The sequence below is a fragment of the Pinus tabuliformis genome, chromosome 5_2 (assembly GCF_031772625.1).
Source record: "Pinus tabuliformis cultivar Carrire ecotype Pingquan chromosome 5_2, CPIR1, whole genome shotgun sequence".
Classification (NCBI taxonomy): domain Eukaryota; kingdom Viridiplantae; phylum Streptophyta; class Pinopsida; order Pinales; family Pinaceae; genus Pinus; species Pinus tabuliformis.
The window spans coordinates 1,028,515,981-1,028,660,159 of NC_142306.1; the positions used below are offsets into that span (position 1 = coordinate 1,028,515,981).

A 144,179-nucleotide genomic window follows, 5' to 3' on the forward strand; every position below is an offset into this window, starting at 1 on the left:
TAATATCAGTAAAATATATTGTAGATTCAATTTAAAATTTTAAATAGATAAGATATTGAAAGATCATTTATTAATAATAAAACATAATGTAAATTTAATTTCATAAAACATAATGTAAATTTAATTTCATAAATTATATTGTAATTTTGTTTTTATTAATAAAATTATAAACCATTTTTTTTCAAAAAAACACTTATGATATACACTTTAAAATTATATAATCTTATAATTTTATTTATAAATATATAATTAAAAATAAAAATATTATTATTATTATTATTATTATATTATATATGCGCTAATAATAACTATAAAATAAGATTTATTTTATTATATTTATTTTAGAATTTTATATTTAAATTTAATTAATAAGCATATAAGCTAATAATATTTTTTCCATTAATTAATTAAATGTATTTGTTTCTATGTAATTATATAGATGGTTCTAATATACATATAAAATATTTTAATAAAATTAAAAATAACAATATTTCTATATATAAAATGTAATTATATAGATGGTTCTAATATACATATAAAATATTTTAATAAAATTAAAAATAACAATATTTCTATATATAAAGATGTAAAATTATGATTTTATTAAGCATCAAATATGATTTATTAAGCATCAAATATGATTTATCATGGTGTAATTTTTTTCTCAAAATAATTGATTTTCTAATAAAAATTTTAAAAAAAAACAATACATAATTTTATAATTTTATTAATAAAAACAAAATATTGCAATATAACGAATGATTTAAACTTTAATTTTTAATAAAAAAGTTTTAAGGTGATGAGAGAGTATATCTGTTCCATCATCCACCTCTCTTTTAATTACCGTTATCCAATGTTAAACTTCCATGATCATCGTCCTTCAATCATCAACTTCTCTTTTAATTTCTATTATTCATTTAATTTCCATGGTCCAATATTAAACTACTTCCATGAGACTTAACTATCGTGAGCTCATCAACCTCTCTTTTAATTTCCATTATTCTTTTAATTCTCATTATTCAATCATCCACCTCTCTTTTAATTTCTATTTTTCTTTTATTTTCTATTTTTCTTTTAATTTCCCTGGTCCAATATTAAACTTCCATGAGACCTCATGAGCTCATCAACCTCTCTTTTAATTTCCATTATTCTTTTAATTCTCATTGTCCAATGTTAAAGTCCTCTAAGACTTAACCACCCTGTGCTACTTTAAAAATTAGTCAAAAAAAATTGAAAAAAAAAAAAAAACAAAACAAAACCAAACCTTGAGAGCTACCATTCTTCACAGGCTAGAACTCCTTTGTTATTTTCTTTTTATTAATAAAGCACATTCTCACTTTGTTAGTATATTAAATTCGTTTTATCATTCAATGTATTATTTTCTATATTATTCTAGGCTAAATCTTCAAAGAGATTTGTGTGCATAAATAACCAAATTATTCTTCACATAAAATACAATCATTTTTACGCACCATATGTATAATATATAATTTTATTAAAAGAATATATAGATTTTTATATAGTACGACGGATGTAGAGCTTTATTTTGGAAACTAAATGTTAATGATTAATACATTTAATGATTAACGAGTATTTGATTTGATGTTTGGTGGCATTTATCAACCATTTATATACTTATATAAATATGCTATTTTTTATTAATTTTAATGCAGCATTATCTAATCTAATTGGCTATATATACCCAAAAAAAAATAACAGTTAATAAAATGAATATTAACTAATTTTAAATATAAATTTAAAAATATCATAATTAAAAATATGAGTCATAATTATTTTAAATTGTTAATATGATATACATATTCTGAAATTTTTTCCTCGGAAATTATAATTTTATTAAGAAGACAATTGCAATAACAAATATTTGAATATAAAACTTTAAAATTGAGCTGTATTTATATTTTGTATGTTTTTTTACTTTTAATGGAACTCTAATGTAGGTCTAATGTTTAACTTGACAACAACTTCCGATAATTAATTGTCAATATTTTTTTTCTTAATAGATCCCATTTTGTTCTTCATTTTGATGTTACAAGTATTAACCCACATAAACATCACACTGGTATTTCTAGGTGCAATCAAGTGAGCAACTTTCAGTAAATGTGTCAGAAATATATGTTGAATTTCGAATGAAATTTCACTAATATTTTGAGCAACCAAGAGGTTACCAGATAAATAGAACGAATGGTTAAATAAAGCAACTCCGGACTGCTGCTTTAACCATTTTACTTGAGTTTATACACATCAAAGCTTCATGGAAAACAATTGCTTTGTCCATTAAAAAATTGGAATAAATTCAGCAACTGAGTTGAAGATGATTTTATTTGTAAGGCAGCCCAAGGCCCGCCATACATACATTATACTGTTCCACAGATTAACCTGTACATGATACATGATGAGGGCTCCAGATGGCTATCCATGAAAGCCTTTGCTGGTCTTTAGATTTTGCACTTTGTGCCATGCTAACAATAGCAGAAGCAGAAAGCACATTGTAGCCTAGTGAATTAATTCAATAAATTACTTTTGATAACAATGCAGCAGCTTCGCAAGGTACCACTATGAAGATTGAATCTCGCGTAATTATACAATCGAACAGCAGTATGGGAGATCTGATCGAAACAACTCACCATTCGCAAATTCCTCATGTTCAGGAAAATACTGGAATCAGCCAACGTACACCGTCTTTTGTGAATTTGAGAGAAACAACGGTAAAGAGATTCCAGCATGCAATGAAAGATGTAGATATTCCACCGTCCCGCACAACATGGAGATTAGTGATATACCAGAACTGGTCCTCTCAAACCCTGGAAGTTTGCGAGACGACCAGAGTTCGGTCCGGCCCTGACAGAAGACAGCTTATTTCCGACCAGAAACCCTATTATAAAGTTCAACGGTATCCGCATGATTTGGATCTACAGAAAGTGCTGCCCGGCAATCGCGGATAGCAGCTTCCATCTCTCCTAAGGACTCGTGGAATGCTGCTCGTAAGTGCAGCAATTGCAAATCAGGCTTAAATGCTATCGCCTTTGAAAGTTCTGCAATTGCTTCATTTTCTCTGTGATCATCCATTAATACTGCATCTACAACAAATAAATGTAAGTGATGAAATAAAAAGAGCGGACAAATCGGAATTGAAATTACCACATGATTAAAGTAGTTAAGTAGCATATCCTAGGAAAATATAATATTAACAGACATTATGACAAGACTGTTACTGAATGAACTCCACTTCCAATCCCTAGCTGTGTTGAGAAATTAGCTCAAAGCTTCACCCTACCGAGTTTTAGCAAGTTTTTTTCAACGTGAAACCATGGTTAACTGTATCAAGGACTGTGGAGGCCCAGGGAAGATGCGATGCTACACAAATATTTCAATTTTAGACATGGAGTTCGAGCAGGTGGAAAATCGTTGAGAATTTTTGCAGTGTGGATTCTTGAAATTGTACACCAGAGCTCAGCAAAACAACTAGTAGATTTGAACAAGAACTCTGCAGGAACCTTGGGGGTGTTTACGATGGACTTATTTTCGAATAAACAAAACTATTCATCGACCACTATAATTAAATGTCAGCAGGCTATCATCGCCTGCTGAATTGTATTTAATTATTTATTAATTAAATATATAAGTATTCACATGAGTATAAGAGCATTAATATGAGTAATTAATGTTGCTTGACGCTTTTTAATTTGATATATACTGAGAATTTTTTTAAGAACACACAATATTGATAACTCGAGAATGCGACGTACATGTTTCTTTCAATTTTCGTTCAGATATAACATCAAAAACACTACTCGGACTGATTTTTTTAATATTATTTAAATTTCAATGGGCAATGCCTTTATACACCATTTTTTTCATTTTTAAAGACACAGCAGAATTGAAAACGTTTACTAACTTTCTGATTATCGTGCATTTCTGTTTTAACGATATTTGAGGCTTAAATATTTTTAGTTTGCAAATAGCCTTAGTATTAGAAGGTATCTTCTTTGTTCGATTGGAGGATATGGCAAAGTATCAACTCTAATTATTCAACAAATAGTTAATACAATGCTTAGAAGACATCTTCTTTGTTTGATTGGAGGATATGGCAAAGTATCAACTCTAATTATTCAACAAATAGTTAATACAATGCTTAGAAGATATCTTCTTTGTTTGATTGGAGGATATAGCAAAGTATCAACTCTAATTATTCAACAAATAGTTAATACAATGCAATTGGTCATGCAGATGAACAATCAATATATTTCATATTTCGTTGTATGACGTGCCAGTATTGTGCCAATTTAGCATACATATATCCATCTCCACACCGCATCAGCTCCGAGAGATTAAATTTCTTGAGTTCAAATTTTTTGATCATTTAAGATGGATCTATGCAGAGAGGAAGAGAGGGATAACAATATTTCTATGTAAATATCATATCTATGATATTATATTTACATGTAAAACTGGGAATGTCACTATAGAGCAGATTTTGTATTAGGTGTACATATCAGATTTCTTTGTTTTATATAGAGAGGATTCTCATTTTCGTTTCCATCCATATTCTGCTAACATACAAGTTTTAATATTATCTGTTACAAGTATTATATTTTTTTAGGCAACATGTAAGCATTACCCCATGCGACAAACATGACATCTCTATCACACTGGGCTGTACGTTTCCATCCATATTCTGCTAACATACAAGTTTTAATATTATCTGTTACGAGTATTATATTTTTTTTGGCAACATGTAAGCATTACCCCATGCGACAAACATGACATCTCTATCATACTGGGCTGTAGATGCACCTTGCTACTTTTGGTGCAATTACTTGAAATAAGTTTGTGTTGCACGCCCTAAAAATAAATTAAAAGTTTTATATCACTGAGTCTACATTGTACACAGGTCCCAAAATAGCAAATGACCTGAAAACTCCCAATATCATGTCAATTTTGACATGAGTTCACACTAGAATGTGTGTGACCGCACGCGTGAAATGGCAAGACTTGAAGGAGAATCTAGAAGCGAATAACCGAAGACAAACCCCAGGATCTAGGCTAAAGCGTTAAATCACAAGCAAAGAAACACACAGCATCTGGCAATACAACTGGGAGAAATGCTGTAGCAGTGAATAGCATCCATCTAAGAGAAAAGGTCTGTAAAGGACATGTATGCCTTAAAGTAGCAACCACTTTGATAATATCATTAATTATTGTTACTGTTATTATTGTTATCTATTAATTCAGCTTAAATTGACTATATATAGATATGATATAACCTGCAAAATAACCCTGCAGGAAGATGTCAAGATAACTGTGCAATTGGATTGAATGACCATCCATAAAGCACACTTACACCTACGAGCCTCACAGAAGCCAAAGTAGGTTAATATAGAAGCATATGGTGCCAATGTCCCTCACCTAAAATTTGCAATCTAAATGGACACTCCTGGTAAATATAAGTTGCACGAAACGCTAGTGAAAAGACAAGGAAAACTTCATATACAACCGCAAGTTTGGACAACAGAGCCATGTACAGAGGGTTTTTCTCATTTACAAGGACAGCCTTGTTGAAAACAGTGACGAGAAAGGTTCCTTGATTTGTGCCTTTAATCAAAAGGACCTGAACAAGCTCTTCCTTAGCATGCTCGAATTCCTATAAGTTGGGAGCTAATGCTTATAAGTTAGAACAAATTCCTAAAATTTAGGATAAGTCCCTACAAATTAGGACGAGTTCCTATAATTTAAGATGAGTTCCTAAAAGTTAGGATGAGTTATGAAACAATTAATTAAAGCGCTGAAGTGGAAGGCCGAGTTTTTTGTCTTCTAGTGCGACAAGTGACTGAATCTCTGTTAAAATTGGCAACTAGGGCCAAACTCCATGTGGGTCATCTTATTTATGGCAGCTGATATTTTTCTTGCATCCCTCTCATCGAGAAGTGTAAGATTGATCTAAAGATCATCCAATTCCAATATGTATTCATGGAGTTGTGAATTTATTTATGTTATAAGACAATTCGTCAAGGTCGGCCAGCAATCAAATTACCCCCCACATGTGCTCAACGTTTTAGTATAAAAGGAGATAACTTGATAGTCATTTCTACACACACTTCACTCTTGATTTCTCTCCACTTGTTCTGGGTTTTAGTGGATGAGAAATCTAAGAGAGGAAGCCCTAAACGCAGAAGGTAAGGAGCCCTAGTGTGAGCCCTAGACGCAGTCAAGAAGAAGGGCTACTCGCTGCCCTGGTCTCTAGAAGCCCTTGACACAGTAGGGAAGGAGTCCCAGCACGATCTACGCATGACCTAGAAGAGATGCCATAACTCCTAACGCAGTGATGGAGGAGAGGCCTAAGTGCTGCCCTGAAGGAGATTCTGGGACAGCGTGATGTAGAGGAGATTAAGGAGGCCAAGCCATGGATGTTTTGAGGTCTGTTCTCTCTTGTAACAGGCTGAGTAAAGGGACCTTTCCATTGTGACTAGGCCGCAGTTAAGACAGCATTCCAGTGAGGAAAAGAAGGCAGCGTGGAGCCTTCTAGGATCAGTTTTGAGGGTTGGTTGCTACAGCAAGAAGGCCGAGTGTGTTCAGGGCTAAACGTAGGTCTGTTGGGCAAAAAACAAGGTAAGGAACTCTGTTTTGAAGAGGGCTGTAGGGGACAGCAAGGACTGTGGTAGGCCGCAGACCTAACCACTTCAAAACAGGGACAGCGTGGACATGTTTGGGGTACAGTGCCCAGAACAGCAGCACGAGTGGAAAGAAGCCTTACTAGCATAGACCACATTTCATAAGGGCAATTCTGGGCCAAGATTTGAGGATGGTTAGGGACTGTTGTGTGCCCTAACCAGTCCCCAAAATTACAGCAGTAATAAAGTGACAAACAGCAGCGTTTGTATGGTGTGTTGGCAGCAAAGATGGGACAACAAGGACATGGTGCTTGCTTGGGACAGCAAGCAATCATGGTGCATCAATATGAGCAGTGACAGCATTGTGACAAGGGGCAGCATGATGTGAAATGCTACAGGACAATGATGGGCATCATGACAAAGTTGTGTGCAGCACTTGTTAATATAGTACAGTGATATTAAATGCTACAATGAGATGCAGCATGATGGGCACAGTAAGGTACAGGATGAGGCAGCAGTGCACTGGTAAGTGCAGCAAGCAAAGATGGGACAACAAGGACATGGTGCTTGCATGGGACAGCAAGCAATCATGGTGTGTCAATATGAGCAGTGACAGCATTGTGATAAGGGGCAGCATGATGTGAAATGCTACAGCACAATGATGGGCATCAGGACAAAGTTGTGTGCAGCACTTGTTAATATAGTACAGTGATATTAAATGCTACAATGAGATGCATGATGGGCACAGTAAGGTACAGGATGAGACAGCACTGGTAAGTGCAGCAAGACAACAAGGTACAACAAGATGTTGCAGTACCGGAAGGTGCAGCAGTATGATGTGTGCCGCGTGGTAATGAGGTCCAACATAGTGATGATGGCTGCAGCATGGTGCAGCACAGTGAAGTGCAGCATGATGACGAGGTCAGCACAATGCATGGTGATGGAGTCACCTGGGAGAATCAGTTGAAGCAGCATGTCTTCAACTGAGTTCAGCTACCTCATGTATCCTCTACTTAGAGATGATCTATGCTCTTATTTAGATAAGTCAAAATGTTGACTTCTGTTGTAAATGTACTATCTCTCTCTCTTTATGCTGAACTATTGAAGAACATAAGAAAAATTGATCAAGGGTTTCCCCACATTGGGGTTTGTCCCTGGCTGACGCCACATCTTGTGTCTTGTCTTGGCTTGTCTTTTGTGATTTATGTTTATGTTCTATCTGCATTTTACTATCACGCTAAATGTGATTGCTTATCTGGAATTGATATTGAGTTAATGTGAAAAATTGAAATAAATTGCTCTCAGCATAGAACATACCTAAAATTAACATGGTATCGGAGTTGAGGTGAAGACAAAGCCCAAGCAAGAGTGAAAGAGCAATCACCGAAGACAGTTGGGAAAGGACAAAAGGATCAATGGATTCCTCATCCCTCTTCAAATTTACCAAGGGTGAAGTCGAAGCAGAGAATATTATCATAGTGGTGCAGCGGAAGCTTCTGATGGCCTACCTAAAGATCACTTCAATGGGAAGTCCGGATCTAAGGATAGAAGGAAAGGCAAATGCCTTGTTTGTAATAAGTTCGGCCATTATGCAAAGAAATGTCTGATTGGTAGGGACACATCACTTGATGATGATAACAATCATTCCAGGGGCATCTTCAATGATCGGAGGAATGACAAGGAATACAGGTCATCAAGGAAACAACCGACTCTTCAAAGAAAGCAAGGAACCCCAGGTATGAAGAATCAAATGTCGTTTCTAATAAGATAAGAAGCGTTATCTTGTATTGGCCCTCTCCTTCAGACTCTTTGGGAATCTGGCTTATTGATTGTAGTGCTTCAAGGCACTTCATCGGATAGAAGGGTGCTCTCTAATTTGGTAGAGATGGAAACAATCGTGGAATTATACTTGGAGTCAATGCCACCTATCCTGGAAAGTGTGTAGGGAATGTTACCCCTCAATTAAATGAGGGTAACTCGATTCATTTACAAGAATCTCTTTTATGTACCTGATCGCAAGAAGAACCTAGTGTCCATTTCAGCAATGGAAGTCAAAGGTTAGATGGTGGTATTCATTGATGGAAAGGTATGTGTTTGAAAATGGAATTTTCAAAGATGCTTTTACTCATGGGTTCAGGATTGGCAATCTGTATCAAGTTGCAGGATGGTCCATTGGGGTCCATGTCAGTCGACACATCTCATCTATAGCACCAGAGATCTACTTATGGGGCCCTACCCGATGTGAGTCAGATGGTGACAGGGATGCTTGAATTCAAGAAGAGCATGAAGGTACATGTTTGAGATGTACTGAAGGAAAATCTTACAAGGGGACCATTCCCCTCATGTAGCAGGTCCACAGGTTTGGAACAACTCGAGGGGTTTGAGTTTCTTGATCAGGAATCTCATGTATGCAAGTGGAAGAAAGCCCTCTATGGCTTGAAGCAAAACACCCCGAGCATAGTATGAGAGGACTGATAGCTATCTGATGAAGCTGAGATTCACTAGGAGTGAAGCCGATCCAAACCATTGCTTGAAGGTTGTGGATGATAGACCTCTTATACCGGCACCTTCTGAGGACGACCTCTTTTTGACAGATGCAGACCCTCTCATTTGCAAAAGTAAGAGGGAACTGGATTCCAGATTTTTGGAATGATAAACTACAAGCCCGTGACTACCTCGATGGAGCCTAACTTTCAGAAGTTATGTGGTAGTAATGTCGGACCAGATTTGGGAAATGCCTCTAAGTTTCATAAACTCATTCGCATTGATGTTCTTGGTGAACTTCCATCCGGACATATGTTTTGCAGTTAGCATGATGAGCTCATATATGGTTGAGCCTCACTGGATTGGTGCCAAGAATCTTCTGAGATATCTTCAAGGCACAATCTCTCATGGATTGAGATACACTGCCGAAAATGTGAAGCTGAATGATTATTTGAATGTTGACTGAGCAGGCAGTGTGGAGGATCGCAAGAGTACTTCTAAGTGCTAGTTCTTTTTGGGTTCTGCTTCAATATCCTGGATAAGCAAGAGGCAGAAGACGTTTGCTTTGAGCACCGTTGAGACCGAATACATAGCTATGAGTATGATCTCGTGTGAAGTTCCCTGGTTGTGGAAGCTCTTAAGTGAGTTGTTTGTACACATGATGGATACCACCGTGATCTTCCATGTCAACCAAGGGGGGGTTCGATTGTTGAGGAATCCGTATTCTATGATCGCTCCAACATATAGCCATCAGATACTACCTTATCACATTGATGAGTGAGAAGGCTCCATTGCACTGGGACTGATGTGCAAGTCACCGAGATTCTGTCAAAAGCCCAAGGACAGGTCAAATTTGTGACTTTCCAAGAACGACTTGGAGTCGTTGAGAGACACTCTTATGAGGGTCCTGCATGATGCATGCATTGAGCTCTGGGAGCTCCGGGGGGCTTGGGGTACTTCTTGGAGCAACAAGTGACCATAGGGTGACTCACCCTCCTCACGCATCGCTGTGTACAGAGTGAATGGTTCAGCCTTCCCCTGTGATACCCCGTGGCGACTTATGGACAGGATGAGTGGTTCTCCTGTCGAGGCATCCTACCCATGCAGTCTAGGACTCATAGGAAGTACCTCTCATCTGGCCAATGAGCAAGGAAATGAAGTTAGGGACCATAGTAGTACTATCAATGGACGCATCGTTATATCTACCGTACTTCCTATGCTAGGATGACCTCCATTGATCTGGGATCAATGAAACTAATCTGGGATCGGTATGAGTGGTTTGAGACACTCTCTTTTGATATTGATCTGGGATCAATTGGAACTGACTTCGGGTCAGTAAGAGTGACACAACTCACTCTCTTGGAACTGATCTGAGATCAGTAAGAGTGGTATGACACACTCTCTTCATATGGAACTGACTTCGGGTCAGTAGAGAATGGTATGAGACATTCTCAATCAATTCTTCTTCTTCATGGTTCAGCAGAGCAGTGCGGAGCACTGATGATAGAGATAGTACAAATTGGCAGATGGAGTTCTCCCTAGTTGAGAGGGAGTGTTAAAATAGGCAACTAGGGCCAAACTCCATGTGGCTCGTCTTATTTATGGCAGCTGATGTTTTTCTTAGATCCCTCTCATCGAGAGGTGTAGGATTGATCTAAAAATCATCCAATTCACTCTTCTACACACACTTCACTCTTGATTTCTCTCCACTTATTCTGGGTTTCAGTGGAAGAGAAATCTAAGAGCAGAAGCCCTAAACGCAGAAGGTAAGGAGCCCTAGTATGAGCCCTAGACGCAGTCAAGAAGGAGGGCTACTCGCTGTCCTGGTCTCTAGAAGCCCTAGACGCAGTAGGGAAGGAGTCCTAGCATAATCTACGCATGACCTAGAACAGATGCCCTAACTGCTAACGCAGTGATGGAGAAGAGGCCTAAGTGCTGTCCTAAAGGAGATTCTGGGACAGCGTGATTTAGAGGAGATTAAGGAGGTCGAGCCATGGATGTTTTGAGGTCTGTTCTCTCTTGTGATAGGCCGAGTAAAGGGACCTTGCCGTTGAGACTAGGCCGCAGTTAAAGCAACATTCCAGCGAGGAAAAGAAGGCAGCGTGGAGCCTTCTAGGATCAGTTTTGAGGGTTGGTTGCTACAGGAAGAAGGTCGAGTGCATTCAGGGCTAAACGTAGGTCTGCTGGGCAGCAAACAAGGTAAGGAACTTTGTTTTGAAGAGGGTTGTAAGTGACAGCAAGGACTGTGGTAAGCCGCAGGCCTAACCACTTCAAAACAGGGACAGCGTGGAAGTGTTTGGGGCTGTACAGTGCCCAGAACAGCAGTACGAGTGGAGAGAAGCCTTACTAGCATAGGCCACATTTCATAAGGGCAATTCTGGGCAAAGATTTCAGGACGGTTAGGGAATGTTGTGTGCCCTAACCAGTCCCCGAAATTACAGCAGGAATAAAGTGACAAACAACAGGATTTGTATGGAGTGTTGGCAGCAAAGGAACATGGGACAGCAAGCTCACATGGTGCAGCAAAGGAAGATGGGACAGCAAGCTCACATGGTGCAGCAAAGATGGGACAAGGACATGGTGCTTGCGTGCGACAGCAAGCAATCATGGTGCATCAATATGGGCAGTGACAGCATTGCGATAAGGGGCAGCATGATGTAAAATGCTACAGCACAATGATGGGCATCATGCCAAAGTTGTGTGCAGCACTTGTTAATATAGTACAGTGATATTAAATGCTACAATGAGATGCAGCATGATGGGCACAGTAAGTTACAGGATGAGGCATCACTGGTAAGTGCAGCAAACGATAAGGTACAACAAGATGTTGCAGTACCGGAAGGTGCAGCATAAGGTGCAGCAGTATGATGTGTGCCGCATGGTAATGAGATCCAACATAGTGATGACGGGTGCAGCATGGTGCTGCACAGTGAGGTGCAGCATGATGACAAGGTGCAGCACAATGCATGGTGATGGAGTCACCTGGGAGAATCAGTTGAAGCAGCTTGTCTTCAACTAAGTTCAGCTACCTCATGTATCATCTACTTAGAGATGATCTATGCTCTTATTTAGATAAGTCAAAGGGTTGACTTATGTTGTAAATGTACTATCTCTCTCTCTCTCTCTCTGCTGAACTATTGAAGAACATAAGAAGAATTGATCAAGGGTTTCCCCACATTGGGGTTTGTCCCTGGCTGACGCCATTTTACTATCATGCTAAAAGTGATTGCTAATCTGGAATTGATATTGAGTTACTGTGAAAAATTGAAGTAAATTGCTCTCAGCATAGAACATACCTAACAGTAACAATCTCAAGTTCTAGAATTTAGATGAGACGAGTTGCATGAGTCAGTTCAACTCAGTTAAATCAATCAATCACAAAATCAATTTCCTAAAATATAACTTGCCAGATTTAGCCTATTTGAAAAGCTTACAAGGAGGACGAAGGCACAGAATTATTCATTGTCTTGTGAACACAACTTGGTGAGACAAGGCAGTAGAGAACACAGATTTGTGTTTGTGTGTGAGCTTGTGAGAGGAAGCGTGTGCAAGAGAAGCTTGTGCACAGAATGGTAGAGGCTATTTAGGAAGCAGTGATCAGAGTCTTGCAGGGGTTTCAGCTTAATACAAGCCAAGAAAACCAGATTGGTTTCTATTAAAACAAGATTGTTTTTGTAAGAGATCTATTGCTCATTCTTCTATCAATAAAATTCTCAATCAAGCAGAGGGTTTTCCCAGTTGGGTTCCCTAGAAAAAAAATAGTGTGAAGTTGAATTGTGTGATTGTGTATTTATTTATGTTCCTATTCCGCTGCAAAATAAGTAGAAAAAATCTGTGTCTATATGAAGAGAAATTAGTTTTAAATTGTTCATATTAGCAGTTGCAGAATTTCATGGATTTTCTACAATTATTATTACTTCCACAAAAAATTATCCCTGTCATTACTTCCAAAATTAAATGCATTCAAATATATGTACTCTCATTGTGGCCATCTATAGTAGCAAAAATCCAGAAATTCAGTGAAGAATAGGTTTCAGTCTCAGTTCTTTAATAACCTGAATGGGGTTACTTTAAAATAGGATGAATAGTTAAAAAGTTAGATAATATTCGAGGTCCATGCATCTTTAGACCCTGGCAGTACTTTCATTGCTGGCATGACACTAAATCCAACTGGACCTGAGAAATAGCTCAAAAGGCATCCTGTTCTAAGTCATAAAAGAATGGTGGTAAGCCATACCTAATTAATTCATCACCTAATAACTAAGCTACAAGTCTGATCTGACTTCCCCTTTTTGCCAAAATGGCCAACTATTATGGGAACCATATACCCTACAATCTGCTCCATACATTGGTTATTTTTAGTTGTGTGGGTGAATTGACTCTAATGTAGAGGGCATATTGACCCTTACGTGAAACCTATACCTGGTTTGCATTAAAATAGTCTTAACATGGAAGTAACAGAGATCATGAATAGGTGGTAGTCTCTGCAACTGTTAACTTTATGACCTATTGTTGACATATAGTCAATAACTGAACAATATGAGTAAAAGAACAGCTAGGGAATAGAAAACTAATAGACAGAAAAGCAGAAGATAGCTATATAACTTGCCTGCAGCTCTATATCTGTATGGGTACGTTCTAAGTGGATCTAATTGTGTTGCCATACTCAGGTCAGCCTTTGCCATATCACGTTCACAATACTCCGAACGCTTTTCATAAGCAGATGCATTGTTCCTGGCCTTTTCAATGAGCTTTGTCATTTCTTCATATGCAGATTTCCTATCATTCTTAAGATAAAATACCCTTGCCAATCCCTGATGAGCCCTTGTATGACGAATATTGAGAGCACTGACATAACAATCTGCAGCCAGATCCAACTTACCACAATCCACATAAACACTGCCTAGGTTGTTCAAGGCCTGCATGTCAGCATCAAGCATGATGAAATATAATTGATAAATAACTTATCGTTTGAGTCCTAAAATTCCAATATTCATAATACAATGGTAACTTATTGTTTGAGTCCAAAAATTCCAATATTCATCTCACAAATAGTTTCAAGAATGCATTTAGACTTACTTGTCCTTTACGAAGCCCATCAGAGGGGCATTTCAGAGCATCTTCAAGAAGCACTATAACATTAGCAGAGGATGCAGGGTCTAGGCTTGTGTCCGCCAGAGCATAAGCTTTTAAAAAATATGCCTCAAATGATCTTTGAATAGCAATAGATTCTTCTGCCTTCTTTAATGCCTCTTCACGATGACCAGTGTCATACAAAATCCACCCTTCATATACTAGCCTTTCATGCTCATGGCTAGCATGCTTGCGTGCCAGCCGCAGACTACGCATTGCAGCTTTTGGACAATTTAACCTGAAAGCAAGAAACAGAGATCATGCAACATTCTTGAACTTTTTCAGAAATGCAATCATGGTAATCATTCAGCAATAAACCATTACTGCAACACTAGTTTTTAACTTTTTAGAATGCTTATTTTTACCATATTTGAATATTGAAAAAATATGTTGCACCCTTGTGCCCAATAATTGTTAAATAATGGTAGTAGTCAAGGTTAAAAAGAGACGTGAAAGATGAACAACAAAAGCCTATATGCATAAAAATCATCTTGGGGAAAGGTTAGGTTGGTATTGTCCTTGGATTCCTTAGCATCGACTTGCATAAACTTCATTAAATTGCCTCACATTTTGTACTGACCTTACATCCTGGTTTGTGCCCTTTGAGACTCATACAGCTTTTCCGGTTTTAGTAACACGGGCAATCATATAAATATTGAACCGGTCTCACAAGCTGACACTGCCCAGGAAGCAAGCCAGAAAGTTTGTGACAAAGTTATACAAGGAGAGACTCCAGAGCCTGTTGTCTTAGACTGCTTTATTGTTGAGTAGGTTATGCTGGATATTGGAAACCATACTTTGATTACTTATATTGTTGGTAGAATCCCACATAATTTGTGCTTAAGCAAAGGGCATATGAAAATTCCGAAAGTAGATATCTAAAGCCCAAGCCCTCCCACCTCCCATGCTTTAGCCACTGGTTGATGTAAACAAATTTGACAAAGTTATACAACAAGTAAAGACTCGAGAGCCTGTTGTGTTAGACTGCTATATTATTGAGTAGATTATGCTGGATATTAGAAACCATACTTTGATTGCTTATTTTATTGGTAGAATCCCCCAGAAGTTGTGCTTAGACAATGGGCATGTGAAAATTTGGAAAATAGATATCTAATCTAGGGCCCAAGCCCATCCCACCTCCCAAGCTTTAACCACTGGTTGATATAGACAAATGGGTCGAATTCAACACCAAGAAGAGCTCACTAAAGCTCATCCCATCAAATCCCGACCCCAAAAGTAGATCCCCAAAGCTTCTCAGACTCTCATGAATACAGTTTTTGTATCAACATCCCATGGGGCAATCAAGTTGGTGAGGGACCCGCACCGGCAGCCTCTCAAAGTAATCAGCAATCTGAGTTCCAAAGGAAGCCTGAACTGGATACTCCAATGGAATTTTAAGCAGGCCCAAAAGGACAGCAGCTACACTAGATAGCTTCCTGATCAGAAATGGAAAAACATTGTCAAGATATGTGGCCCGTATTGATTAGATTGTTGATGATGATAGAATAGTTTCTGAATTCAAGCTTTTGTGATCCATATTACATTAAGAAGAGTCTTTTCGGTAGAAATCACATAGGAAAAAATTTTGCCGACCCGTTTCGAACCAGTTAGTGTGGTTCATCATCAGGACAAGAAACAAACCATCAAGCATGGCAGGACCCACTCCTCTGCTTTGGCATCACGTCTGCATTGAGGAGGCCCACGTCGTTGCCAAGGTTAGTCATTTCCAGCATCGTAAATTCAGGGAGGCCCTAGAAATTGAAAAAAGGCCCAATAATTTAAATAGAGATGATGGTTGGAATATTAGCAGAAGTTGGGTCCCTGTCCTGTCATCCTAGTTGTTTCTGTTTGCGAATTACTTTGTTTTTAGGGTTTGATGTTTCTATTTATGAATTGTTTTGTTTTTAATTCTATATAGGTATTTGCATTTAATGTTAATATTCTTTTGATCGATTTTTTCATCCTTCAAATTTTTACCCTCCCTCTTTGATTGCTTTGGTTTGATTTTAGTCTCCAGTAATTATTATTTTTGTTTTAGGATCTTTACTCCTAATTTTTGACTCTGTTCCCTGTCTTTGTTTGACTTTGATGGTTTGTTTCTTATTAATGTTTATGTTTTGCGATCTTTTCTTAATTAATATTTTTTATCTTAATAATTATTATAAATTATAATATTATTATTCTTAAACTAGCCGTTATAAGAATATTATTTGATCTTAATAATTATTATTTAAATATTATTTTCATAAACTAGCCATTATAGTGCCATGATCTGCATCTTCATCTGGTCCTAATGATGAACCACGCTAGCTGGTTTGAAACACATCAGCAAAATTTTCTCCTATGTGATTTCTACCGCAAAAACTCTTCTTAAGATAGAATAGTTGCCAACAATTGAAGTCTTAAGATGGAATGTCAGAGAAGAGCGAGGATTACAATATCAGAACTCAATATTTGATGTTTACAAGAAGTCAAATGTTTCAAGTTTGAGCTGCAATCAGCTTGGAACTGCATCTGGCTCAATTGTATTTTCTTAACCTCAAGTCATGAGGAAGGTGGAGGTGTTGAAGAATGTGTAGCTATCGTCATTCTTCATAGTTCATAACCATCATTGTACTTGAGAAGAATAAAATTATTATTGTTGCTAGCATGTTCTTCATTCTTTTGATTTGGTCAAAATGTATTTTTGTAAAGAAGAAAAATAATATTTTTATTTCAAGTGGCTCCACAAGTGCTAAGTTGTCCCTTCTAGATGGTCAAGTCGGCCCTTCTATCCCTTCTAGAGACACACATTCGCTTGATCAAAAGGCTATATATATCCCATATGGATCCTCCTCAAAGGCACTCAACTTAGATCAATGATCTCTGCTCCATAGGAAGGTTCTGAGGCTCCTGATGTCTGTGATATGCAAAGGATCTAAGGCTCTTTGTCTCTGTAATCTATGAGAGATTTGAAGGTTATTCATTTCTATAATATATGCAAAGTTTATAGCTTCTATATCTCTGAAACAGTGTGATGTTTATGACTCCTGTAATACGAGGTATATAGCTCCTGTAATGTGAGATCTGAGGCTCCTGTAATGCGAGATCTGAGCTCTCTGTCTATGCGAAATCTGAGGCTTACAATATCTGTCTATGTGAAATCTGAGATTCACAATAGCTCTGTTGATGTGAAGTCTGAGACTCATGAAATATCTCTGTGGATGTGAAATCTAAGGCTAATATCATCTCTGTGAATGCGAAGTCTGAGGCTGAGAAAGAAGCAGAACTTCAACTCTCTTAGAGACTTGAAGTACATATATCTTTGCAGATCTATTTGTGAACAGAATCAAGGCATCTTGTCTTATCACAGTGGAGGGCTGACTTGGCACTTGTCTTGATGTACTGTTGAAGGATCTCTCTAAGGAAAGTTTTGATTGGGTTCTGGAGTTTTGCCCTGGTCTCTGACCTAAATATTGGTGTCTCTTGTTTTGTGCACTGCGATCTCTACTTTCTTATCACTGCTATTGGTTGAATTTCTGATGTATAATTGCTTGATGAAAATTGACTAAACTAAACTAATGGTAAATAATATCACAAGTAATTATCTGTAGATCAGAAATGGTTTTTCAACAAGAGGCATAATCATTTGCATGCGGCTTATCCTCATAAACTGTCACTCAGTAGGGTTACAACTCCAGATTCATCTGGATGACTCTTTGTGTTGACAATAAGATACTTGAGCATATATGCAATTAATCTTCCCCAGGATACAGTCTGTCTTAGAATGGACTAACTGACAATCTCCTTGACTGTCCTTCCCTTTTCTATGGGGATTTTAACATGGTAGAAAAACCCGAAGGCAAATGTGGGAGTGTGCCTCTGATCCAAAAATGGATCTAATTAAAATACGGTAAAGGTAAAATCCACTAAGGAAGTTAATTGGATGAAGTTGACAGATTAAGGAAAATCCGGGCAAATGTGGGAGTGTGCCTCTGATCCAAAATGGATCTAATTAAAATACGGTAAAGGTAAAATCCACTAAGGAAGTCAATTGGATCAAGTTGACAGATTAAGGAAAATCCGACCAAGAGAAGATCGACGAGGAAGGAAATTGACTCATTGTGTTGACTAGTGCATATATGCTAAAGACGAGATGAACAACTATCTACATCAAAGAAACGAAGTTGATTTAAGGATTGGCAGGATGCCTTGTCAAATGTATTCTGCAATTCGACGTGTCAGTGAGAAGGAACGTTTATGTGGAACAGTAGACCAGGAAATTGTTGACTAGACAATTGGAATTAATTACCAAAAGGAAGTAGAACCGTTGTGTAAATGAAGGGCACAAAAGGAAGATGAACAGCTGTAACTAGCTCATGGATATAGCCCAAAAGAAGGCAGATAATGGGATAGAGTAGAGGTTAGCCAGGTTCAACGTTCAGCAATTAACTGGGAAAGCTGAATGAGGGATCACAGCAAAGGAAGAAATTCACTAGAGAAAAGAGTGTCACACATTGTAAAACATGGTATTGTAGATCTGGAATCCAAAAGGTCACAAAGATTTACAGTCATAAGCATTTGCAGCTCAGGAAACTCTTAGATAGACTGGAGATACACTAGAGTCCCTTCCCCAAGAGGGTTCTCCTTAACAATACTGTTGTATTGTGTAATGGATGTTATGTATATTGCTCACTTGTTCCATGTTTTGTTGATGCTTGGTAAAAAATGAAACCTAGGCCATCGTACTTTCTATTCACAAAACGGTATTGTTTAAACAGAATCCATGGCGCCAATACATTGGGCAATTCTGACATGACCACAGAAAACAGACCAGCCTTTTAAATGGTATCAAGACAAAAGAGATGCCTGGTCCTAACTTCTAATTCACGCTGAGTTTTTCCTTTCTTATCCTATCACAATAAAAAGATGAAATAATGAAAAGTGATTCACATGGTTAAAGTTTTAAACGAAGGAAGACTACCTAGATGGAAAAATTTCCATAAATCTATAGAAATTTCACTCAGAGAATGACATGCTTGATATTAGGGCTCTCACCTTAAAATTCCTTTCTTTATATATAGCATTATAACCATTTGGAACCTTATGCCCTACCCTGTAGAAGAGCAGGGTTGCATTTTCGGCGGGAGGATCATATCTCATGGTCGGTCTTCATAATGTACAATTTGCACTTGTAAAGATAAAATATAAATTATATTTGTGACAAGAGAAAATTGTCTTTAGCATGTTCCTCATGCTTATGAGAAAAAAAAAATTATTTACAGATTTGTCAAGGCATGTTCTTCATGGCCTTTTTCAAAAGCAAGAAATTGAATTTTTAAATCTGGATGTAGACACCACAAGATGTCAAGTTGGCCTCCCTAGTGATCAAGTCTGGCCCAGCACTCAAAGGCACCCATTCAACCCATTGGATCACTATAAATAAGATGCATTCGAACTCTTCTACACACCAATTCATATCCTCTGTCATATATCTCTCTGAGGCAAGCAAAGAAGCTAATAAGGAGAAATACGGATGACCAGAAGCTGAAAGAAAGAAAAGGGTAGGACGAAGAATCTGAGGTATAATCTCTGTGAGAAGAGCCAAGTTCCCTGTGGTGAATTCTCTGTGGAAAGGAGCCGAAATATCTGTGGAAAGGGCTGAGTCTTCTGTCATATATCTCTCTGAGGCAAGCAAAGAAGCTAATAAGGAGAAATACGGATGACCAGAAACTGAAAGAAAGAAAAGGGTAGGACAAAGAATATGAGGTATAATCTCTGTGAGAAGAGCCGAGTTCCCTGTGGTGAATTCTCTGTGGAAAGGAGCCGAAATATCCGTGGAAAGGACTGAGTCTTCTGTGATGAATTCTCTGTGAAAAAGGGTGGGATATCTGTGGTTACTTGCTGTACAAAGAAGCCAAAACTTCAGTGACTACTATCTGTCGAAAAGGGCCGAAACTCCCTGCCATTAAGACTGAACATCAGACCTATGTTGCAGGTCCCTTGACCAAGGTGGCTAAGGCAGATTGTAAGGGCTTTTTGGTGACAGTCTTGCTAAACTTGACCAAGCTGCTCAAGAAGGATCCTTGTGGACATGAGAAGGAGGTTGGACTTGGCATCTTGTGGTTGTCTTGTGGAAAGCATCTTGCCAGTTAGTGTGACCTTGACCTTGACTTTAATGTATCTCCTGTTGAACTTAATATTTCTCTAAGAAGAAGGTTGCTGGGTTTTTCCCCCAAGTGGGTTTGCCCAGGGTAAACATAGTGTCTCTCTTGTACATTGTGATCTCTACTGCTTCATTGTCTTTATGGTTGAATTTCTGAATGTGTAATTGCTTATACATTGAAGTGCTAAATAAACACCTACATCATTGGAAGTAATTATCAAGTTTCAGAAAAAAGTGCTTGTATAACTTGCACTCGAAAAATCAACATCATGAACTGTTGTCGTTTATAAGCATAACATACAAGCCCAAACTCCTAACAAAAACATGATTCTGTTGCAGGAATACAAAATATGCCACTAAATAACATTAACACTATATAGAAATTTCAAAAATCTGCCTTGTCTACAATTTCCACCTTACTTCTATCACTATGAGGCCACAGATCTACTTCATAGAGTTTTTAGCCTTAGTGCTGAAACTAATTTCCTCAGCAGCCTTGCAAGAATCTTCAAATATGCTCAACTCTACTTCTCAGCAAACTCGAGAATGTAGACACTGCAAAGACTTCAAGCATAGATCACTTCAGGAGCCCTAAGAGCAAGATCTAACTCGATGCACACATCTCAAACTTACTTCAATTAAAGCATATAACAGTAACAAATCAGATCTGAAAGTTTCATTAAGCATGCTAAAACAACATAGCATTTGGCCTTGCTGTCCTAATAAATAATCAATGTACTAAAACAGCCATAAAACTTGCTCAATATATGAGAAAAAACAAATTTGCAATCACAAATTCAGGACAGCAATGGTACATTCAAAATTATCACAATAATCAAGATAAACTACAAAACCTCAGTTAATCCCCAACTGGTACAACTCACAAGTCCTTTTGGTTCATCCCAAGCAAGGACTCCCGAAAGTAAACCAAATCCTAATGACCAAGCAAGGTATCCCACCAGGCTCTACAAGTGAATCCTTGAAGCTTCCAAACAAGCTAGCATCACACCAACAATAAAACCTGAAGATCTCCCACTTTCCTCCAAAAAGATATCATGGAGATTCACGCACTTGCGTTCCAAAACTACTATACTCAACAGTAGCATCTACAAGCAAAGGAACCCTAGTGCAGCATCGCACATCACTATGTTAAACATTAAGCAAACAAGAAAGAGAAAACATAACAAAAATGGACTAAGTCAAACTATGTTCTTTTATTTAAATACAGGCATTCGATACAATGGGATTGATCCCCTTTTAATTCATTTGCCCTGTAGTTGTGCTACCGGTACAACCTAACTACCTTATTCAATCATGACTAATTCTCAATAGCCGCTCTTAACAATCAAGAATTACAACAAAAACATAAACTAAAAATTTCTCTTACGTAACTTCTCCACAACGTCAGAATCATGTAAGAACTACATCTAGCTGTCTCATGACCCTAACAGGGGTAGAATTGCCAAGTTTGTGAATCAGTGCAATTCCCCAATTACTTCGACAACAATCCATTGAGTTAAAACCTTCTCTGATTCAATCTGTCTTGGAAAATTCAACGACTTGAGTAAATATTCACCATCAGTTTTTGTCATTATAATTCAATTTTGTTTTACTCTGATCAAGAGTAAATGATCTGCATTCAGTCTCATATAAGGGTTAATTTTCTATTTCTGAAATTGAAACTTTTTCAATCAAAGTGAAGATTTATAAAAGATTTTTGTTTTTTTGCCCCTTCTTTGAAGACTTGAAAAAGTCTCTGCAAGATATTTATATAATATATTAGTCTTTTTCAATTTTTCTGTATGATTATCGAAGTTAATATATATATTCACTTCACCCGGATGCGGGTGTCTTTACTAGCCCTTAAACATGGCATGCGCCATGACACCTGGAGGCAGGATGAAGCGCCGATGTCTGTACAAGAAGCCCTGTACAACGATCAGACAGTTAATGCATCGAGTTATTGCTCTTGGTTGGCGAAAAAGGAGGAGGGACGCAGCATTGAAGCCGAGCATGGCTGCTCAGGCTCTGATGCGAAAGGGAGGGAAGGCCCAAGGCCGTTCCCCCGTGTTGCGAGTGCAGGTTATGTGTTATATTGTCTTTGAAATGCTAGTTATGTTGCAGAACCGACCCTATGTTGCTTTAGGAGCACGGAGAGAGGGCTCATTGTCTGCAAATTCGCAAGGGATTACTGAGTGTTTGGCAGTGTTACTGTTACACGCCATGCCGCGCAGTCGTGGGGTTCCTAGGCGTGGAGGAAGGTCAGGTACTCGCGTGGTTCTGGAAGATCTATACCCAATTGAGCCAATTGCTGCAGAGCCACCCTCGTCTCCCAGTTCGGAGCAGGAATGTCTTCTGCCTCAGGGCACCTACCAGACCTTCAGATTCAGATTCCCAAGTCGCCTTGTGTATCGAACTCGGCGACACGCGGATGCTACATTTCCACCTGCTCAGGCCCAGCAAGTTTTACAAGAAGTCCTGTTGCCGCCTAACCCCAACGTGGAGATGGCAGCCTTCAGCTCCTGTGCTCCGATACAAGGCCACTCTGGTTACGCTGCCTCTGTGCAAGAGGTCTTGCCGCCACCCACTACAAACACGGAGATGGAGGTCTTCAGTGCACGGGATCCGCCAGAACATGGAGCGCCGGTTCAGAACGAGGACGAGATGGTGATTTGGCTTGACTCGCCAAGCCCAGACAAAGGAAAGCAGGAGGCCTCCTTCGACCAGCCAGTCTAATACTCGGGTGCTCTGTTTTGTGTTTTCTTTCTGTCATGGTTATGCAAATCGTCTTGTGTCTTTGGGTCCTTTTTCGCGCCCAACTCAGTCCTAGGGCTCGGTTAGGCCATTGCTGCAAGTCTCAGGACTCAGCAGTTTGTCATTTTTGCTTAATGGTTCATGATGTAGACTGGCTCTGTCCAGCCAGAAGATATGAAGTTTTTGTCAGCTTGAGTCCAGACTGTATGACGTCCAGGAACTACAATGGTCTGTGTCTTTTTGAATTGGTCAAAGCTTCTTCAGCTTGAGGACTGGCTTCGGCCTCCTCGCGAGATGTAAACCTTTGTAAATATTTTCTTTTCTTAATATAGCAGTAGTCTTAACTTAGAAAAAAAATATATATATATATATTCACTTCAATAATCATACAGAAAAAATGAAAAAGTCTCTCCCTACTATACATCTTTGTCCCTTTTTTGTCACTCTATAAAATTGCAGGTGTATATCTACCCTTTCTGTTTCTTTAAAATAAAAAATTGCTTGCTCTCTTCTATTGCCCAGAAATTTCTATTAATGAACGATGATCATCAAATAATTAAGATTCACCTCATACTGCTGGAAGTTATGTTTATGCAAATAAATAATAATTTTGCAAATTGCCACTGCTCAGGCATTATGCCTTTGAACCAATGATTCTCTGTCTACAGTTAGACTAAGGTTTCTTGTCTCTCTGTAACAGTTTATTTTATGTGTAACAAAAAAGCTTTCAGACGGAAATACCTTTGCATTTGTTGTTACCCTTCTGTATGAGTTCTTCTCTTAAACGCTTACATTTTCCCTTAGTCTGACCAGGGTGTGCTTATGTGCATTCTTCTCACTAGTGTCAAAAGTAGATACTGTCAATATGATTGATTCATGACATGCCTTCAGTTAAGAAACCAATTTCTGATGCGTTCTCTCCTTCCCATCAAGATTCTAATTTAACTCAGATTCTGCCCAGCATATGGTTATTGGTTACAGATGTAAACCAGACTCTCTACAACTTGTGTATACACATTTTCGGTCAAGTTTTGTTGTGGTATGAAGATCTGATACATTGTTCCCTTACCTTAACTCGTGCTCTTTGGAATGGCATATTTATTTGGCACTTCTTGACTTATGCAGTTCGCTGCATGTGTCCCCTTTGGAAGATAGCTTTTCTCTATGAGTCAATTCCTAAGTCTCAAGGTTTGCCAAAGATGAACCTTCAGGTTCAAAATTTGGCAAAACTCAACAATTTAAACCTTTATTCAGCAATGTGTTCTCAAGTTCTTGGTTCATCAATATTATGGCATATACCTATGGGAACCAGTGACATATACAGGCCGCAGCAACTTTATTCACTCTCAAATAGACTGTGCCATAACTGGCATCTATAGATATTAGAAATCATTTTTGATAATTAGACCATTGTCCTGACTCCTGCGTGCTCTTGACATGGTCATGGCTAGTGCCTATAGATCCATCTTAAACCCGAATCTATCAAGCACCAAGAGGAATCAATTTTCTAAAGGTGTATATTTTTTAATCATTTAATATAAAGGAATTGATAAAAGAATTTACACCTTTAGAAATTTGATACCTCTCAGTGCTTGACAGCTCCGGGTTTAAGATGGATTTACACTGGTCTATTTCTCTAAATGTCGTCATGTACATATTCCTTTATACTAAATGAACAAAAAATTTACACCTTAAGAAATCTGATTCCCCCAATGCTTGATAGATCTGGGTTATGAGTCTAGACTTGTTTTTTTTTTACATGTTGTCATGTAAAATATGTACATATAAAGTTCTTTATTTTTCTTATTACAAACTAATTAAGCAACATTTTTTTTATTTCCACAACCAACTCATAATTTTTTTTGCTGTAAGCCAACTTGTATTTTTTTAATGAAGTATTTCTTATTATTATTTTTTAATATAATGTTATCTAATGCTAGTGTGACAACATCGACTGTAGATGAGGATATTGTGAAGTTTAATGGGGCCAGGAATGGTATTTTTATTTTTATTTTTATTTTTTATATTTATATATTTTGAAAAATGTATATAGACAAGCTTAATGGCAAACTTATTTATAACTCATCAAAAAAATGAATTCAAACCACATTTCATAATTGACAAACTCGAACTAGAACCTGGACCATGTAACTTTGGTCAATTCATGAACCTCATTTCAACAGCAGCTACAAACCAATTTGGCAGCTACAGCATCTTAATACAGGTGGCACAATGGCAGCTCGATTCACATGTTTTTAAGTCTAGTCTTCATGAAACTAATGTGGAAATGCCAATTTCAAACACGAATATTCCATTTCAACCACTATTAGCATCAATCAAATATGGGTTTCATTCTTGCATATTTCTTCTTTACGAGTTGAAAATCCATTTCCTCAAACATATTAAACTTCTAGCTCCAGATCAGTGAAAATCAGAGGGATAATTCCCCCTCCCCAAGGACCTCCAAGACATTGAAAGACCAGATCCTTACCAGCAGGCAAATGAGATCACCTAAACATCAGCAACAAGTTATAGCTACCAAGCAGCAGCGCATTTAGAGGGTCTGGATCTTCCCCCACCTCTTCCTTGAGGCATCATTTTATCTTGAGCTTTCTTCATTCGACCTCAAATGTTAGGAGAGGTGGATCTAGTGGACCATGACCCAGCCACTAGATCCTTTCCCTCTGTACATCTCCCTCATATTACAACCACCCACCCTTGGATCCGAGGGTTTTTACATATAAACTTCATGTTTTTCCTTCGTGTTCTTCATATGGGAGACTTTTTACTACTGCTGCTTTGTATTGATATATCATTATACCAAGCAGTCCAATTGTCCTACTTTTGTGGTCATTTGTTGGATATTAATAGAATTATCTTATTATCTTATCTTCTAATTCTTTTATGTTTTATTCTAACTCTTTTAACCTTAGATTCAGCAGTCTTAGTTTCTTATAGTTGTCATTATTTCATGATGACAACTTATAGAACCCAGTAGAACTGATGCAATTTGGTTGAAAAAATATGAAAATGAAAAAACACTCCATTTTGATCCCGAGAGAGAGAGAGATATTGTTATCACAACTACCCTTTGGATCACATTCCATCACTTTGCCTACAATCTGATGGCCATAATAGTGCAATTTCCAGAATTATTAACAAAAACAAAAAACTAGGATATTATAGAAGGGAAAAAAATTGCCACAAAGAAACTTTATATGCCCAAAACGAAATAGGTCGTACTAGCATTATAAAACCACAAAAAATACCTGGTATCAAATAGATATTTAAATTAAATGAAAAAAAAAAACAATTAACCCCCTTACATAGGATCCACAACCCCACGTCTGAACATAATTAAGAACCCAAACTGAAAACTAAAAAAAACATACTCAATGAGACTTAAAGCAATCCCCCAAGTGGTGATGCTATCCCCAGGTAAACCCATGAACCAGCGCACAGATGCTAAGCCATCACACCACCGTAGGTGGTTGTGTTATTTCATGCAAAATAATTATATGAAAATAGGTTAGAAAGACATTTAAAAAATAAAAAGGTGTACATGTTACTGCAAACTCTAGCAGGTCTAGTGCAAAGCCTCACTGTGCAACCTAGGTCTTATGGCAACAAGAGATCAGCCACCCCTGTCACCTCAATGGCTTCTCTGGAACTGTTTAGTGGTGAATATTACCCCCACAAGTGAGGCTTCACTAGCAAGCTATTCAACTAAAGGAGGAATCGATCATGATGCAAGGTCTAGTAATTAAAGAAAAAAGGTATCGGCCAAGACTTGAAAGGTTGGGATAAGAGTTTCCTAGAGTTAGGGCTTGTATGATATGCAAATTTAATGCACACAGTGGCATATAGCAACTTGAGGAAATAGCCTCTCCCGATCGGGATGAGAACGGCAGCGCACAGGATAATTAATGCTCGGCAGGTTAGCATGCAGGACCGAGCAGGCAGTGATCAGGTCATGATGAGCGAGGACAAGTGGATCATGGCAAGGGATATCATCTCAAGGCGAGGAGATGGTAGAGTACCGATGGAGGAGGGGAGATTTGTCAGGGTGTCAGGGACTAGACAGAGACATGATAGCACGGAGAAAATGGGTCGAAAGATGAAAAGGGAGGCAGACCACAAGAGGCGAAGGAGGAGGGGAGGTATAAGCGAGAAGAGGTGGCAGAAACGAAGGAATAGGAAAGGTGCATGCAGAAGAACGAGGAAAATTGGCAAAGCAACGACAAACACAGAACGAAGAAGGAGGACGATTAGGGATCTGGAAGAGAGAGCTGTAATTCAGAGGAGGAAGTCAGAGTGCAAGGAGAATATGGCTGAGGGGAGCAGATTGACCTCAAGAAGATGGACGAGGAGTAAGACCGAGGGAGGAAACCAAGGCCGAGGGGACCGAGAAGAAAAAGACAAAGGAAGAATGGAGGTGGATACAGAGAAGGAAATTCTTTCAATCCATGATGACTCAGAGGACGACGTTGAGAAGTTCGACTCTGATAGAGAGAAAGGAGAACCAAGGAGTGAGAGTTTCGGCAGGACGGGAAGGTTAGGAAGGGCCAAGGTTCTGAAAAGAGGAAAAGATGACGCATGGGGCTACCAGGAATAGGAGGAAGGAGGGGAATGCGGAAGTCCGGCAGGAGGGCGAAGAAGGCGAGGCAGGGGAGGATATAGGAGAAGAGGGGGAGCTGGAGAGAGAAGCGGGCAAGGAAGAAGAGGAAGAGGAGGAACGGCAGGAATCGGGGAGGACAGCGTAACAAGGAATGTCAGGAGGGTGAGGAAATCTATAGGCAGGAAAGTGCAGTTCGCTGAAAGGGCTTATTGCGAAAATACCAATCCAAAAATCAGGAGGATTATCAAGCAGCTGGAAGAGGAGGCAATTCAGGGTCAGTCGGAGTCAGAATTAGAGGACTAGGAATATCTTCTCCCGGATCCGGGCAGTACGCGTGGTCGCATGACACTATACAAACAATCTCTTCACGTCCACTGGGTTATGAAGAGACTGTTTGCCAAGGCTATGGAACAAGTAGCCATGGAAATGGCAAAATTATCCCAAGGGATACCAAATCTGAAAAAGGAGCTAAGAACATCCAAATCACCTTGTTCATGCAGGATAAGAAGATGGACGAAATTCAGCAGCAGTTACAAGCAAGTGGATCGGGACTCAAAAAGGAGAAGGAGCAACAGGCAGGCACAGCGAACAAGTAGAGAAAGCATGATAATTAGAGGTTTCTATAAAATCTCTTTCTAGTTATAGTTAGTTATCTGTAGGACTTTTTGTTATTCTAGTATGCAGACAAAAAACAGTTTTAATAGCCATAAGGGTGATGTGTATAAAGCATGGAAAGACAGAATGAGAACCTTTTATTTTTGGATAGCTATCAAAAACTTAAGGTGGTCAATAAACCCGGTTTCCCCTCAGGGCCGGTTGAGATCACCACGAACATGTAGTGATTTCAATTTTCGATAATAGAAAAAGAAGGTCTGTCCCTAGCCTACAAAAAAAAACTTGAGGAAATAGCCTATAAATGATAAGACCAACAAAGGAACAATGGCTATAAAGGAGACATGCTAGGGTTAAATAAACAATGGTTTTTAATGGCTGAAAATGCATATGGCAGCAATTAAAATAAAAATTCCAACCTTAATTTTGGGGTTGAAACATGCACTTAATACTAGATTTTGCCCTTTTATATTTATTGAATGCAATCCTTTTCAATAGGGCAATAACAAAAGGACAATAAATTGTTATTAATTGCATATTTATGCTAACCCTAGTTACCATAAATTTAAGAAAAAAAGAAGAAATTTAAAAAGACCACCACAAGCTAGTCTAGTGCATTCTCTCAATTGGGAAATGGAGTCAATGTTGGCGAGGTCAAAGATAGAGGAACCTAGATGAGGTGGGTGGAGAACTAAAATGCCTCTCTTAGAAATACTAGCGACTTTCTCTAAGCGTAGATTTAAGATCAAAAGGGACATACACAAGATTCCTTTGAGAGCTAGTGTGCACTTTATAAGAGAGAGAAATGTTGTGTAGTGTGACTTTTCAAAGTGAAAGTGACTCCACTCTATTTATATAAGGGTAACCAAGTCACTTTTCATTAATTTACAAGCTTTGCCTTCAAAGTTTGCTTGAGGATTCAACCAAGCCTAAAGGCCACAAACCAACATTAAGAGAGCTTCAAAACATGACAAATACATCAAAATAGCCCACATGGGTGGGAATAAAAGTCCCCATGATGACATCATCTTCTCAAAATGAACAATCTCCATCAAGCAAGTAACAAAGAGGCTCACGAGTGCTCCCCACTCCAAGAAATCACCAAAGTGCAAGGATATATCTCTAAATAACTCCTCTTCCACCATGACATCATCTCCAAGAAGGCTCATGTCACCCTTCTAGGGCACATGAGGGTGATGTGGCATGCTCTAAAGCAAGCGTAGACACATGGGCATGGTGTACTAGCCCTCCAAAGTTATCTCAATGATAACCATCCTCACTTGGGCTCTGGAACAAGGCAACATCCATCAAACAAGGTCAAGGCCAACCTGGAGGTGTCTCCATCTGGGCACAACATCAAACAAGTTAATGCCTTGGCTTCCTAGGATAGCATTTCGACATTTGGAGGTATAGCAAAGAGCATACAACAACAATGTGGAGTCTTATCAAAGCCTAACATCCATTTCATAAGGGAAACGTGGGGGCTACAAGGCCATGTCCACTCTCAACAATGGGGAAAACATCATCTAAAAGGTTCTTTAGAACTCATGTGCCTTAGCCTCTCCGCCAATTTTCATGGCAAGAGCACATCTAATGCTACCAGAAACTAACAATGTCAGCAAAGGTTATGGACCCTTAGCCTTGCTTGAAACATTATTTCCAACACCATTTCCAAGTCTCCAAGATTTCGCTTATCAATCAAATGCATCCAAACTCTAGCTAGAGCATCCATCATTGGCATCAAACCATAACCAGCAAATATGACCCTAACAAGGTATCACACCAAGCTACTCTTAGCCTATCCAAAGGCTCAACAACAAGCTAGCATCAACATTAAAAAGTCCACCCTTGATATTTCTTGAAGACTGCTTGACACAAACTCTCCAAGAAAAGGACTCTAAGCCTTCTCTAAGGTCTTTTCCCACAAATGTTTCAATGAACTCTTCTACCATGCCATACCTCTAAACAATCATACAGTAAAATATCAACATAAGCTCCAAGTCCTCTTCAAGCTAAGCATCACACCAAGCTTCAAGCTTCCTCTACACCTCTAGTGCTCCATGTTCTTGCTCTTGGGTTTATATCACATAAGCCCTAGGTCTTCTTCTCTTCCATCCCAAGTGTTGAGACCCACACTCATCCCTAACACTAGCATTCATCTTCATGTCTCCTCTACCCTAGGTCTTGCTCACCACAAGACTTCGCCAAAACTATTACAAAGTTAAGATAATATGTACATCAATCACGAGTAATGAAAAATGCCCTCACCTCCCTTTATATAGAATAGGTGAGTGAGGTCAACATAAAGCATGGAATAGGTCCATAAGTAACCCTTGACCTAAGTCAACAAGGCAAACTCCCACTCTACAACATAAGGATGAGTAGCTTCACACTAACATTTTACCCAACCTCGAGTTGGTGCACTGTCTAAGCACACAATGCCCCTTGAGCATAACGCTTCTCCTCCAAGTTGGTGCGTTATCTAACAAATTGTTAGCCCAATACTCCCTCTTACATGGCATGATGCCACTTGGGCCCAATACTGGCACTCCAACTAGTTGTTAGCCCAACACTCCATCTTACATGGTGTTGTGTTCTCAAAGTGTCCTTATGCAAAATGCTCATATTTTCATTGTGTACCATGTGTCCTCTTATGCCCAATGCTCTTCAACATGTGTGCCAAGATAGCTACTTGCTACAATGCTTCTCCTCCAACAACAGCAAGCAATCAAATGGTTAAGCATGCATCAATCCAATGCACATACAAGCAACCACTAGTGGAACAAATCAAGTTTCAACCACCTAACACAGGTCCTCTTAGGGCATCACACCCACTTGAAATAAATCACATACTAGCCATCAATGAATTAGATATTCCACATATCACAAATGAAAACACATGCATCACAAAAGCAACTAGGGTTTCAACCCATCACACCTTTATTGATGCAATAATGTAATTGCTCACCTCAAACAAACTAGGTTTTCACCAACCAAATAACTCACCCAAGTTCAACAACTGAAAAATTGGCCTTCAAATCAATAAGAAGGCAATCAATCTAATCAATTATAAGACCATATCGAAATTTCAAAAAATCTATGCCCAATGCAAATTTAGAAATTTCACCTCAACCTTGAGGTTTCCCCAAATCTATTTTTTGTGAAATTTCAACCTTCAAAAAAAATCTATGCCCAATGCAAATTTAGAAATTTCACCTCAACCTTGAGGTTTCCCCAAATCTATTTTTTGTGAAATTTCAACCTTAGAACCATATATGTAGTACAACCAAACACACAAGGCAGCCAAAGATAATAAACACTTAACAAATGTACTTCAAGGGAACTAGATTTCCAACACTAAGGGTACAATACCCAACATATAAAAAATCCAAAAAAAAACTTATAAAAAATAAATTTGGTACAGCCACAAATATGCCCTCTTAGCTTCTATTTAAATTTGGCCACCGTTAAATCAACATACATAACCAGCATTAGAAACTACTCAATCACCATAAACACATACACTGAAAATCAGATCTACATGTACACCATGTTTGAACTTTGGACAACAAAGTACACTTACTATAACATTAGAATGAATTTACAAGTACATACCAACAACTTATCACAAGCTAGTATAAGATGTACTTCAAGGTTATCAAAATACACTTCATATAATATTAGGATGAATTTACAAGTGCATACCAACAACTTATCACGAACTAGTACAAGATGTACTTCAAGCTTATCACAAGCTACTACATGATGAATTTCAAGCATATCACAAACTAGGACTCTCCAATGCATCCAAACCCGAGCTAGGGGAATGCACCATTACCAACGAACCCTAATCAGCAAATATGGCCTAGCAAAGTATCACACCAAACTACTCCTAGCCACTCCAAAGGCTCAGTAAGCAACTAACATCGACAAAGTATCACATCAAGCTATTCCACCCTTGCTCTTTCTCGAAGCTTGCCTCACATGCTCCCCAAGCAAAGAACACCAAGTCTTCTCTAGCAATCCTTTGCCACAAACCTTAGATCATTTTCACAAGTATATCAACCCTAGAAACTTCAGGTCTTCCCTATGTACTTCAAGCTTATCGCAAGCTACTACATGATTAATTTCAAGCTTATCACAAGCTAGGACTCTCCAATGCATCCAAACCCTAGCTAGGGCATGCACCATTAACAACAAACCCTAATCAGCAAATATGGCCTAGCAAAGTATCACACCAAACTACTCCTAGCCACTCCAAAGGCTCAGTAAGCAACTAACATCAACAAAGTATCACATTAAGCTATTCCACCCTTGATCTTTCTCCAAGCTTTGCCTCATATGCTCCCCAAGCAAGGCAATCCAAGTCTTCTCTAACAATCCTTTGCCACAAACCCTAGATCATTTTCACAAGTATATCAACCCTAGAAACTTCAGGTCTTCCCTAGGTTTTTCCTCTCACAAACTATAGCAACTCCCCCTTGCATCTCGAGACATATTTAATGAACTCTCTTCTACCATGTTTCCCATCTGAGTCTTTGCATCTCACAAACCCTAGGTCTTCTTTTCTTACATCACATAAGCACCATGACCATAGACAACATTACAATGGAATATTAAGAGTTAATCAACATAAGCTCCAAATCATTTTCAAGCTAAGCATCACACCTATGTTGTAGGAAAACAAATGCCTATTGAACCCCATTCCAATACTCGAAATGCATAAAAACACAAAAACAACTTGGAAACATCTTAGGCCGTCACCATATGACTTTTTACAATTTGGAATCATCATAGAATACAACCCAAGCCATTTGAATGCATTTTTTTGGCACATCCAAGCCCACCCAAACATCCATGAGGGGCATGAAACCAATGTTATTGGAACCGAACTGATAATCGAACCAAAAAACCCTCTAAATCGAGAACCAGTTGGAACTAGTAAAAATAATGGTTAGCCAAAAACACAAAATATTCAAATTTTAGTGAAAAACATATATTCATGTGCATCCATATGGATCCAAACCTTTATACACAGAAGCAAAACTTTTCATTTATATAGCATGTAAGGGTGCACATAAGCAATCCATCTCTGAGCCAAAAACACATCAACAAACAGGCTATAGATGGCCTCTAGCATCCAAAAAAAATCATGCTATCTAAAAAATATAATTTTGTTTTCAATAGTAAAATTACAATTTTTTTCCGCTCCCGCAAGATCTGACGACTTCCGCCAAAAGAAAATTCGTTTGGCTGTTAATACCTCGAAGTTTCACTGAATGTGAAGCGCGCGCGTCTGAGCGCCTGAGCCTCCATCGATCAGAACCGCCTCGCACCAGCGATCCCGCCGGCTCTAGATCCCCATGGATCCCCCGGATCCACCAGGGGGGGATCCAGCTTTGCAGCAAGCCTTCTCGAACCTGATCAAATCTCTGCCTCAGCAAAGGCCAAGGCCGACGGCTACCAAGTTCGTTAAAAAACTCGATGTGCTTCAAGAAGTTCTTCTGCCCCCGACCATCCCTCGCATGGCAGCAATATCTCTTGCAGAGAAAGGATTAATCGGCCAGTTTACAGGTTTATGGCCCTCACCCAAAATTGTTTAGCGGTGGGTGGAGAGAAACTGGGCAGACAAGATTCAGGGGAAAATCTCAATAAGGTTCTGTGGCAGAGGTTATTTCACCTTCCACTTTGAAACCAAGGAGGACAAGGACTTGATATTTAGAAATGGGCCTTACTTCATGGACTCCCGGGGCCTCTATCTCAACAAATGGACCCCGGACTTCGACCCAGAACTAGATATTCCAAGCGCTGTCCCTGTCTGGGTCAGGCTTCCTCACCTCCCTCTTCATTGCTGGGGAGATGACTCGGTCAAGGCAATAGGAAACGCGGTAGGAAAATATATAGACCGCAGTGAGCCCAAGGACAACATGCAAGCCTGTGCGCGAATTTGTGTCGAAGTAGATCTGGGACGCGGCCTACCGGAAGCAATCAAATTGAAGGTGGACGACTGGTGCCATATCCAACAGCTGGACTACGAACAGATACCCTTCAAATGCAAGGTATGTCATGAATACGGACACTTTGCTAACAGATGCCCAAAACTTATAAATGTTGAATCATCAGAGCAGGAGGACCAATGGGAAACAGTGAAAAGAAAAAAATCTGCCTCATCCTTCAAACAATCTGAATCTGAACAACCGGGACCATCCCATCCTCCCTCATCTAATCAGCGCCCACCCTCATCCTCTCAGCAAGCCCCTCCTCCTTTCCCCACCTCTCCTCCTCGTTCTTTTGATCCCTCCAGCCCTCCTTCTTCAAACCCTTTCGCATCCCTTTCTGAAGAAGAACCTTCTCAGGACCCTTTATCAGATCAGCATATCCCCTCATCCCCTCATCCCTCTCCGCCCTCCCCGGACACTACTTCAACAAGAATCACAAGAAGCTTATCAAAGGATCTAGGAGCATCTAGTGAGATTCCAAAAAAACATGGGCCAGGAAGGAAGTCGGCAAAACAGCAAAGAGAAGAAAGTGCGCAGAAGGATATAGCAATGGGATCACAGACACCGATTGAAACCTACATTCTAGGAATCTCGGACAAGGAAAACAATATCAAAGGCAAAGAGAGGCGAGCACCTCTGCACACCACTGGTAAATCATGATGAAAGTGTTGTCTTGGAACAGCAGGGGATTAGGGCACCCCTCCAAAAAAGCTGCCCTCAAGGAGTTAATTCAAAGTGAAAAGCCTGATATCTTACTCATCCAAGAGACAAAACTAGAACAGTCCGAAATCAGCAGATTCATTGGCCAACAAAAACAGTATGGTGGCTGCACTAGTGAAGCAAGAGGAGCTTCAGGAGGTATTTTAACAATGTGGAATATAAGCAAATGGAGCTGTAGCCTCGTCAAAACACAACAGCATTGGATAAGTGTTAAATTGGAAAGCAAGGACAATGGCACTGAAGTAAAAATCTACAACATCTACTCTCCTAACCACTATAGGGAAAAAGAAGTTTGTTGGACTACCTTAGAGGAAGATTTAGAAGAAGACCATGGTAACAACCTCATCCTAGTAGGGGACCTAAATCTGGTCATGCACTCAAATGAAAAAAGAGGAGGGAACTTCGGCGTTGATCATTTCCGAAACCGGCTGGAACACATCATGCAAAAAAAAGGACTTGGTCGATTTAAAGCCCAAGAATCGCAAATATACTTGGAGCAATAGGAGGTTGGGAGCAGGTAACATTATGGAAAGACTTGACCGCTTCCTTGTTAACATCGCCTTTCTGTCCTCCTTCTCCAACGGGCAGTCAGACATCCTCAATACTTCCGCCTCGGACCACTACCCCATTACTCTTACCTTGCAAAGCCAAAGTCACCTCGGCCCCCTCCCTTTCAAATACTCCACCCTTTGGAACCAAATTCCAGCAGCCCGCGATATAGTTAAGCAAGCTTGGTCTCAGCACGTGGAGGGCTCCCCAACTTTCATTTGGGAAACAAAGTTGAAGCAAACTAGGCAGACACTCAAGACTTGGGCAAAGATCAACTACAAGGAACCCGAGGTATTAAAAAAGGATATCAAACAAAACCTCGAAAAAATTCAGCAAAGTATTGAAGAGGAAGGACTCACTCAGCAAGCAAGACAAGAAGAGATCAGATTGTATGCAGAGCTGCGCCAAACAGCTAGAGATGATGAGATCAAATGGAGGCTAAAATCTAGGCAGACCTGGCTGCGTGAAGGTGACAAAAACACCTCTTATTTCCATAAACAAGCCACAATCAGGAAGGCAAGAAACAAAGTTAACGCAATCAGAGATAGTGAAGGGATCAATCATGAAACCCAAGACTCCATAAAAGCTGCTGCAACCTCCCATTTCAAATCTCTCCTAACAGAGGACAAAAATGAGGAGGATTACTCAAACTTCCTCCAACATATGACCAGAGAAGTTACTCAAGAAATGAATAACAGCCTCACCCAAGAAGTCGAGGAGGATGAAGTCAAAAAGGCTGTCTGGAGCCTCCATCCGGACAAAGCCCCAGGTCCTGACGGGTTCCCAATTAGCTTCTTCAGAGAATATTGGCCAATGATTAAAAAGGACCTTCTCAAGATGATTCGTTGGGTCCTTAGGAAAGGCAAACTAGGGGGCTATACCAACTCAACGTATTTAGCTCTCATCCCAAAAGAGAATAGGCCGACCACCTTCTCTAGATTCCGGCCCATATCCCTTTGCAACTCTGCTTATAAAATAATCACAAAAATATTATCCTCAAGACTCAAGCCTCTTCTTTCTTCCTTAATTTCGGAAAATCAGGGAGGTTTTTTAGCCAACAGGCACATTTCCGACTCCATTCTTTTGGTACAAGAAGCCATCCACTCTAGTCTTAGTCGAAGGGAAAAAGGATTCATCCTTAAACTTGATCTTGCCAACGCCTTCGATAGAGTCAGACACTCCTTCCTTCTTGCTGTTTTGAACAAAATGGGATTCAATACCTCCTTCATCAATATGGTCCAAGCTTGTATCTCTAACCCTTGGGTTTCACCTCTGGTGAATGGAAGACCTTGTGCAGCCTTTCAATCCTCCCGAGGCCTCAGGCAAGGCTGCCCCCTTTCTCCCTACCTTTTCATCCTCATGGCTGAATCCCTCAGCAAAGCCTTGGATTACAACCGAAGAATAGGCCTAATTACAGGTATCCAATTTGAGCAGGGCACAAAGAATATTAATCATTCCCAATTTGCTGACGATACCCTCCTGATGGGTGGAGCTTCGAACACCATTGCAAGGCGCTTCAAAAAGATCATGGACCAATTCATGGACTGCTCTGGAGGAAGAATCAACCAAGTCAAAAGCTGCATCTATGGATGGAATGCAACAGCTCACACCATTCAAAGTATTGCAAATATTTTAGAGGTCTCTTACAAGCTCGATTGGAGTCATTTCACCTATCTAGGGATGCCGGTGAGTAAGGGTCCCCTGAAGACTGAAACTTGGAACGAAATCCTCGACAAAATCAAAAGGAAAATCCAACAATGGGGAGCCATGTGGCTGAACCCAGCAGGACGTCTTGTTCTTCTCAAATCAGGTTTGATTTCTCTCCCTATCTACCGCTTTTCATTGCTACAAGCTCCAATGAATTTCCATCATAAATTGGAAAAGGCCCTTCGTTTTTTCCTTTGGCAAGGAGGGAATTCGGAGAAGAGAAAGTTCAACTTGGTTGGTTGGAAAAATGTCATCCAGCCCCAAGGAGGCCTTGGAATAAGGTCCCCAAATCTTTTGAATTTAGCTCTCGGGGCTAAAATTGTTTGGAAACTAATCACTGGGAATACAGCTTGGTGGAAATCAATCTTAGAAGCCAAGTATCTCAGCAGTTCTAGGCACAAGCTTCTGGAAACTAATATACCCAACAGAGACAGCTCCAACATCTGGAAATTATGCAAGAAAATTATCCCACTCATGGCTCAGCACATCTCCAAAGTTCCAGGAGAGGGAAGTAGCATCAGCATTTCTAAAGACAGAATCCTAGGCCAGAGCCCTATAGGATCCAATGCAGAAGCAATTCCAGCCATAAATTGGTTAAACAACAGAGGAATATGGAGCTTAGCCCAAATCACTAAGTGGGGAAGCTCCTCCCAAGCTTGGATTGGCTGGACCTTGCCGGACTACCCAAGGGATCTGGAAACAAGCTTCAACGCTCTAAAAGACCAACTGCACAGTAAGGCTCCGACTCATAAAGGAGGCAAAGATAGTTTTCGTTGGGACCCCACAGGAACCGTGTACACAACCAAAGCAGGGTACCACCATTTATGTGCTAGTGCCTTCCCACAGGACACATGGAGTCATTGGAGATTGGTTTGGAAAGCGGAAGCCCCCCCTAAAGTAAAATTCTTCTGCTGGCTCCTCCTGAAAGGTAAGATTTTAACAGCTGAGAACCTCAAAAAAAGGGGTATCCTAGGCCCTTCCAGGTGCCCAAATTGTCTTCAAGAGGAAGAAACAATACAGCATTTGTTTATGGAATGCCAAGTAGTTGCAAATTGTTGGAAAGATATTGCATCTGTAGGGGGAGTAGAATGGAATCCTAAGTCCTCCATAGCAGAGACAGTCCAAAATTGGAAGAAACTTTGCCCATGGAAGAGCAAGAATAGTAAATTATCACAGAGGATATGGAATACTTTACCATTAACTCTTCTTTGGAGCATATGGTTAGCTAGAAACAAGAAAGTATTCCAAGACAAAGGACACAACTCCAGATTTATGTGTCATAAAACCATCAGCTTAGCTGTAGAGGCTGTGACAATTCGTACCCACAGTAAAGTCAATCTCAGCAGCTACAGTGCAGAAGAAAGAAATTTGATTAATTATGGTAGCATCATCAGCGCCCAAGATCAAGAAAAGGATAACTTGAGCCTAAAGGAGTCAACTACAGCTTGGAAGCTGAGGCTTAAGGAAGAAGATTTTGCTCTTTGGTTGAGCAACTGCAACAAATACTGCCTCTTCTTCGATGGTGCCTCAAAATCTAATCCTGGTCTTGCAGGCGCAGGAGGCCTCATATGCAATGCAAATGGTGAGCCTATCTTGCATTTTGAATGGGGATTGGGTAATCTTTCCAATAATCGGGCCGAAGGCCTGGCCTTATTTCAAGGACTCAATCAAGTGATCAAACTGGGCATCAAGAAAGTGAACGTTTTTGGTGACTCTGCAATTATTATCCGGCTCATGGAGCAAAAGCGGACTTCGCCAAACATACTGCTGCAACAAATCAACAGCAGAAACCAAGTCCTGCACAGCACGCTGGAGGAAGCCCATTACTTTCACATCCTAAGGGGACTTAACAAAAAGGCTGACCACCATGCCAACAAGGCCTGTGATAGACCCAAAGGCCAACTCAGCTGCAATGATCACTTAACTATCCAATCGCTGCCATGAAGGACGCACATCTAATCAGCACACGGGGCACCCTACCCAATAGAATCTGCCACAGCAACCAAATCACTAGATCAGAGGTCAGAACAGACCAGATTGAAAGAATTTGTATCAGCAGTCGGCCCAGAAGCTCACTTCAAGGCAGGGGAATCACGATCCATAGACCAGAAAATCGTCCTTGCCACAAAAAAATCGAATTCAGTCAAGATATGATCAGAAACAGTCAGTGGAGCATCGGGAAGAGCAGATCCCTCTCCCGCCTTCGTATTCGCAGAAACTCTCTAAATACCCCTTTAGCGCAAAAGCTACAACCCACAGTCGAAATTCTCTGCGGTAAACTTGGGAGAGAAGCCTATTTTGCAGCCTATCTCTGTAAGCCAGAAAGAAGGAATGCTGTAGAGTGTGTTAGAGGATTCGTTCTCACTCTATCAAAAAGTGGGAGCGCTGCCAAGCTCAATCGAGTTTCCCCAAGCGGTATAAGCGACAGCTTCAGGCAATCTAATAGCATTCTCTTAAGTGCTCGTAATACTCCCGAGAGCCTGAGTAGAACTACCCCCTTTAACAGCAAAGCGAGCCGACAGCATCAAGGACAAAAGCAAAGGAACAGCGCCACTATTCAGAAAAAGGAGTCAATGGAACGCCCAGAGGAATGTTTCCACTGCCGGGACCTGAACATGGAGTTTAATGAAGTCCGAGCTCAACAGAGAGCCTTGGAGGACCTAGTCCGCAGCATGGAGAATCGGATGGAGGACCAAGTCCGTAGCTTGGAGAATCGGTTGGAAGAACAAGTCAAAATCCTTCACGATAAGTATAGAGCAGAGATGAATCTCTTTCTGCACAGGGTCCACTCCCTTCATGAACAATTCAGTACTCTACACAACAGATGCTGCCACGCTGAAGAGCGGATTGAAATTCTCAAGCAAATGATGGACAAGAAAGACGCTACATCCTCCTCCAGCGCCAAGCCAATCGCAGCCGACCAGGATCCAGAGGGATCAACTGCAAGAAAGATGAGCCACATCGAGATTGACTAGCCATGTTTTGTAAATGTAAATTTTGGGGACAGCAGTATGTTAAAATCTATAGTAGTATAAGTAGCAATAGGAACAGTCCAGCTAAAGTAAGGACCAAGGAAAAATTCCTTTTTGTAATTCCTTGGCCCCAAAATGCTCCTGAAGCATCTTATGTAAGGCTTTAGCCTCCTCCTTTTTTCAGATTAATGCATAGCACCCGACCTTTGTCTAAAAAAAAAATTACAATTTTTTCCAAAGGAAAAAACAACTATAAAGGTTGATTTTAGATTTTGCATCATGTAATCATCTATGGTAGTTAATATAACATGGGTTTCCTTTTAGAATGCCATTTGTGTATCATTTTTATATTCTTGCAACATAATGTGTTCTTTGATATATATATGTAAAGGCTGATTTTGGATTTTGCATCATGTAATCATCTATGGTAGTTATATAACATGGGTTTCCTTCTAAAATGTCATTTATGTGTATCATTTTTATATTCTTGCAACATAATGTTTTCTTTATATATATATATATATATATATACACACCAAGTTTTCCCCAACATGTATATATAGTAATTTTTATATATTGTGGTTAACCTAACATACCCATTTTCGGGGGGTTATGTTTCGAAGCATTCTTGTTTACAAAACCAACACACATTCCCAAGTTCTATGCAACTTAGCATCACACCAAGCTCCAAAACTCCTCTACTCCTCCAACTCTCCATGTTCTTGCTCTAAGGTTCACATCATATAAATCCTAAGTCTTCTTCACTTGCATCACACAAGTGCTAATACCCAAGCTCATCCCTAGCACTAGCATTCATCTTCATGCATATAATAAACCCTAGGTCTTGGCTCCCTACAAGACTTCTCCAAGACAATTACAAAGACAAAATAATGGGAATACTAGTAGTAAGTGATGACAAAGGCTCTCTCCTCCCTTTATATGGAATAGGTGATACCAAACGTTAGTCTAAGGGGTCATAATATAATCAGAGTCAACATAACAATAATAATGTAAGGGCACAATAATAACAATAGTGGGCTTCTATGGGGCACAATAGTAACAATAAGGGGACTACATGGGTACAACAATATAATAAGGGGGTTGTACTAATAACAATAAGGGGTTACACTAGTAGAATAGGGGCCTAACATGCCCCTCTCGAGGTCAACATAAAACATGGACTAAGTCCACACGAATAACCCTTGACATAAATCAACAAGACAACCCCACATGAAGCACACTACAATACAAGATAACAAGTGTCACACTAGAGTTGTACACAACCCCAAGATAGTCTCTCCAAGCATGATGCCCCTTGGGCCCAACACCCCTCCACGATGGTGTGCTATCCAACAAGGTGTTATCCCAACAATCCCTCTTACATTATAGCTCATTCTCCAAATGTCCTAATGCAAGGTACTCGTCCTCTAGTTCTATGCCACATCCTATTGTGCCCAATGCTCCTCAACATGTGTGCCAAGGTAGTTAATTTCTCCAATGCTTCTCCTTAATATATGTGCCTAGGTCGACACCCAACCTCCATGAAGTATGCTCTTCAACCCAAGCATCCTCAACTAAAATATCCAACTTGCAAGGTGTATGTCGCATTGTCACATGGTCCCATGCTCTTAGGGCTAAGTGCCCTCCCTCCAAGTGCTTAGTGCTCATCCTCCTAAATGGGTAACTTTCCTAATCAAGCAACTAACTTCCTCATTATGTGCACCCAATGGTCCTCATACTACAAAGGATAGCAACCTTGCAAGTGTGTTGTGCTAGCACTCCATCCAAGGTCAAGCATCCATCAAATAGAGTGACCCATATGTCCATCAAGCATCACTTAGGGGCTAAAAGACCTAGTGCTGCCCTAGCTAGGTGAAACAATTTTGGACTAATCCCAAAAGCTAACAGATTCAAGCATAGTATACCCCAATGAGTACCACATAACATTCAGTACTAGCTCAAATACTTGGTTGAAGCAACTTCACTCAAATATGTCAATCAAGCATCACCTAGGGGCTAAAAGACCTAGTGCTGCCCTAGCTAGGTGAAACATTTTTGGACTAATCCCAAAAGCTAACAGATTCAAGCATAGTATACCCCAATGAGTACCACATACATTCAGTACTAGCTCAAATACTTGGTTGAAGCAACTTCACTCAAATATCAAGTCTAGGATTGTCATTATTAATGTGGCATCAGGGACAAGAACTCACCATATAACCTCCCTGGATATCAACAACTAGAATACTTTCCACACTTACCATAAAACATCCCCAATGAGAAAATGCTAGGAACTCCCCTATGATAATCAACTACACCTGCTACCAATTTCCCAAAGAGGCTAAGCAATTAAAAATTTGATACATAATAGCTAGGAGGCATGCACTAAGTCAAAAAATCGGTTGCTATTGTGCATTTTCACCAGTAATTCCAACTGACAAGAAGCCACATTTCTCTTAATGTTTAACCTTGGCATCTTTAACAATCCTTGGTATGAAAAATTGCATGTAGTACATCAACCCTATAATTGCCATTTTGTTATCTTTGCATTGAACAATCTGGGCAAATGAAACAGACTCTCTTCTTGAATCAGACAAGAAAATGTAACCTTTCTTCACACTCAATGATTTCAAACACCAATCATTTTACGTCCTTGGGAGAATTGTAAGCTAAAAATACATGTCCACTTTATTTCTGCTAATAAGTTTTGCCCAAAATTGAAAATCCACATGAAAATAAAAATGCAGCATACCTTCAATAAGACAAGACAATGATAGCCATTTGCCCTTTGTGATCATAAAAGATAGCAATTACATATAATGATACAACAATACAAGAAGTGGGTTTTTTAAAGTGCTAACCTTAGTAGCAGCAAAGATTGCCGAAACCGCAACAAGCCCTTCCCAGGATCATTTTCCAACATTTGATGAACCACAGCCAGCGATCCAATATCATCAACACAGGACCACCGGTCATAAAGCTGCATCCAGCAATCTGCCTTAGTCCATTGCTCTACGGAGTGAGACAACAATCTAAGTAACTGATCTGCTGGCACACGTCCAGAGTACATCAAAAAATTTGGATCCAAGGTCAGCAAAGCTCGTATGTCTCGCAGTGCTCCATCATGGTCCTCAAGAGCAAGACAAAACCATGCCCGCAATTCAAGGCAGTCTGGAGAGACCTTAAACCCTAGGATTCTGTTTATTTCTGCAATTGCTGGACGAATTTTATTTTCATCCATCAATACAGCAGCCCTAAATCTGTATGGATATGAAAGAGTTGGGTCCAACTCCGTTGCTGAGTTTAAGTCCGCCATTTTTTCTTTACCACAACAATACAGAGACCTTTCCTGATACATCCATCCTGCTCGCTTATAGCGAGATATCAAATTATTAGCCTCTAAATAAGCAGAATGTATATGGCCCTGCTTGAACTTTGCTCTTGCCACACCAGCCAGTGAATACACATGCCCTGCCTCAGCAGCATCTTCAAACCAATTTTGCGCCTCCCCGTACTGTTGCCTTTCTAGCATCACACAACCCAGTTGATGCAATACAAGTGCTTTCTGCCTATGAGAAGTGGCACATTCTCTCAATCTTTCTAAAAGCTGCACTGTGGTGTCTGACTTCATGTCATCCTCCATGGCTACTTGACTTAAAAAGGAGTACAAAGCAAACGATGAATGCCCAATCATTGCCAGTCTTTTCCTGCCTTCCGGTTTACATAATAAGCTTGCAACCTGTGGATGGTGTAAAGACCTTGGAAGATCCCTGAGAAAAAACTGTAGGCAGGAAGCAACCAGCAATTCTGCATTCTCCTCGAGACCATACTCAATAAAAATCACTGCATCATTCACATTTAGAACCAGGGCTGCCAGACATTTGTCACAGGCAGATTTCATCTTTTCACAGCAGAACTTGTTGGCAAATGTTAGCAGCTCCAACACAACCTCTGGTGGAAATGGTTCCAAACAACCTGTTTTGCTAAACTCATCCACAGCCCTCATGCCCTGAGCAGAGATCCCATTATGGGAAAAACCTATTTTTGTTCTCTGTGATTCAGTGAAGCATCCAAAGAGCATAGCATGAAAAGGACTTGAAAGAGCAGCAATGTTTTCACGATTGCAAACTACCTCCTCCTCATCTATGCAAAAAACAACGTCATCTCTAGTGACAGATGAAGTAGAACATTCCTCCGATGCCATTTCCCTGTTGTCTAAGGGCTCTCGACAAGGACAAGGATCAAAAACAGTAACGGGTGAATATCCATCAACCAGCGCAGCTTTAGGGCATTCCAACGCCCTACCATTACAAGTCATTAGTGACATATCATCAAGTTCTTCTTCACGTTTCTCATACCTCAGCCAGGCTGAAAATACTATCTTTTCATGGACTCGACAAGCGTGCTGGCGTGCAGATCGCAAACTACGCCGCAGCAACTTAGTTTCACCTAGGCCTCTAAAGACAAAACACTGTTCCAAATACAGACCAGCTTTCGCTTCTTCTGGGGCCCTCTCGAGTTCGCCAAATATTGATGCCAAAGTTTCAACATAGTCCACAAGCTTCAAGTGAGGACTGATTGGAGGCTCGGACAACTTCGCTACAAACAACCTGCCATTCACTTAAATCAAAATCTATGTGGGCATAGTCGCATCAATCCGAAACATAAGAAAATAACATCAAAACAACACAATCTACAGAGATCTCCCACATTCCTTAAAATATAAACCGAGAAACAGAGGCAAACCAACATCAATCTGACCAAACTTTACATGTTTTCCGCAAATCATGGACTAAAAACAAAAATGTAAAGTTTAAGTCAACAACAATCTACATGAGCTGTATATAGATGAAAGTAAAAGGCAAATACACAGCATGAGCACCCCAGAATAAACAAAAGCAAGAGCAAAGCAATAACCAGCAAAATAACCAATGCAGTGCGGTGCGATAAAGACAAAGCAACATCAATCTGCACACACTTGCTGACTTTCACATATTCTGGACTAGTAAATATAGCTGTTAAAATTATACCTACAGCAATCTACATGAGCTGCATATGGATCAAAGCAATAGGCAGATGCGCGGCAAGAGCACTCCAGACAACGAAGAACAAGAGTAATGCAATAAACAGCAAAATAAGCAACGCATATGCGGGGCAATATATATAATTCGAATGCAAATGTAGCCTAACAGCAACCATGATACACGTTCTAGAAATCAATATCCCGGAATCCGAACTAAATCAACATCCATCTACAAATGCTTACACATGCTTTAGAAAAGGGCAAGAAGAAAACATCTTCCAAATAATCAATGCAGCACAGAAAGGGAAATAGAAACTCACCCATCCGTGGCCGTACGCTCTGTTTGCGAAGACCTCAAAGGCTTGGTATGCTCCACCTTCATCCGAGTCTCGGAAGCCTTATCCCCGGGGCTGACTGCATATACCTGGCTTCCCTTGCAACCATCTGCCAATCTCAGGTTCCTCATAGCTTCAACGATAAAATTCTGTGGCGACATCCTTCCCAGAACCAGGAAGAACCACACAGCATCCTTCTTTAACAAATCCCCCAAGAAACCCTACATTCACAGCAATCTTTGAGCCCAAACTAACCAATTTCTGGTTTGGTGAATGATTTTTTTATCTATTACAGCAGTTTTCAGTATCAAGCACAAGAATCCAACGGTAGCTTAGCATAAAAATAATCACTACCGCCCACCGGGCACAGGGCTGAGCGCCAAATTAACATTCCAAAAACACACAATGAAGAATTCTCATTCGGATCCGCCATCCAAACCCTCTGCCAATCGTTCCCTGGCTAAAGCCCTTGCCAAATTTTCGCAGAAACCCCTGCGCCATGCATCCTCAAGACGATTACAGGGCCATGGATCTTCAAATGCAAATGGCAGATTGAATGAAGGGTCAAAGAAAGGGACTGGAAGTGCAGCCAAAAGGGTTAAAGTGAAAAAAAAAAAACAAAATTATATATATTATAAATGAACAGAAGGAAAGACAAAGAAAGCGCCCGCTATTACAATACTTAACGGGACGTGCAGGCGTATCGAACGCTGTGCATATGCACAAAAAAAAATATATATAGTGTATATACACATTAAATATCTTACATTATTTTACCGCAATGTCCCCATGAAACCTAACCAGGCATAGCGGAAATAACCTGGACAGCTCGGAGATTCTAACTCGTGACCTTTTAATTCTTTGTATCCATAATGGCCGACTCCCGGACTCGATTTCCTCTCATTCGCTGTAAAAATCAAGTTTTACGCGTCCTTATTACCCTACCCTTCTTTGACTGCGGCATTCACTTACTTTTCACCGGCGGTAAATCGGTGAACTCAGAAGCCAATTAAATTAAAACACGCGGATGCTTACGCTGTGCGACACGTGTACACTGCAACGTTAAGTAGGGACCATCTTGCAAGGTGATTCCGTTGGTGAAGTAAATTTACAAACGACCATTTCAAAATGGTGTGTAATCTGCCTTTCACATAAGGAACGTTAGATGGGGATACCTAAGGTGGGTGACCCACTCTATAATGATTTTTTTCATGGGTAACTCATGAGTTGCAGTGGGAGTTTATTGCATTTAGTTTTGGGTCGTTTTCACTGTATACTTTTATATTATTTAACAAAATTACATAGATAAAAGTTTTGATTTTATTTAAAAAAATAAAAATAAATTAATAAAGATGTTTTAGATAGTATGTACGATAATGGATAGTTATGTTATTAATTTTTTAGAATTGAGTTAATTCCTTGTTAAGGTCTATTTTAATTTTGGATCTTCAAAGCATTAAGAATAATTAATTTTTTTTCCACTCTAAAACAAATTACATCCATCTTAATTATGATCTATTTAGCATCAAGAGGAATCAAATTGGTTTTTACTCTAAAAGAGGTTTACATCTTAACAGATTTATCCCTCTCGATCCTTGGTAGATCTAGGGTTAAAATGGATCTAGGTAGGACATTACATTCTATTGTATCTATCATATTGGGCTAGCGCCTTTCGATGCAATCATATTTTTGTTGTTATTATAGTGATAGTTAGTTAATTTGATCTCGGGTCTAATTTAAGTTATTCTAACTAATAATTCATTCTCATGATAAACAATAAAAAAAGATGCTTTGAGTGATGAGCAAACAATGTAGATTTACATTGGAACATTTATATGCATTGTTGAGTATTTATACACAACAAGAAGTTGCAAAGAATATTGAAATACCTTTTAAGGATGCAAGGCCTTAATGTAAAGCAAGGTATAATCAACCTAATAAGACTAGCTTTAGACCTTACCCAATACTCAATTGTTGACCTTCTTAGAATCTTCCTTGATGACTCTAGGGATGATCAATCTAATGAAACTAACACAAAACCATACCTAATTACTATAGGGATGGCTCAGTGAAGACGAGCATGTTATCAGATTTGCTTAATAGAAAACTTAAACACAAAGATCCCACATCATTAAATGTGCACTTTTGGCTCTATGTTATGATATTTCAATATGGAGCATGTTATTGGATTTGCTTAATAGAAAACTTAAACACAAAGATCTCACATCATTAAATGTGCACTTTTGGCTCTATGTTATGATATTTCAATATTTATTCCACTTCCTCTTTAATCGTTGTGAGGATGACATTGTGAGGATGACATTCAAAACAGATGATTGAGTATTTAACAACTAATTGAGATTGTTCTCATATGTTTGATTTTGAACTTTAATGTTTTTGTACCATACATTTCATGATTTTCGTCTAAAGGATTGTGAAACCTAATTTACAATTTCTTATTTTTTCCCTAATTTACAACTTCTTATTTTTTTCAAGAGCCCAAAGTTTGCAAAACTCATACAATATGTGTTATGTTATGGTCCAATAAGATAATCCATAAAAGTTAAGAAATTTACATTAAATTTGATTCCCAATAAATAATATTTTTACATTTTACTTACAAGTCTTTGAAATGACATGTATAAAAAATAATAATATTTTAACTCTACCCTAAACTCCTATGCAAATATATTATGTTAGTAGAGGACTAAATCCATAAATACAATTAAAAAGTAAAATGTTAATTATAATGTGTATACTCACTAACAAAATAATGGAAGGGAAAAAAATGAAAGCATAACACACTTCGGCAAATAAATGTACTTAGAACACTCATGAATAATACTAAAAAAAATATAACCACAAAGATCAAGATTATTATTGTTTACTAATATTACATTGATAAAATAAACTAACTTATATCATTATTATTGTCTTTAAATAAAATCCCTCTCTTATCAAGGTTGACTCCCCCATATCAATTTTTAAATCTCATGCAGCACTCTCATTGTGATATATTTAATGTATCCCATCACATGATCTAAAGTGAATGAATAATAATTCAATTAACTTGCTCGGGTTGAGAAAGAGAATGTGGATGTTTTATAATAGAGAGGGTTGAGAAAGAGAATGTGGATGAAGAAGGTGAATGTTTTATATTGGAGATAGGGTCCACTTTCTCAGTAACAACCAAAACAAAAGGGCTTTTTCTTAATTATTTTATTGTAAGATTGCCTGGTATCTACAAGACAAACTTCAAGTTGGCACACCAATGTATTCTCGCCATGTGACACTGGCATTGTACCAAACTTTAGAGCACACAATAAGACAAAAATAGGATAGTTAAGAAGGATGACTCAAAATATATATGGAATAAGAAAATGGAAGGATGATTGAGAAGGATCACTCAAAATATATAAAATAAAAATATGAAAATTAGGGAAACCAAATGACAAAACAGAGTTAGATATAACAATTTGTAAGTGGATGTAAGCCATTATTTTAGAGCTAGAAACATACCCTCCTTGAGGAAAAACATACTACTCATTACCTAACCTAACATCACACTTGAAGCTCAAATAGGAAAGGGCATACAATTTGGAAGTTGAAGTAAGATGTGTTTCTTAAAATAGTAAATGCATGTGTGACTTTGGGAGCATCTCATATCATCTCGTTGAGCCATTGTTTTAATGGATGCAAGTGTTGGGTAACACGGATGTGGTTGAAAAAGACATTTAATGAAATTTAGTAAAGGTAATAATTAAAATTAAGTAAGATAAAGGTGTAATGGGAAGAAAAACGAATAATAAAATTAAGTAAGATAAAGGTGTAATGGGAAGAAAAACGAATAGATTTATAATGGTATAGTTTTTGTGTTATGTGATAAAGATGTGTATAATTATAAATATTAACATGGTTTTATGAGATGGTTGAGAGGTAGGTTATTGTGTTATGTGGTAAAAATATGTATTATTATAAATGTCAACATGGTTTGATGAGATGGTTGAGAGGTAGGTTATAATATTATGTGGTAAAAATATGAAAATTTATAAATAGTAACATGGTTTGTTGAGATAGTTGAGAGGTAGGTTTTATATTCTTCCTACTTTGATTCAAATTCTTGATGAGATTAAGTCTTATTGTGATAAAGTTAGAATGGTATACATCATCTAAATAGTGGTTCACTCCGGTATACTTTGGGATGTCTCAACTCTTATTAAGTCGCATATTATTGGTATATTTGGCTTATGGCTTATCGGATATATTTTTGGGTTATAGCAATAATTAGTTGATTTGATCCTGGGCCTAACATATGTCATTCTAACAAGTTACTAATTGCCATGGTTTGCAAAAAAAAAAGTAGTCATAACTTTAGTATATATAGGACATGCTTCAAATGCACAACAATATTACAAGCATAGATCCATCTTAACCCCAAATGTATCAAGTGTCGAGGGGAACAAATATCTTGAGGTGCAAACCTCTTCTAGACTGCAAAACTTGAAGAAAGGTTTACACCTCAAGAGATTTGATCCCTCTCGGTACTTGATAGATCCGGGATTAAGATGGATCTATGCTAGTTCTTTATGTCAACCCAATGTTGAGTATGGAGGAATTACACATCTACTTTATTTTGAGCAATACAAGAATAAAATGTTTTAACAATAAGAAATATTTTATTTTCAATGACCTTATATAAAATTAAATAGTTGACATTGAAATATTTTACTCAAAATGGGCATTAATATATATTACTTGTGGCCGACATTCTCCACATAAAAAGTTATCGGTATTGTTATTATATTTTTAAATGAATGTCTCCCTCAAATTGAAAAATAGAAACCATATATCCATGGAATATGAGCTCTCTCTCTCTCTCTCTCTCCCCACACACATTGATTTATATATTATTTCTTTCTTTCTTCTTTTTTATGATGACAACCAAGCCAAACACCAAATTGGTGCATGAGACACCTCATTTATGGGACAAGGGACTCACCTATGCGCAACAATTTGATTGTTGGAGCCTATAGAGGTATACTCAACCCCCTTATGGATTTGAACATGTAACTTCTTATAAGAAAACACATGCTCTTAACCAATAAGTTGATATTGAAATATTTTATGGCCCACGTCAATTTTTTTTTTTGGTTATCAATGTTTTTTAAATGTTACATATCAACTCCTTATTGAGAATTAAATAAACTAGCACAACCATATAAATTAAATGTCTCACAAATGTCGATAGGCATCAAAACACTTACCTCATCATGCATCTCACATTGCCAAAATTAAAAAATATTATAAAAATGACTAAATTATAACTTTATTTTAAATCATTTATTATAAAAATAATTAAGATATAAGTTAAACACATATACATTTAAAAATACATATAGGAACGTTCTTAACCATGGAGTTCAGCGCCACTTCACCATGGAGATTATTAATTTGTAAACAGATTTTGTTACAATATCATAAACCAATACCATGGCTTACTAAAACCACATGCCCAAAAAATCATAACTCATGTTCACATGACACATGTTCATATGACATTTTTTAATTAATCAATTTAATTAAAAGTGCACACAGGGGGTAACCACTTTTGAGATAAATCTCCATATTTTATTTTTGAATACTACAAAGAATGTTCTAGAATATTATGTGGAGGTTAAATCCTACCATCCATCTAATTATGCCATGTCTCTATTTCAAAATTGGGGTTTTAGAATTTTAATTTATTTATGTGAGAAAATAGGTGGATGAAGGAGATTTAACCTCCAAAGGATATCCAGAGAATATAAAGCAACAAAACCTGTGGACTTGTTGGCTTGAATGTAAAAATGGTATTTGTAATACTAATTTATTATATATATAATTGTAGGTGATGATGAATGTTACAATGAGGACCCGCATATATACCTAAGCCGGTGTCCTTTCATGACTGGACATGTCTTTTAGACATACATTTTCACTTAACTAATGACAACTTAACATAACTTTACTTGATTATTTAGTATTTACGTTTATTTATATTTATTTATGTTTATTTTATTTTATCCAATTTTATGTTCATAACATTGTCCCTTCCTTTAGAAGCTTTGTCCTCAAAGCTTATTGTTGGCAATTTCCTTCATCTTAGCCTCAAACAAATTTCTTCACCTTGTGTTTTATCATCTTGGAATATGTAACTTCACCGGTAGGTCAGCGTGTATAATTCGTTTTCTTTTTCTTTTTCTTTTTCTTTTTTCCTTTTTTTCTTTTCCTTTTTATTTTTTAATTCCCCTTTTTTTTCTTTTTAGTTTTTAAATACTAATTTTTTTTTAGTAATATTTTTTTATAGTAATTATTTTTAATAAAAAAATTTAAATAATTATATCTTTATTTATTTATTTATTTATTATATAAAATAATTATACACTATATAATAGTTATAAATATAAATATGTGCGTGTGTGTGTGTATGTTTCAGTATGTCAATTAATTAACTTAATGTGTATCAAGCCCTTAGGTTGTATGAATTGTTTATGTTTTCGACGTATTACATATAAGCCTCCAGTGTATCAACAAATGACACCTGGTATCAAGCTTCACACCCTTTGACTTTTCGACCGAGGATACAATGCTCGACGGAGGGGGGATGACAACGTTTTTTAACTGTGTCGGTCTCTCAGACAGCGGCTTTCGAAGAACGTTCCTTTTGCAACATGTCGAGTGTGTGTGAACAGAACAGTTTTGTTGTATCTCCCTTCACAAAGCTCGCAGTGGAGAGGACAAGTTCGACATCTCCGCCATTGATTCGAGAGGCAAGATGAGTTCGACATCTCCTTTAGTTTATTTTCCAAGCATGTGAAAACATTTTTTGTCTCGAAATCATGTTTATCGTGAGTCGATTGTATGTAATTGACTTCAAAAACGCCGACTATGCCTCTGCCTCTGCAACTGCTTTCTTGAAATACTTTCTAGAAGGGTAGAATTAGGTGATTCTTGTGATAAATATTGAAGCCATGGATGTTCAACTGGCACGCGTTCTCAATAAACCCTAGGGTTGTGCTCACATAAACCCTTTACGCAAATTTTGTGGATTTGTAGGTCACAATGTTGGGATTTTGGAGGGTTTTTGCGATTTTGTAGGGTTTGACGGGCTGCCCCTTAAGAATTATCTAGAAATTGTTGGGCAAAGCTTTGAGGTACAGGATGGAGGCGTAAGCGCGGAGGGATAGTTTGAGGAGATACGAGATGTGGCATTCCAGCAAATCTTGATATTTGTACTGTTGCAGTGTTGTCATGGGCATCGGTGTCAAAGTTGAGCTCTGGGTTGTCGTTGTCATTGTACAAGTTGTAGACCATGATCTTAGTTCTGTGAGCACCGATTCCCTCGAATTGCTTAAGGAGAAGCTCTAATATCGAAAAGGGGGGCCATTGGAGAACAACGTTGAGCTTGTGGTTTGAGGCTTCGAGGGTGGTGCGAAAGTGATTAGTGACAAAGGGCATGGGTTTTCTGGTGGAAGAGATATCTAAGTCTAAAACAGACAACCTTTTTAACACAACCCTACAAATTCAAAAATCAACTGCATAACTAATCAAACAATACATTCCAACTATAACTATTGTCATGCCAGTTATATCAGTCATCAAAAACCACAGAGGGGATGAAAATATAACAGCGATTGGAGCACCTAGGATCAGTGTTGCCTTACCACTTCTTCCAATAGGATTCCTATCAATCCTAAGTAAACTAGTCTTACAGTAAATTGCAAAATCTTCATAGTTATTATTAAAAATGTTATAGCATCCAAACCCATTTTCAAGCAAGTATGTTGCATGATGTACAACTGTCTCTAGTGGGTCTTCTTCTGCAAGAGTACAAGTTCTTGAAATTCCTTTATAAAAAATTGATGTTGTCTTGTTATCTGAGGTTGATTCTAACTTAGTTGAGCAACTACCTATTTATGTATCTCTCACCAAACTAAACCCTTGATTCCCCATACTCAATGTTTCATCAATCTCTTTTTCTTTTTCATCTTCATGTGAATATTCTTCATTATGATCAAGTTTATCTTCTTGTTTCTCAATATAGTTCTCACCTGCATCATCTTCATCTGGATCATCATCTTGATCGATACCGTTTTCACATTCATCTTTATCTATTACATCTTCACTTTCATCATTGTTCTGATCAAAATCTTCTTCTCCTGCTTCACCTTGTTTCATTTCTTCATTATCACTATCATCTTCCTTGTTATTGATTTTCTTTAGACATGCTTTAACTTCGGCATATGATTTTTCTGAATGCTAAAATGCTTCTTGAATTTTACTAAACTGCTCCATGCATTCAGGAGGTAAACGTAATGGCATATTGTGTGGCGAACTACGTTCAAAGACTCGCATGATTATATTGGTGCGCCATTGCTCTGATACCACTGAAGCAACAAAACCTGTAGGCTTGTTGGCTTGAATGTAAAAATACACAAGAGGTATTTGTAATAATAATTTATTATATATATACTTGTACAAGTGATGATGAATGTTACAATGTAGACCCACATATATACCTAAGTCGGTGTCCTTTCGTGACTGGACATGTCTTTTAGACATACTTTTTCACTTAACTAATGACTACTTAACATAATCATTACTTGATTATTTAGTATTTACATTTATTTATGTTTATTTTATTTTATCCAATTTTATGTTCATAACAAAATATTTATAATCACATGCACATATCAAGGATTCATATTAATTTCAAAATTAGTTATGAGCTTCTTGAAAAATTGATTTGAAAATTTTAATTAAAATAAAACAGTTAGCATTGCTTGTCCCCTTTTAGATGAAGTTCAATTAATGTAATAAGTATTGCACCTTCCATGAACAATTGATTGCTTGGAAAGGCTCCCACCCACCATGTGTTATAATGGATTCATAAGTTAATTAAATATGTTGTTTCCATATAAAATAAGTTAACTAAGTGGTGGCTGGAAAGTGGTTCCTTGAGTGCGGAGGAAGATTAGAAGAGAAAATGGATGATAGAAGCAATCCAAGTCCACTATGAACCCAGTGGAACATGGGCCACTTATAATCTTTTCTATCTCCCCTTCCGTAGTGTTACAGATCCATTTGGGCGCATCAAATCCCAACATCCAGATCAGTGTTTTAGGGCTCATCAAACCCTAACTTTAGTTGCTTCATGCCCTAAACAAGTCAGCCCTTTGAATATCTCCTTCCCAGACAGTTTCATGACTTGAAGACATCCAAAAATAGACTCTAGAGGGACCAGCACAAGTAAGCCCTTATGAAGGTGCGCTGCAAAGTAGTTAAGTCCACTACCAGGGTGCTCTACAGAGCACTTAGGCTTCCTTTCACCTGCGCTGGGCGAGAATGAGCAAAATTCACATAGGGTTTGGGGAATATTCTTATCTTTTGGAGTCATCTAGAAGTTTACCTCACTTATCAACTCTTATGAGGTTGAAAATGGATGAGGAATGAGTTAAGGTGCATCCTATCCTCTCATCCCTTCCTCCATGGAACTAATTCTAAGTATGGAAGGCCATTCAATGCCACCATTAATGACAAAACCTCCTTCATCTTCCTATAAATTGACCACTCATCTAAGTGATCAGGGGTTGGATTATGTTGAATTGTAAGGAGATAATGCTGCTATGAGATTTGGCTTTGAAGCAAGTATTGTGATGCTACAAGTTTGTCATGCTTTTGATGTGATGTGGATGGGATCCAAGATGGAGGAATGACTTTGAATCAGACACCAATGGTTGTAGTTCCTTCTTCTATCTAATAAAGTATTTGAAATTTTTTCCTATATGTTTGTATTGTTTCATAATGCTTATGTGTGTGAATTGTATCTGATTCCTTTCACTTATATTCAATAGATCGTATGCTTTGATCGGTTTTTGTCTTCTGTTGTGTTTATAGGGTACTTCTCAAGCGGATTAAGTACAGGAAGGAGCGACGGAATTGATACAAGGGAGATGAGAGGAAAGCAGAACTACAGGTAGGCCTTCTATCTTATCATCTTATCTATTGCTTATAGGAAAAGTCTAAAACACTTTAAACTGTTGTTCTAGATACAACTACTTATCTAGGGAATTAGTATTTATCCGTAGATGCTAAATTCTCCAAAACAAATTGGCGACCATACTAGGGAAGATCACCTTTCCTAGTAGCTTATCCACCTCCTAGGACATTCTTGTAGACCCTACTTGTGTTCGTTGATTGTATTTCAACTCTTTTGCATTGAATTTTGGTCAAAAATCGAGGTTAGATAACTCTTTAGTGGCCTCTCAAGAATCAGCACAGGCTTGGTGAGGGGACAGTGCTCTACAAAGCACCCTTGAGTGAGAGAAAGTTCTCTGCAGCGCAATTAGGCCTCTTTGACCTGCATTGATCCACCTTAGGGAAAAAATTTCACCTTTGGAGTGAGTTTTTGGCAAATTTCTTCTGTTTGATTGCTTGCTGATTGATCATTGAATGTCATGGCTCAGAGAACACGTTTCTATCTCCTTGTCTAGTCCTACTTTGATTTGATTGATTAATGTTTCTTTAATGTTTTATTTGTCATTATCAATCTATAGTCAAAGTTAGAACATAGTCGATTAATCTTCATTCGAAAGAAAGTGTCGTAAAGTCTTCTTTTCCTTCGAAATAGAACTGTCGTAAAAGTCTTCGTTCTTATGAAAGATTGACTGATTATATGTGCATATATCCTTTTGTTCATATTCACATTGAGGAAATCGAAAAGAAAAACTTGCATCGTTCATATTGTAGTTTGTGAATGCTTGAAAGGAATAGCTAGGGAAATTGCATTAGATGTGCTCTTTGCTCTCTGTCAAAGATCTGATTGCTTTATCCCTAAGTAGCTAGGATTTTCATCATTAAATTGAATGAAAATAATGCTTATCATATTAGTTGCATTTTAGGTATTTCAAATATACATCACGTGGTGAACCTTGAAAGGAAAATTCTAAAGAAGATCAACTTAAAATTTATCTAAATTTACCTAATGGAGCATTGTCACCTAACGAAAAAAATTTAGAGGTCTAGGCTAGAGACGTGTTCCAGCGTCGTAAAACAAATCAGTGTCGCTAACTTGTCTACAATACATCCCGAGTGTGATACCTCATTCCACAAACGTGAGTATATTGTAGCTCGTCCATGTACCTTTGGGTATATAGGGTGGTGTTACAATACGTAAAGTATATGGGAATGCTCTCATTGTGCGGTTTTGCATTAGAAAACGCTTATGCGGATTGGGCCTCCACGTACTTTCGGGTATATATGGGAGGACAATACTAGGTTGTTATCCATCCTTAGGTAACCGAGTCGGTCGCCTTGTACACTGTGATACACCAAACATAGCATTCAGGGAGATTTCCTGCCCGTACTTCTCGGTTCGCCGGGAGGTATTCTGCAGTTCACAGTTGCTTGGTAAACCTTTTGCCTGGATTATCCCTCTTTTTGTTTTGTTTTGTTACTTTGATTAAAATAAAATTAATTGACCGCGGATAACATTCTCCACGCTCACTCCTTAATTGATCTTAGGTTGAAACATATGGCAACAAATCCGGAGTCCACTAGTCAAGGAATTCCTTTTGAAGGAAATCCTAGTCCTTTTCCTCCTTTCAGAAATATTGGTGCTCCTTATATGGCTACATTGTCCCTTCAAGGAATTGGCTTGCCAGTATGGTTGTTTTCAACCTCCTTGGTTCAAAATGTCATGATTTCTCTACAATCGAGTACTCCTCCAACTGGACAAAATCAACCTCCAATTGATCCTAAAGTTAACCCTTTGCCTTCTTCCTCTATTATTTATTCCTCCCCTTCTTCCTCTTCGCCTGGTGAAAGTATTGGTACTAGTAACCAGGTGGCTAAGAAGAAGAATAAAGGGAAGAAGAAGAAGAAGAAGTAAATTCAGCAAAGGGTCAACCAAGCAACCATTGCTTTGAATGCGACATCTGATGAGAAATCGTCTGTCAAGCCTCACAAAGTTCGATATCCATGCAAACTTTGTGCAGGAGACCATCTTCTTCGAAATTGTCCTGATATTCCTCAGATCTTAGAAGAATGGTTATCTTGTTCACATCATCTTGTGTCATTAACTTCTCAAGATCATGCTGGTGACACACCATCAACTAGTGGTAGTAAAGTTCATGGAAAAAAGGGTAAAGTTAAGTTTCCCTGTAGGTTATGTGAAGGGAATCACCCCATTCACCTTTGTCCCTATCTGGATGAAGCCAAAAAAGTGTTGGATAACCGTCCTGCTTCACCGCAGTTACTTCCATCTAGTTACAGGAAACTCTCCCTAAATCCTTCACTAGTTGATGAATTGACTGACCAAAATCAACTATCAGTCAAACCCACTCTCTTTGAAATTGAATCCAATGAGTCTATACCCAACCCAAATCAACAGGTCGAGGTAACAATTGACCCGGTTTCACCTTTAGTTAATCATACCTTTCCCGAAGAGAGTGAGTATGATACCACTCAAGTTCTTTTTGTTTCTTCAGATTCTAATGATCTTGGGGGTAGTCCTCATGTTCCATCAATACAGGAGGAATATCCTCCCGCTCTCGTAACTCAAGGAGTTAATTCTCCCGTTTCTACGATACCCCCTCCAAGTAGTCTGGTCACTTCCTTTGATTGGAATCGACTGGCAGGATTCTGTCTTCCTTCTTATGTGCCTTTTCAGATCATAGTACAGGTTTGTAATATGATTATATCTGGCACTATTATAGATGAAGGTGCATCTGTGAGTATCCTTTCCTCTACCGCTTGGCAAGTCCTCGGTTCGCCGCCACTTGTGCTTGATACCCAGAATCTATTGGATTTTAACAGAGGAACCAGTCAAACATTAGGGATCCTCCCTCAGTTACCTATTACTTTGGGAGGAAAAATCATTTATCTGAATGTGATGGTAGTCCCAAGCCCTTTATATTACAATTTACTTCTTGGGCGCGACTATGTTTATGACATGGAAGCTATTGTTTCAACACTCTTTCGAGTGATTTGTTTCCCGCATGAAGGCATAATTGTCATCGTTCACCAGCTTTCATTTCCCGGTCCAAATATGGCTCCCAATCAACCATCTTCCCTAAATGGTCCTTTTGTACCAATGGTATCATCCCCGCCACTGGTTAATTATGTGGCAACCCGCTCCATACCTACATCAACTGACAATCAATTCAATGATGTTGTACATCATGTATTTGGGGCATTGGAACCAAATCTCTCCTTCACGACCACTTATGATTGTGATCGAAAGGATATGAGGATAATTCTTTGTCTTGTGTCAACCTTGTTAAAAAATGAAACAAGGAATATGAGGATAGTTATTTTACTGTGTCAACCTCATTAAAAAATGAAACAACTCATATGAGGATAGTTCTTTTACTGTGTCAACCTCATTAAAAAATGAAACAGCTCCTATGAGGACAATTCCTTGTCTTGTGTCGACCTCGTTAAAAAATGAAACAAGGAATATGAGCATAGTTCCTTGTCTTGTGTCAAGCTCGTTAAAAAGGAAACAAGGAATTTGAGCAGAGTTCCTTGTCTTGTGTCAAGCTCATTAAAAAATGAAACAAGGTCCCCTGGAGTAAAGTTCCAAGTCGAGCCTTTGAGTAGATCTCGTAAAGTCCCAATTGAGTCTTTCACTTGATCTTGTAGATGAACCTTCATTCCATCCACCGAATAGCCATGAGTAGTCTACTTAGGTGAATGTAATGAAGCTTAGGGGGCATGCACCTAGTGGTAAATTTAAGTTTCCATGTAGGTCATGTGAAGGGAATCACCCCATTCACCTTTGTCCCTATCTGGACGAAGCCCAAAAAGTGTTGGATAACCGTCCTACTTCACCACAACGACTTCCATCTGGTTACAGGAGACTCTCCCTTTCATCATGTTAGGGGCATGTAAACCAATCTCAAGCATAGATCTTCATTTCAAGCTTGTGTAAAAATGAAGCTGAATCCAAGCATAGTTTTTTGTTTCAAGCTTGTGTAAACATGAAACTGAATCCAAGCATGGTTTTTCATTTCATGCTTGTGTAAACATGAAACTGAACCCAAGCATAGTTTCCCATGGTTCAAGCTTGTGTAAAAATGAACCCATCTACATTTTAACCCTCGTGATTGCCATTCTATCAGCCTCTTTCTTCAGATGAGCCTTGGTTGTTTTCATCCCATCGCCACCATCCCTTTGGCCGATCATATGCTTTCACTTGGTTGTTTTACCCTTTTTGGAGGAGCAGTTGCAATGAGGGGTCTTATTAGCCAGCCTCTTCACATAAATCAACATGTTTTGAGAAGTCCCAACATCACTGGAACCAGTTGCTACTCTAGACACCACTAGTTCCTCAAAATTGAGTCCTCTTTAAGCTCTTTTCAGACTCTCTAAATATGAAAAGATTGCTAAGCACTTGTCCTTTCCAGCTCATTAACGGATTGGAAATGATATCTCTCTTGTATTATTTTACGCTTTTTCGGGCTTAAGAGATTAATTTACGAAAAAGAACTTATGGAGTTTTCTTTTTGTCCCTTTTCAAACTCTCTAAACATGAAAAGGACCAAGTTATCTTTGTTGTTAAACTCATTAAAACATCAAATAGCGACAAACTTCTCCATCTAGACAAGACCGAGTTTCACCTTCGCTAGACTCGCTAAAACATCAAATAGTGATGGATTCACCTGAAGGGTGAAATTATACAACAAGCATATGTTATCCTCCTCAAACTTGATAAAAATAAAGAGGTATTGGTCAGCAATGACTGGGGAAAATGGGAAAAGGGGAAAACCACTGTATGGTAGCAGGTCGCTCTTGAACATGACACTTTCACTCCATCACCGTGACTATTTGAGTTGGGTCATCAGCTTGATGGTTATCACACCGTTGGTCTATCATACCATCCATCACTTTGTTTTGGGTCAATGCTACCAATTCACATTAGTGTTGCCGACATGTTAAAGAGAAGTTATTCAGTCAAAATTCATCTTTTGCAATATCATAAACCTTCATTTTCATGACCACCATTCCTGAGCCTTGTGTCGTCAGTCAAATTCCATCTCTAAAATCACTACACTCGTTTCATGTCGTTGGTGTGGGATACATCAAGGCCCTCCTGTGACAAGTCTCTTCTTGTCAACATCAGCTCATTATCCAAGAAGCCGGCTTAGAAACACCCGTTCAGTACCTTGAAGCTTGCATGCATCAATGGCAGGTTTCTCACTTCCGGCGATAGGCATACATCAATGGCCTTCGACTGAAAGACTTTGTATGGTGTTTGACATCAAATCATCCATTCACACCATGAAAAATGTACTATAGTACCTTGAGGATCATTATCATTATCGATGATTTCTCTCGTATATGTTAACAGCTTACATCATTGGCTGGTAATCAGATGGTGTCTTCCCATGTTTGAATTCAGATCACATATTCACATGGTTAGACTCGTACTTGAGCAAAAGGTTGAACGAGATTGAAGACCTCGGATCTAGTTTCATCCATCCGGGCTGCGATTTCAAGAGTACTAAATCATATGTACAATGACTTTACATTAATGGTCATTCCAGTCATGGGTCTATATCTGTAGACGACTATTTATGTACATGTAATGAAAGTTTATAAGTTGAGCATGGGTATGCCTTCCCTCAACAATTCATGTAAAATCAAATATCATGATATATGTATTGTAATTGATGCATGTCACCTTCCACTTTGATACCTCCTCATCACATCGTAAAGCATTTTATTCGACATTGGCATTTTTCTGACTTCATGCTTTAGGGGGCAACTGTTACAGATCCATTTGGGCACATCAAATCCCAACATCCAGATCAGTGTTTTAGGGCTCGTAAAACCCTAATTTCAGTTGCTTCATGCACTAAACAAGTCACCCCTTTGAATGCCTCCTTCCCAGATAGTTTCATGACTTGCAGACATCCAAAAATAGCCTCTAGAGGGACCAGTGCAGGTAAGCCCTTATGAAGGTGCGCTGCAGAGTAGTTAAGTCCACTACCAGGGTGCTCTGCAGAGCACTTAGGCTTCCTTTCACCTGCGCTGGGTGAGAATGAGCAAAATTCACATAGGGTTTGGGGAATATTCTTATCTTTTGGAGTCATCTAGAAGTTCCCTCACTTATCAACCCTTATGAGCTTGAAAATGGATGACGAATGAGTTAAGGTGCATCCTATCCTCTCATCCCTTCCTCCATGGAACTAATTCTAAGTATGGAAGGCCATTCAATGCTACCCTTAATGACAAAACCTCCTTCATCTTCCTATAAATTGAACACTCATCTAAGTGATCAGGGGCTGGATTATGTTGTATTGTAAGGAGATAATGCTGCTATGAGATTTGGCTTTGAAGCAAGTATTGTGATGCTACAAGTTTGTCATGCTTTTGATGTGATGTGGATGGGATCCAAGCTGGAGGAATGGCTTTGAATCAGACACCAATGGTTGTAATTCCTTATTCTATATAATGAAGTGTTTGAACCTTTTTCCCATATGTTTGTATTGTTTCATAATACTTATGTGTGTGAATTGTATCTGATTCCTTTCACTTATATTCAATAGATCGTATGCTTTGATCGGTTTTCGTCTTCTGTTGTGTTTACAAGATACTTCTCAAGCGGAATAAGTACGGGAAGAAGCGACAAAATCGATATAAGGGAGATGAGAGGAAAGCGGAACTACAGGTAGGCCTTCTATCTTCTCATCTTATCTATTGCTTATAGGAAAAGTCTAAAACACTTTAAACTGTTGTTCTAGATACAACTACTTATCTGGGGAAGTAGTATTTATCCGTAGATGCTACATTCTCCAAAACACTTGGCTTCCTTGATAATGGGATGTGATAAGAAAGAAGCAAATGATATTTCTTGTGAAGATGTTATCTTTTTTTTTGCTAACGCAAGAGTCGTACCTCCTATTCAAAATAACCAAAAGGATTAATTACATAAATTACAACCCCAAGGGTAAGGGGCTACGATCCAAAGGCTAAACCATAGTGCCAATGGTAAACTCCCCTGAAAAAGGTCCTACACAAAACAAAAACACTTTAATATGTTGCAACGGAGCAAAGGCAAATCAAATAGGATGAAACTAAAACCAGACCCGAAAATCAAACAGGATGAAACTAAAAGTGGACCCGAAAAGAGATTAAACCCCCAACTAATCAAATTTTGGGTCCGAGAAAGGGGAATAAACAATGAATATGTGGAATAAACAATTCCATTATGCCCACCACTAAGCATAATGCATAAAGCAACTGAGCCGTTGATCTGCATCGCAAGATCCAACGGCTAAGGAACATATAGGAAGGCAAAGAAGCCCAGAGAATACCCGCCCGATGAGGGTGGTATTCTCTCTCCTACTGTAGCCACATGTTGCATGTTGAGTGGCATCGGGCTCAAATCGGTGAAACCACTCCCGGTTTTGAGAGATTCTGATAAACTGTAAACCACCTTAAACTGTAAACCCGGACCCACCAACATGCATAATGCATCTGGTCCGTTGATCCGCAACGCAAGATCCAACGGCTGAGGAACATATCGGAAGGCAAAGAAGCCCAGAAAATAACCACTCGATGAGGGTGGTATTCTCTCTCCTACTGTGGCCACATGTTGCATGTTGAGTGACATCGGGCTCAAATCGATGAAACCACTTCTAGTGTTGAGAGATTCTGATAAACCGCAAACCACCTTGGGGGTGGTATTGCCACTACAGGTTGTTATGAGGAAATCCTCGAGTTCGCTGTGGAAACCAAGACCCTGGCCGGAACCCAAAAAACTGCCATTTGACTCTCCACCCTGGATCCTCAGACTCTTGATCCAACGGAGGAGAGTAGTCTCCCTTTGAATAGAACTAGGAGGGAATCCAGCCATCCGAGCACCTGAAAACCTGTAGATCATCCCTACTGGTTCACTATGACCATTGCCAACAATAATGTACCTATGGTGGGAATCTGTTGTACTTTCTGACTGAAGGCTCTTCATCCCCTCTTCCCACCGGTCAAAACTGAGATGATCTGTATTAGGAGAAAGTTTAGCAAAAATCCATCCGCTACCGATCAAATTCCACCCAAGAACTCTGTGTCTGAGCTGTTCTAGGCTTATATAACTAGCCACGACCTGCATACCACTTTCAAAATTACCTCTGGTGAACCACTTCATGTTAAAAGTGTATCGACTAAACCCAGCCTCTGCTACTGTTGACATTCTCTGGTCAGATATGTCTCTCGGTCCTCATTCGCCTGGTTGAGGCAGTCATCCCTTAGTCTGCCCTGTGTAACATCTTGCCATCTACATGTATTGTTGCTTTTAGTACAGAGAGCCCCTTTATTGGCAAGTATGTCCGCCAATTTGTTGGCCGCCCTTCGCACATGTGTGAAATTCAAGGTCCTCATGTTCTGAAGGTGGAGATGAATTCTTTGATAAACATGAAGCAGCCTCCAATGTCTCGAGACCTTTTCCGAAGCCGAATCACAACAGATTCTCTTGACCGAATTGATGATTAGCTTAAAATCAGCTTCAATTATGATATTATGAAGATTATTGTGCTTCAAGATTTCTAAACATTGTTCCAATGCCATTAGCTTTGCCATATTGTTCGTGGATCTTCCCAAATTGCAATGAAAAATATATTGTATGCAACCCTTTTCATCCCTTAACACACCACCATAACCATCTATACCCATATTTCCTTTTGAGGCCCCATCTATATTATATTTCATAAATCCCTGAGGGGGAGGATGCCAAAAGTCTTTCTCAGTGACCGGTTGCTTAACCATCTTGTTCATACCCTGAGGAATAAGCCCCTGCATACCCAACTGAAGAAGTATCTGCATATCTGCATTTGAAGGGAGATTTTTAGGGGATGTTTGCAGTAGAGTTCCAACTGTCTCCCTAAATTGTCTTAAGATCTGTTCCATGATGCTCTGAGAGGAAGTTTTTTTATTTTTGAAGATTATATTGTTGCGCTCTTTCCAGACATTCCATATTAGGAAGCTTGGAGTTAATGCCCAAGCTCTGTTTATCGTTTCATTATCAGAGAAGTTTCTTCGCCAGTTGCTAAGGGTATTGGTAATACTTCCTCTATCCCTGTCTGTTTGTCTGAAAATTAAGGCAATGCCATCCCACAACATGGAGGTAAAAATACAGGTGTTGAGGAGGTGCTCCATTGTCTCCTCTTGAGACTCACATAGCTGGCATCTGGATGGGCCCAAAACACCTCTTTTCCAGATGTTCTCCCAAGTCAAAATTTTCTTATGATGTACCAACCACATGAACAGTTTGGTTTTCATCCATCCTTGGTTCTTCCAAAGATTCTTCCAAACCCAATTCGGTTCTATAGAATCAAGCTCAAGGGCTAAGTGCTTGGCCTCTTTAAGATTAAAGGTGCCTTCATTATTATTGCCCCATCTAAGTTGGTCTTGATCAGTTGATATCAATGTTTTTCTTTGATCCAGAATTGTTATTAGAGCTTCAGCCTTTGCTTTCAAGGGACTATTATCCCTGTATTCCATTTTCTTCCAGGTTCTCCACTTTCCTTCACTATTTGTCTGATCCCAAAAATATTTTACCTGTTGTAGCCCTTTGGTATCAGTATCATTCTTGAGATCCACAAAGTCCTCTCCTAACAGTTTAGGTTCCTATTGCCATTTATCCTCCCAAAACCATGCCAGGTCTCCCACTCTAATTTCCCAGAAGCTATTCTTTTGAACTATGCCTCTATTCTCCCAAGCTTTATTCCAGATGTGGGAGCCTTTTATGATACCAAACATCCTTATGTGGTCCTTGGTTTGCCAATTACTTGCATATTTTTCTTTCCAAATCCGAGCCCACGGAGCATCTGAGTCTTTTATCCATCTCCACCATAATTTTGCCCCTAAAACTTTATTTAGCACTTCAGGATCATCCAGTCCAAGACCTCCGTGGTTTTTAGGTTTACAAATTGTTTCCCAGGCTACCAAGGCCCATTTTTTCCTCTCCTCCCCTTTACCCCAAAGAAAATCTCTTTGGATATTTCTACATTGTTGCATAACTCCTTTTGGAGCTGGAAGGGCTGAAAACATGAATATGGGGATTGTTTGAAGGACAGCTTTTGTAAGCACTAATCGGCCCACCAGGTTCAAAGATTTGATTGTCCATTTTCGAATCTTGTCCTGCAGCTTGTTGATAACTGGCTCCCAAACATTCTTGTTCAGAGGTTTGTCTGTTAGCGGTACTCCCAAATATTTGGAAGGTAGCATATCTCTTTGAAAGCCCAGAATTCTGGAGATATTCCTCTGAATAGCAATGTTAGTATTGAAAAAGAAAATCTTTGATTTGGAGAGGCTTACCTCTGTACCCGCCGCCATAGCAAAGTCACTCAGAATTTGTTTATAGGCTAGAGCTTCTTTGACCGTGGGGATGCCCTGTAGCATGGTATCATCTACAAATTGTTGATGGGTCAAGGCCTGCCCATTCTCAGAAAGTTTGATGCCCTGGATCTTACCTGCTTCTTTAGCGGACATGATGGTTCGTCCTAGTCCTTCCATCATGAGAATAAAGAGAAAGGGGGAGAGAGGATCTCCTTGCCTGAGGCCTCTTGAGGGTTTAAAGGTCTTAGATGGAGAACCATTAACCAGAATTGAAAAACTAGAGGAAGTCACCAAGGCCATTACCCATCTTACCCAGTTGTGGTCAAATCCAAAGGCTAGAAGGACCTTCCTAATATAGGTCCAATTTAACTTATCATAAGCCTTTTCTAGGTCCAGTTGCATAATCATTCCTGCCTGCCTATTACTCATCAATGAATGAACCACCTCATGTGCTTGAAGGATATTATTGAGAATTTGTCTGCCTTCCACATATCCCATTTGCTCCACAGAAACCAGAGTTGGAAGCAGGGGTTTAAGTCTATTGGCAATTATTTTGGATATAATCTTATACACCACGTTGCACAAAGCTATAGGTCTGAATCTATCTGGAGTCATAGCATTGTCCTGTTTGGGAATCAAGGAGATAAAGGATGTATTGAGCACCTTCAATATGGTTCTATTATTCCTGGAGTCCTCCACTACATTCAAAATATCTTGCTTGACAATATTCCATCATGCTTTAAATAAATCTACATTGAAACCATCTGGGCCTGGCGCTTTTCCATTCTGCATTTCTTTAATGACTTCACTAACCTCCTCTTCTTTCACTGGCCTGTCAAGATTGTGATTATCTTCTCTAGTTACTAGCTTAAGAATATGCTTTGTGAAGTCGCTGATAAACTGTGATCTATCTAAGAGAGGTTCCTCTGATATACTTTGAAAATGTTGCACCAACACAGCTTCAATATCTTTATGGGTGTTGAGAAGTTTGCCTCTAGAGTCCTTGATTGTTGAGATCCTGTTGTGAGACTTGTTCTCAGCCATTGAACTCTTGATTTTTGTCTCCAAAATATTTCCTCTTGTTTACATAAGTCCTCCCAATCCTATTGATACTTGTTGGCTTGTTCATTTCTTTCCCCATCAAAGCCATTTGTGATAAGGGTTTGATTAATTTCCTGCATTTTTCTTTCAACAACTTTTTTCACTTCAAAAATGTTACCAAACTCATTCTTATTCCAATCTTTGAGCCTGAGCTTGATGTGCTTCAATCTTTTGTGTAATAGAAACATTCTCGTTCCCTGGATCTGCAGATCTTCTTTCCACCATTTTTCAATGTTGCTAATAAATTCTGGATGGGTGAGCCAGATATTTTCAAATCTAAAAGGTCTGTTCTTTGGGGTTCCAATGCCAGTAACCTCAAATTGAACCGGCCAATGGTCTGAGCCACCAAAGGGGAGAATTCTCGCTGTCATATCAAGGCCTGTGAACATAAGGTCCTCTGATATTATGAACCTGTCTAACTTTGAGGCTACTTGAGACTCTCCTCCTCTTTTGTTGTTCCAGGTGAAGAGGCCATTACTAGTGTCTGTGTCAACTAGCTTCATGTTGTCTATAAAATTCTGAAATGCTACAGAGTCTCTGCTTATAGTTCTGGTCCCACCTTTTTTTTCTGACAGGGATTTGATCATGTTAAAGTCCCCACCCAGAATCCATGGTATTCCTGAATGTCTATCTCTTAGATCCTCTAGAGAAGTGAGTAGCCTGAGTTTATCATCAGGTCTTTGAGGGCCATAAACATTTGTGATTAAACAAACCTCCCTGTCTCCCACAGGCTGAATTACCATTGATAAACAATTCCTAGATGCCTCTGCATCCACTATGCCAATCTTTTGGGGGTTCCAAAGTGTAAGAATGCCTCCTGCTATCTTGTTTGCCTTGACTTCTAGAAAGTCATATCTATTGAGCCATTTGTTGTGCATTTCTCTAATTTTTTGAATTGAACATTTAGTTTCTTGGATAAAAATCATATCAGGAGTTTCTTGTTTCATTCTGTTGTTGAGAATCCTTTGTTTCCTTTTACTTGCTAGACCTCTGATATTACAAGAGGTGATCTTCATTAAGAATGATTTGTAAAGGAGTAGCTGGTTAGATCTTTCATCTTACTTGAATCTATCATTAATTTTCCACATTCAATCAGAAGCTCATTTTTCTTTTTTCTACCCCTTTTCCTTCCTAGGTTTCTGGGAGCGAGTCCTGATGTGGTTTTCATGGTTTTCACCGCTTCATTGTCCTGCCTTTCGAGGTTTCTCTTCCCTCCCGGCCCTTTAGTCTGAGTTCTCCATAAAAACAGCTGCTGCACTCTATTAAACTCCTCTTGTGGAAGTGAATCCACCCCTTCCATGGTTCCCTGTTTCAAGAACCTTTCCAGATCTAGATGTTCTCTTTCCAGAATATCCTGCAGTTCATGATCCTCCGTTTCTACCTCACTCAGGGTCATTTCTTGGTCCATTTCTAGTTCCATATTGCTCAACATATTCCCATGTTGCTGGTTAATGTCCTGTATCTTCTCACTATTTTCTTCCTTTTCCTTCTCCCCTGGGCTGCCCTCCATGGCCTGATCTTCCTTTGTTACCTCTTCCTCTTCTTCTAGAACTTTGTACCTATTCAGACTTGCCTGTTGTCCCTCTGTGTGGTTTTTTTTTGCAACCTTTTACCTCCTTTTCCTCTATTTCCCACTTTATGAAAGCTCTCAGTATCTTTCCCTACTGTAACTTTGCTTCTGCTCTCTGTTTTGTTGAGAGGACATTCTCTGAATAGATGCCCATGTTCATGGCATTTGCGACATCTAAAAGGAATATGTTCATAATCCACTGTTTGCACCCATTCTTCATCAAAGACTTCCAGGATCACCTCATCCAGTAGAGCTCCTGAGAGATCCATCTCCACACATATACGGGCGAAGGAGGTGTACTTTCCCCTTCTGGTTGCCTTAGATATTTTTTAAAAATGCCCTAATTTATTTCCTATTGCTGATAAAGATTATGGTTGCTAGTAATCTAGAGGTAAGGAGTAGAGACGTACCCAAACCGGGACCGAAGTGAAGGTCTCGCGCTCCGGGACAAAATTCATCATCCAAGGCCGCATATAGAGGCTTGCAGCTGCATAGAAGTAGGGCCCTCCTTCAAACACCCTGTCTTTATCCTCGATGTTAGTAAAGACTACAGTAAAGAAACCCTTTGACCCCTTCAGGTTTCCAATGATATTTAATCCATGCCTGTAGTGCCTTCTCTGTGGGCCATAACCCCATGAATTTACAAATGATAGCATAAGTCCTCATATGATCCCTATGTGCCTGTAGTGCGGGATCACTTAAAATCACTCTGGGTATGACCTCAGTCTTAGGCTTACATGGACCCTTTTGTTTTTTATTTTCTGCTTCCTGTTTCTTGTCCTCTTCCTCTTTTTCTTTTATTTTGTCTTCCTCCCTTTTATTATTCTACTCCTGTTCATCGTCGATGTTCCCTTTCCCTCCTCCTGAGAGACCTTTTTCAACCTCCAGCGGTTTCTTGCCTCGGTTGGAGACTGCCTGACTGTAGGAGGGAGTGGAGCTCCCCCCTTTACGCCTCTCCATGGCGTGCAACGTTTGAATAACTTTGGTGAACCCTAGCTCTTACTAGTCGTCGCCTTCCCTCTCGAAATTTCTCAACTTTCTCTCTTGACACTTGGCCATCTCTTGTGAAGATGTTATCAAGGTTGTTGAAGTTTTCAAAATCCATGGATACTTTGAAATTTCCTTCTATATTTCCATTTTCTACCTTGTGTACACACAAGCAAATTTGTGTACCACACTCTAAATTATGTTCAATCACTCCAACATATTTTTTTACAAATGTAAATCTACATTCATAAGGAAATGACTAAAAGAAAGCACTCATAGAATTAATAATTAAAATTATAGGTTCTTCATTGTTAAAAATCTCAAATTCCCCTTATATAAACTTGTATTATATGTAATTCTCACTTGTATTATACGTAATTCTCACCTTATATGCTCTAGCAACTTTTTTCTTTCATATACAAACTTAATGTCTTGGTTCTTCTGACTTATGCAATGAGTCTTCAACGTTTTAGCTTTGCACCCTTCTCACTGTTGTGTAACTTTGGGGTTTATTGGTCGGGCCACAACCACAAAGTACATATTGTAACCTATTTGTAACTTTGTGTAGTAGTATTTACAACATGGTTGTAAATTTTAGGAATTTAGCATTTGATTTAGAAACAATTGTACATAGATTCAAAAAGAATTTTTAAGAAAGCTACATGTTTTTGTCAGGTTATACACAACCCTTTCCAATGATGAATTAACGAGTATTGATCAGAGTCTTTTTACTACGTGATCAATGTCCATTCATAGCATCTGTAGTGTCTCATAACACGATTGGACTTCATTCACTTTGTGAAATATTTTAGATTTTCACTAAAAGTTTACTTTGTGAAACAATTTTTTTTTTTTAATCGATGCTTATCGACGTTTACTAGCCATTTAACTTATATCATTGCACTAGCAATTATTGATAATTAATTTTAAATTTTGTGTAAACCCTATTCCAAAATAGACACACCAATTAACAAAAAAATATTTTAATTTCAACCATAAATAAAATATCTGAATATACATATTAATTAATATATTTCAATATGGACTTCATATATATATTAATACAAAGAGAGAGTATATGTGTGTGTGTGTGTGTGACCATAAATAAATTACTTCAATGATAAAGTGGGTGAGAAGTTGGGATGGACTGTTAGTGTTTGGGGGCACGTGCAACTAAGGCTTCCTAGCCACCTTCACTTTGTCCTGACTTGGAGTTGTAGAGAACTGCATATTCGTAGTTCAAATGTGTAAACAAAGGGCTAATCATCGCTATGTAAGTTCATATATGGAATTCCTTCTTCATGAGTATTGACTCTTTGCACTTGTGCACAATTGGATGTGGCTATTGCTAGTCATATCTAAATCCATAGTGCCATCAAGTTGTTTGTGTGAAACCCTAATCCAAGAGTCTACTACCACTTTAAAATAGTCAAGTTTTGAAGAGTTCCTTGCTTTGTTGTCTCTCAATGTGTGGTATTTATAATCATATTGCTATAGGTCAGGCTTCTCTACCCAATGGTTCTTCTTTAGGGGGTTAGACATGTCTTGAGCAAAACAAACTTACAAAACAGGTGAAAGCATTCCCTTCCCTTAATTTGGGGTCCTCTTTGGCAAAAACAACATCAATGTCCTTTAGGAAAAAAGGTTAGTTGGTAAGTTTATTGGCCTTTCGCCTAGCCCTAGTTGCATTTTGAATTGGATCTCTAAAAATTGCACATATCATGAGCCATCTGGTATTGTATACCGTGTAAATCATTTTTATGCTTTTATTTTTTTAAGTCAAGAGGATAGGGATGTGATCTTTAGATATAAACCCTACTTCATGGGCTTTACGTGAATGTTTCTTCCCCATTGGACTCTAGACTTTAACCCAATATGGAAATTTATTTTACCCCTATTTGGATTAGATTGACACATATACCCCTTATTTGCTAGGGTGATTTTATCATTAAAATTATTAGAGAGAAGTTGGGCCAGTATATTACATATTTATAGCCTAAGGAAAATAATTTCTCATATGCTAGAGTTTGTGTAGAAATGGGTTTTGCAGAAGGACTTCCTAGAGAGTCAGAACCATCTCTAGGGCCTACATTATGAGTAGATTCCTTCTAAATTCAATTTTTTCCATGAAAATAGGCACTTTGCAAAATCTTGTCATAATGCTTGAGCATCACAACCATCTTCTAAGTTAACAACATATTCTCAAAATAATGATGAACAAGTATCTTCAAATAAGTTTCAAGAAAGAAAAAGAAATGATAGTGTAGGAGGACTCAACTGACCATCAGGCCTAAATCACATTATCCTACTCCTTCTAGCAATATATTTGGAGCCTTGCAATCTTCAGGCGAAGATGACAAGGATTCAAAAGCATCTCTTGGACCTCATCCAATATTCCATTTTTATAATCCATCTATAGATCAAGTGCAAACAGAGAACATCAATTCTCACATTGGGGAAGAGATTCCATCAGAGGAAAATCTAAAATCTTTACGAGACAAAAGCTCAGTTTTAGGAAAGAAGGAAGCAAAATGTGGAAAGGAGGAAGAGGAGGATGTCATTCTTTCTTCTTCTTCTCCCTCATATTCATATGTTTTAAAAAATAATCCATGTTCCTTCCCTCGTCTAACAAGAAGTAGAAAAGATCAAAGAAACAAATCCCCAAAATCTGGCACCCAACACTCTCTTGACTCCTTGGATATAGTGGGGGGTTGATCTTGCTCTAATCATATAAATGTTTTGCTTTTGTATCATTTTGTAGAAACAATTTATAAGAACCTACCGTTATAATTAGAAGCGATAAGTTCAAGTTTTAGAGGATTCATTGTTGGATATCCCCCCTTTTTCATTTTGTTGGGAGGAAGATGGTTTTTTTCTCTCTTTGTTTTAGAATCTCCGAAGAAATTTTCCTTGTAGCATTATGTCAGATTTACTTTAGCTCTGTGTTCGAGCCTTGTTTTTATAATATAATATATTTAAGTTTTGGTTAAAAATTAATAAAATATAAATATAAATTTTCAATGTTGACATTTAGTGAAATAATTTTATATCAACTCTATAGAGAGAGAAAAAGGTGATTAAAGGTAACAAAATCTCAATTCCTTCGTATATCTTAATCTAACAAAAAATTGTGTAATTAAGATGTCTCTATTTTGGAATGGGGCTTACAAAATTTTAAGTTTAACTATTGATAATTATTAGGTGGATGGAAGGGATTTATTCTCCACATGATATTCTAAAATATTCTTAGTAGTATTCACAAATAAAAGATTGAGATTTATCCCAAAAGTAAATATGTCCTTTCTACACTTTAATTAAATTAATTTATTAAAAAAATGGCATATCAACATGTGCCATGTGTGCTGAAGAATGTAACTAGTGTCAGTCTTCATAATTGTATGTAATTATTATTATGCTTGTCAAAAGAAAGAAAGAAAGAAAATATTTGTAAAAGAAAAAATATTATTAAAGCATGGGTTTCATGTTCAATGTGTTTGTTCCTAGGTCAAAGCACCCATTGAGTGCTCTAGGGTTTGTGTCTTGAGTCAAAACCATTTGTCATAATGTTAAAAACCCTATAGGGCATTTGTAACAACAAAAGAAAAAATATTTTTATATTTACAAGAGTCTAGAGAACCTCCAAGATTAAGTCAGCCAACAAACATCAAATCGGCCTAGCATTTTCAAGTCGGGCTAGAGAGGCCCTTCTACCCCATGTTAAGACTATATAAAGAAGAGGATTACGAACTCTTGAGAGGAGATGGACACACACACATCTTGATTTTGATCTGCGATAGAAACAAAAGTCTGAGAGCCTTAGAAGACAAGAAATAATCCAACGAAGGAAGGGAGTATGTCATGTTCAGTCCACACATGCAAATACCCTGTGGTCTTTAGGGTTTCCACAGGTCCAAAAAGTGCAAGGATGCTTGCAAACCTTATTTGAAGAGCGAAACTTCTTCTTTGAAGGATATTGCCATGTTGACATTGAAGAATATTTGTTTGATGGTTGGCTTGATCTTAGAGGGAATCTTGTTTTTGGGTCTTAGGTATTGGACGTCTTTGTTGAAGTTGTTTCTATAAGAAGAGAAGTTATTTTGGGTTTCCCCTTTGGAAGGATTTCGCCCTAACTTGGAGCCTATATATGGTGTTCTTTCTTATCTTTGTGATCTTCTTTGTATTGGCATTTATTTGATGATGAACACATAAGAACAAGAAGATAAATAATATCACAAACTTGTCAAAGAAAAGATAAATATGATTGAAATTAAACCTAACTAAGTTTCCCTAAATTTCTCAACAAGGTATTAAAGCTAAGTACTATGGTAAAGGGAAACAAGGAGATGACTTATGTGTTTAAGGAAAGGGGTTTCAAACCTAATCTTGAGGGTTGGGCTATCTAGAAAGAAAGTCGAACTGAAAGAACACATTTCTGGGTTTGTTTACATGTCTACACCTTTACAACTAGGTCGCAAACCTGATCTTGTAAGCCAAAGTACTTAGGGGAGACAAGAAGCATTTTTTAGAAATAAGAAAGGCTAGATCACTAGCCTAGACAAGACCAAATACTTTGTATTGAAGAGCGAAGTCCTGGGCATGAGTATTAGGGTATGAAATAAATAAAGACATGTGTATATTAATATAAGAGAAGACCAAGACCTCTATAACAATGATCAAAACTATGGATAAAAAGGCCATAGACCTTGTGAAGTGATAAGCACACATCTTGAAGTCTGAAATACATTGTGAAAGTCACATTCTAGACCAAGATCTAGGTAGTATTTCTAACTCCTTTTTCATGCAAGCTTGGAAAAATTCTCCTAAATCACTAAAGTGTTGAGGATTCTGTAATGGAATATTTATCTGAAAGGTCTTAATTAAGAAAAAAACAAGTATAGAAAAGGCTATTGGAGCCCTTAAAGAAAAAGGAAGGACTGCAGTTCTTTTATGTCTGCTTGAGAGATCTTTCCAGTGGACATTAATGGCCTAACCGGAAACCCAAAATCATTGTATTATCTTAAAAAATGCAGTGACCTACAAACTCATTTTCAAGGCTAGAAGTAGTCTTTACAATACAATAAAGTATGACATCTTCAATAAAGTACAATTCCACATTCTTTGGAGAGGAGCAAGAATCTCATTGAAGGATAAAGTTTAAGGATTGTAACAATGACTACAATGTGTCATGGAGAAGCAACGAGCTTGGCATCTTGGACAAGCCTTGGACCAACTTCCAAATTCAAAGGTATGAAGTCCTTATTCATAAGGGTATATGGCAATCCTTTGCGAAAAAGGGAATTGAATGATGTCTAGGTTTTGAAATAATTCCAATTAGGATACATAAATAAATGTTGATCTTATGCCTTTAGAATGTTAACACTTCATAGCACTTCAAGAGGAAGCCCTACATGGTTTGTAAAAAGAGCAACTCAAGGTATGTAAAATTGCAAGATTTGTAGTAGATAAGAAGGTAAGATCATTTTGAAATTTACTTTATATTACTAACTCCCTCTGGTCTAGGGTTTGATATAAAATCACAAATAATCTTATTTTTGAGGGTGATAGATCTTTAGATTAAATCAACCCTTATCGTACTATCTGTCTTTTGTTCACTTTAGTAAAACCCTAACCTTTATTTGTTAGGGTGATATATCTTTAGATTAAATCAACCCTTATCGTACTATCTATATTTTGTTCACTTTAGTAAAACCCTAACCTTTAGGGTTCACTACAAAAACCCTAGCTTTTTAGGGTTTGTTGATGATATATAAAACATATGATGAAACCCTAGCTTTTTAGGGTTTTATGAATTAGGGCTTATAGTTAATGTAAGATCCTAGGAATGAAACCCTAGGTGTCTATGCTTCAGTATGGAAGAAACCCTAACAAAGATATCTACGGTTCGTGACAAAAACCCTAGCAAAGGTTGTTGTAAGAGTGTAGGGAATGAAAGTTTAACCCTAGGTATAAATGCTTCCATACAATTAAAACCTTAATAAATTGCTTTCATTATAATAAAACCTAACTAGGTTTAGGTTTTGGATATTAAAAGTTTGATTTGTTATTCAAAGCTTTGATACCCTAGATGCTCCCATTGTGATGACATGGTAACCCTATATTGATAAAGTGGATTTCATACTCTTGTACATATACATTTGTGTACTTGGTTATGTTTGTTATTGAGATTTGTAGGCACATAGTTTGCAAGAGGTTGTAAAGTTGTAAGCATGCCTCGTGTTTGATTATGACCTTGTAATAAGCATGATGGAAAGAAGGAGTTGTAAGAACCCAATGATGTTGAAGTTTACACTATCGATTGAACAATGACTTTATTGTAATATGAAGAATGATGTTTTGGTAAATTAAATTTCTTTGGTGATAAGATGATGCAAAAGAATACAATCATAGCTGGAAGAATACAATTGTTGATGATGGACTTATTTCCCTAAGTTGAGAGGGATCTTGGTTGAAGAAAAGTGAATCTCCTCTGTAAGTTGATAACATGATGTGAAGACCATGAAGATGATCGAGTTCGAAGAATAATTGAAGCACTAAGGATGGTTAGTATTGATGTAACACAATATTGGATGTTTTGAAGAAGTGCTCAAGTTGAGTTTAGTGTTGTTGAAGAAGGAAGCTTCTGTTGAGATGTGTTTGGATTATGTGATGACCTGAGCAGCATCAGAATGGTTGAAGACCCCAGAGTTTTTGTGCTAGCATATAAGAAGATATATATTGAAAGTTTGATATTGGTTAGGGTTGTGAAGCTATTGGATGTTCTAATAGTTGAACAAGTAGCTGATGCATTGATTTCTCCTTGAGAAGTTTGTATATTTTAGAAGCGTGCTTAGATTGGTGGTTATATATGAGTTGGTTAAGAGGGAGAGGTGAGTACCATAAAACTTTCTGTGTGATGGTACTTGGGAGGACATCTTGGCCTGGTTAGTATTGAGATCTCAGTTGTTGTTTGGCCTTGATGATGTCTGGATCCCAGTGTGGGAGGGTATCTTGGTCATGTGGAGCTTTGTTGTTATGTTTGACCTTATCGAGATACTTGGATCCCTGAGGGTTGGTGTCAGGGAATAGAGGCTTGGATGGTATCTATATTGATACCAAGATTGTATCCTAATGGTACCTATAGTGGCATGTTGCCTAGATGACACTGTATTCTGTGATAGTGTCTTAGATCCTCATATTAGTGTCTTGGAAATGACACTTGGATCCTTGAAATATTGTCTTAACACCTGGATCTTTGATGTATTGGATACCTTGGTAGTTTTTGTATCCCCAACATTGTGTATGTTGATACTCTTCTTATAAGAACTTTTCAAAGTGAGTATAATTGTCCTTGTACCATTGGTCAATTATGAATACTTCCCTAGTTAAGAGGGAGTGTTGAAGAATATTATTATCAGTCTTCATAATTGTATGTAATTATTATTGTATTTGTCAAAAGAAAGGAAAAAATAAATATTTGTAAAACAAATATTATTATTAAAGCATGGGTTTCATGCTCAATGTATTTTGCTCCTAGTTCAAAGCACCCATTGAGTGCTCTAGGGTTTGTGTCTTGAGTCAAAATCATTCGTCATAATGTACAAGATCCTATTGGGCATTTGTAATAAGAAAAGAAAAAATAATTTTATATTTAAAAGAGACTAAAGAACCTCCAAGATTAAGTCGGCCAACAAACATCAAATCGGCCTAGAGAGGCCCTTCTAACCCATGCGAAGGCTATATAAAAAAGAGGATTTCAATCTCTTGAGAGGAGATGGACACACACACATCTTGATTTTGATTTGCAATAGAAAAAAAAAAGTCTGAGAGCCTTAAAAGACAAGGATTAATCCAACGAAGGAAGGGAGTATGTCGTGTCCATCCCACACATGCAAATACCTTGTGGTCTTTAGGGTTTCCATAAGTCTGAAAAGTACAAGGATGTTGGATACCTTATTTGAAAAGTGAAACTTTTACTTTAAAATATATTTCCTTGTTGACATTAAATACGATTTGTTTGATGGTTGGCTTGATCTTGGAGGGACCTTGTTTTTGGGTCTTAGGTATTAGATGTCTCCTTTGAAGTTGTTTCTATAAGAAGAGAAATTATTTTGGGTGTCCCCTTTGGAGGGGTTTTTCCCTAGCTTGGAGCCTATTTCTGATTTTCTTTCTTGTCTTTGTGTTCTTCTTTGTATTAGCACTTATTTTATGATGAACATATAAGAATAAGAAGATAAACAATATCACAACTACTTGTCAAAGAAAAGAGAAATTTGATTGATGAACATATAAGAATAAGAAGATAAACAATATCACAACTACTTGTCAAAGAAAAGAGAATTTTATTGAAATTAACCTTAACTAAGTTGCCCTAGATTTATCAACAATGTGAACAAGAGTTATGGTTTTTTGGGCATGTGGTATTAATAAGCCATGGTATCGTAACAAAATCTATTTACAGGTTAAGGATCTCCACAGTAAAGTGGGGGTGAATCTCCATTGGTAAGAATCTTGTTACATGTTTGTTTGTTTTTGTTTTTTTGTTTGTTTTGTTTTGTTTTGTTTTTTTGTTTTTTGTTTTTTGTTTTTTTTTTTTTGTTTTTTGTTTTTGTTTTTTAATATATATATGTTTAACTCATATATTAATTCTTTTTATAGTAAATAATAGTAATAATTATTGTTTTGAGGCTTCTGCGATTTGTATTGTGTGTAGAATTTTCTTCCGGAATTACCACATCCATTATTTTTAGAATCAACGTTTCGAGCCATCCACCATGGCTCATCATTAGGATAGATCTATAAATGTGAAGGACAAATCTCGCGGGAGCTGGATAAATAGAGGAGTGAGCTATGTGGAGCGTGAAATTTTGTGAGCCGACCATGTCATTATTTATAATGATAATTTTAATTTATTTATTTTAAATTTTTATTAAACTAATAATTAATAATCTTAATAATTAATAATTTTTGTTTTTTAATTAATTTTGTTTTAGAACTTTAATTAATTCTAATTAATTTTATTTTTATTTTTGAATTCTAATAAGGATGTTTAGATTTCTTTTTAAGATCTTAAAATTATTAATAATCTTAATTTTGAAAAATTCCTTAAAATTTTTAAAATGAATGGTAAAGTTGATATTGATTTTAATATAATTTTGATTGAGATTGTTTTAACTAATTTTAATTTAGTTAGTTGATGTTAATTTTTATTTTAGAATAAATCCTTAAATTTTTAGAATACATTTGTCATTCTAACTAATTTTTTATTTTTAAGAATTAATTTTTAATTTTTAATTTAATATTCATAATCATATAATATATGTTGAATTTTAACTAGGCTCCACATGAGTACATATTAGTAACCAGAAGAGACAATCAGTGACACAGGGAGAGCCTGTGTCAGCATAGTCCTAGGGCCTAGGTAGGGAAGATGTCTTCCACCACCCACTTAACCCATTGCATACAACAACACAACCCCGAGAGGACAAAGAAAAAACAACAGTGCCCCCTAGTTCTAATGGACACCCAAACCACTAGAAGGGTTGACCAAAGACCGGGGTAGCACCCTCCCATAGATAAGAACCAAAGATAGTTCCCAGTAGTGAACAAACAATAGGGCGAGTCTAGATATACACAGATAGAACCCCCCTCTTGTGATGGAAAGCAACGAAAGTAACATACATATAAACCTTACCCCAAACATCAAGCGTGAGCTCCTGGACCTTTAGATTCCTCGATGGAGTTCTGAATGGGGTGAAAACGGAATGACACCCCGACCTCTCGCATTCCCGGATCCCAGGCGTAAGCCAACAATCCAACTTTGACCCAAATCAACCTAGCATAGGCTTCCACACTGTTTCTCAACCAAGGTCGTGGCCCCAGTGAGTCGCCATGGAACCTGACGCGCACCCTATGTTCTCCTCTCTACCAAAATTCATCACCCAAGTAACCAAACTGAAGAACCATACTCAACTTCCCATGCATGTAATTGTGAAGTGTGCGAGTAGTGTTGACACTCGGTTGAAATGAATGGGAGGTCAACACATGATCTCTAATTGAAAGTGCACGTTGAGGCGAGACAAGCTCCAATGGGCGCTCATATGACAAGTGCGATCCTGGAGGGTCACCCCCATTGGGGGAAAAATAATAATAATTTAAAATAAAGTTATAACTTGGTTAATTTATATGATATTTTTTAATTTTGGCAATATGAGATGTATGATGAGACTTAGTGTTTTAATGCCTATTGGCATTTACTAACCATTTTTATTCATATTGTTGTACTAGTATTATTTTAAAAATAACACATGTCAATTCTATGTCGAGGGTGGAATGAATTGCACATATCGTTCATATTGGGTTGTATATCAATAGTATTTTATGTGTCACATGCCAACTCCATATTGTGTAGTGAATTACACATATCCCTTATACCAAAAAGTAGAAAGATGTTATATACAAAATTAGATTTTTTTTACAATTGCTTTATTTATCCCTCCATGAAGTTGATGTAAAATTAAGGTGGACAATGGAGTATTTGATTTCTAATTATATATTTATTAAGCATATGTTCTGAAAGTTTATTGAGTTTAACTTAGGTGGTTGTGGGGAATAATTGTTATCCTCCTTGTTATATCTCTGAGATGATAATGGTTTGCTATCATATAAGGGCATCGAAGATGTTTGTTTTAATTTGGAGGACCAATGTATGAAACAGATTTAAAACAGTGATGCCTAACCTTTTGAATAGTATTAATATTTAAACAGAGGGCTCCCATTAAAATTCACATAGTGATATAGCTTGTATGGTGGTGAGCAGAAATAGAGAGATGATATGACTATCACAGTGTTCAAATTGAAAATTAAATAATCATAAGTAAGAAAACCTTTAAATTATGTTCAGAACGTTTAACAAAATATGCTTAAGCTTACAAAAGATACTGATGATTTTATGATTTAGAGGGAATTAATTAAACAAACAGTTTATATAATTCATTCTCTTTATAGATAATCACTTCAGAAGCTTATAGGAATAAATTGAAACACAATTACTCCTACATGGTTATCTTTGTAAAACATAAGAATATGAAGAAAACACTGCGAAATTAAACTGGAAAAACTTACAGTAAAAACGCAACTGTATGAATTAGAATTCAGAATCCTTTACTTTTGTAATTATGATTTAGAAAAATCAAGTACATTTAATCTTTAGAAATTCTTCTTCAAGGGTGAAACCCTTTATAACTCGTGAAAGAGAGTTATTTATACAATCATAGAATTGAGAAAATATCTTAAACTATTTTACAAAAATAGATAATTACAAAATCAGGAATATAAACTGATAGTCGATCTGTCACTGTTTTGGTGCTGAGCCATTGATGACTATTGCTAGAAAAACTGAGAACTGTTGAGCCGGTGATGACTATTCCTGAAAATACTAAATGTTGTTTGATCATCCTTTTAGTCAAGTAAATCAGTTAATTCATCACAACGTTTCTTATCTGGGATAGATAACTTAGTTACCCTTATATAAACTTCATCCATCTCTGTATATTTAGTAAAAGTGGGTTTCATTGGAAATATATGTCTGATTTCATCTAGAATGAAAAATGAAAAATGAATCTCTGATTGCATTCAGCACAACCCTTGGTGTTGCTGCACCTCTTATGTTTGAAGTTGAAGCTGCATTGATGCCTACCTCTATAAGCTTTCGAACATAATCTTCAATAGGCGTTAATTTTTCGTTTATCACAAGCATAGAGGGCAAACCCTTGATGGTCAAGGGTTCTAACCTACTGAAAAATCATTGAAATATGGTATTCACACTGCTGCACTTTTCCTCCAACTGAAGGATAAGGTTTTTCTTGGTAATGATCTTCTTTACTTCTAGTATAGTTGATGTCCTATCATTTATACCTAATTCTTCAAGCTCATAGTTGTCTTTAGAATTCAGGAACTTGATTATTTCAGAAGCAATTTCTGGCATGTCCTCAAGTTCTTTAGAAATAGTTTCAACAGCTTCCTGAGCTTTCTCCAACAGGTCTTTCTTATCAAAGATTATCTTGATATAGGGCCAGATATCCTTGACTGATTCAGTAATTTCTTCCCATAGAATCTCCTTTTCCAAACCTAGTTAGTTCCCAAGGTAAGACTCTTTGATTTCCTTCTGCAAAACTTCAATTTGACTTTTTGTCCTTTGTAACTTGGTTGCATGTGAATTATCTGCAACTGCCTTCATATGTTTTAATTCCTTCAGTTCATCCTCCAACTTCTTAATTTCAACTGTCTGAATGGACAGATTCTGAACAACTTCTGCAAGTTGTTCAACTCCTTCTGCTGTACCCGTAGTTGGTGCTGTGCCTAAAGTAGAAACTCTGGTTATAGAGACTGATAAAAGAGGAACTACATCCATTGGAATTTGAGTCCTCTTCACAACTTCCTCTTTTTCTTTGACCAACTTTTCCATTTTCTCCTCCATCTGTTTTATTTGTAGATTTTGTTCCATGATGAACTTCATCATGTCAAATTTCTGAGTCTCGGTTTCTTCAATCTCCTTGGTTATTGCATCCTCAGAAGCTGACAGTTTGAGCTGCTTCCTTAATGTTGAGAGCTCAACATTTTTCTTCTTGACAAGTTCTTCTGCTGCATTTATGTTTGAGGGATCATATCCCATCTTCAGCACTAGATCTTCCAAGGAGTTGATCTTGGTGTCCTTTGCAAGTGAGGAAACTTTTTCTAACTTGAGTTGTGACTGTGTATTGGCCATGGTGACAAACTCATGGCAATATGAGTTAAAGTGGAAGAAATCATGTGACTAGTTTGTTTGTGCATCTCAATTTGATCAATTAGATGCACATCTTTTACATTAAATTCAAATGAGGATTGCTTCTGATAATGTGCATGAGTCCTCGGCTGTGGAATTTGAGCTTGCAAGAAAGCCATCTGCATTTTTCCCTTCTCAGAGTCAAAGACTGAAAGAAGTTTGGCTTAAGTGCTGGAGGAATGTTTCCAGAATTGGGTATAGGTGTTCAATTTCAATTCTTCATTCTTCTTTTTAATCTCACTGAAAACATGTAAGATGTCCTCCTCCTTGTCCTTCTGAATGCTTCCACTGGTCTGAATTACCTGATGTTCCTGACAAGTAGTGGAATGAGTTGGGGACTAGGTAGATTGTCCACTAGAATGTGTATAGAGAAAAGTCTCTCCAAGGCCATCAAATGTTGTTTTCTGAGACTCATTTGTTACACCAACAATCATAGAGATCCTAGGTCTCTTCTTTCTATGCACAATGCTAAAGCCTTGGCTTGATGCTTCAGTTGTAAAGGATGACTGTCATTCCCTTCCTTGTTTAACTTTCTTTTCCTGTGCAAGTGGAGTTTGTACATTTGAAGTAGAAACTGCTTGCTCTTCAGCTTCTTGAAGGGTGTTCTCTTTCCATTCCAACTGATTTTTGTATTGCTCTATTTCAGGTCTGGCTGTGTGGTGATATGCAGTAAACTTATCTTAACCCTAAGTTTAGAAATCTCTCCCATTAGGTCATAAGACCAAGTGAAATTGAGACCAAACTTCATTTCCTTTAATAACCTGTCTGCTTCTTCTCCTGCTGCTCTAGTGTTGCAGATGAATGGACCAACTTGAGCTTTTAGCTTGAATTGTGATTTCTTCTTTGCAGCCACAAAGTGTACTTCATCTGCATTTAACCTTTGCCTAATATATTCCAATGCAAAGATTCTGATGGGGAGGTACTTGGGAAGTTTGTAGGGTGGAAGCTCACAACCATAAACCCTGATTTCTGTATAGTTTTGGTAAAGATACCAATCTCTTGTTGTGGCTTGATCAACTAGCTGCAACACTTTCACAATTTCATCACTGATTCTTGGTACTGGAGTGCTGCTCATAAGACTAATAGCTGGATGAATAAACAATTCTATGAACTGTTTATATGTAAATTCTTCTTTCTCCTTCATTCCCATTGAAGTCCAAAAGATCACTGATTTTTGGTTTCCTTCCTCATCTAGCTTCTGTAAGGTGAATGGAAATTTGTCTCCCTGAAAATATATAAAAAGGTATACAAGTACTGAAGCATACTTGAATACTTCTTTAGTGTTAAACTGGACAAATTGCTCATGTATGGTTTCAGCTAGGAATTGGCTAAAGTTATAGAGAACAATGGGTTTGGAATTAGCAGAAAAGATTGACAATAAACCTAGGATGGCTTCATTAATGTATTTATCAGAATTGTAACCAAGCAGATAGGAAAAAATAGTGGTGATTTGCTTGGTTCTGTCAGGGAACATGGATGAATCATAGGGAGGGTTTCTTTTAGGCAGAGGACTATCTATAGCTAGGAAAATTTCAAGAGTCTGGGATCTTTTAGTAAAATCTAGCTTTTGATAAGCTTCTATCAGGATTTCATGAGAAAAAGGATGGGTTGGTGCAATAGTTGGGGCTTGCAACATATTTTCAGTGAACTCGACATTGATGAAACATAGGATTTCTCCTATGGGTGAAATGATTGCTCTTTGAGTGGGATCATAGGATTCATGGCATTTCCTGACAAATTCAGGTACTCTATGTATCTGAGGGAACATGTAGTGGGGAAGGTGGGTGTCCCAAAGTCCTATTTCATCTGTCTGATTAATTAATTGATCCTCCATCCAACAGTAAATTTCATATAAATCAAATTGAGAGGAAGACTCAATGATTTTACAATCTCTTTCAACTAGGGGAGTATGATGGAAGTCAACTTGCGGGCGAACAAGAGGATTTGGGATTTCTACAATTTTTTTCCCTTAGGAGGCATCTTGTTAAATGAATTATAGGTTGAAAGTGACAGAAATGGAAGAAATCAGTTTGAAACACAGTGAAAACAGAAAAACAGTATAACTGAAAGTAGATAGGTGGACATGGATGTTGGCTTGGTTCTTAACAGAATGACGAATTCGGTTGAATGATGAGTCTGTCGTTTAGGCTGTAAGCACGAAATCTCTAGTGATGAATTGAGTTTCAAAAGTATATTGTGTAACGGTTCTCATAAAGGAACATGGCTTATAATGAACAAAAATGGAGCGGGGATGTTTAATGAATGACTAAATCCTCATTAATTATCCAACGGGACTGATAAATGAGTCTATGGGGCATAAATTCACAGGAGTTACAAATTAAATGAAAAACGGATAGGCGGTAGCTTATTGGATGGGGGAAGTGGCATGGAGCAGACGCGGAGAGTGACGTTGGAGTGGCGGTAAACGATCAAATGTAAACCGCGTTCGGGAGTAACTTCAGGTGGTAAGTTGTTTCGGGATTTTAAGTCCTGAAAGACTAGAATGAGGGAAAAATAGCTTAAGAAGGCGGTTTCCAAAATTGCCCACTTCGGACCACCCCACCTCTCCCCCCCCCAACCCAAAGTTCGGATAGCAAATGAGGGCAGAGGAGTGATGTGAGCCATCGGATCTCGGGGGAGAGTGCGGGATGTAAGGTAAGATGAAAGGGATTTAACAACGTGAGGCGGAAAGTAATGGTGGGGTCAAGATTTTATGGCGGATGTGACAATTGAGGATTATGGGTGAATAAATGGATGAATGAAGCTAGGTTATTTACAAAAGGACATTGGTGCTTAGGATTTATGGTTAATTAAAACCCATCACCGTATGCACACATTTCCAATGTTACAACTTAGGATAAAATCCTTTCATGCTCCAATTATATCTCATATGTCTACCTACCCTTTACTCTCCTAACATCTTCACTTATTTCTCCGAGTGCATTTAGACTAGCAACTCAACATTTCCTTTTAAAGACTAATCTACTTCTATCCCTTATTTCCTCCATTGGCTCAGATTAAACTGTTGAGCCAATTTGATTTGCTACCTATTGAAAAATAATTTAAATAAAATCCAATTATGATTAAACTGTACAATTGGATTGTATAAACTGTGTGGCATTTAAACAATCTGCTCACAACTTTTACTTGAAAAACTAAACTGGACTAAGAGTAGTGGCATTTGGATTTGCAACACTTTCAGAGTCTATTATTTTTGCTTTTCTTTCTAGCCTAACATTTTATTTTTGCCTTCACTTTTTAGGGCATCTGTTCTAACATTTTATTTGATATGGACTTATTCATTAAATATCCCTAACATTTTTTCATTTAATATTCTTTTTGTCCATATCCTAACTTAACATTTTCTAAAATATATTTTCATTTTTTGACTAATTGATACTAACTTACCAAAACCAAAAAAAATGCTACAACATCGGCTCCAATTAGTGACTGCTTTCTCATGTAGAATGCAGAGAACCTGCAGATCCATGTGTCTTCTCCTTGGGCTATGGAGTCTTTGCTGTGAAAAATCACACTGACAACTCGAAAAGTAAAATACACGGAGTTTTTACAATGATAGTAATGAAATTTACTTCAACTTCTCAGTACTGAATATAATGTTTGAGAATCCTTCCATTAACAGGATAAGTGGAATACAGTCCCTCAAGCACAAAAGTATTGTTTCTCTTTACTTCAACAATAGCTAAAGGTCCAAACCGTAGGTTGTCAAACTTGCCATGTTTTCCCTTGCCTTCTCTTCTTGAATCCCATCTTAGAACTAGATCATCCTCTGTGTAGTGTTTTCTTCTTCCGGGATTATCGCGTCCATGATTATTTAAATCGACGTTTCGAGCCATCCACTCTGGCTCATCATCAGGATAGATCAAAGATCTTTTGATCTATCCTGATGATGAGCCACAGTGGATGGCTCGAAACGTCGATTTAAATAATCATGGATGCGATAATCCCGGAAGAAGAAAACACTACACAAAAGACTAATCGCAGAAGCCTCAGAACAATAATAGATCACCCTCCTTAAAGTCCCTTTCCCTTGCTCTTCTGTAAAAAAGGCTCTTCATTTAATTATGATATTTTTTCAATTTGTATTGAACTTCATCTCTATTTCATTAAGTTCAATAATCTGATTTATTCTTCTTGAAAAATCATCAGGTTCATGAGTTAAATCCTGCAAAAACTTTAAAACAAGGAAGGCCAACTTGGTAGGGAAGATTGCATCTTTCCCATAGACTAACTGAAAAGGAGATTTTCTAGTAGATCTCTTTGGAGTAATTCTGTTTGCCCATATTGCATAAATTAGATGAGAGTCCCAACTCTTTTTATGATCTGCTAAATTCTTTTTTATTACCTTTATCATACTTTTATTTGATGATTCTGCAAGACCATTACCTTGAGGATAATATGGAGTTGAATGATGTAACAGAATCTGATATTTATGGCAAAACTCAATCATTTTAACACTGGAAAATGTTGTGGCATTGTCAGTAACAATCTGGGTTGGGCAACCAAATCTAGACAAAATATTTTCTTCAATGAATTTGATTACTACTGAATCAATAACATTTCTTACTGGAATTGCTTCCACCCATTTGGTAAAGTAGTCTGTTGCAGTGAGGATCCATCTATGCTGATTACTTGAAGGAGGATGAATCTCTCCAATAAAATCTAATCCCCATTGGAGAAAAGGTGTTGAGACTATTGTTGGGATCAGTCGAAGAGCTGCTAATTTTTGCTTACCAGCAAACGTCTGACAGGGAACACAACTTCTGACCTTTTCTCCTACTTGTAAGAATAGTGTAGGCCAATAAAATCATACCCTTAATATTTTGTATGCTGTTGCTCTCCAAGCATAATGTCCTCCACAAAATCCTGTATGAAACTGATCAATGGTTCCTTTAGTTTTTGATTATGTTAAACATAATAACAAAATATTTAGTGGGTCCTTCTAGTATAGATTTGCATTTATGATACAATACTTGACTACTTTCAACTTGAGAGTTTTACATTGACTTTTGGAAAATGATGTTGGACATTAAAAATGGATCAAGAAATTTACAATATCTTGATACCAATTTGAAGAAAGAAATTTCTCATCAATGTGTAGAGAAATGGTCTGATTTGAAGGTAAAGGTTCTTGTGGATTATTTTCTTCAGGATGGTGAGGAGGTTCTTGTGGATTCTCTTCATTCAAATTTTGGGAAGGTTCTTGTGGATTCTCCCCTTCTGCATGAACAGAAGGTTCTTGTGGATTCTCCTTATTTGAACTTTGAGCAGGTTCTTGTGGATTCTCCCCTTGTATTTCCAAAACAGAGTTGATGCCCAACACTTTACAGTTGGATTCAGCTAGAATCTTAGCCAATCCTTGACCCTTAACTAGCTATGTGGTTTTGATATTTAGATTAAACTCCAGTATTTGAGTGATCCATCTACCTCTCTTCCCATCTGTGTCTGGTTGTGTTAAAACATTTTTTACAGCATCGTTAGGAACATAAGCAGTAATAGGTGAATGCAGGACATACATCCTGAATGATTTCAAAGCTTGTATAAGGGCATAGGCTTGCTTCTCAATTATATCATACTTAAGTTCGACATCTCTCATAGACTTACTGAAAAAGGTTATAGGTTGGTCATGGGAATCTTCATTCTTTTGTAATAAAACAACAACAAGGGTTGTTTCAGAGGCAAAGGAAAATATACTGAATGGCTTGGTATAATCAGGACTAGCCAAGGTTGGGGCTTCAAAGATAGCCTTCTTGATTTGGTCAAATGCATACCTAGAAGAGATAGTCCATTTAATTGCATGATCCTTTCGAAGCATTTCAATTATGTCTTTCACAATTTTATCATAATTTGGGATGAACCTCCTTAAAAAATTAATCTTGCCTAGAAAAGCTTGGATCTCCTTCTTATTTCTAGGTAATGACAATGTTTTTATTGCAGAAACACATTTGGGATCAATCACCACTCCTTCTTTTGAGATTATGTGGCCTAGCAACTTTCCTTCTTTGATAGAAAACAAATACTTTTTAGGATTGAGGGATATTCTGAATTTCCTACACCTGTCAAAAACCTTCATCAAGTGCTTTAGATGTTTTTGATCAGAATTAGAAAAAACAGTTATGTCATCAAGATAAATGACTACAAATTTGTTTACCTGTCCCACAAAAGCTATGTCCATAGCTATTTGAAAAGTTGCTCCAGCATTGGACAAGCCAAAGGGCATTTTGGAGTACATAAATGTACCCTAGGGTGTAGTAAAAGTTGTCTTCTCTCTGTCTACTAGATCAACATTTACCTGATTGTAACATGAAAAACCATCAAGCATGGAAAGTATTTGTGCTCCTGAAACCATCTGAAGTAACTGATCCATTTTGGGTAAAGGATAGTTATCTTTTAATGATTATTTATTCAAATTCCTAAAGTCCACACAAAGTCTAATTTCTCCATTCTTCTTTCTAACAGGAACTAAATTAGCAACCCAATTAGAGTATCTAAGAGGGAGAATAATTTGGGCATCTAGCATTTTCTTAATTTCCTTTTCTACAGTTGGTAGAAGTGCTGGATTAATCCTCCTAAGTTTCTGTTGACAAGGTTTTGCTTCTGGTTTTAAAGGAACCTTATGTTGTATCAGTGATGTATCATAAGTTTTTAGATCAACATAGGTCCATGCAAAAACATCCTTGTATTTTTCAAATAACTTAAGGTATTGAGCTTTAATTCCGGGATCTAAGGATGCACAGATTTTGAGGCTCCTAATGTCATCATTTGTTCCAATGTTTACTTCCTCTATGTCATCTTGTGGAGAGATTGACTGTGGGTTTCTAAGGACATCATTTTGATCAAACAATTTCTCTAAAGGAATGAGACCTTTGGGAATAAAATTGTTAGACAATTGCAGTCCTTTCCTCCCCCGTGACCCTCCCCATGTTTTTCTCGTGATTTCTTCTCTGCTCTCCATCTGCCCCTCGTTCGATCTCGCCTTCTTATTCGCTCTCTCCTCCCCTCATTCCCGCATCTTCCCTTCTTCCTAGCTCCTCCCATTGGTAGCTTCCTGCTCTTCTGTGCTGAACGATCGGCCCCCTTCCCTCCTCTTCTTCTCTCATCCCCCAAGCTCACTTTGCCCAGGCTCGTCAGATCTACACCTTCGCAAAGCCCTCCTCATAGCTTGTGTTCTCGCAATGGCAAGAAGCGAAGATTGTCTCCACTGCGCCGATCTGCAAGCAGAGCTAGAACAAATCCGTGCTCACCAGAAGTTGCTAGATGCTAAAATCGATATTCATACCCGGATCTCTAGCGAGAAGCATGAGGCAGACATCGATCTTTTCCTCCATCGAGTTTCTTCACTTCAGGAACAGTTTAATGATCTCTCCAACAGATGCAGCCATGCCCAGGAATCCATCAACATTCTGAAGTTTATGATGGAGAAAAGAAACGCTCCCAACACTAACTCTTCAAGCCTAAGGAACGCTGATGTCGACAACAAGCCTGAAGAATCTATAGTGCACCAAATCAGCCATATTTACATAGATTAAGCATGCACTGCAAATTTTGCTTCTTGTTATTCCAGTTCATTAGAATCTATACTTGTCTAGGTTTTCAAAAAGTCAGAAATGACAAGAGCAAAGAGGAATTTTGTCTCCCTTATAGTGTTTTCCTGTTTTGCTTCGCGGGCATAATGCCTTGTAATTTAGGAACTTAGCCTCCTCAATCTTTTTTGGAATATAAACAACAACCAATTATGTAAAAAAAAAATAGATTGAACAACAAAATAATCATAAGAAGAAAAAGTGTTATTCAAAAGTTTGAACAGCAAAGCATCGTAAAAAGTGATGTTCAATAGATTGAGCAGTAGCTGTTCAAAAGATTGAACAACAAAAGAATCGTAAAAAGTGTTTTTCAATAGATTGAACAACAGTTGTTCAAAAGATTTGAAAAGCAAAACAATCGTAAAAAGTGTTGTTCAATAGATTGAACAACAGATGTTCAAAAGATTTGAACAACAAAACAATCATAAAGAAATAAAGTGTTGTTCAAAAGATTGAACAACAAAACACGCAAGAAAGAAAGTGTTGTTCAAAAGATTGAACAACAGTTGTTCAATTAAATGAACAACAAACAATGCAAAAAAGAAAAGAAGTGTTGTTCAATAGATTGAACAGTAGAATAATGCAAGAAAAAGGTGTTGTTCAATAGATTGAACAACAAAATAATCGCAAGAAGAAAAAGTGTTGTTCAAAGGTTTGAACAACAAAATACACAAAAAAGTGTTGTTCAAAAGTTTGAACAGCAAAAAATGCAAGAAAAAGTGTTGTTCAAAAGTTTGAACGGCAAAATACACAAAAAAGTGTTGTTCAAAAGTTTGAACAGAAACACGCAAGAAAAAATGTTGTTCAAAAGTGTGAACAACAATTGTTCAAAAGTTTGAACAACAAAATACGCAAAAAATAGTGTTATTCAAAAGTTTGAACAACAGCGATTCCAAATTTTGAACAGCAAAACACGAAAGAAAAAAAAGTATTGTTCAAAAGTTTGAACAACAAAATACACAAAAAAGAAGAAGAAGAAGAAGAAGAAGAAGTTTTTCAAAAGTTTGAACAATAGCTGTTCAAAAGTTTGAACAATAAAATACGCAAAAAGAAGAAGAAGAAGAAAAAAAGTGTGTTGTTCAAAAGTTTGAGCAGCAAAATACAGAAGAAAAAAGTGTTGTTCAAAAATTTGAACAGCAGAACACGCAAAGAAAAAACTGTTGTTCAAAATTTTGGACAGCAAAATACGCAAAAAAAAAAGTGTTGTTCAAAAATTTGAACAGCAAAACACGCAAGAAAAAATGTTGTTCAAAAGTTTGAACAACAAAATATGCAAAAAAAAGTGTTGTTCAATCACCAACGGAGTGGAAACTACAATTTTGAAGGAAGCAACACTTGAAACACAAAAACATAAGAGATCAAAAAAGAAACAACATTTTATTTAAAAGCAGTAAATAAATTAAGTTACAATAGCTATGATGTTATTTCCTAAGGGAATATCAATTTGTCAATGGAAAAAAAAAAGATTTCTTGGAAAAATGGTTTGGCAATAGTGACATGAATCTTCAAATGGAAATCAATTCTCCATTTCTTCTGTTATGAATCCATTAGGTAATGATTGGATGAAATGCCCTTGTTTCATTAAAATTCTTTCAAAAATTTCTTGTTCATAAATTGACCTTTTTTATTCTCCTACGACCTGCAAAAAACGAGTGTCTACCTGCAATAAAACACTAAATCATGGAGGAAGAGAGGTGATCAGGCTCCCCTAATCTAAGAATTATGCAAAAAAAAAAAACAAGTAGTTACTTTGTAAAACAAATCCATGAAGAAAATAAAAAAGTAAAATTAATTTATTACTTGCGGGAGAGCAGTGACCAATCATGCTAACCTGCAATGTTTTAATCATAACTTCTTTGTATTTCATCCGATTTGAGTGATTCCAAAGCCAAATGGAAGTGAATTCATAGGAATATCTTTAATAGAAATAGGTTTTAAAAAATCCATGATATGATCTATCAAATTTACTTAGAACGACCTGCATAACAGAGTCATTTTTTATTTCCCATCTTAGACCAACGGTTGATATTTTAAGCATACATTTTCCGTTTGATGACGGATTGAGCTGATTCAAATTGGAAATGAAAGTATATTCATTTATTTATCTCCAATAGAAATAGGCTTTGAAGACAAGAAGAATTGGTGGGTCAAATACTTTAATGAACAACTAGAAAAACATAGTTTTAAGAGCGTTGATTTACGATAGACAGTCAATATTTGGGTCATAACTTTCTCATATGATATCGAAATCGAGTGATTCAAATTGCCTTGTAAACTAGATTCATAGAGAAATATACCATAGAAACGGGTTTTAAAAATATAGTCATTTAGGGCTCCAAAAACTAACTGTCCCAACTCTATTTCTGAGCTGCCTAATAAACACCCTGTCAATGTTTTGGTTATAACTTTTTCGTTTCAAATCCAAATGGAGTGATTCATGTATTTTCTACACTAACATAACCTTCTTTGAAAAATGAATATGTTTACATATAAGAATACTTCCAGTGGAGCCATTTACGAAATAAGGCCTCCAATATGTACATACCTAAATTTGAAAAATGCATGTTAATAAATAGTAGGGTATGAGAAACCAACTTCCCTTGAAAAAATGGTGCCAAAAATTTCTGAAGTATAGAGTGAGGCTGCAAAAAAATGATGGAGTGAAACCAATCTTCAATATATCCCTTACTTTCCTGATTTCCCATAACCGTCATATCATGAATTTCTTGAGTTTTTTAAACGAATTGTTGATGCAGGCTAAAAGAAACCTCATTTTCTTTCATAACTTCTACAATTTTTGGATTTGAAACATTCCAAATCTTAATACAAGTTTTCTGCAATGGTGCATGTGAGATAGAATGGGTGGGAAGGCTAGGTATATTTTGCAGTTTAACACTGTAAGCATGTTGTACTATTTTATTATGATGAGGGTGTGGAATGAGTTGAGCAGGAAATTGTGTAGGGCATGAAGCATTTTGATGATGTGGTTGATTGGGTTGTGTGGATGGTTTTGATGGGCAAGAAAGATGTTTTGGAAGAGTTGGTGAAGAATATGGATGATGTGTTTGTGCTACAAGATGTGGGGGAGTATTCATGTAATCATAAGACAAACCATGCCAAACTTGTAGACAAGATTGGTGGGGTTTATATTGAGATTGACATGGCTACCCTAACACATGATTATTCCATAATAGATTAGGAAAGAAAGAAAATGGAGAGGATTTTTTTTTAACCATACATGTAGGTCATGATTTCCATGGTTTTGACCTTGTTGCGGCTTCCCCATCTCTTTGATATGATGCTTCCATCCTAGATAAGGAAGAACAACTATCTATGGGGATGCTCCTTTTGGCAATGAGAGAAAAACACTTCTTCAATTTCTTTAATTTTCTGAACTTGCAAAACATCCAATTGTAAATTTAGAGAGCTAATAAAATCAAACATCACCTTTTCCTATTAGATTTAAGAGTTCTAAAAATTCATCTTTGATTCCTTTAAGAATAAGTGTTCTTAAGATCTCTTTTTTCAAATTCTTATGCTTTGATTTTTGAAGGTTGTAATGAAATCACTCTACATAGTCCTCCAAGCTTTCATCTTCCTCTTGTATCATATTGAAAATATCTTCATCGGCCTTGCAATAATCTTGGTACTTCTTCAAGAATACGTTCTTCATGCCCGCCCATGTTTAGATGCAGTTCCCACCAAGGCTCATGAACCATCGAAGAGCTGCTCCTTTTAGAGTAAGAGGAAACACTTTCAACCTTTGATCATTAGTACAATAATCATATCCTCTACAAAGTACTTCAAACTCAAATAAAAATGTATCTGGGTCTTTGTTTGCCAAACCATGAAAATTTGGTAGAGAAGATGGGGAATTATGTGCATTTGTGTCACTCCTCCTAGATCTTTGATAGGGAATTCAAAAGTAGAAATGTGAGCCATTTCTTACCATAATAGAAGATGTTATTCATGTGTTTCTTTGAGGCTCCTCCTTCAAATGTTCCTGTCAATTGGTTAGTGAAATGGGTGGTGCTTACATCACCACTTAAGTGAAATTATGAGATTTGTTTTTCAAAAATTTTACCTTTTTTTCTTAGTCATTCACACATAAATTCAAACATTTATTTCTACTTTAATTCCTATGCAATTTTGCTTAAAAGCGGGCACAGGAGCAAGCACTTTACTTACTTGTACGCAGGTTCTTACCTTCCGTTTTTAATACTCAGTTCTTTCGCAGCAAACAAACATCAAAATTTTATTTCTACTTCAATTCTTATGCAATTGTGCTGAAAAGCAGGCAAGGGAACAAGCACTTTACTTACTCATACACAGGTTCTTACCTTCCATTTTTAATACCCAATTCTTCCCCAGCAATGGCGCAAAAATGTTGGGTGCATATAAGGTGTCTTTTAGAACTCCTAATTGTCTCACATTAATTATCAACCTGGGTAAGTCTTTTTGTTTCAAGAGTGTACACAATATGTGCAAGTGATGGAAATTGTTATATTTATAAAGAGTAATGATTTAAGATAACTTATGAATTTCAATACAAAAGTAAATGGATCAAACCATAAATCTCAAGCTTGTAACTTCAAGGATATTAACCTATTCAAGTGTCAAAACTAAATCTTAATCAAAACCAAGACTCCTTAATCAAGAGATTCTAATTGCAATTACATCAACTGAGTGCACTGTAGCAATAACAGAACTCTTTCAGCTGAATCTAAACTACTGCGTAGAAATAAAGCATCTAATCTAATCAATAACACTCTATGTTTTTAATGAACAAGAAATAATTCTCATCTAATGATTAATTCACTCCACAACATAAATAAATGAAATTAATTGAGAGTATTAAGAAGTAATGAAATTAATACACGAAATCCACATCGATGAAAGTAAATCAATTGTAAAATTGTAAAGCAGAATAATTAAACTTGCAGTAAAGGAAAAGTAAAAGTATAAAATAGGAAATGGCAGTGAAATCCACCAGTGACAAGGCCCAAGCTGCCAGCGAATATAGCTTAACTACTTCAGAATATTGCGAGCGAACATCAACTCAAACTATGTATTAATCATCAAATTCAAATGTCATTACAGCATGATGTCTTTCAGGATAACGCTCTGTATATTAAAATTACAATTGAAGTAAAAAGGTGAGAAGTTTCCTCCTCTCTATTCTCCCTCTCTTCCCCCTATCTTTGATCTTTGTTTTCATTTAAATACACAAAGAGCAAAGGGAAGTTATAACAAAGCTGATTACAAAATGATTTCCATTACAAATTTGGATTATACAAAACAAATTGATCAGCATGATCATATCTGAAAGATCTTTCCATCAACATTCAACAGGAACAAGTCGAATTTGTTATTTCAACTGGAAGAATTTGGAAAACGGCCGCAACAACAAATATGAGAAAATCGTCTTTGAAGAACCTTTCGTTTCTCTTAATACATAATGAATTTTGGAAAACTGCTCTATAGAAAACTAGTTCGGTCCGTTTTGGACAAAACCCATGTTTCGGATTTTCCAGATTCTCCTTCATTTGTCTAAAACGTCCAATGAAAAATCGTCACTTCTTATTCCAACGAATTTCTGAGTTGGAGTATTTATTTGTGAGTTGGAGATCAAATTTGCAATCTGGAAAAGATCTTGGAGGATAAAATCATGAGTGGTGTTACAACAAATCCATTAGTAAACCATCATTGGTAAAATAATGCATAATAATCATCAATTTATTAAAAAATAAAGGAGAAAAATAGTATTTATCCATAAGAGCATAAATAATTATAAAATGGAATTATATGATAAAAGACATCATAAAGAATGGTTGAAATGGATGAAATAAGCGTCAAAAAGTGATAATAATAATGACAAATTAGTGACCCAACACATGATCATTTCAAATATTCGTTTGGATGCCAAAAATAACAAAAAATGAATTTTTTTAAAAGTTAACCAAAATGTGAAATTTTAACTATAACATCCCACTACATCCCAAGAGGCGGTGGCATTTCCGGATCTCCAGGGTAGTCCATCCCTGCATATGGAAAATCTTCGATCATAATGATCTGATTTTCCAACCAATCAAAGAATTCAGGTGTAAATCTGATCATTGGTCCTTCTTCACCTCCATGGTGTGCCAGAAATGTAACCCATTTGAGCATGTCAGGGTCACAAGGCCCTCCTCTCTCTACAGCCACCTGTGGAGCAAGAAGAGGAATCTGCTCCAAAGAAAATAAAATAACGAAGGCACAATACCCAATTTTTTTGAGTTTTCCTATTCTGACCCTGGTTAGTTGCCCCTTTAGATTGGCAAATGCAACCTCACTCTATTTAAATATGGTACCTTGAAAACAATCGACAACAGTTTGCAGTTGAGCCTTCGTGATCAAATCAAAGTTGCATTACCACACATCCATGCAACAGTGAACCCGGTGATTTTCAAAGGAATTTGTGTTATGGTCTTGATGTCAATCCTGCCATCTTTGAGAGTTTCCACTCAAGTACAACGTTGTAGAAAATAGGTAGCATTGGTTTCACTACTTTGCCTATGCCCATACAGGTTGATTTCCACCCCACAGCATGGATGTCCACTCAAGAAGTAAATTTCATCAGCATCAATGAAAACTCTATGGTCTATGACTATGAAACATTCTTCTTGAATGTTCCACTTATCCACCATCCATTATAAAAATTCTAACTGGCCCTTCATTCCCAGAATGGTATAAAACGTGTACAAGCCACAATTTGTTAAGGCATGTATGGTTACTGGATCATTTAGAGCAGCTATGTCTTTCTCTTCGTGCTCATGTTCTCTCCATTCCATGTTTGTGGTTCAAAAGCCTGCAATTAAACATAAAATATCATTAGAATGAATCATGGAGATAATTAGCAAAACTTTGGGTGATTTCTAGCTTATTTTTATTGTCCTCAACGTTGTGTGCAACCGACTATTGTGAACACTATGCAAGTGCATGGTTTCTTCCTTAGAAACTGTGCATATAGCATTAAAAAATAAGTCGATGTGTGCAGGCCTGATAAGGGCGATCTACGCACATTGAGGGTGAAAATAATTTTGAAAACCCTCCCCCAAAAAACTAAATCTATGGTGAAAAGCTAAATAAATGGCATGAAAATGAAGAGCTCAAAAAGATACCTAGAGAAGATGGCTCGTGATTTCGTCTAATGGTTTGCCTGGAATCAGCGTCAAAAGTTTCTGGTAAAAAATTACTTTTATCACTCTCAAAAGGATAAAAACACAATTGGTGAAAACTTTTTACTTTTTTGGGCTTTTTATAAGTTTTTAGGACTATCTAAATATTATTTTTTCACCTATTAACTTTGAAAATACAATTTTATGATGTTTTCACATTATTTTTTGAGCAAAGATAATTATTTTGAGTTTAAGTGTGAAGGTTACAGGTTATTTACAGAAACAGATCATTTTGGTATAAAGTACTTTTTTATCATTTTTTTGAACTCGTTAATTGATGATCACCAGTATTGCAGCAAGGATGCTGCAACTCATGGGGCTACTAACTTTACTTCATCAACCTGGGTTTCGTACAAACTTGGAGGTGACAGTGTTGTATACATAAATATATGTAACTGGTCTACTCTTTGTCACTGTTGAGCTGAGGTGATAAACCACTAGGATTTCTCAAACCAACCTTCTATTGACTAGAATTAGTCTAACTACCAACTTGGGGAAGGGAAATTTACCCTAATTGGAAGAAAATAAATGTTGTCTATTGTGTGAAGGAAAGACTGAAAGAAATGCTTGCAAAAAAACATGAAATCCTCTATCTACTTGCTAACATGCTTTTTTTGCAAAATAAACCTACTTTAACACATGTGAGGTTTTAACTAATCTAAGCATGAAACCTGATCTAGAGACTACTAATTGTTGTGTGCAAGAATAAATATAAAATAGTTTTTTTCTTTTTTATCTTTTTACTTGAAAAATGTAACTGCTAATCTTTCTTGGTTCTTTGGCAGGGGAGACAAGTGTGGAGGAAAAGGAGTACAATGTTTCAGATGGATTGGAGGGCAAGTAGGGGCCTAATACTAGCTTTTAGTGATGATTTTTCTCAATTCGAGCTCAAAACAGGCTACTAAAGGTTTTCCTACAGGATGTCTACAAGAAGTACTAGTTCACCTACAAGATCCCCTATTTTTCTACAGGAATAGGTCGAAAGCTTAGGGCATGTTCTAGAAGGTGGGATGGAGCTTGGAAAAGGTGAATAAGAGGGAATAAGTCATGGAAGTGGTAGGAACTTACTTAGAACTCAAGCCGAAGCTTTAAGATGGTTGGATTTTCTCAACAGAGATGGCAAGTTTTCCTCATAAAACAAGAATTTGAATTGAGACCTTAGTGACTTTTGGAAATCACGAGTGGATATGGCTTGGTTGAGGATGATGAGATGAGGTCTCTCTGCAATTTAGAAACTCCTGCAACAACACACATCATTCTTGGCATTTATACATGAATTCATTAAAAAAAAAGAAGAAGAAGAAGAAGAAAAAAGGTTGATTCAGGTAGAAGAAAATAGATTTGTCACCAATTACTTGCTAAGTTCATGCATGGAAGTGCTTGAAACCAATATGAAAGTGAGATGAAATCAGTGTAAAACCTAAGAGATAAGAAAATATCAATTGCAACTTACCCTATGAAACTGAAAGGTAATGACCTAATTAGCAAGAAGACCCTAGATCACACAAAAAGTAAGAATTCTGTCTTTTTGGGTTGTATGAGAAGTGTTCCTCAAACCATGATCCCTGAAAGGGAGAAATGAGGTGAACCACTTGTTGTCTACCTTTTTGGAATGTCTTATTATCACTACAATGCTACTTCCAGAACTATCCACAAATGGAAGCAAACTAATTAAATCTACTAATACTCACAAAATAACAACACAAAAACCAGTTTAACTACTAACTATGAATATAACCTAAGCATACATATACAACAAGAGCAACCTCTGCTGCTAGTGTTGGGCCCTAACCCAAGAGCTTCAGCCCTTTGAGTCAACTCAGTGTTGGATCAAGGGAATGCTGCTCATTTTCATTAAAGAAATCAGAAATACATAAGAGTGCTTGGTTACAATGCTTCAACTCGAAAACTTCTTAGCTATCTTGAACAAAAAATCTGAATCCTAATGAGGCCCTAGGCCTCTTTATTTATACAGCTAAAGTTACGAACAACATCCTTAAATTTATGGAGGTTTGGCTCCAATCTAGAGATCAACTGGTCTTCAACTGTCACTGGCTTGGCTGCCAATGAGCTTCATGACTCGATTTCTTGCAACTTCGAGCTGATGAGACTTGATTGAGGAACATTCAAGTGAGTGAGGATTTAAGGAGGGAGATATTGTCTCCTAAAATCCCTCTTTCTTGTCTCCATTCGAGTTCTTGCACTTTAATTAGCCAAATTTGCTCCAAAACATGCAATCAATGTGCATTAGACCATTAGACATGGTATCTCATCTTTACTCTCCTCATTAAGCAAAACATAATTAAAACATGTAAAGAATGATGAGAAAAGTTGATTTTAGTAAGTTGGAGGTGCATTAAGGTCCATATAATTTACCCATTGATGAGCCTCATCATCACCCCCTACTGAAAATGTTGCTCATCCTCTGAGAAACTCAATCTATGTCCATGTCTTTCATTTCTTTGGTGGCCTCCCTAACATTCCAGGCTTATGTTGTAGTCTCCTCTTTTGGGTAAAACCCTACATTCCTCTCTATCGCTTCCCATTGCTTTCTTTCTTCTTCTTCCTTTCTCCCCTCTAACATACCTAAAAGAAATGGTGGGCTGAGTTTCAATCCAATCTAGTTGACTTTGAGTCTCTGTAACGTTTGCTTATACATTGGGACTCTCTCTAGTTCATCCCCGATTCTATAAGGAGAATGATATTCTTTGATCTTTAGGCTATAGGGTAAGGTGTTCCATCTCCTTTGGCAGGCTTGTTGGATATCATCTCCTAGAAATATTAACATGTCTTCAAAATGAGTGATTGATTGTTCTTGTACAACAAGGTATCATGGTGCAAGTTTGGGATCATTTGCAATGAGGTTGTGAGTGTTGATGACAACCATTGGGTTAGATTGTCTTCTCTGATGAAAAGGGGTTATGCTTCTTCTCTTGCCAAAACCTTTTCATTTATGTAGCTCTGGCTTCCTCATGACTCATCCAGGATGACAAGGCCATTAGTTGTAAGTCCCCTAGCTTTGGATTTGGGTCCCACACATTTAAATCTGTTAGAGATAAATTGTGTAGGTAGAACTCAGATATCTTTGCTCTATCCTCTAGGGTGCTTTGATCACAGAGGTCAATGAATTGCATGTAGTCTTGGAAAGGCATAGTTCCTCTTTGTGCTAGGTTTTTTATCTGAAACTGCAGCCATTGTTCTTTGAGGTATAAGGCATATGACTTTGTTGGCATCCTACATTGAATTGCCTCCATGGATAAACTTGCCATAGTTGCAAATTGGCCTTCATTTTCCTGTAGCTTCTTTCTTGGCCATGTGTTCTCAGCCTATAATTGAGATTTCATCATTGTTTCCCTATCCCTTATGCTACTTAATTCTCTGCCCATTTCTTTCAGCTTATCTTTCATGTGGCCTACATCCTCCACCCCTTTTGATTTAGAAATTTGCATCCACCTATGTGTCCTTGCTCTCTCTTTTTCAAGTTCAAATAATAGAGGAATGGAAAATTTTTGTGGTATCACCCTACCTCCTTCAATGAATCTATAGTAGGAGTTGAGGTTTGGCTGTGGGCTAGTCTCCTTCAGCTCTTGGACCTCTTCCTCTATTTTTTCTTGAGCAATTCCTTCCTCTTTTCCTTCCCTTTGAACATGCAACCTTTCCTAATCTTTTTTTGTGTGTTTCCTATAGCTATGATAGGTTTCCTATAGGATCTTTTCTGCTTCACGTAGGTCTGATTATATTTCTTGTAGGAGAGCTTTTCCTTTTGTTGAGGCTAACCTTGTGATATGTCTCCTTACATAGGTGATTGGTGACTTGGGAGAAGATTTTTTTGATGTTCCTTCTCCTTCCTTCTTCCCTAGAGGGACTACTTTCTCTTGTTGTTTGGGTGAGTCCTCTATGATAATTGGAGTCTTGGTCGAGGTCTGAGGTCCCCCTTGTTTAATCTGGGTGCTCTTCCTTGTCCTTAAGTAAAGTGGAGTTTTCCTCTGTCTCTTTCCCTTTGATTTGACAGGTGTACTTAGGGCAGTTAGAGCAGTTGTTGCTTCCTTCTCTGTAGGCTCTAGAGACACCCTTGGTGCTTCTTCTTCTTGTTTGCTCTGTTTTTCAGAATTTTGTTCATCCTCCTGTGTTTCATCCTCTTCTTCGTCCTCTCCTTCATGTTCTTCTTCATCTTCTTTTTATTCTTCTTTTCCATTTTCTGTTTCTTCCTCTTTGTCATCCTCTGTTTCTTCTTCTCCCTCACTAGAAGTAGGGCCTATGTTATACTCAATGGCTCGAATTCCTCCTTCTTCTTGCATGTCTGTGAATGTTGTCCATGTAATAGGGATTCTTAAATTGTTTAGAGCATGTTCCAGGATGAGTTTTATCAACCCATGATGTGATAGCTGCTAATATTTTCCTTCTTGTACCTTGATGCTCATGTCTATTATTGATTGTAACAGAAAATAAGGAGTCTATTATGAGGAGGTATCTCCTCTCCAAATATTAATTCATGGAGAAGTCTAAATTGGTACCCATAGACTATATTGTATCTACCTTCACAAGAAATATACTTGATGATGTGGTAACTTACCTCATTCCAAGGATATGGGATGCTTTCCCTTCTAACCCCATTTTTGTCTTCCATTGGTTCTTCTCCTTCCAAGAAAAAACCCTTTTTTGCAAGAGTGATGTTAGTATTGTCCTCTTTTCTCCACTACAACCCTAGGGGTAGTGTAGTCATCTTGCTAATACTCTTAGGGGTAATTTCTACTAACAAACCCTTCACTACATCAGTGGCACTAGCTCTAGTGAGAGGTATGAGGGACTTTGCAAATTCTCTAGCCACATCATCATCGTATCCCCTCAATAGCTCAAAGAACCCCATCCATTGATGCCTTGTAAATATTTCCACTACAAGAGGATGCTGGTGTATTCTAGCTGTGTTGGTGGACTCTCTTTTGTTGAAACCTCCTGTCATAGTTTCTAGCAATTCTTGTCTAAGTGAGGTTTGGGTAGCTATAGTTTAAGAACTTTCATTCACTGACCTTCATAGAATTCTTTCTACCTTAATGAGTATTGTAAATACTCAAAAGAAATGCGGATTTCTTCTTTTTAAATGAGAGACACATAAGGTATGGCACCTACCTCCCTTTTCTATGCTCTGGTGATGAGAACTCTCGAATTGAATGCCCTTGGTGTCCACTTTCAACTTTGTGTGGTAATTATCCCTGTATCCTGTAGCTTTCCTATAGGTGCTCTTGTTTGTTGTAGGTGTTGATTGTTTCCTGTAGGTTGTCACTGCAAGGATGCCGAGAGTAACATTTTTTTTTTATGACTCCTCGAAGTTTCCTTTGCCTTTAGATTTTCAAAATAACCAATACTTTGCATGGGAGTCAGTGATTATTTCTATTTTTGGATGATTTCATTGGGTGATGTGTTGGTTGGCCAAGTATGAATACCTCCTTTCGGACTATTGGTCCCACTACAAGTTCATCATATCACCTTTCTTCATAATCATCTCCCACTTTCATTCTCCATAACTTAACCACTTTTTTTTATTCATAGCCCTTTTTTCGATGTGACCTTGCCACATGTGGAGTTGACTAACCCTTTCTATTTTCGTTATTTGACCGAGGGTGGCCAAGTTAACTAGCCACCTTCGCTTATAAAATCAACTTCCTGCATTATTCCTACAACTTAATCACATTCGTACCTATGAGGGAGTATTGGTGAGATGGCATACATGTTGGTCCTTTTCTTTGCTCATGCATGTTGGAGAGTGGTGCTAATTCGTTGTTCTTTTACTTAGATGCATATTTTTCAACTATATTTTTTTCTTCTTTTGTTGATGAGTTGTTCCTTTGATGATGTACAGGTGTTGGATTTTGTTGCTGCTGAGCTATGGAGGAGCTTCCTCATCACTGTAATCCTTGTGCTGAAAGTGGATTGGATTTGCTGAGGTCTTTTTTGTGGAAGAGGCTGCTACATGAATTCCTACAGGATGTCCCGTAGCTGCCTTTTTCTTGAACTTTTTCATCTCTTCTCTGTTTCTGAAGTTGCATGGGTATTGGAATGAGTGGAGGATGTGGTTATGGAGTGGAAGATGAGTTATGTTGCTGTGGGCATGCCCCCCCTTTTTTTTTCACTTTTATTTTATTTTATTTTTTTATTTTCTAACTTGATTTTTTTTATCAATATAGGGGTGACATGGTCATGAAGGGTGTTGGTTGAGGTGTGGTGAGATAAATGGCTCTTTTCATATCCCAAAATAGGCTTGTGTCACCATTTTTCCATTGGAATTCCCTTCCTGTACTTTTTCAAGGCCTCCTGTAAAACCTACAGGGAACTCATGTAGTATTACAAGGAATCCTGTAGAAAACACAGAATTGCTTGGAATTGGAATTTTGAGTTGAGTATGGATGGAAGAACATGGGGAGTATGGGGGATATGATATGGATGAAGAAAAACATGGTTTGTGGTAGGGCCTACTGTCCTCTATAGCCTATGCACATCATCTTCTCACAAACCTACAAAAACAGAATTGTTATTTTTGTATGTTTTTCTCTTTTTTCACTTCTTTTTTTATTTTTCTTTTAATCTTTTTTTTTAAAGACAACTAGGTTGCCTTGAAGGAGTTTTTCATCCTTGTTTCCTGCCTTGGGCACCTCAAAAGAGGTTTTCACCCAGAGATATTTTATCTTTTCTCTTTTTTTTTTTAATACTCTTGGGCTGCCTCAAGAGTTTTTAAACCCAAAAGTTGGACTCAGGTGCCTCATGGAGGTTTTCACCTAAGTCCATTTTTTTCTTTTTTTTCTTTTTCATTTTTCTAAGAACTTGGTGAGGTGGAAGTTGAGGCTTCTTCAATCACCATCACTACCTTGTTGATGCTACTAATGAATTCCTGCTTTGATAAGGGCTTTTTGTAGACCTTTAACCTGTACCCATTGACAAGAAAAGGGACACCTTTTACATCGATGGTTCTTATTTGAACAACGCGATTGTCATGGAACTTTTCTATCACATATGGTCCCAACCATCTGGTCATTAATTTTTCTTTGAAATATTTGTACCAGGAGTCATATAGCAAGGCCCAGTCGCCTTCTTGAAATAGTTTGTCCTTGATATTTCTGTCATGCCAGATTTTCCTTTGTACTTGAGTCACGTTTGTGTGCAGGAGGGCATGCATCCTAAATTCAGCTAACCCATTCAACTGGAGAAATCTTTCATGTTGTGCCCTTGTGACATCTAGATCCAGTTGTGTTGCCATCCTTAAGGTGTTGTATTCAAATTCAATGGACAGCAGGGCTTTCTTCCCATAGGCCAGCTCATATTGAGTGAAGGCAGTGGTGGTCTTCCAAGTGGTATTGTAGGCCTAGGTGGCCTCAACTAATCTGTCTGCCCAATCCTTTCTATTGTTGCTAATCACCTTGGTCAGAATGCTTTCCAATGCTCGATTAGTGACTTCCACTTGCCCATTATCCTGTGAGTGGTAAGTAGTCGACTTTATGTGCTTGATCTCATGCTGGCTTAACAGTTTTTCAATCATGTGAGATGTAAATTGACTGCCTTGATTAGTGATCAACTCCCTAGGGTATCCAAACTTATAAAACACATTCTCCCTCAAGAATTCAACCACCTTCTGTTGCTACCTTGATATCTTTGGCTTCAGCCCATTTTGTTAAGTAGTCGGTGCACACAATGATGTACTTCTTCTGTCTGGATGGAGGGTCAATGGGCCCGATGAAATCCATGCCCCACTTGTCAAATGGCTTGAAAGTCACTTGAGGTTGCAGAGGCATTTCATCCTTGGGGGTAGGCTTCCCCATCCTTTGGCACTGATCACATTAGCTGGTATACCTTCTTACATCTTGGTGGAGAGTGGGCCAGTAATAGCTAGCTTGTAGTACCTTCAATGTTGTTCTTTTGGCTGCAAAGTGACCTCCACAAGTCCCATCATGACAGGCCAGAAGTATGTCAAAAACTTCGTCCTCCTTGATACATCTTCTCAGAATTTGGTCTGGACCTAGCTTGAAGAGACTTCCCCCAATCCAAGCGAATGGAGCGCTTTTTCTTATGATTCTTCTCTTTTCCTTGGAGGAAAAATTTGGAGGGAACCGTGCAGATACCAAGTAGTTTTCTATGTCAGCGAACCATGGAGAGAGAACTGAAATGGTGAATAAATGTTCATCTAGTAGTTGATCATCAACCATTCCTTCCTCCCCTACAGACAAAGTCAATCTAGATAAAAAAATCTACAACTACATTAAGGCTTATCAATAATAGTTAGATAAAATTGTTGCAATAAAAGTAATCATCTAATAATCTAGGCATTTACATCAGGTTTGTTCATCAAATATTTAATTGTAGCATGATCGATATGTACAAATGTCTGGAACCAGTAATGTAATGTCTAAATTTATTCAATGAATGGACAACAGCTAGGAGCTCTTTTTCATTTACTGTGTAGTTGAACTTGGCTTTCGATGGATTCTTACTGATGAAATAAATGGCATAAGGTAGCTTGTCATCTATCTGGCCTTGAGCTACTCCTATAGCTTTGTGAGAGGCATCAACATGAATGTGAAAATGAAGAGACCAATTTGGGCCTCGGAGAATAGGTGCAGTAGTCAACTTGTCCTTTACGGTATCCAGGGCTTCTTGGGAGCTTTCTAACCATAAAAATTCAGAGTCTTTGGCCAATAACCCAAATAAGGGAGAGGTTAACTTGTTGGAATATTTTATAAATCTCCTATAGTATCTAGATAACCCCAAGAAACTACTGACATCCCTCTGCTTCTATGGAGTAGGGACCCTTTTGATGATGGCTATCTTATTTGGGTATACTTGCAATCCTTCCTAGGATATTGAGTGACCTAGAACAGTCCCTGCAATCATCAAGAATTCACATTTTTTGGGACTAAGGGATAATTTCATTTCAATGCATTTGTTTAACACCTTTCCCAGGTTAGAGAGAGCTTCTTAGAAATCACACCCATAGGGTGTGAAATCATCCATATAAATTTCTACTGCATCATGGACTAGCTCTGCAAAGATACTCAGGACTTCTCTCTAGAAAGTGGCAAGAGCATTGCATAGACCAAAAGGAAGGACCCTATAAGCAAAAGTACCCCAAGGATAGGTGAAGGTGGTTTTATCCTAGTCCTCTGGGCTAATCTGGATTTGATTGTACACGATGAATCCATCTAGGTAAGATAAGAACTTCTTTCTTGCCAGACCATCTAACACTTGGTCAATGAAAGGTAGAGAAAAATGGTCCTTCTTTGTGGCTTTTTTTAGCTCTCAGTAATCCACACAGATCCTCCACTTTCCATTTTTCTTTAGAACCAGCACCAGAGGAGACACCCACTCACTATCTGAGATAGTGTAAATTAATCCTGCATCCAACAACTTCTGCAGTTCTTCTTTGACTATATCCTTGAGAGTTGGATTCATTCTCCTTTGGGGTTGACAGACTGGCTTGCAACCTTCCTTAATGTAAATGTGGTGAGTACACACTGAAGGGTGCACTCTCTTAATTTCATTGTAATTCCAAGCAAAGGCATCCAAATGCTCTCTTAGCATGTTACATAACTCTTCTTCTTGGTGTACAGAGAGAGAGGGGTTGAATTTCAATACTCTTTTAAGTCTGAATTCTATTGTCTTGACACGAGTAGGGTTTGATTCAATTGAGCATAGATCAATCTGATGGTTGTCCTTGGCTTCCTTCACTACTTCCTCCAGATACATGGTGTTGGGAGTTTGATTTTGAAGGATGTGTTCAATCAAATCATCTTCATCAGGTTGTCCTCCTCCTATGTCAATTTCTAGGGTATAGATTTTGGAGGAGTAGATTTCATCTTCTTCCTCCTCTTCTAGCCATAAAGGTAAGTCATGTTCTATGGATGGCTAAGCAGGAGGGTACATGACCAATTTTTTGGACAGATGCCCATTTTTTATAGTCATATTTCCAGCCTTTTATCTTATGTAGACATCAACAATGGCTAACCAAGGCCTCCCAAGGATGAGAGGATAACCATTGAATTTGATCTTCGGATAGAGAACTAATAAGTCCATAGGGTATAAAAGGAATCAATGGAGACCGTCACATCCTCAACAATCCCCTAAAGAGCTACAGTGGATCAATGTGCAAGCTACAAGACTATCGTGGTCTTCCTTAATGATCCCTGAAGATTCAGCTTGAGCATAGTGTCCTTGGTCATCACATTAATGGAATCCCCAAGATCAATCAATGTATGGGGAACAATAGTGCCATCGATGTGTACAACTACTACAAGACTCCCAAGATCTAAATGCTTTGGGCAAATTACCTACCACAACATTAAATCGGACAGTTGTCTAATGACATTAATGGTAGGGGTGTCTCTTTTTCACCTCCCTAGATGTTTGAAACACTTCTCTTTGATCAACTTGTTGTAAATGGGGACAGCTTTGATAGCTTGGAGAAGCGGGATTTTTACACATAGATTTTTCATCTCACCTAGAAGTTTAGTCTCTTCTCGGGTGTGTTGGATTGGATGGGTTAACCTTTCAGGAAAGGGGGGTGGATTCATTCTAGGCACTTTCCTCTCTTTCCTCCTCACTCTCCCTAGGTGGGGATGGAGGTTGGTTATCTGGGAGCACTCTCTCAGACCTCAGGTTAATTTCATGAATTTCCACAGCATAGGCAGGGTAGGATGCTTCTCCACTATAAACTTGGTGTGCCTGTCTATTGTTCGGGTTCTGTTTTGGTTGGGCATGCATTTGAGGTTGTTTAGGTGGAGTAGGGTGTAGGAGCTATGGTTGAGATGGAGGTGAAGGCAATAAAGTTGAGGCTTGGTTGTATGGGGTACTCCACCCCTGGTGTGGTGCATTCCACTGGGGATGTGGAGGAGTATATGGCTGATATGGTTGGTTGGCCGATTGGGAATGGTATGAGGTGAAAAATACTAGGGAGAAGGTGTAGACCAGGAAGTATGAGTTAGGGGGCACCAAGGGGGAGTGGATGTGTTTTGATTAGGGTTGTAATATGAATAGGATGACCCTTGCATGCCCTGCTGGTATGTTCAAGGTCCATGAGGCCTCCTTTGATTTATGTAGCAGAGTTGTTCAGTCACCCCTTTGGTTCCCTGGCACACAACTTTTAATCTAGGCAGAGAAGGGCACTTTTCTTTGGAGTGGTTTTCCTCACAAACTAGGTAGATTTCTATAAGGTTTAATCGACATTCATTCCTAGGGTGCCTCCTTGTGCATCTAGGGCAGAAGATGGCTAATTCTCTCTCTGGTTCCTCCTGCTTCCGTTTGATTTGCATAGTGTCTATTTGCAGAGCAAGGGTTTGCAACATTTTGCTCTTAAAGTCTTCCAATTTGTTCCCAATTTCACTTTTTACGGATGTATTGGAAGAGGATGAACTGGCCACTGCTTGACTACCCCTACCCTTCTTTCTAATTGCCCTAGAATGTTTCTTGAAAACTATCTTGATATCATCATAGGCTAACTGGTAGATGTCTTCTTGACAATAGGTTCAAGGTGTCTAGAAGGTCTTGAATGATCCCCCTGAGAAGGACTAACTTAAGTGATTCATGATCAAGTGTGCACCTGGCCCTTTTGTAGCTGAGTTAGAATCTTTCCTCATAATCCTCTAAGGACTTATCATGTCCCAAGGTCATTCTAAAAATTTCCTCTTTGGTATCTTTGGACCTGCAGTAGTCCCTATACTTGTTGTTGAAAGCTTGTTGCATCTGAGCCCAAGTGGTGATATTATCCCCAGGTAAACCCATGAACCAGCACAGGATTGCATCCTTGAGAGTGGATGGGAATAATTTCAACTTTTGATCATCAGAGGTGTAATCATAAGTTCTTCAGATGACAACAAATTCAAACAAAAAAGTATCTAGATCCTCTGAGGTCAGGCCATGGAAGTGACGAAGAGCAGAGGAGCTTATGTTTTTCATCTTGGCATCCCCATTAGCTTCTCTGATGGGAAAAGCATCCTCATTTCTTTCCATGTCTCCCCTTTCATTTCTATTTTTAGCCATTGTGTCAGTTGGAATGGTCTCTTCTTCTTCCCTTATAGGCTCTTCAAAAATCTTTGGTTGTTCGCCTAAGGGGACCTATAGCTCATAGCCATCGAAGAAGAGGGAAGGTTGGTTGTTTGAAGTGGTGGGGGTATTTGGCAGAAATTTTCCTAAGTTATCCCTATTCCTATGAGGCATGAAAGGAGTGTTTTTTCTTTTTGAGTTTTAAACTACTTGCAGAATTGAAAGAAAACAAAATTGAATTGCAACTATTTACTGAATGGAACTAATTGCAAAATGAAAGAGATAAGAAAAGGAAGAAAGAAAGCAGAAATCACATCTACTCAGACACCTCCCCGGAAATGGTGCCAAAAAGTGATGAGCACCAGTATTGCAGCAAGGATGCTGCAACTCTTGGGGCTACCAACTTTACTTCATCAACCCAGGGTTCATACAAACTTGGAGGTGACAGTGTTGTATACACAAATAGATGTAATTGGTCTACTATTTGTCACTACTGAATTGGGGAAATAAACCACTAGGGTTTCTCAAACCAACCTTCTATTGACTAGAAGAAGTCGGACTACCAACTTGGAGAAGGGAAATTTACCCTAATTGGAAGAAAAGAAATGTTGTCTATTACATGAAGGAAAGACTAAAAGAAATGCTTGCAAAACAACATGAAATCCTCTATCTACTTGCTAACATACTTTGCTTGCAAAATAACCCTACTTTAACACATGTGAGGTTTTAACTAATCTAAGCATGAAATCTGATCTAGAGAGTACTAACTGTTGTGTGCAAGAATAAATATAAAAGAACTTTTTTCCTTTTTATCTTTTTGCTTGAAAAATGTAAATGCTAATCTTGCTTAGTTCTTTGGCAAGGGAGACAGGTGTGGAGGAAAAGGAGTACAATGGTTCAGATGGCTTGGAGGGTAAGTATGGGCCTAATCGTGGCTTTTACTGATGATTTTTGTCAATTCAGACTCAAAACAGTCTACTAAAGGTTTTCCTACAGGATGTCTACAAGAAGTACTAGTTCACCTACAGGATCCCCTGTTTTACTATAGGAACATGTCGAAAGCTTAGGGAATGGTCTAGAAGGTGGGATGGAGCTTGGAAAAGGTGAATAAGGAGGGAATAAGGCATGGGAGTGGTAGGAACTTACTTAGAACTCAAGCCAAAGCTTTAAGATGGTTGGATTTTCTCAACGGAGATGGCAAGTTTTCCTCATAAGACAAGAATTTGAATTGAGACCTTAGTGACTTTTGGCAATCATGGGTGGATATGGCTTGGTTGAGGCTGATGAGATGAGGTCTCCCTGCAATTTAGAAACTCCCGCAACAACACACATAATTCTTGGCATTTATACATGAATTCATAAATATAAAAAAACAAGAAAGGTTGATTCAAGTAGAAGAAAACAGAGTTCTCACCATTTACTTGCTAAGTTCATGCATGGAAGTGTTTGAAACCAATATGAGAGTGAGATGAAATCAGTGCAAAACCTAAGAGATTAGAAAATACCAATTGCAACTTACCTTTTGAAACTGAAAGGTAATGACCTAATTAGCAATAAAACCCTAGATTCCACAAAAAGCAAGAATTCTGTCTTTTTGGGTTGTATGAGAAGTGTTCCTCAAACCATGATCCCTGAAAGGGAGAAATGAGGTGAACCACTTGCTATCAGCCTTTTGGGAATATGTTCTTATCACTACAATTCTACTGTTAGAAATATCCACAAATGGAAGCAAACTAATTAAATCTACCAATACTTGCAAATTAACAACACCGAAATCAGTTTAACTACTAACGATGAGTATAACCTAAGCATACATATACAATGAGAGGAACCTCTGATGCTAGGGTTGGGCCCTAACCCAAGAGATTCAGCCCTCTGAGTCAACTCAGTGTTGGAGCAAGGGAATGCTGCTCGTTTTCTTTAAAGAAATCAAAAATACATAAGAGTGCTTGGTTACAATGCTTCAACTCAAAAACTTCTTAGCTATCTTGAACAAAAAATATGAATCCTAATGAGGCCCTAGACCATTTGATTTATACAACTGAAGTTACCAACAACTTCCTTAAATTTAGGGAGGCTTGGCTCCAATCTTGAGATCAACTGGTCATCAACTATCACTGGCTTGGCTGCCAATGAACTTCATGACTCAGCTACTTGCAACTCCGAGCTGATGAGATTTGATTGAGGAATCTTTGAGTGAGTGAGGAGTTAACAAGGGAGATCATGTCTCCAAGAATCCCTCTTTCTTGTCTCCATTCGAGTTCTTGCACTTTTATTAGCCTAAATTTGCTCCAAAACCTGTAATCAATGCACATTAGACCACTAGACATGATATCTCATCTTTACTCTCCTCATTAAGCAAAACATAATTAAAACATGTAAAGAATGATGAGAAAAGTTGATTTTAGTAAGCTAGAGGTGCATTAAGGTCCATATAATTTACCCATTAATGAGCCTCATCATTAATATTTACAAAAAAACGAAACCATGGAGTTCTCTTTACGCCCTTTTCAGACTCCTTAAAAACGAAAATATCGTTGGATACTTGATTGATCAAACTCGTAAAAGTAAATGAACAACTGTCTATTCAGTCTAAGTTTTCTCCTTTTACGCACTGAACCAAAATATTTACAATCCTTTTTCGGGCTTGAGGGACTAAATTTATGAAAAATAACACTACAAAGTTTACTTATGTTTTTCTCTTGACACCCTAAAACTGAAAAACACTGAGCTTTACTTTCTTCGGGCTCATTAACATTTACGTTGAAAGAGTTGAACGATATTTCTTTTCGTGTCTTTTCAAACTCTTTAAATATGAAAATTACATTGAGTTACCCCTTTACTGTACTCGTAAAAATTAAATAATATAAGACACGTTAAGCATGACGAGATCGAACCACTCCTTAGTGTTCGTTAAAAATACTTCATAGGACTCATCTGAAGGATGAGCTTCCAAGCAAAGCATATGTTATCCTCCTCAAGCTTGTAAAAAATAAAGAGGTACTTTCTAGTAATGGTGGGGGAAAAAGTGAGAAATAATATTTGTTTTGTATTTGTAAAAGGCAGTATGTTGCTCTTGAACATGACACTCTGTCACTTTTCATGTCCGGGTTGGGAAATTATTTGCTACTCATTTGACCATACCTCATTGAAATTATTCAGTTGATTTGGGTTTTATTTTTTATTCAAATGCTTCCAAGTCATCATGTCGTGTCTCTGATATGTTCAAGAGAAGTTCAACCTGAGTCAAATTACTTTGTCACTCTTAACCTTCAATTGCGTCGACCATCCCTAAGACAGTCCTGGATTACTCCAAATTATTTTTCTTCAAAACTTGACATGAGTTTCATGTCGTAGGCCCTCTTGCGACGAATCGCTTCCTATTGACTTCAATTCATTATCTAGGAAGTTGATCTAGAAACCTTTAGTACCTTGAGGCTTGCATGCCTTAATGACAAGTTTCTTGCCTTTGACAACAAGTTTTCATCATTGACTTTTGATCGAATGATTCTATGAGTGTTTGACATCAAATCATCTATTCACACTTCATAGATTGTACTGGAAGTACCTTGAGAGCCATTTTATTGTTGGTTTCTCTTGCACTTGTTAATAATTCACATCATTGACCAATTATCAAGTGGTTTCTACCATTTTTGACTTCACGACATTCACTCGCATGGCTAGATTTGTACTACGGATTGAGAGACGGAGATCAAGACCCTGGAACTAGTTTCATCCATCCAGGTTGCGTGGATTTATTAAATATTCATGATTGTAAACATAGATCCATTGATGGTTGCATCCATATTGTGTCGTCTATTGACTTGGACCTTCATATGTATTTATGTATCGTGCTTTGAAACATGTATGCTCTGAGAATGAGAATGCCTACCTTAGCGATGATATTATATATTGCATTGTAACATTTCTTTGATTGTTTCAGGTCTCCAATTTCAGTCTCTAACCCAAATCTTCGCATGATAAAGCACTTCAATGATCAAAATATTTCTTCTCACTTTGCGCTTTAGAGGGAAATTTGTTACACGTCATTTTGTCACATTAGGCAAATGACGATTGGTTTGGATCTCTCGTTATCCACAAATGTGCCCCGGAGCATCCCCCTGCAAAGTTTGAATCTAAATCATCCCAAAGAAAGTGGAATTCCTGGATCCAATGGTACAAAACCTTGATTTTGGCTACCTTCGCAGTTCCCTAGTTGATTTATGAGCATACGCAGAGAAGACCTTTAATAATTCTGCATAAGTACGCATTGGCTTACACTGTGACCTACGAACATGACTTAAAGTACGTAAAAATAAAAATTAAAGTATAGAAGCATTGTTGGTAGCATCTATCCTAACCAACAAGCTTCGAATGGGTGCCTATTCAGTAATGATCCCTCATGGAGCAACTCCCCTTCCTTTGTGGAACCTCTATCCACTGATAGTGAATCTCATCCCTTGAAGAATGGATCCAAAACATTCCATTCTTGGCCTATAAAGCTACTACATGTATGAGGATTGGAGGAGGATTGTTGGAAGTAGGTTTATGTTGTTGAGATTAGGTTGGAAGGATTTTCTTGCAAGGGAGAGGGTTGGTGATTGTAGAAGGGACTTGAAACATTAAGGCTATATTGTTGTAAGGATTTTCTCCAGTTTTATGAATATAAAAGCAATTGTTCTTTCTCAATTACATCTTCATTGATTTAATTTGTAGGATTCCTTGATCACCTACATAGATTTTGATTGCATAATTGATTAGTTTATGATATATAATTGGTTAATTAGTCCATTTATCTCTTTGGTTATATGATGTATGCTTTGATCTCTTGTTTGTCTTTGTCTTTGTAGATCTCTTTCAAGATAGTATGGAGAAGTTGTCGGGAGCGACGAGAGGACATCTAGAGCATCGAGGAGAGAATGGTCGAAAGCTTTGAGGGATTTCATCAATCACTTTGTTAAATTGGTAAGAGGCCTCTATCATTCTATCTACTTTCAGTCAATCAAATTCTAGAGAAAGGTAGCAGTTCATGTTTGTTTATTACTAGGGTCCTTTGAAGTCTAGGGAGATTGTTCTTGTATGCAAGAGGGATAAGTCCACATAACACTTGGAAAACACAAATTAATGGCTCTCTTGGACACATATAGGAGTCTAAGCTAAAAATGGTCAGAATAGATATCAAAGAATGGGTGAAATTACGCTTCAAGGAGCCATTACATAAAAAAAATTTGAGCTGCAAAGGGAACTGGAGAAAGTTCAGGAAAAACTGGAAAATGAAGGAGACACCAAAGAGTTGCAAATAAAGGAGAAGGAAATATATTGGGATCTATACCAAAAAAATAATAAAGAAGAAGAAAGTTGGAGATTAAAGTCCAGGAGTTTACGGTTACAAGTCGGGCACAGGAATACAACTTTCTTTCATAATCAAACCAAAGTGAGGAGAATAAAGAACCAGATAGAAGCTATTACTGGAGAAGGAAATGAAACAGTGGAAGGGAAGGAAGAGATTAAGGAGGAAGCACATCAACACTTCAAGAGATTGCTAACAACATATTCAAAACCAAATAACTTTGAATACCTTTTGAGATCCACTCCTAAAATGGTCTCAGAAGAAGACAACGCAGTCTTACTCAAATCAATGGAGGGAGAGGAATTACAAACAACATTATGGATTCTACATCCAGATAAAGCACTAGGACTGGACGATTTCACCATTGCCTTCTATCGTGTGTTCTAGGACCTCATCATGAAATATCTACTCAAGATGATACGATGGGCTCAACTTAAGTGAAAAATTGGAGGTAACACAAATTCTACCTTTCTTTCTCTTATCCCCAAAGAGACTATGCCTACTTCCTTTTATCGTTTCAAACCCATTTCCTTATGTAAATATTGCCACAAAATTATAACCAAAACCTTCGAAAATCACCTTAAAAGAATCCTCCCTCATATAATTTTGGAAATCTAAGGGGGTTTGTCCGTAATCGGCAAATTGTAGACAACATCCTCTTAGTCCAAGAAGTTATTCATTCAAGCATTTCTCGAGGAGACCGAGGATTCATCCTAAAGCTAGATATGCCTAACACTTTTGATAAAGTTAGACATTCCTTCCTTTTTGTTGTACTAAATAAACTAAGATTTGACTGTAAATTCATTGACCTCATTAGAGCTTGCATTCACAACCCTTGGATTGCACCTCTCATCAATGGAAGACCTAGCTATTTTTTCCCAAGTTCTAGGGGCCTTAGATAAGGTTTTCCTATTTCCCCTTTCCTTTTTATTATAATGGCAGAGGCTCTCAGTAGAAATTTAGAGCAAGAAAGGCAAAATGAACTCCTCACAGGAATTCAATTCAGCACAAGAACGAAAATTATGAACCATTCTCAATTTGCAGATGATGTGCTATTTATCGAAGGAGCCTCTTGCATAGTTGTCAGAATATTCAAATACATATTAGACCAATTAAATCAGTATTGTCAACCCTGCCCCTATATCAATTTACAATAGTTTAGGCTCCAGCAGCAATAAAAAAACAAATTGAGTTAATAATCCAAAAGTTTTAATGGCAAGGAGGTAAGACAGAAACAAAAAAGTTTAGCTTAATAAGTTGGGAAAAGGTTATTAAGCCATATCACAAGGGTGGTATCGCCATAAGATAGTTGAGACTAATGAATTTAGCATTAGGAGAAAAAATAATTTGGAGACTGATTTATGGGGAATCGTCATGGTGGAAGAAGGTTTTAGAACATAAATATATAAATGCTCCTCGTCTCCAAATTTTTCATATTAAGATTCTAAACAAGCCTTGCTCCCAAATCTGGAAGCTGTGTAAAAAAACTCTTCCCTTCATTCAAGCTAATACATCTAGAATCCCGAGGGGAGGGGAAAATATCAATATATGGGAAGATAGTATAATGGGTAACCCAAGCCTTTCTTCTCTTCCAGATCTCCATCTTATTAAGACTTGGTTCATTGGAAAAGGCATAATCAATCTAGACCAAATATCATAATGGAATCAACATAATAACACATGGGAGGGTTGGAAAAAGCGGCAATTCCTCCATAATTGAATCCTCAATGGCTTCTCCTTCTACAAACGCCTTAAGGGAGCAACCCCAATCCTTTATAGACAACCTAATGATTTCAAATGGAATCCCAATGGAAAGGATTATTTAGTTAAAATTGGATATGAAAAACTTCATGGAGATCATGAAAATCAACCTACCTAGCCTCTTTAGAAAATTGTCTGGAAAAATGAAAGCCTCCCTAAAATCAAGTTTTTTACATGGACTTTGTTTAAAGGGTAAATTCTCACTTCAGACAACTTAAAAAAGAGAGGTGTCCAATGACCCTCAGTCTTCCTATTCTATCTAATAAATGAAGAAACAATTCAACATCTTTTCTTATTGTGTGAATTCTCAAAACGCTTATGGAAAATTCTAGTGAATCACCTAAACATACAAGGGAATTCAAAACTTGATGTCTCAGAATTCTTTGGAACATGGAAATCCAACTATCCTAACTCCCTAAAAAATAAGAATTTGATAAAACGATTATGGGCCAACCTCCCTTCATTTCTTTGTTGGCTGCTATGGTTCGCCAAAAACAAGTTGGTGTTTCAAAACAAAAGGCTGGGCAACAAAAAATCATGGTTAAGGTCTGGGGTTTATCTACAAAGTCTATTTTCACGAAAGGAAACTACCAAATTAACAACCACCTTCTTCAACCTGAGGAACAATTATGGTTTAGATTTTTTTTGGACAATCTTCCTTTTAACATGCATCTTCCAGAAAGAATTCAAATTGCACTACCCAACTGGAAGGTCATATTAAAAGAAGAAGAATGCAATGCTTTGTTTAAATAACACAATCGCCCATGTCTTTACTTTAATGGGGCCTCCAAATCTAACCCTGGTCGTGTCAGAGTAGGGGGGGCTAATTTTGGTCCATAAGGGTGAGGAATTAATAAGATATGAATGGGGCTTGGGATCTAAAACAAACAACAGGGTTGAGGCCTATGCCCTTCTTATGGGTGCTCAAATTCTTCTTGATCACAATCTCAGGAATACTATAGTAAATGGGGATTCAACAATTCTTATTCAACACACAGTAAAGAATAAAAGACTTGCCAATGTTGATTTGGCACAAACTGTTAGTTGTGTTCAACATCACTTGAAAAACCTAGGTAATGTATCATACTTCCATGTTCTGAGAGCAAACAACAGTGAATTAGATGCTTTAGCTAATAATGCATGTTGAAAATTACAAGGTGAAGCTAGGATTAACAGTGAAGTTTGCATCAAGATTATCCCCTAAATCTAATTCACCCCAAGCTACATAATGACCTTTGCCTCAGCACTTCAATACATCCTCCCAAGCTTCTAGAAGAATCTTTGTTCCCGAGCAAACGAGAAAAATTCCCACTACGCCTACTTGCTCGATGTTGAAAAGTGTAACTAGGTTTGGTCTTCATAATGACATGTGTAATTGTGATTTTTGTGTAATTGATGAAAAGAAGAAAAAAAAAATTATTGTAATGCTTGTCGCATGGGTTTCATGAGCAAGGAATTTTACTTTAGTAATGGCTCCCATTGTGAGCCTTTGGGATTTGTCATCTAGTCATAAAAGCCAATTTGAGTCTATGTCATGTATGAAGGACCCTTCTTGGGCATGTTACATTTTGTACGAGTCATTAGATAAGTATGAAAACCCTCCAAGACAAGCACAAGGCACTTCCCCTCAAGTCGGCTTCAAGAAAGATAATAATACCTCTCCAAATGACACATCGGCCCAACTTGCAGTCATGTCGGCTTATTATAATGGCAAACAACTAAAATAGGGCACTTCGGAATCCATTTCATAGTAGAACTTCAAATAAGTAATTTGGTCAAGATTTAAAGCTAGGAATAAAGGTAATCAAGGGATCGTAATAACCAGCAAGGAAGAAGGAAAGGAGAAGTGAGGCCTCTAGTGTTGTTTTGGGACTGTTTTTGGGCCAACTTACCTCCACACGTGCAAGATTGCAGACTTGTGTATTGCAGAAAGAAGGCCAATGTATTACAGTCACAGTGAGAAAGGATTTTGGGTGAAAGACAAAGCCGAAGTGCCAAGAAGAATTATTCTTCTAGGGTGAAGAAGATATAAGGTCAAAGTACGTTAAGCTCATGTGTTAAGGTTCTATGAACTAGAACCAAGGAGTGCAGTATTGAACCAACGGACCGAAATTCTGAAGAGTAGTTGTGAAGGAGGAAGAAGTAGATAATTGATCATTGCAGGAAGAATCTCATCAAGGAGGATTTGTGTCTTAGTCTTGGAGTCGAAAATAGGCCAAGGGTCTTTGTCTTGGTATACGTTAATTGAAATGTCTATAAGAAGAAGAATTTGTGCAGGTTTTCCTCTCAAGTGGGAGAGGTTTTGGCCCTGGCGAATAGCCTACATTCTGTGTCTCTTGTTTCTTTATTGTTTATGAATTGGTAACTGTTTGATGAAATAAAAACACAATAATAATATAAAGAGAAGAATCTAATCTAAAAGATAAAAATAATTCACAAGAAATTATCTCTCAAAGAAATCACCTAATACTTGATGCCTTAGTTTTCTCAACATAATATCAAAGCTAAGGTGACAAATTCAAGGAAGGGCATCTTATCAAGGGACTTTCAAGCATCAAATCTTGAGAAATGCATCAAAGCAAAGATCATATTTAAGACAAGATCGACTAGGGAAGCATTATAACCCTAGATCGAAGAAGGAGTCTACAAATAAGTCTTGGGATCATCATCAAGAAAAGAAGGCCAAGTTGAAGAGATCTATGAATCAAGGTCCTTACCATTGAAGACATCACCAACAAGTCATCATTGATGTTCATCAAAGGATCCAAAGAGATCTCACTCTTTGTGGGATCAAGGATCACTCTTGAAGAAAACTACCTTCATCAAGGAGAATTTATCTACTCTCTATATCATCATCAACATCAAAGAAGAAACAAGGAGAAGGAGCATCCTATCAAGTACGTACATTTATGTCCACATCTTAATCTATCAAAATTTCTTTTTGCAAGGAAAGAAACAAATTCGTTGGGGCTTAAAACTATCTTCCATGGAAGAAAATGACATATTTGAATCTCATTGAAAATGAGGTTATGGAACATGTCAAATGATATATCACTAAACCAAGAAAGGAAGATTATCAAGATCTTGAGAAGTATATGAAAGGGGAAGTTAGGGCTCAAAGGATTCTCATAGAATCTATCAAGGATCCCCTCATCCCATATGTATCCAAACTTGAAACTTCAAAAGAAATATATGACAAACTAGTAGAGTTGTATTCCATAAGAACAGTTGGAGAATTCATCTCATTAAGGAAAGAACTCTATAAGTTGAATATGTCAAGGGAAGATGGAATAGCATCATAATTTATGATGATATCTAAAATCCCAAGATTTGGGAGAAGTCATGTTGCATAGAGAAATAATTGTAGTTCTATTAAATGCACTACTGGAGGAGTGGGGTAACTTTACTTCAAGTATTTATGGGAACAAAGAAGCTACTTCATTCCAAGATCTATGGCCACTGTGAAAGATTGAAGAATCTAGACTAAAGGTAAGTAGAATCAAGCATATGTTGCAATGACAAAAAGAAAGGGAAAATTTTGAAAGTTTGGTCCTTGGAAAAAGAAAAAGAACATGGATAAAATACAATGTTATGGGTGTCAAGAATATGGGCACTCTAGGAGACATTTTCCTAAGATTAAGAAGGACAATAACAAAAGAGGAAGAGAAGAAGCCCACTTCAGCGAGGAAGTGGAGGAAGTTGAAAAGAAGAAATCCAAGAAGAAGGAAGTAATAGATCTCCAATATTGAGATAATCTTCCTCACCTAAGTTCTTTTCAAGTTTCTAATTCTTTTGTTGTAAGATATGGCTATCATGATTCACTAAATGGGATGCATCAAGGCATCATAGAAGCATTAAAATCAATAGCTCGGGACATCATCATATAGAAGCATGAAAGATGGTTAGAATATATGGAATTCAAGGATATATCTCTTGGGAATCTCATTAGAAACATAAGTGGCAAGGTCATATAGTTCAAGGTTCATCATACATCTGTCAAAAGGAAACATCTATTGATGGGGATACTTTAGATCCTCAAAATTCTCTGATGGAATCTTTATTGAAAGGTTCACCGATCATGAGGGGAAGCAAGTGTTTCATCAAGAATCCCAAACTTGTGGAATTCGTGGGATGATGGTATGATGACATAAAAGTGAAGTAGATCAAGGGATTGAAGCTCTTTCAATCAAGGAAGTTGTTGCAGGAATTCTAGATGACCCAAAGGAAAAATGAGGTATGTGTGATTACACTTGATATTGTGGAAGTCATGTCATATGGTTACTGATATCATGAATCAATGCTCTATCTTAAGAGCGTGATAAAAAGAAAGGATCTCCTCCCTCAAAGGGATGCAGGAATGCATGGGTCACACATTCACTAGATGAGATAAACATAATATGTCATCATATGAAGTATGAGGTGGTTTACTACAATTGAAGAATTCTGATTGGAAGCTCCTGGGAATCAAATTTGTGATTAAAGGAAGGAAGATATTGTGGAATATGAAACCATGGTAAAGTAAATCAACATCCAAAAGACCAATAATATTTTACTAGGATATCTCCATGGAAGATATGAAGACTCTAATGGAGTTTGAAAAAGAAAGAGACCCGTGACAATATATATCTTTGGGAGATGTGTCAATATATATGCAAGATGCTGATGCAAACTAGAAAATGTCATGATGAAAGACCATCACAAAGGTAATGTTGATTCCTTTATTTTTGAAAAAATATCTAGATGGGTTTATGTAGGGCTGCCAAGGGAATATCTATGGATGTCTTCCACCATCGATGCACATGTAGTACGATGAAAGATACTTAAGTAAACATGGCATGAAGAAAGCAGCATGGCATGAAGGAAGGCTAACTCATGGATGAAAGTGATGGATGTTCGGTGCCCTATGTAGAAGTCCCAAACATGAATACTCCTAGATAACGACAAGAATTTCATGACATCATGAAGAGGAGTTGTTCAAGCAACTAGTTGTCCCATCATCTCCACCTGAGGAGTTGTTGTAGTTCCCTATTTAAGAAGGAGCTTGGAAACAAGTTTATTACTTGGAAGAAACTTGGAAATTCCTAATCCAAGAGGGAGATTAGGTACATTCCTTATGTAGGAATGACTACATTCCTTTATTGGAATAGATATGTCCTCCCTAATTAAGAGGGAGAGATAGACACATCATTCTTGTCTTCACTTGGGAAGACAAAATGGAGGATTGGGTAAACAGTTGGAATTCAATATTCTTTGAGGATGAGTTAGGGCATCCAATATAAGCGTAGTAGTAGAGGACTAATATTCTTTGAGGACTTAGAATCCAAGATAAGAATAGTCCTGGTGGAACACACCTTAAGAACCCGGGTGGGGTATGTTCTGAGAGAGACAATGATGAGGGTGTCTATATATCATTGGTCTCGTCAGCATCGTGCTCAAATATCGTGGAGAGATATAGTTGTTAGTCAAGGCCTTTCTATGTGATAATGTTTGTTGATATGATGCTAAACAGATGGTTTACTAATCTGACTCTTCTTATGAGAAATTATTCAGATTGAGAATGACAAAGTACCATTATGAATACCTCCCTAATTAAGAGAGAGTGTTGAAAAGTGTAACTAGGTTCAGTCTTCATAATGACATGTGTAATTGATGAAAAGAAGAAAAATAAAACTATTGTAATGCTTGTCTCATGGGTTTCATGAGCAAGGAATTTTACTTTAGTGATGGCTCCCATTGTGAGCCTTTAGGATTTTTCATCTAGTCATAAAAGTCAATTTGAGTCTATGTCATGTATGAAGGACCCTTCTTGGGCATGTTACATTTTGTATGAGTCATTAGATAAGTTTGAAAGCCCTCCAAGACAAGCATAAGGTGCCTCCCCTCAAGTCAACTTCAAGAAAGATAATAATACATATCCAAATGACATGTTGGCCCAACTTGCAGTCATGTCGACTTATTATGATGGAAAACAACTATAAATAGGGAAATTCAGATTCCATTTTAGAGTATAATTTTAGAGAAGTAATTCGTTCAAGATCTGAAGTCAGGAAGAAGTGAAAAGGTAATGAAGGGAGCCTAATAACCAGTGAGGAAGAAGGAAAGGAGCAACGAGGTCTCTAGTGTTGTTGTGGGACTATTTTTGGGCCAACTTACCTCCACACATGTGAGATTTCATACCTGTATATTGCATAAAGAAGGTCTAGGTATTATAGTCACAGCGAGAGAGGATTTCAGGTGAAAGACAAGAAATGTCAAGAAGAAGTCTCCCTATAGAGTGAATAATATATAAGGTCAAAGTTGGTCAAGCTCATGTGCTAAGGATCTCTGAACTAGAACCAAGAAGTGCAGTACTGAACCAAGGGACCAAAATTCTGAAGAGTGGTCGTGAATGAGGAAGAAGCAGAGATTTTATCATTACATGAATAATCTCATTAAGGAGGATTTGTGTCTTGCTCATGGAGTGGAAAATAGGTCAAGTGTCTTGGTCTTCATCTTCGTCAATTGAATTATTTATAAGAAGAATAATGTGTGTGGGTTTTCCTCTCAAGTGGGAGAGGTTTTGGCCCTGGTGAATAGCCTACATTATGTGGCTCTCATCTCTTTATTGTTTATGCATTGGTAACTGTTTGATTAAATACAAAACATAATAATAATCTAAAGAGAAGAATCTAATCTAAAAGGTAAAAAACATTCACAAGAAGTTATCTCTCAGAGAAATCACCTAATACTTAATGCCTAAAATTCTCAACAATCGATTCCTTCCAGAGCTCATGGGAAGGAGAATGGATCGGCTAGCACTCAGAATCACATCTACAAATTGAATTCCCCCCACTCACATGTTGTTTTCTTATGTTCATTCCCTTTTTTTTCATTTCTGTTAAACATATATATGGCAGAAACAAAAGATTTATGATAGGCATGAGAGTGTGTCTATTATTAACAAGGATATGCATTTATAGTACATTTGTGTGACTCTTGGGTTCCACATCCCAATGTCTCTTGGACTCCCATGGATGTTCACATTCTACACCAATCCATAGAGGATTAGGTGTCCAACATTCCCCCCCTTAATCCGAAGGGGTATGTATGAGTCCAAGAAGAGAGTTTTAATACAAAATGGGCAAAAATGCATGGCAGCACTAGGTTGAATGTGCTCTCTGAAATGTTGGTATAAGGAGGGTGGTTTAAGGATGACCACCAACACTGGAACACTTAGTGTAGTTCCCAAAACTCTCCCAAGTCTAGCTGTTACACAAAATATCGTCACCATGACTATTTGCAGTCAATATGGGTCTATCATCATTCATACTGTCCTCCTTAGCAAGTCTCAAACCTCAGCTCTTCATGTCAACTTTAAAAATGAGAGAAAGTCCTTGAAAATAAATAAAGCTCTGGTTCCGCACTTTCTCTTACTGTTACCTGCAGTCCTGCACCCCTTGTTCATGTTACCTGCGGACCTGCCTGCTCTGTCTTTAAAGGAGTGGGTGTGGACCCCTGTGAAAGTAAAAAAGGCGCAAGTTTATTCTTAAAAACTCACTTGTGGTTAATTCTGGATGATTCTAGAAGGAATCTGGACGTCGATGGTTCGCTCCTAGGTGGTTCATGCATCCCAAAACTAAAGGAGCTAATCCCTTGATGAGAGGAGCTTATCCCTTTGAAGGAGGGCTATATCCCTTTGAAGGTGGACCTAGTAACTTCCCTCTATTTCACTATAAATTAAGGCATTGGGCTGGTTGTTAGGGAGGTTAGAAGCTGGACATTTTTTAGGGTAAATGCTGTTGGAATTGAGACTTCCTAGTTAAGCTTGAGAGGAGAGATTACATACCTTTTGGCTTCATTGGGAAGAGAGTGAAACTTTTCAAAGTAGAGGAGATTCTTGCCGGACCCTGGGAGGAGCTTGTGCAGCATCAAGGCACCAAGGTCATAAAGTTCTTCTTTGATTAAAGTTAATACAATCAGATTCATTTTTCTCAATAAATTGCCTTATATGGTTTGTTGCATGAATTCCTTGATCATCATGATAAATATGCTTTGTTATATTGGATTTTCAAGTGCTATTTAATGCGTGTGCTTGTTTGTGTTTGCAGATTCTTTACAAGGGAGCTCATTTGGATCAACGGAGCGTGGCTTCCACAAACTTGCACTGGACCCAAGGTAGGCCTAAAACACTTGTTTTCCTTTATTTATAAATTGCATATTTAGAGAAAGATAGAATTTGTTTGGTTTGCTTGTCGCTAGATATCATTAGATACTAGGGAGGTCGGTCTTGTCCGCAAGAACGACTTATCCGGCCGACAAAATGGCGACTCCACTGGGGACTTGAATTTTTTATTTTTTCCTTTGCTTTTACTTTGACTTGAGAAACTGTGTCTTTGTTTCTAGTTTTTGGCTTGATGTGTGTGGGATTGGGTAGGTTTAGTAGATCTTGAATTATTTTTGTTTTTCGTACTTTTGGGAGAGGACCGCACCCTCTGCTTGTAACACAGTGCAGACATACCCACACTTTTGTTTTACACACAGAGCGGTACCGCACCTGGGTATACTGGGGGCCTGCGGACCCTGTCAAAATTTTGAAAAACTTGAAATTTTCTCATTCAGTCAGCTTAGGATTTGTTTATGTGTTTTTAGCCTCTGCCCAGATCTGCATGTGACTTGTCAAGAATTTTTCTTAGGTTAATTCCATTGGCATTAGGGTTTTAGGTGAAATTCCTAGAAGTTTTGTGTGCCGGGCTTGATTTTCATTTGGTCTTGTAGTAACTCAGAGCTTAGAAGCCTTAGAAACCTCAGATCACCTTGGTTTTTGCTGGCCTTCTTATGAGTCTGACCGTTTTGCAAAATCTGCCTTTGTTGAGGAATCCATCTTGTTTTTCTCTTTGCGAAACTTCAAAAGAACTTGTGTTAAAAGTTTTGGATTTCATTTTTAGAAAAGAAAACAAAAATTGGTTGTTTTTTGACTGATTTGTGATTCTGGACAAATTAGTCCTTAGTTTGCTTATAACTAAGTAAAACATGCTTGAAAAGAAATCTTGTAAGCTTTTACTTCAATTAGTTTTTTTTAGAATTTATAGATCTCAAGATTAGATTTTTCAATAGTTTTGAGTGTTTATAAAAATAAAAAATAAAAATCTCTTTTGAAAAAGTTTGTTTTAGTAGTATTTGAGTGTTTGAAAAGAAAGGGAAATTTTCGTGAACATAACTACTTGTCTCGTTTTTAAGTGTATTGGAAAAGACAAAAAGTTCTTCTTTTTATTTGTTTGTTAAGGAAAGATTTGTTTTTCAATGCATTTGCATTCTCAACTCTTTCCCTAGCTAGAAATTCATTGAAGAAAAAAGATTGTTTTTCATCTTAAGTGCATTCTTAGTGATTTGGAGTCGAGTTTTCACACCATAAGTTTCATCTCCGCACCTTTTGACTTAAGAAAAAACCAATAAAAATAACGCTTAAAGTAAAATCTATCTAGTAATCTTTTTATTTCTAGGGCTCTTTATCACCAACATAGCTTAGGCTAGTATCTTGGAGTAGGGAGTAATTAACTCTCCAAGACAGTAAAACAAACAAGTAGCGGTATCTTGTGGTAGGAGATAAATTCCAATTGTTACATCTATGCTCTGGGAAGCTCCTCTTATAGGAGTCAAGCACGAGATCGTGTCCAAACTAGTGGGGTAATCAATCCTTCCTCATTGGGAACGATACTAGGTATACACGTATTAAAAACGGTAAACCTCGGATTAACCATTGTCGAGGAGCTTGGGGTCACTTGTTGGTAAACCTTGTCTTATGTCAAGGAGCCTTCAAGGGGATTGAGCTTGCTACTCTGCCCTTGCGTGTGTATCGGATCGCAGACTGTTCCCCCAGGTATATTTGTTTCCGTTGGTAACCATAGTGACCATATTCTATAGGATTCTTTCCTAAGGTGACGGTGGAGGGAAGATCCCACTGTACCTGGAGCAGACGTCGGCTAGACTCACTTGGATTTTCTGGGGGGTTCTCTTCACTCGAGAAGGTTTAGTGGAGAAACTTGTGCCAGTCTATTCATTAAGTAGGTTTCCAGGGTAACTGTTCCAACCGCCATTTCTGTATTGAATTCTACGACGTTGGATTTCCTCACCAACTAGTGTTTTCGGTACGAAAAGTTACTGTTTGTGTGTGGTTTGACCTCCTAGATTCTTTAGGCGTGTGATTCAAAATTGTTTGGTTCTTTAGAGACTTTAGGTGGTTTTCATTGAGATTTTTCTTTGTTTGCGTGTGAAGTAGTTAAAATATTTAATTGTGGCTGAATTACCGAGGAAGTCCCGTAGACTTCGGGGCCAACCTCCCAAGTTTTCACCAAGCCAGCTTGAAGGGCTACGAGCCCTTGTAACTCCTAGTGACAGTAGAGTTGGGTCACCTAAAGAAGGAGAGTCTTCTTTGGTTGTACATCCTGATTACCAAGTTCAAGCACAAAAGTATATTTTAGAACCTGTTTCTTTTTCTGAAGTTACTGGTAGTTTTTCTTCTACTAGTGATTTAGCTGAGGAACCTGAAATATCTGAACCTGAAACTGAACCTGCTGCTACTCCAACATCAGGATTTTCCTCTCCAACTTCCAGTGGTCCTAGTTCACCCAGGGTAGAAAGAGTCATTACCCAAAATCTTCCTTCTGGACTTATTGCTATTGAAGAACTTGTTACTCCGGAAGAAGGTATCCCTATCCCTGAAAATCAACCAACTATAGAACTTAGGGAGCGTGAATCGATCTTTTACAGTCCACCTAGGAGGGACGCTTGGTATCTTTCATTGACCAATTTTTTGGAAAACCCGAGACTAAGTTTTTCACCACCTCGCATTCCTTTTCACCCAACACCTAGGGGTTATTATCCTCCGTTAAATATGTCGAGACAGTCGTCCATGTTTTCTCAATCTCCAGAAACCTTTTTATATGGCGGTCCTTCTGTTCCCTCTGGGTATCAGTCACTTACTGGTACTTTTTCGGGAGCATCTCCTCAACCTATTGAACAAGGGTTATTAACTGGTAATAATGGAACTAAGCCGTTGAGTGTAGAAGATATTCTTATGATGTCAGGTACTATTCCTAATCCGCAACCTCAAGGTGGCCAATTACTGCCTGGGGGGCAGCCTCAAGGTCCTCAATTATCGCCTGGGGGGCAACCTCAAGGTACCCAATTACCGCCTGGGGGCAACCTCAAGGACAGTACATACCTACGGGACAATACATTCCTCAAGGTCAACCCCAGACTCAGTATGTACCTCAAGGTCAACCCCAGTATCAATATGTACCTCAAGGTCAACCCCAGTATCAGTACGTGCCTCAAGGTTATCAACCTCCAGGTCAGTACCCAACCCAAGGTTTCCAACCACCTTCCAGTCAGTCATTTGTCCAAGGAACTAGAAATGTACCTTTGAATTATCAACCCTACCCTCAACCTAGTTATGGTCCTCAATATGCTCAACCTTCTATGGGTCCATACCCCAGAATGAACTTAGTGTGGGATCCATCTCAAACTCAACAGATCTTGCAACCGAATGTGTAGTGGTCATCTCAATCTAGATAACCCTTAGTTTCTAGTTCAACCCAGCAACCTGTCCAGTCTACTATTCAAAATTCTGCACCTTCTGTAGTTTCTCAGCCTGGGCGTAGTTCGCCTCGAACTCCGCCTCAAACGACTGCTGCAACATCTGTTCAATCTACCCCACCTACTTCCAGAGTATCTATAGCTCCAGTTTCTACTGTTCCTGTATAAACTCCTCAAGCATATTTACCTCAGTTTGGACCCACAATTTAGACTTCGGTTCAAATGCCTGTAGGACAACCTGGTCCAAGTACGGTTGTCACAAGTCAACCTCAATTTACTTATCAACCGTACCAGGGACAATACCAATTCGGTCCTGCTGTGCAGCAGCCAGTCTATCAGTATCAACCGTACCCTGGATATACATATCAACAACCTCAACAACCCCAGTACGGTCCGGTTAATCCTGGTTTTCCGGGAGGATATAATATCCCAAATGCAATTCCAATTCCTAGTTATCCGGGATATCCTCCTCCTGGGGCTGGTCTCATGACCCAGGGTTTCAGGGACCCTAATCGTCAGTTACCGTTCATTGCAACTTTGGACTTGCCTGACTTGTCGCGCCTTACAAATGATCCCATTAACTATCTTCCGTTTTTGCCGCCAATACCGAATAATTTGCCTAGTGATATTCCTAAGTTTGAAGGCAAATCAGGAGAGGAACCGTCGAACCATGTGATGACTTATCACCTCTGGTGTGCGTCTAACTCCATTTCAGATGATTCAATCTGTTTAAGGCTTTTTCAACGCACTCTAATTGGTCTTGCGGCCAAGTGGTACATTGAGTTACCGCGAGCCACTTTTTATAACTTTAATCAGTTAGCTACCTCATTTTTAACTCATTTTCAGTTGCCAGTCAGATATGACAATGGCACAGAATTATTAACTTCATTAAAACAGTCAACGTCCACTTACATTTCAGATCACATTCATGAATGGAGACGTCGACAGCGTTTAGTGAAAGTTTTTATTCCGGATCAGATCTTAGCAGAATGGTTTGTCAAATCTTTATTACCAAAAATCACTGAGGATGTACCTAAGGCAAGAGTCGTTACTGAAGAGCAAGTAATTGCTCAAGCTCAATACCTTGACTTAGTTTATACGCAGTTAGGTACGTTACACGAGAAAATCCCTGACCTTTCTAAACAAAATCAAATAACTGCAACGCCTTCAGGGTCTCATGTCGCTGATGGTATGATTGGTACGGTTAATACCAAAAGTAAGAAGAAATCTTCCAAGAATTCTTCTTCTATCATAACTTTACCAGATTCCCCGACTGGAGATTCTTCCACGGAAATTTCCACCGATATTCATGTTGTAGAGTCATCTACAGCCAAATTAAAATCCGGCGGTAAAAAGAAAGGGAAGAAGAAAAATAAAACAGATAAAAATTCGAAAGAGAAAACACAAAAAGCGGAATCTACTAATGAGAAACGCAAACCTCGTTATCCTTGTCTCATTTGTGACGAAGAGCATTTTACAAGAGACTGCCCTCATCGCGCTGAGGTTGCGAAAATCATCAAAGGTTCCCAAATTCCTACTGTTTTGAAGGATCCTTTTCCTAGTCAAGACAGTAAGATGATAGGTTCTTCCTTAAATGCCTCCGAAGAACCCATAATGATGATGTCCCATGTTAGGATTGCAACACGATTGCAAGATTATGGAAGTAAAAGTCCTGTTGGTGGTAAGGAACCAGAATCTTCTAATTCGAACCCATCAACTTCAACTCCTGGTTCCGATCCACTACAGATTGAGAAACCTAACCCAGACTTAGTAATCAAACCGCCCGCCAAGGGTATACTTCGAAAGTCAGCTTTCAATCCACATGCGAGAGCGGCTCAGAACTATAACATTGTTGAAGATTTGGCCATTTCACCTTCAGCAATGTCGGCTTTGGAGGTGCTGCAATCATGTCTGGCACAACGTAAATTGCTATTGTCGGCTATAGGAGCTGTTGACATTCAGGACTCGAACCTTATAATTTTCGATCTAGAAAATAGTACAACTCGCTTACCTCATCAAATGGCTTTCCAGATTCTAGTGTTAGTCAAAAACAGACCTTGTCATAGGACTATGATTGATGAGGGAGCCTCAACGTGTATTATGTCGATCCAGTGTTGGAGATCGCTTGGTTCTCCTACACTTAATCAATCCCCGACGATTCTAAAGGCCTTTGATGGCCGTGGGTTCCATCCTTTTGGCATTCTACATGATTTACCTATAGGGGTTGAAGGCAAAACTGTTAATCTAGATGTGGAGGTGGTTGATGCCCCTCTAGATTACAACCTTCTCTTGGGTCGTAGTTGGTCTTACGCTATGACAACTGTTGTTTCATCGGTCTTTCGGCTTATAAAGTTCCCTCATAATGGAAAGATCGTAACTATAGACCAGCTAACTTACTTTTCATCCGACCTAGCCTCTTCTGAAAGTATTCAGCATGTCGGCAAAACAAATATCCCTTATAAGGATGTTGGAGTAGGATTAGTTAAAGATTCTAGTTTACTAGGAACTTTTCCCTTTCCTCCTCTCAACGCATCGTCTTCTACTACAACCATTCATATGATTTCATCAGAGACTATTGTTTATGATGATCCTTGGATCGTACCTTCCGAATCTGAGATAGATTCATTTGGTGATGTTATGCCTTTGAGTCCATATGAAATTGCGTATCAGGCCGTGCAGTCGTTTTCCGACCCTTCTTCAACCGAAATTGACTTAATGAATGTGGTCCATGAAGAATCACTTTCAACATCAAACTCAGATTCAACAACGTTTTCCGAACTTGTTCACACTGATGAGCAAATTCGTGAAATCCTGTGTGTTGATGATTTACCATGGGAAGATCTTCATCATAGATCTTCGTTTTTACCTGAGATTGATCACTTTGAAAATGATTTTTCATCTATTTTTACGACTGATTATGTCAAGGAACCTCAGAATCCAATGAAAAATCCTGATTCTGAGTTAAATTTGGGAAACATTTCTCGAAATATTCCTATTGACATTTCGGTTAAGCCCGGAATTGTTGAAAGCATTCATATAGGTGCCTCTTGTACGGAGGATGAAATTCAAACATATAAGGCCCTATTTCAAGAATTCCACGACGTGTTTGCCTGGTCATATGAGGAAATGCCAGGAATTGACCCAACAATTGTTGTTCATGAAATCAAAACTTACCCGGATGCTAAACCCGTTCGGCAATGTTTGCGTCAGATCCACCCACGAAAAGCTGCTGCTATTAAGGCAGAAGTTGAAAAATTACTTAAAGCAGGTTTAATTTATCCAATTCCCTTAACGGATCGGGTATCGAATATTTTTCCCGTTAACAAAAAGCAAGGAACAATAAGAATATGTATCGATTATAGTGATATTAATCGAGCCTGTCCAAAAGACAAGTACCCAACTCCCTATATTGACCAAATCATTGATGATTGTGTCGGCAGTGAAATATTCTCCTTCATGGATGGTTTTTCCGGATACAATCAAATAAATATTCTACATGTTGATCAACCAAAAACGACTTTCATTTGTCCATGGGGGACATTTGCTTATTGCAAATTACCTTTTGGGCTCAAGAACGTTGGTGCAACTTTTCAAAGAGCCATGTCTTATGTGTTTCATGACATCAAGCACATTGTGCAACCCTATCTCGATGATTTACCTGCTCATTCATTACATCGAGCTGATCATCTCATCCATTTACGAGCAATCTTTATGAGGTGTAGGCATTATCGAATTAGGTTGAATCCACATAAGTGTGTTTTCTGTATAGAAACGGGTCGGTTACTGGGGTTTGTTGTTTCGAAAGCCGACATTCACGTCAATCCCTCGAAGGTTGAAGCTATTGTCAAATTGCCTCCTCCTTCGAGTCTTCGCCAACTCCAAAGTTTGCAAGGGAAAGCAAAGTTTTTACGCAGATTCATTCCTAACTACGCCGAGATAACAAAGGGTTTTACCCGGTCATTGAAACAGAATACTCCCTTCTTTTGGGATGAGATAGCTGACAAATCTTTTGATGCACTAAAACACGCGTTGACCCATGCACCGTTATTGCTCCTCCCAACTACAACCAGGACTATTTCTTATATCTCGTCGCCTCGCATTCCACCATTGGAATGGTGTTAGTTCAGGAAGATGAATTCGGTAGTGAACATGTGATATATTACCTTAGTTGAACCTTAAATCCAACTGAGATAAAATATTCACATGTGGAGAAATTGGCATTGACAGCTGTTCAAGCTGTCCAACGTTTTTGTCATTACATTTTACTACGCAAAACTACAGTAATTTCCGATTGCAACCCTATGATCTATATTTTGACCAAACAATTGCTAGGGGGCAAGTACTCCAAATGGATTGTGATCCTGCAGGAGTTTGACTTGGAATTCGAAAAGTCTAAGTCAAAGAAATCTTTAGTTGTTACGGAGTTGATGTGTGACTTCACGCGTGCTGACACGGAAACTGTGGCGGAGGAGCCCATTGCGGACGAATCCTTGTTTCTAATCAGCACTTTAGATCCATGGTATGGGGACATCATAGTTTATCTCTAAACCCAATCCTTTTGGCCAGAAATTTCAAGATCAGAGCGTCGAAAAATACGATTCCAGTCCCAACAATTCAAAATTATTGGAGATACACTTTATCGTCGTGGGGCGGACTCTATTTTCCGACGTTGTTTAACTCATGAGGAAGCTGAAAGGGTTCTAAATGACTGTCACTCTGGAGCGTGTGGCGGTCATATGTCTTGGTTTACCACAGCCCAAAAGATATTGCGCGCTGGTTATTTATGGCCGTCTTTGTTTAAAGATTGTATTAACGCGGTCCGAAAATGCCACAACTGCCAAATTTTTGATCGAAAGATGCGGCTCCACCTGCTCCTCTCCACCCTATAATTGCCGTCGATCCTTTTGCGAAATGGGGTATCGATTTTATTACATGTAACCCTCACTTGACCGGGGGGCATGCATATATAATCCTTGCGATAGATTATTTTACCAAGTGGGCCGAGGCGATGCCTACATTTGAGGCAGACGACAAAACTGCTGCGATTTTCGTGTTCAATCATATAATTGCTAGGTTTGGTGTTCCGCAAGCGATTATCATTGATCATGGGCGTCATTTTCGAAATATTATGATGACTGAACTTACAGACCAACTTGGCTTGCGTCACGATAGTTCAACTCCATATTATCCACAGGCTAATGGTCTGGTTGAAGCCATCAACAAAGTTATAGTCATCACGATCCGATGAATAATTGGGATTCCTAGGTCGAATTGGCATAACATGCTATTTTCAGTGCTTTGGGCGTATCGAACCTCAGTAAAAACGTCAACCGGTTTCACTCCTTTCCAACTAGTTTACGGTTTGGAAGCTGTGTTACCCATTGAATGCAAAATCCCGTCATTGCAAATGGCCATAGAATTACTTCCAGCCACTTCCGAAGAGGAAAAACATTTGTTGTACTTGGCTCAGCTAGATGAGAATCGATGAAATGCTGCATTAGCAATCGAAACTCATGCCAAACGTATTAAATCTCAGTATGATCGAAATGTTACCCCTCGTAATTTTTCGGAAGGAGACCTAGTCTTATTGTACGATCAAGAAAATGATAAATTAGGCGCTGGAAAATTCGTACCCATGTGGCATGGTCCTTATGTTGTTAAGCGAAAGCTGGCGAAAGGGGCCTATGAATTGGTAGACTTTGACGGGGTCTCTTTAGGTAAGCCAAGAAATGGTCTTTACCTGAAGAGATATTATGCTTAAATCTGGGTGTGGAGACTTTTAGTTAGGTTAGTTTTCTTTCTAGCCGGTGTGTTTTAGATTAAAAAGTGTGCTTAGCTTAGAGAGTGTTTTTTGTCATTATTCCTGCTTATCTTGATTTTACTCTTGATATTGCAGAAGTCGACGTCTATCCAAACATACATTGGTTTTGTTGATGGTGCTTGTCGTAATACACAAAACATTTCTTCCGTAGCTTGGGTTATCTATTCGCCCTCTAATGAGTTGGTATCTATGCATGGGGTAAGCCTCGGTCAAACAACGAACAACATTGCAGAGTATAGTGCAGTGATTGAGTTATTATCTGAATCCATCTCATTTGGGATTCGGAGTTTGATTGTGAGGTTAGATTTTGAACTTGTTGTATTACAGCCTAATAGAGTGTATGCCATTAGAAATCCAGTGTTATTGAGATTATTTTTGAGAGTTCGTCTCTTGGAACGTGAATTTGACTATATTGAATATCAACATATTGCAAGATATTTAAATACATTAGCAGATGCAATTGCTTCTCGAATGTTAAGTAGACATTTGCAATAATCATACAAGTAAAATTAAAAACATTCCATAACATGTTTTACAAGATAAGCCAGTAACAGTGATATAGTATAGCATAGAAGTGTGTCAAATATACATCGTCTTCGATCATAGGTTGAAAAACACCTTATGATCGGCAAAAATGATAGTACAAAAAGCAAAAAATGTCATATGAGTCTACAACAGGTGATCATGCTATCACTGGTGATGATCACGATAAGAAACCACTGTATGGTCCACCCTACAAAGGAACCTCCTGAAACGTCCTGGGACCCTAATCACATAGCGCTGTAGCCTAAGAGGAATGTCATCTATGCTGGTCTTCGGAATGTCTGCTGTCAAACGCTCTAGATGGCTCTCCAATTCGGCCAAGGTCTCTGTAGATTCATCCTGTGGGGCTGGTGCTGCTGCAGCTGGCTGTTTCCTCTCATAGGGCTGGAGAGTGGCTGGTCGCCGTGGACCTACATCTGCATTTGAAACTTTTTACTATCAATTTTTGGATGGTTTAAAGAAAAATAAAAAAATAAAAAATAAAAATAAAAAAATATTAAATTAGAAAATGTTGAAAATGTTTACCTGAGTCATCGGGTTGCTCTCCTGGTGGAAGAGCCATGTCTGGGTCACCACGATAATCTACCCCAGCATACGGAAAATCCTAAATAGCAAATACTTGGTTCTCCAACCAATGAAAATACTTGGGAGTAAATCGAACGACTTCTGTTCCCTCCTCAGGATGACGGGCCATAACTACAACCCAACGCATCAGTTTGGGCTCTCGGGGAAGTCTAGCTCCAACGGTAAGATGCTGTGGGACCAACATTGGGACCCTCTCTAGACCAAAGCTCACAACTAAAGCACCATATCCAAAGGTCTTCAATTGTCCGTTCTTTGCTCTAGTCAGTTGGCCTTTTATATTAGCCAACACAGCCTCGCACCAGATGAAGATGGTGACTCGAAAGCAGTCTACTGCCATCCGCATTTGGGATCCAGTGGCCACATGTAGTGCTGCGCTTCCGCAGAGCCTGGTAGCAGTAAACGCAATCACTTTGAGCTCAGGACGGGATATGGTTTTGATATCTATCCCTTTGTCTCTAGTTTGGTCGTTACAGAACTCTAGCCGGAGGCTATCGACAGACTGGCCACCTGGCCTAGTCCCGAATAGAGTCAAATGTTCACCTCTCTTAGGCAAACCAGTCAGAAAGTAAATTTCTTTCGGCTCCATTTCGAGCTGGTGGCCACCAATAAAGAAGCACTGGTCCTGTATATTCCACCTGTCTACCAGCCACTGCAAAAAGTCCACCTGGGCCCTCATGCCAGGTATGGCTCAGAATTTGTATAAACCGCATGCCTTCAATGCATCAATCGAAGGTTGATGATTAATCACGGCGAGATCCACATTCTTGTGCTCCCGTTCCCGCGAATCAAGCATGATGTACACCCTACATTCAATAAAAAGGTGGATTAGAATATTTAAAATCAAAATTTTTGGGTGAAATTTGAAGTTGAAAACCTATTATGCGGGGACCGCACCCGCTATGTTAGAGACAGTGCATGGTCTGCACTCTGCCTTCACGGCAGGTGCGGACCCTTGACTTTTTTCCTTTTACGAAAAAGTCGGGGTCCGTAGGTTTCCTATGCTATGCCTGCGGACCCCCGCGCGCAGGTTTTTAACCTAAAAATTTCCTAAAAAACAAAATAAAGCCCTAAAAACAATTTTCAAACGGATGAAATGAAAGAGTAAGATGATGTGGATTACCTGGAGGAGACGACGTTCGATTCCAACGGACGGATTTTCCGCAATCTTCACGGGAAGTTTCTGACCAAAAGCTCTCTTTTCTCACTCTGAAGTCAAACGGTAAAAATGAATTTACAAAAGCCCTTTTTATAAGCTTTTTTGAATAAATGAGTTTTTAATTTGTTTATTTTTCACTTTAAAGAGGTAACTTTTGAAGCATTTTTACCTTAAACAGGTATGAGTAATGTTTGACTTTTTGTGCAGGATAACAGATTTTTCAGACAAAATTGGTCATTTTCGACAAAAAACATTAGAGTCACCTTTAAGCTCTTTTTCTGACTCCTAAAATATGAAAAGATTGCCGAGTTTTTCTTTTTAAGCTCGTTAAAATGGAACTAAAAAGACGGTCCACTTACAACCCTTTTCTGACCGTAAAAACAGGAAAAGATTGCCAGATTTTTGTCGTTTCAAATTCGATATTGGTTATAAAACGACGTGTGATTGGTTGCTTTTTTACTTTTTCAGATCAGAGACACTAATTATGAAAAGTACTCCTTGGTCGTAATGATCAAGCGGTTCTCTCAAGTATTATTTTATACTTTTTTCGGGATTGGGAGACACAAATTTACGAAAAAGGACAACCATGGAGTTTTCTTAAGTTTTTTCAGACTCTCTAAAATTGAAAAACGCCGAGTTTCTCCTATATTGGACTCGTTAAAATTTAACAGTAAAGGACCTATTCAATTACAAACAGGAACGGACCACTCCTTCTTAGGGTTCGAATTTAAACTAAGTTGGACTCATCCGAAGGATGAGCTTATAATCAAGCAAATGTTATCCTCCTCAAGCTTGTTAAAAATAAATAGGTACTTGCTAGAGATGGTGGGGGAAAAGAGAGAAAAATGAGCCTGTTTGTCATACTTTGTGTCTCAGAAAACTTTTAACCACTCATGAACACGACACTTTTTATTCACCTGGGTTGGGAAATCTTTTGCCTAACAGTTGATCAAACCATATTGAAAGTCTTCAGCCGGTTTCTGGGTATTAACTTTGGGTCAATTTTCACCAAACCATCTGCTGTGTCGTTATGTGTTCAAGAGGTCAGTGCAAATAAACCATTCATCTGCAAAATATCTGTCATCCATCTTGACCATCCCTGAGTCAGTCTTTGCAACTATATTTCTTCAAACTTGATCTATGATTTCCTGTTGTGGGCTTGCCTACGATGGATCACTTTCTATCGACTTCAACTCATTATCTAGAAAGATGATCTAGAAATCGTCAGTACCTTGGGATCTGCATGCCTCAATGGCAGGTTTCTCGCCTTCGATGATAGGTTGCATCATTGAGCTTCGACCAAAGGATTCCGTGACATGTTCGACATCAACACATCTATTCACATTTCATGGATTGTACTGAGTACTTTGAGAGCCATTGACATTACTGGTGGTTTCTCTCACACTTGTTAATAGTTTACATAATTGACTGGTAATCAAGTGGTTTCTGCCATGTTCAACTTCGACACATTCATTCACATGGATGGAATCGTACTATTTCGGGAAGTAGAAATCAAGACCCTGGATCTAGTTTCCACCATCCAGGCTGCAAGGAATTTTGTATTCATTATACAGTGGACTATTCATAAACAGATGGCTACGTCCATACTGTGTCTACATGTGTCTATACTTGTGATGTATTACAAGATCATTCCTATATCAAAGCAGTAGTTAGTTTTCTAGTCAGTTTTGATCTGAGTATGGGAATGCCTACCTCAGCGATGATATGATCTCATATATATATTTTGTATTGAATGTTTTTACAGGTTCCAACCGGGCTCTCCACAAGATGATCCTCGAAATGATAAAGTACTTCACTCTTCTTAGATGATAAATGAAATCCTCATCTACTACAGACTTCGCACTTTAGGGGGCAATCTGTTACACAAAATATTGTCACCATGACTATTTGTAGTCAGTATGGGTCTATCATCATTCATACTGTCCTCCTTAGCAAGTCTCAAACCTCAGCTCTTCATGTCAAGCTTTAAAAATGAGAGAAAGTCCTTAAAAATCAATAAAGCTCTGGTTCCGCACTTTCTCTTACTATTACCTGCGGTCCTGCACCCCTTGTTCATGTTACCTGCGGACCTGCCCGCTCTGTCTCTAAAGGAGTGGGTGTGGACCCCTGTGAAAGTAAAAAAGGCGCAAGTTTATTCTTAAAAACTCACTTGTGGTTAATTCTGGATGATTCTAGAAGGAATCTTGACGTGGATGGTTCGCTCCTATGTGGTTCATGCATCCCAAAACGGATCTAATCCCTTGATGAGAGGAGCTTATCCCTTTGAAGGTGGACCTAGTAACTTCCCTCCATTGCATTATAAATTAAGGCATTGCGCTGGTTGCTAGGGAGGTTAGAAGCTGAACATTTTTTAGGGTAAATGCTGTTGGAATTGAGACTTCCTAGTTAAGCTTGAGAGGAGAGATTACATACCTTTTGGCTTCATTGGGAAGAGAGTGAAACTTGTCAAAGTAGAGGAGATTCTTGCTGGACCCTGGGAGGAGCTTGTACAGCATCAAGGCACCAAGGTTGTAAAGTTCTTCTTTGATTAAAGTTAATACAATCAGATTCATTTTTCTCAATAAATTGTCTTATATGGTTTGTTTCATGAATTCCTTGATCATCATGATAAATATGCTTTGTTATATTGGCTTTTCAGGTGCTATTTAATGTGTGTGCTTGTTTGTGTTTGCAGATTCTTTACAAGGGAGCTCATTTGGATCAACGGAGCGTGGCTTCCACAAACTTGCACTGGACCCGAGGTAGGCCTAAAACACTTGTTTTCCTTTATTTATAAATTGCATATTTAGAGAAAGATAGAATTTGTTTGGTTTGTTTGTCGCTAGATATCATTAGATACTAGGGAGGTCGGTCTTGTCCGCAAGAACGACTTATCCGGCCGACACTAGCATGAAGCTCAGGTCTTCTGCTAGAGGAAGTGCTCCTGATGTTTTGAAGAGGGAAACCTTCAACCATGAAAGGGAGGTTTCAACTTGTGATGGTTTAAGGATGACCAACAACTCTGGATGCATTCCCAGAACTCTTCCAAAACTGGCAAGAAGCTGAAGTCTTATGCTAGAGGAAGTGTCCCCAATTCCTTGAAGAGGTATCACTGACTGAAGGCATTCTCAGGGGCATCTTTGTCTCTGGCTACAACTCTGAATTTGGTATGGCAGGTTGTGGCTCAGGCTCGCTTGATGTGGCTTTGAAGCTTGTAGATGACCATCATTTCCCCCCTTGTTAGATACAAGGTGAGAAGATGAAGAGATCTCAACTACAATACTTTTCAATATTCGGGAACAAATCCTGTTGTATGAGCGAAATATCTTCTTGGTTGTTGAAGCCCATTGCCAAGAAGTGATCCATCCAATATGAATCTTTGTTCTTGCAAGAGGTTTTTTTCTGAAGAATTTGTTTGAAGAATGATTGGTTTTATGATAGTGTTTACATGGATGAAGATAAAAATAGTGATATTTCGTATGGCCAATTCAGTCACAGTGTTGGCATTTAACAAATTGTTGTGGCTGATGTGGAAGAGGAGCAGAATCTGGAACAACTGAAGGTCGACTGTCATGAAGGAATCCAGCACTCTAAAACTGAATGGGCTTTGAGTAATCTAGAATATGAAAGGAAACTTCCTTGTCATATCCAAGTCCAGTTTTGCACTTGTTATGGATAATCTCTTCCCAAGGTCTGATGATTGGCTTGGGAAGTGTAGGTTGGATTTCTAAATCTGCATTCACAACTGCTCTTGAATCAGCCTCAACTTTACTGTCTTGATTGATTCAGCATGTTGACGGGAGTCAATTTCTGACTCAAAAGGAGAATTGTTCTGAACAAAAACAAGTTCAGAATCATGACTATACTTCTATAAATCCTCTTACTGTAGTTGTGATTCTAGCTGCAAAAAATCAATTTGTTCTTGTGCATATGGTAGACATGTCTGAATTTATAAGAGAGAGCCTTTGTTGATGTTTACCTTCCCATCAACAGTGGAATGTATCAAGGTATTTAATAAATCTAATATCTCACTAATTAAAGCCATTTTCACTTACAACAAAAGAGTATTGAAGTAGCTCTGCCTTTTTTTTGAATGAAATACTAAGTCTCCATTGTCTAATAAATTTGAATCTTCACACAAAAATATGTTAAGACCGACCCAAATTAAAATTTAGAAATGTTAATCATTCAATAAGATGAGCCGAACGGCTGGCCAATGAAAAGCAACAGTTGAAACAGAAGCATTTCTAGTTTAAAAACCCATTACGAGGGACATTGGATTCATAATTTATACAAGTAATGCACCTCACTTATCATAAGTGCAACATCTTCATCCAATATAGAGCATAGCTAACATTGAAATCAATGTTTGATTTTCACGAACCACATAGTTCTCTGTGGAAATGCAGAGGAGCTTGCCATGTAGATACACATATTCATCCACAATGCTTTCACAACATGATGCTCTTCATGTACCTAAGCGTTATCACGCAAAGGACAAAGAGAATTGTCGATGGAGAGGGTGTTGGTGGTTTGGATTATGAAGAGGATGATAAGAGTTGGAATGTAACTGCTCGCCTTCTTGTGCCAACAAACCAAATTGGGTGCTTACTTGGAAAGGGTGGAAAGATAATTGAGAAAATGAGGAGTGACACTAGTGCACAAATTCGTATAATGTTCAAGGAACAACTACCTCCCTGTGCAATGGATACTGACGAACTTGTTCATATATCTGAAGATCCAACGGTGGTAAAGAAGGCCTTGTATGAGATTTCTGCTCATTTGCACGAAAATCCAGCAAAACAACTCCTTTCATATAATAGCGGTTCTTATGGATTATGGCAGCGTACGTGAGGAGGTCTTGTATGACGGAGTATGGGGATTCAACATGGAGAAGAGTCAATGTAATAGCACAATATTGTCATCTCTGGTAATCTTGTAGAGGAGTCGATGGGTGGTATGGAGAGGAGGCAGTTGGATGCCACAAGACAAAGTTCTTTAGCGGTTTAGCAGGAATCGTTACATTCCAACCAGGCTGAGACGAGGCTGCGAAAGAGGAATTAAAACTTGGCATTAGAGGATAGAAATGCCGCCCTTCAGGTCAATCCCAACCATGCCAAATCGCTCTTTAGGAAAGGCTGAGCCTTACACGCGCTAGAGCAGTCTGCGGAGGCTTGCAATTGATAAACATAACTATGGAATGTGAAGAGACCCGGCTTTGCCTCTTAGATCCGCAACCAATTACATGCATGGTGCAAAAGGAAGAATATTAACACTTTGGCAGTACAAAGAAGCCGAGGCGTTTGGGCAATTGTCGTTGCCAAAAAATCGGTCCAGTGAATGAAATTTTTGGAAAGGAGATAATGAGCCCCTCGATATGTTAGCGAATGAAATAAATGCCAGAAATGTGTTAGCCAATAGTACTATATGAAACCTAGAAGAGAAGTGGCATTCTCGATAGACATATTTGCCATTAAACCAAATTATAGCTAGTCATGAGGCCGAAATTACTAGCAATCGATGTGAAACAATAAAATAACCGGAGAAATTTCATATTTTGGGCAGGAAACCCTGGCGCCAGAGGTTGCAGATGAAAGGACGGAGTGACAATGCGACTAGACAGAGAGCATATTTAAGGTCGTATTAAGGTCATCCTCTTTAACGTATGGTGGTATACCACAACATTCCACACCATTCCGCTGCGCCTATGGTATGGAGGCCTCTTGGAGGGCACTGCTCGTGGCTTGGGCACGAACCAATATTCTTCCGCACCATTACGCACTGCACTGCTGAACCACGAGGTTGAACACAGTTAAAAGAGATCGAGCAATCAAATACAAGCATTATATCTAAACAGACAAAGATTTAATGCACTACACGCAACAACGATTTCCTCTTGACATGGAACCATTGTATCAAAGTTCAAAGAAGTCACTTCAACTTCCTCAGTAGGCAACTCGAATGTAAATGAACTAACGCACCAAGTGTTTGAACAAAATGGCTCACAATGCAAAGAATAGTAGTGATGCTCCCAACCAACATATTGGCTACAAGTTAGGTCGCAGTCCTCCCTCAAACAACACCCAACTACCTCCAATTAATAATGCTAGCTCCTTATCTTCCTCAACCTATGCATCCCTACAATCTTGGACCTTGAATAGAAACTCGACTTCTAGTCTTACCCTAAGACAACCACCCTAAACAGATCCGTAAGCTGATCCCTTTCTCGCTGTCCAAGTCCTCTCCTGTTCAATCCACTATACTAACAACTTGGTTCTAGAGATAGTCAAGTTCAGTTAGATTAAACGAGATTGGCATCTAATGCTAAAAATAGTCAAGTTCAGTTAGTTAATTTAACAAGTTGTTAAATTAATGAGATACAATTTGTTGATGCTTGCATGCATGTGACAACTGTTATTTTCAGATAATTGTGTATTCATTCATGGATAACTAATGCATGTCAGTTCTGTCAAAGACCCAGTTGAGATCAGAGAAGGGACAGTGTATTATCATTTGGATGAATATTTTTTCTATAAAGGAAGCTCATCCATGATGAGGATTTATCTCCTTCAAGTTTGTGCAGTTAGATCAGAGGTTAGTGAGTGTGTGAAGAGGCCAATTCACACATGTGGCAACATTGGACCTCAAGGAAATTGCACAAGGAAATAGGAGGCTTGGAGGGCAGAGGATAAGGTTTGTGAGAAGCCTTTGACTGTCTATGAGTAGCAGAGGGATTGCACTGAGAGTTGGATAGCTTCCGAGCTAAGGCTTTGTGTAATCGGACTATATTTCCACTTGTATGATAATACAGAGATGGGGTTTTAGGCAGGTGCTTTCCCCGGGTAAATTCTTTTGTGTTATGTGTGATTGATTCCTTCTTATCAGTTATATGTGTTCTTATTGATGTTGCTCATGGTTGATTAAGCTTTCGCTAAATTGTTTGTATAAGTAGATTAAGTGTTTTGCTTTAGTGCATTACATTACCAAGTTGATCCACAGGTGGGAAATTTCTACATGGTATTAGAGCTAGCTGATTTGTAGAAAAAGTTCTACATGGTATCAAATCTAGTTGATTTGTAGGAAAAATTCTACAAAATTCTACAGTTTTTGGGTCCAAGTGTTGACAATTACATGGATCAGTTGATGGGTATCTTAAGGAGGCCTTAGGAGTTGTTTGGAGGAGCCCACGTCGATTGTTCATAGGCCTACCAAGTAGCCAAGGTGACAGTAGGCACATTAGATCCGAAGGCAAGAGGACAACAGTAAAGTGAGTCGCAGATGGACCCTTGGATGATGAAATGGGTGTCATAGGTTTGTTGGAGGGAAATGTGTTGGCTACCCAAAGTATCCCTAGAGCAACAGACAAGGAGGATATTGTTGGTGCGTGATTGGGTGAAGTATTATAGCCTTATGTGTAGCTCTATGATGGACGAAAGAGGCTACTAGAAGGCATATCGGAACCTGAGACTTGTGTGTGAACAGGGAATTCTACAATAGATGATGGGCAGTCCTCCTAGCCCATGTTCATTGTGGGAGATGGACATCTTGCAATGATAGGTGGCAGCCCTCCGTACCTTATGTTGGTCTTTATTGGTGTAGCGCAGGAAGAATATAGTGCATTGAAGTCCCTAAGTAGCTGAGGACAAATAGTGGGCAGATTGACATTTGGTCACAAACAGAGTTGTGAACAATTTGAGAGGAGTCTCGATGTGTTGATGCGTTGATGGATGAGCGATAAACTAGTGAGAATATTGGAAAGTTGAGATTCAGTGGCCACATGGATTTGGAGCATTGATAGAGGTAAGAGTTGCAGATTAGGAGCCGAAGGATCGGGTGGGTGCAGGGTACGACCAAGGCAACTATGAGGAGCTCTACATCAGCTAGACGATCAGAGTATCTTGTTGAGGGTAGATTGGTTGTCAAGTTTGTATCGTGTACTAGAGGATGTATGAGGGCCATTATCCCTGGTACAGGAACCCTAGACTGTTGAATTATATGTTGTTTAATAAA

At 38.2% G+C, this 144,179-nt stretch overlaps 1 protein-coding gene across 3 annotated transcripts; it reads right to left on the reverse strand.

Moving 5' to 3' along the window:
• Nucleotides 1-2,121: 2,121 nt before the first annotated feature.
• Nucleotides 2,122-46,415, reverse strand: ETO1 (tetratricopeptide repeat (TPR)-containing protein). Of its 3 annotated transcripts, none has more exons than XM_089437363.1 (5): nucleotides 45,666-46,415; nucleotides 43,184-44,932; nucleotides 14,193-14,484; nucleotides 13,723-14,032; nucleotides 2,122-3,098 (listed from the first exon to the last, which is right to left on the reverse strand). In XM_089437363.1, exons 1-5 carry the CDS (start codon nucleotides 45,839-45,841, stop codon nucleotides 2,875-2,877), a joined length of 2,751 nt encoding a protein of 916 aa, XP_089293489.1. In that variant the 5' UTR covers nucleotides 45,842-46,415; the 3' UTR covers nucleotides 2,122-2,874. The 3 variants fall into 3 exon arrangements, with proteins under 3 accessions (XP_089293489.1, XP_089293490.1, XP_089293491.1); XM_089437364.1 differs by having other exon boundaries at nucleotides 2,122-3,092; nucleotides 45,666-46,407; XM_089437365.1 differs by having other exon boundaries at nucleotides 43,184-44,921; nucleotides 45,666-45,805.
• Nucleotides 46,416-144,179: the final 97,764 nt, after the last annotated feature.

Coding starts and splice junctions, on each gene's coding strand:
- ETO1 (XM_089437363.1), bottom strand. CDS start 45,841: ATGTCGCCACAGAATTTTATCGTTGAAGCTATGAGGAACCTGAGATTG. Junction 44,933..45,665: donor GAGCGTACGGCCACGGATGG/GTGAGTTTCTAT, acceptor AGTGAATGGCAG/GTTGTTTGTAGCGAAGTTGT. Junction 14,485..43,183: donor CAATCTTTGCTGCTACTAAG/GTTAGCACTTTA, acceptor TCTTGCTTTCAG/GTTAAATTGTCCAAAAGCTG.